This window comes from Epargyreus clarus, unplaced genomic scaffold (assembly GCF_041222505.1).
Source record: "Epargyreus clarus isolate Ecla_fem2 unplaced genomic scaffold, WU_Ecla_fem_2.2 ptg000010l, whole genome shotgun sequence".
Taxonomy (NCBI): Eukaryota; Metazoa; Arthropoda; class Insecta; order Lepidoptera; family Hesperiidae; genus Epargyreus; species Epargyreus clarus.
Genome location: NW_027332218.1, coordinates 12,797,862 through 12,906,014, shown reverse-complemented (window position 1 = coordinate 12,906,014; position 108,153 = coordinate 12,797,862). Strand labels below are relative to the sequence as shown.

The 108,153-nt window shown below is 35.6% G+C and overlaps 3 protein-coding genes and 2 non-coding genes across 8 annotated transcripts; 2 read left to right on the top strand and 3 right to left on the bottom strand.

Moving 5' to 3' along the window:
• Window positions 1-7,062: 7,062 nt before the first annotated feature.
• LOC140745570 (uncharacterized) lies at window positions 7,063-16,000 on the top strand. Its single transcript, XM_073077509.1, has 5 exons — window positions 7,063-7,218; window positions 7,424-7,473; window positions 9,499-9,989; window positions 14,068-14,271; window positions 15,135-16,000. Exons 2-5 carry the CDS (start codon window positions 7,440-7,442, stop codon window positions 15,300-15,302), a joined length of 897 nt encoding a protein of 298 aa, XP_072933610.1. The 5' UTR covers window positions 7,063-7,218; window positions 7,424-7,439; the 3' UTR covers window positions 15,303-16,000.
• A 2,857-nt stretch (window positions 16,001-18,857) lies between these two features.
• LOC140745569 (ribosome biogenesis protein NOP53) lies at window positions 18,858-24,407 on the top strand. The gene is made up of 8 exons (XM_073077508.1): window positions 18,858-19,049; window positions 19,659-19,824; window positions 20,233-20,446; window positions 20,736-20,917; window positions 21,474-21,593; window positions 21,985-22,223; window positions 23,603-23,799; window positions 24,171-24,407. Exons 1-8 carry the CDS (start codon window positions 18,928-18,930, stop codon window positions 24,359-24,361), a joined length of 1,431 nt encoding a protein of 476 aa, XP_072933609.1. The 5' UTR covers window positions 18,858-18,927; the 3' UTR covers window positions 24,362-24,407.
• Window positions 24,408-24,735: 328 nt separating this feature from the next.
• thw (chitin-binding domain protein thawb) lies at window positions 24,736-97,967 on the bottom strand. Of its 4 annotated transcripts, none has more exons than XM_073077503.1 (7): window positions 97,875-97,967; window positions 97,137-97,229; window positions 37,384-37,462; window positions 30,881-30,930; window positions 30,437-30,608; window positions 29,828-29,943; window positions 24,736-29,349 (listed from the first exon to the last, which is right to left on the bottom strand). In XM_073077503.1, exons 3-7 carry the CDS (start codon window positions 37,454-37,456, stop codon window positions 25,744-25,746), a joined length of 4,017 nt encoding a protein of 1,338 aa, XP_072933604.1. In that variant the 5' UTR covers window positions 37,457-37,462; window positions 97,137-97,229; window positions 97,875-97,967; the 3' UTR covers window positions 24,736-25,743. The 4 variants fall into 4 exon arrangements, with proteins under 4 accessions (XP_072933604.1, XP_072933605.1, XP_072933607.1 ...); XM_073077504.1 differs by having other exon boundaries at window positions 97,829-97,888; XM_073077506.1 differs by lacking the exon at window positions 97,875-97,967 and adding an exon at window positions 97,743-97,764.
• Window positions 38,486-38,558, bottom strand: TRNAF-GAA (transfer RNA phenylalanine (anticodon GAA)). Its single transcript has one exon. It is a non-coding gene; the product is annotated as a tRNA-Phe (tRNA).
• TRNAF-GAA (transfer RNA phenylalanine (anticodon GAA)) lies at window positions 39,170-39,242 on the bottom strand. The gene has a single exon. It is a non-coding gene; the product is annotated as a tRNA-Phe (tRNA).
• Window positions 97,968-108,153: the final 10,186 nt, after the last annotated feature.

Below are 108,153 nucleotides of genomic sequence, written 5' to 3'. Positions count from 1 at the left end.
GATGCGTTACATTGCGCTTGACTAGTAGCACAGCTAGTATGTAATTGTTTCTTTTCATTCTGAAAATATACCGTTATACAATGGTTGAACTATATTTGGATGTTATTTATTGAAGACTTAGCAGCAATAAAAAAAAGAAAGAGAAAATGAAATGTCAACGTACTTCCGCACATTTTTAGTCTTACTGTTCTGTTTTTCCCTAATTGCAGTTTTGTTATGATTGTAAATCGATTAACTTGTAATACGGCAAAAACAATTGTATCCGAAACGATTACTTTCCTCTATCTGTGTTTTGGACAGAAGTAGATAATTTTATTTAGTCTTATTATCTAATCATGGAAGATGGCAGGAAAAAACCTAAACAGTCAATTTAGGCGGTAACTTTTTGCTCTATTTTGATCGATAGAAATCTCGGCTGCCTTATATTGGATTACGTTTTTTCGACCTCGACTTATTAAATGGCACCTACTTTTGATTGGAGGGAAAATTTCGTTACAAAACACCACCGGATATTTAGTTAAGTGAAAATTGGTTGCAACGGAACATTTGACAGTGAAATTCGTTAATTTAAAATCTAATATCGTTTAATATTGCGCGATAATTGGTAACAAAAGATCGTGCCGTAACAAATCCTTAGTTGTTCTCAGTTAAGTTCCTGTTTATTACGTATATTAGGTTGGTAAAAATAAAAGTAGGATTGAACCTGCAACCGCACTTACGGAAGATCAGTTTCATAAACTCCAACTCAACGCCGGTGACGGATTGACCAACGCGTGGTGGTCGCAATATAAATCCACTGTGGAGCGTAACGCTTGATTTATTGTTTTCCAAACAATTGTCATACTTATCTAAATGTTGTTGACTCTAGAATCGGGCATATTTTGAATTGGCCTCTCGTAATCGAAAAACTCCAACTGAAAAGCCCTGCAGGCGATTTATGGGTAATTCAACTATTCCCCATTGTTATAATACCACGTTTCCGAAAGTGCAACTAATGATACCATTATAAACTAACAGAAGGATGGTCAACGGTACAAAGCCCTCTGGGTACACGGCCTTATATTCTTCATTGTTCACAAGTTGATCGAGTAGGAATATCAGAATTTCACGAGCGAAATTAAATAGACTTTTTGGAGAGTTTGGAGTCGGTAGGTACTCATTCGGGGTTATACGGCCACTGATCAATCCGATGTTGAGGTTAAAATCACCTCCACAGAGAAACAGGGAAATAAAAATAAAATAAATTAATTTGTGATTCAATTCGTATAAATAAAAATAAAAACAATCGAACATACCTCACACCAATAGCGAAGAATGGACCATTTTTTTAGGTTTCTCTTTTTAATAATAAAATAAAGACAAAACGAATAGAACAACTTTGACACAATGAACAATTAACTTTTGCTAGTTAGGTATTTCTTAACAAATATTATGTTATTTGAATAGGTTTTATTACAAATGTTTTATGAAAACGCCTTTTTTGCGAACCTACCTTGACCTTATCACCTAGTTTATGACAAAAAGTGTATGTAACTATTTACATTAGAATTAATAAATATATTTAGTTGTAAATTTTGTAATGTCCGTCCGTAATTTTCTAAGATATTTTTTCCCATGTATGAACCACACTACGTTGAAATGTACCATCAGGTATATTGTTAGTGTTCTTATTAGAATAGTAACTCTACTACATAAACTGCTCTACATTTATATTGGAACCACAAACAAAACAAGCAGTGACAGTATTTCAGGTTTAAATTAATGCATACGCAACTGTAAGCAAATGCAAATAATTATAATAATCTTACGCAACTCTAACTATTCATGTATATAGGTAAAGGTAAAACATTTATTACATTTTAATTGTCTGTCAGTGATTTAATACCATTTTGTAAAAAAAATTACTCGTGTCGTTTTTTTTTTTTTTTTGTTTGTCAATGACTTTCCTCTTTTTAATATGAAATGGGTAATACCATTAGTATTTTTACGTAATAGGTAATCGTGAAAACGGCTTAAACGATTTGTATAGAGAACAAATTACAAGTGCCATAGAGAACATAAAAAAATCTAAAACCAAAATTAAATTTTTGAACATCAAAATCCTACTAACGCTTCGCAAGATTTAGCTTATGAAGAAAGCAACGAACGAGACTACAAGCCATATATTTCCTGTAAGATTTTCTTATACAATTTTTGTTTTACTCTAATAGAGCATGTGAAACTGAAACTACTTCACACCAAATATTTTAACCGCTTGTTTTATAATGTGAATTTTTATAACTTCCAAAATTAACATCGTAGTAAAAGTTAGTGACGTCGCGCGTAAACGCTTGTATATAATTATTGAGACACTAATAAAACCAGTAATCTACGCAACTGAACAAGACTATGTACATTTTAATAAATATTTTAAGGTCAAGGTCTTATCGAAAACGTGCGATACACTTTCCCTCAATCACACTCACTTCGGGTGGCTACTGAGCAGCTTCTAAGATTATTTTCTTTTAATGTAACTGTAGCATAAAGTTACTGGCTGAGTTGCAGAGGTATCTAATGTTAAGTGTGCGCTCTCTACTCTCTGAGGTCAGAAATTCTACCCTAGGCCCATAATATTCGTTACACTTGTAAGGGTTGATTTGAAAAGTATTAGAACCTTAACACGATGGGTGCTCGTTTTTGGGTTTTGACTTAGCCGTCGGTAAGTAGAGTTATAAAAATATGGTATACTGGTCCCTAATGTTATCTGTTAAATAGATAAAGAAGAAAACAGATTCTGTTTTTCTATTTCACGAGAAGTATATTTTGGCCATGTAGCAAGATAAATTATATCGATATAAATACATATTAAGGTAGTTTCGTAAGTATACCTAACATTGTTCGCAATTTTTACTGTATCTACTTACAATGTAAGATATTATGTTAAACGGTAAGTACTTTTCTACGAATGAAACGGAAATGATCAGTAACATTCACTTGTATATTGTTGCATACTTAGCGATTATTAACGATAATTACATAGTGTTACAAGTATCGATAAATCGTAACATTCTTGGATTTTTACCTAATAATAGCAAGCATTTTCGTATTCAATACTTATATTTAATTCGGCGTTCCAGGATGGTATAACTAAATAGTTAATTGAAGGGTGATAATGATACAAATGTGTTTCACTTAGTCTTCTGCTTAGGCATAGCAACGCATCGAGGTCAGTCTCAGGTAGAGCTCTTTACTCTGTTCTAATTCGGGGTTGATTGCAGATGTCCATTAATTTCAATTACTTACCGCTTTCTTTCAGCTCACTCTTGCTTTAGTTGAGCTAACTAGCTTATTTGCTCCGTCAATTTTATGAAACCACGGGGAGGGCCAGCACATTTTTATATCTACCAAGCTGCGTCAAAATTGTAAAATAATACAGTTATTTTATTTGCGTGAACATTCTCCTTCTATTTTTCTATCTTTCCCACCTAAATATTTTTTCTTTGGTTTCTTATAAGGGCGACATACCAATGTGGGTATCCTTTTTCCAGAGGCCAGGCGGCGGTGCCCACAAGTCATAACCACAAAGCATTTGTACCTAACACACATAACATCAAAAATCTTAGGTGCTGCACTTTTGAATCCGATTGGAGTTGCAGTCAAATTGCAGCTCGAAATTCTAACCACGGGCGTCTCAATATAAACACGCAATCAGAGTATGAATGAACGTTATTGTTATTTTTAATAGTAAAACGTTAAACCGCCTTTTAATTATTTAATTAGATATTAAGCTAAATCTATAATTAAGATATTTCTGATAACTAAGAGGAATTTCAACGGCCTCTACGAAAATAGATCAATGTTGGATAACATAATGAACGCAGTTTAAAATATTGTGCAAACAGCATTGGCATATTGTTGATTATTTGATAACAATAAGTATTTATTTATAAATGACTTGCTGATAGCGATGTAGCAATTGATAATGAACCTTAGTAGAGGGTAATAAATATCAAATGATGCGACTTGGTGAAATGTATCAAGGTAGACACCGCGTAATTTTTATCGTCAGTTATGCATTATTAATAATCAATCTATCTAACGGTTTGCACGGTCATTTTTGCCGCGTACGTGAAAAATGTGCAATGAACTTCCTCCTGAGGATTTTCCTCAGGACTATGACATGGGGCTCTTTAAGAGGGGTGTAAAAAGAACTCTCCTTCAAAGCCGGCGATGCATTGGTGACTCCTCTGGTGTTGCAAATGTCCATAGGCGACGGTGACTGCTTTCCATCAGGTAACCCGTCTGCCTTATCGTTAGGATAAATATTAAAAAAAAATCTAAGATCAAAATTTGACAATTTTTTCACTAAACTTACTAGATTAACTATCAAAGTTGTTGTTTTAAGTCTAAAGCTCTGAAAGGTAGAGACATATTATTTTACTCTTTGGGTAGAGAAAGTGTAGTTCGACTGCCGAGTTACTTCCGTCGGATGTACCTCCCCAGCGTGAAACAGTTTGTGAAAGGGTTTCAAACCTACCTATTCATACATATGATGTATGTAGGCCCTTCATGTCTTGGACTTGATTCTTAGAAGTGGTAATACATCTGTGTTCGACTTCAGGTAAAACCCCTGGTCAATACCTATGATGTTGATTACCGATAATACGAGTAGTTGTCAATGTGCGGCAGCAACCATATACCGTGTTGTTTCCTTCCGCAATATAGTACCTATAATACTTATTTAAAAAAAGTAATGGTTTTGAGTATTTTAATTCCGTTTCAATCAGGTGTGACGCAAACAAATTTTTCTTCCAATTTCGTTTCTTCTCGTTCGTCTCTTTCCTCGGAAAAGTTTATATACAGGGTTTACAAAGAAATATTGTCATTATATTATTTCCTTTTCATAATTCCATAACGACTTAATGGGCTGGTTTCTCATTTTTTTTAATAATAAAGGAGTAGCAGACGAGCATGCAGTCCACCTGATGGCAAGTGGCTACTGCCGCCCATGGGCATCTGTAATGAACCCCAGATAGGATTAGATACTCGTACCGGAGGTCGGCCACAGATGCGCTGCTACCCCTGAGGACTAATCTGGAACTCCTCGGAAAAGTATATCTCCCTTACCACACAAAGTGATGAAAATCAAGAAAGTCCATTGATAAATCCATATCCATAATTTAGCTACCTCTGACATCTTTGATGGAAAAGGACCTTAAAAATGACACTTATCTACGGTGGTTATTAAACAATCACTCAAAAACATTATGCAATATTATATATGCCTATTATACCTGCAGCAGAGTCAGGAAGGAATTGTTACATATGATTTCGTTTCACTAATTATAATCATGTTTGCGATTACCTGACCAATATTTGCATGCAAATATGGCGTATGTACAATACAATAAATAAACTACCACTTAAAGCTGTATAACGTATATTACCGTTAATATTTTTAGATTTTTTCCCAGCCTATGGTAGCCATGGGTTTCTTTATCCAAGATACAATACCTAGAACAGATGTATAAATTAATAACACAGAATTATTATGTTACACCGATCGGCGGTTGAACGATTGGAGTCGGGAATTTTACACGTATAAGGGGGAGGAGGGGACGAGGGAGGATTTAGGCCATCCCAACGATAAGTTAACACAAATGAATGTGGTCGGGAGTTTAATGCGGAGACCCATAACTCCAGACATACTGAGTCGACACATTCAAGTGTATGCAAGTGCGATTCACACATTCTAGAGAATTTCTTTAAAACTCCTAGACATTCTAGTGCTTACACAATGTTTTCTATCTCTGTTTAAGCAAGTGATCATTAATTTCTATACGTACATAATGAAATTCGAACCACTGACCCACCGATTGAGATATTGAGCTACACTTTCAAGGCTTTATGATACCTTTATCAAATAAAATACGTGTAGAAGCTTTATTTTTTAGAAAGAGGTAAAGCTCTGACATCATGGATGGGACCGTATTTTTACTTACCCAATTCATACTAATCAATACCCACAGGGGGTTAATTTTCCTTTATCATATAAAATTCATTTTACCTACTCTACGTAGAGCTTCTTCAAAAAAGTTATTCTTTAACCGAAATGATACTGAAGCTGGAGGTTTTTGTATATAATTTAGAAATAGCAGACGAGCATTCAGTCCACCTGATGATAACTAATTACCGCCGTCCACGGACACCTGTAATGAAGCCCAGTTTAGATTAGATTCCCATCTGAGATCAGCCACAAATGCGCCGCTACCCCTGAGGACTGAGCTGGAACGCCTCGGAAAAGTATGTCCCTTTGACTGTATTTAATTAAGATTATCTTATATCAATGTTTCTGTCACAAATTAGTATTATAAGCTACAAATAGGTATTATGGTTGATAATACCACTACGAAAGTGTAACGAAAAGTTCTATTACTTCATGTATAGATATCTGCTTCACAAACCAGGGTAAGTGGATCCAATAAATTAATGTTAGAAGTTAATTAATAATTAATTGGTTACATGTGTTTATTGGTGGTTGAATTTATTTTATTATATAATTTTGATCACCACGCACATAAAAATCGCAGTTTACGAAAAGATCTGTAACGGACATTCAAAGAGTTGTTACAACGTTACTTTCAGTTTTCAGTGATCGTTATTTTTCTATTAAAAATAATCATTTTATACAAAATAAACTACAAAATTAAATTATATTGAATTACTTAAGTTTAAGTATTTATTTTTCATACAATTTGTTTTCTTAAAATTACAAAATTATTAACAAAAGTTTTATCAATTAAGCCGTTATTTTGGGAGCACTCATAAACGAATAATTTTATTATTTCATTTTATTTATTTCTTCTTGTGTAACTATAATTTGCTAAACCCGAATCATTCATAAATAATAGTAAAGCATTTTTCGAAACTTTAACATTCGTAAATGAATTTTTAGTTCGTTTACATAACTTCAGTAATGGCTTTGCGGAATCCCTTCTGTGAAGCCCATTCAATATTTTTACGTTTTTGCGCATTGTTTAAAATCGTGACAAATAATTGTACTATTATTTAACAGCTCTATAGAAATTCTCCGTGCGGCACTTCTCGTGGTCTATCAGGCAATCACTATAAATAGAAGTGAGGCCGGTCTGTCCGTACATTGCTTCACTGAGCGAGGCAGGGGCACTTTCGACCCCTCAACCTTAACCAAAAATCAAGCGATCGTGAAAGTATTGGAAGGTTAGAAAATATTAATCAAACCAGTGCTTTGTGATAAATTACTTTAAATGTTCACGATTATTTTCAATTATTGTTTAATAAAAGAATTACAGCTAATAATTTGTATTTCAATTTCTTTTTTAAGTTAAAATTTCTTGTTTTAAGTGGAAGTCACTAAGTTTTCATTTTAAATAAAGTGCAGATTTAAAGTTTAACGTGTTTTCAGTTCGACTGGTACCACAATGAGGGCGTTTTGTGCAGTTTTATTTTGTGTTGGTAAGTATATCATTTGTTTATTCATTTTTGTCGAAAATAATTAAATACCTAAAAAATTAATAGTAACATCGATTTTTTAACATTAATTATATTATTATCAAATATAATTATAATAAAAATAAAAATAGATTATATTATTATATCGTAGATATTAATAAAATTAGTGGAATTAATTTTAATTGAATTTTTATATTTGTTCGTCATTTACTTTCCTCAATTATATAATATATTATTTTTATTGCCTTATAAATAAATTAGATTTCAATTCAGAAAGTTTCAATTTGGCTTTTAGTTAAATTTATACAAATTTAATGAAATCAAAAGTAATGTTATGAAGAGGCTTACATAAATTCATATTAAAATATTTCGTTGTTGGAATTTCGTATAGAGACAAACAAATTTAAAATATACCAATAAAATGCAACATTTAAAAGTAAAAGTCCGTTAGTAGGGATTTCAATAATTACATTTCAATTAATTTTAAATGTTTTGTTTAAAATAAGTCACAGGGGGTCGTTCAAGTATTACGTAACGCAATTTGGGGGGGAGGGGGGGTCTTGTAAAACGTTACGATGCGTTACAGGGGCGGGAGGGGGTCTTCCGTAATACACGTTACGTAACATTTTTTTTAATAAAAAAATAGGGAATTAAAACTCCTAAATTGGCAACCCTTTTCATTTACGTTTTACGGGAAATCCCTTGAATGAGTGGGTTCAGCCGACTTAGTTCGGCTTTTTCGGAGTTGATGTTTTATTAGTTTTTACTCTTATTCGGATTAAAAATCTCTTGTTTTATTTCTTAGTATTATAAAGTAAATATGTAAGTAAAAGTATCCCAAGGATAAAAACTATAACATAACTTTTTAGCGAGTTTAGGGTAAAAATTGACACTTGAGTGTTACGTAACGTTAGGGGGGGGGGGTTATAGAAAAACGTTACGGTGCGTTACAAGGGGGGGAGGGGGGGTCAAAAATCTTCAAAAATTGCGTTACGTAATACTTGAACGGCCCCCAGGATAAAAATGAAAAAAAAAATAAACGAGAAATTAATATTATAAGTCAATATGTGTTTATTGCGAAGTGTAATTACTCAACAAAGGTGAAATTCCAAGACTCTAAATTTCTCAAAAATGTAGATACTGAAGAAAAAGACACTGGGCAAATTTGCCTAATGAAATCTCACAACAATACAATTTTACATAAAATACATAATTATTTTTTATTGACGCAACTTGAACTCTACAGTGTTGTTCTGATCAAAAATTCAAATACATGCGTTGCTACTGAAAAAAACGTAAGCTCAAATTAGCACCTATCTCTGTTTTACCATACCCTTAATTCCAGAACACAGCAACTGTAAAGAAATTACACACTCCTAAAATAAATCCTAAGCCGAACTAAAGCCGACTTTAAAAAAAAGCTACCAATACGTCAAATAACAAAACGTAATTATGATATACGTATAACCATTACGTATCCGAAACTCGTAATTATTTATTTACCCGATCAATGGCTCGTAAAAATCGGATTGATACACGCACTCAGAATTCGGAAGTGCAATTTTACGCACGCGAGTTTTTCATTACGCTTCCGCGTAAACGAGCCGCGTAATTATCGCATTGGATAATACATTTTACGCTAAGTTCAAGTATTACGTTTCATGTTTGTGTTACGCAGGATTAATTTAAATTTTACAGCTAAAGCGCCTTACATATTGTACTTGAAACAGTTGTTTAATAATAATAAAATATACCTATTTCATATAATTTATTTTAACACTGACTAAGTTCGTCGTTAATTATGATTCCATTGAAAATAATGACTTCCAGACAGGGATGCAAAAGCATCTTAAATGTATTACGATTAAAATATGTACAAAGATTGTTTTGTATGTTATTGATTGTTATTTGACCAATGGTTTAGAATCAAATACCTAACAATGACTTTTCTTTTAAATAACAGTAACTTCCGACGCCGAATATTGTAGCTTAACAGAACTTCTTCTGACTATTTATTTTTCCTTCTAGGCACATTAGCACTGGTGAGGGCAGCACCCGCCGGTTCCCCGCAGAGAGAATACGACTATGAATATGACAACTCTGCGCAAGCGTCACAAGCTCAGGAGCCCCAGGAGTCCGCGAGCCACTACGACGCTTACATCCAGGATGTGAAGGCTGCTGCGAGCGGCGGCAACACGGCCAAGAAAGGTTTCAGTCAGGGCAGTGGTCTAAGAACGATCGCTGTAGGATCAGCTAACCAAGCGAAAACAGCGCTTGGAAACCAGGCAGCGGCTGCTTACCAAGCTGCGTACGTTGCTAAGAACACGCTAGCTCAATCTGCTGCACAAGCTAGTGCGACAGCGCAGGCCGCGCTTGCCGGCAAACAGGTGATCCTGTCCGGACTGGAGCAGCAAGTCAGAGATGCTAAGGTTGCCCTCCAAGGAGAAGAAATGCAGCTGCAACAGGCCAAGAGAGCAGCCCAGGCCGCCGCGCAAGCAGCGCAGCAAGCTATGCACCAAGTAAGATTTTTGATAATTGCAATATTCCCTATTATAATGAGTCGTATAACTAAATGAAAGGAGCTAAATGGGTAATATCGTATCTAAAGGTGATATATCTTTTAGAAAAAAGCTATGGTAGCCCAGTGGTGAAAATGTCGGCCTTTCAATCGGAGGTCCGAGGTTCGAATCCCACGCATCTGATTTTTAAGTCATGTGTGTATTAGAAATTAAAAAGGAAATCAATTGGCCGGCACTGTACAGTTGATCTACCCGTACGATCAGAGAGCCAAAAAACGTAAATACTCGTATACTCACAAAATACATAACACTTTATTTTTCTTTAGAAATTTAGAAAATTAGGTTATAAACTTCTTTACAACGTTTAACGTGCATTTTTTTCTCATTTTTCAATATTACACATAATAGGATGTTAAATAGTATTCGCTAATAATATATAACTGATATTTTTATTACGCTAAAATTAAGTAATATGTTGCAGGCATAAGAGTATTTTTAGTACATAATAATTCGTAGTACACAAATAGTATAAAAAATATTAGGATGGTCTTGGGATCGTCCGTATTTAAGATTTTGTATTTTCTGACATTGCTTCTGTGAAACTTAAATGAAATAAGTTAAAAAATAATACAATAACCAAAAGATTATTTTTACTAAACTTAAATTAAATAAGATAAAAATAATACAATAACCAAAAGATTATTTTTACTAAACTTAAATTAAATAAGATAAAAATAATACAATAACCAAAAGATTATTTTTACTAAACTTAAATTAAATAAGATAAAAATAATACAATAACCAAAAGATTATTTTTACGAAACTTAAATCAAATAAGACAAAAATTAATACAATAAAGAAATCACATTATTTTAAAAAAACTTAAATTAAATAAGACAAAAATTAATACAATAACCAACACGTTAGTTTTACAAAAATATTTTAAATCAATCCAAATTGAATCGTAAATAAGCCAACAATACGAAAAAACTAAGAAGTAAAATTTAATCGAAAGTCATTTTAATATAAATTCCAATCGTTTCATATTATAACAACAATTATTAAAATATTCAACACAATTACGATCAAATCAGTTTTCACTGCTTGATTTCTGTCACAATTCGGCAATGACATCTATTGGAGCGAAAAAGTAGCTCAAAAAAGAGCCTTGCGGGTTGCGACTGCGCAGCGCAACGCTGAAAAAGGTTGCATCTGAAAAAGTTAGAAATTGGGTGTTACACCAAAACGGTTACGTTAAAAAACTTGTGGCCGTGTTGCGTAAAAGTACGAGAAAATACAAAACGACGGATTGAAAGGTATCGCTTAATTTACGTAAGGCGCGTTGCAAATTGCCGCTGAGAAAATGTAATGAAAATACTTTAAGCTTTAGTGTCCAAACAATTTAATTAATCGATTAAAATAATTGTAATTTAGTTATCAAATTTGAGAAACGTGAAGGTCGATTGGGACATTACCTGTTTTATTTTAGAGATAGTAGTAGTATTGGTACTACTTTGTCCTAGTTTGTGGTATGCAATATGGATTAGTGAAATGAAGTGTAACAACTTTTATAATGTGCTGTAACTCGTCTGTAATGAATTTTGGTAGTACGCATACTCTAATTGGAGTTGTGTGAATTACTGTTTGTACTCTTATTGAAAAATAAATATACATAAAAAACAGTTCACAAATTTTATAAACAAGTAAAGACATTTTCTTTTTTGTATTTTTTCCAAAATAAAAAAACCCTTGCCAAAGATTTTCATATCATGGGGTTGCATGAAAAATTTTGGTTCGCTATCTCGGGGCGTTTACCATATTGGATTTAAAATAACTTCACTGAACTAATTACGCATTGCAAGATTTGACCCTCACATACATACAAACTAACAAAGGAATTTTAAAAAATACTTTTAAAAAAATAATAATACTTTATAATACTGCAAATTTTACAATATAATTTATAATACTTAAACCAAATCGGGTCAAGTTCATCGTACTCGTTCTGTCAAAAGCAATTCTTTTCAATCCATTTCTAAGCTATGACAAGTTACATAACCGTTTTCAATAACGTGACAGTCAATAACGAAATTCGATTAACTTGACAAATAGCAAAACCAATGTGCCCAACAATATCAAAAGTAAACACGTAGTAATCGGAAATAATGATTGAAATTAAGGTACAAGCAAGATTTTACGAAACTTTGTCCCGTGACTAATCGTTATGAAATGAATATTGACTAATGTTGACTAATATTTAGATACCAGGGTAATTAAAGTACTCAATTGACAATAAAAAGATTATCATCGAAGTACATTGCTACGAGTATTAGGGATTGTGATTTGGGCAATCAATTTTAGCGCTCGAAATCCGAATTACAATAGACCTTGCGTTAAACGTTTAATAACCTGGAACTATTGTACTTGGACGATAACAAGGCAGTTTTATTAGTCTTACGAGTCCGTTTTTATTATTTATTTATAAAAAAAAAACTTTGTCACGAGCCCTGACGTTATGTAAATAATTTAATTCGATAGTTTTTATGCTACAAATATTTAGTTTACTCACATTTTTTGTATCCTTCAAGATTGAGAAACATACAATATTCCTCTTTATCATTGCAACATTAATAAAAAAAACCGAATTGTTTAAAATTACATTCATTTTTTTGTAAAGTATTCTTAGATTGTTCACCTAATGTTTAGTTGCTCTAATAGGAGTATAATGTAGAGAAAAAGAAACAACAATTGTCTCTATGAGTGCAAATAAAATTTACGTCTCTATTTAAATAATATATGGACAGCAGTGACTACACTTACCTAAAACCAAAGGAAAAAACTTATGCATAACGGATTTATACTATTACAACATGCATTCACTACTTTACATCAATAAACTTAACCTAATTAATAGGCTTGATTACATTTTTAATTGCAATAAAAAGTCAATAATAGTGAATGTCACGGCATTCCTGAGGCAACGTAAGGAAATATTGTCACGCACTGATTACTGTCCGTGACATGGTCTAGACATTTCTTTGTACAATTATGTGGTCTAATTCGTTACCTTTTGTATGATGTGATAGCTAAATTAATCATTTATTGGTTCTGCCTTATGTAATTAACATTCTCAAATGCACTCAATGTTAAAAAAATATAATTATATTTAACTTTTTGGAAAATTAAATATGGTGTTATCTTTTTCTGTTTGATTGTTTATGTTAAAGGTACTTAAAGTGATGTAAGGCTCATTCAATTTATTAAAATGTACGAATTCCGCGATAGTATTTGTTCAAAATAATATTTTTGAATTTCATTTATTGTTTATTTATTTTTCTATCAACGTTGAAAGCATAAGCGTATTGATTATACATTCCACATATTGAACACAAAAAAAATGAGTTCAAATATTTCTTTACTACGTATAGCTGATTGTAAAAAAGTCTTTGTAAAAAACTGTTTTCTTTTCAATCTCACGTAAGTGGAACAAGCTATCGAAAGTGAATTGACAAGAGGAAATGTTATTCGACACTATTTATATTTTCACTTTTCCTTTTACTGTTCTTAGAAGATATAATATGTAGACTTATTTGTAACACATAATTATGTAGGAAGGTATGTACATTTACGATAGATAGATAAATGGATGTTACACATTAATTTTGTAAATAGTACTTAATTAATAGTAATAATAAGTTAAAAGAAATTATGGAATACCCGAGTGATGAAAAAAAAATTAATGTGTGTTATGTTAAAAAAGACTCCCTAATTCCTAATTTGAATTGTCTCCCTAATTTCTGTGCTCCTAGTCAAAACGCGTATAAGTCTGATTGTTGCGAAATTAACTTTTATAAGAAAAATATTGAAAATAACGAGATATGAGTAGCAGATATTCAATTTGAATTAGTCTTATTGACCATTTTCTTCTTAGTTCTCTCATGCAATAGCCCACTTGATTTGGATCTATATCACAGACTTAAAAAAATATTTCCTTACCTGCAGGTAAAGATAATCCAAGCAGCGCTTGACACCCTCAACGAACTATAAGACTAACTGACACCATTTTCCCGGTCTGCAGGTGAACGTTATCCAAGCCGCCTTGAACGCCGCCCAAGCGACATCGGAAAATGCCAACGAGGCGGCGTCGCAGGCTGCCGGGGAACTGGGTGCTCAGACCGCCATGGTGGGCGCGGCCAGGCAGAGGCTCCACACTCTTCAAGAACAGCTCCACGGTGTTAGAATCGACTTCGAGGCCACGCAGGCCGCCGCTAGAAAGGCTCAGGTACGTCAAATTAAGTTACTTTACTATTATTATACCTCAATAACAAGTATCTGACAAAACTGAGCATCTTTTTCTGGTAGAAATAGATGCTCAGGCGAATTTGGCAAGCTTATTTGTGGGTACATTAACCAGCTCATTTATATTATTCAGAAATTAACTTTTAACTAATTACTTTTCCACGCTAAATGTTCAATGAATTAAGCTAATCGATAAAAGTAGATGATTTTGGTGTATAGGATCTGATTGTTTTTGGATTGTTTATGTTTGCTTAAAACATTTATATTGGCTATTCTAACTGTTAACATTTTGGTTAACAGGAATCGAGGCTCTCCAAGATATACGTTCTAGAAGATATTAAGATATCGTTGTTTTTTTGAATAATGTAGTTTATTGCCGACTTTTAAAAATAAACTTTTTCTTTATCCACTCTATCCTTCTTGTTTCTTCTTCTCTTTGCGTAGTTTGAATATCGCCTTTCCTAAAGTTACATAAACAGTTTCAGTTCTATACTAAGCAATAGCTCTTAATTTTCATGCATATAATATCATGTATTTGATGCATATGATGATCTAGAAATGAAGATAATCGTGCAAATGTAACTCAAACACGTTTGGTTTCCCATTACAAAACATATTACAGGTAGATGCTTATTTAACAATTAAAAAATAATATATCAATAAATTTCTAAGTAATACGCTCAGAGCCAGTATAGCGTCTTATATCCCAAACTAACCTTTCCCATTGTGAAAAGTGACTCATGCCTAGCAGTAGGACAGTAGCTTTCACCATGAAATACTATTTGTGTTTGGTTTTGTATTCGAACTGCAGTTATTAGATATTAAATGTTCTTTTTATTTCTTCAGGCTGCAGCTCAACAGGCTCAGGCTAACGCTGCAGAGGCGGCGGCTAAGGCAGCAGCCGCTGGTCTCGCCCAGAAGGACAATTCTCACGAAGGTACTAGCCAGGAGTTCATCGTAGTGCCAGCTGAACAGAATAGCCAAGAATACTACCAGTCGGAGTACCAACACTAGTAGCTAAGGTTTTAATTGAGAGCTCTGAGTCTCTGTTCCTATTCAGTTATTGGTCCGCGAATATAAGGTTAATTATAGCGTCATATTTTAATACTCTCTGAAGTTGTATCAAGTCCCAAATATAAATAAGGTGTTAACTAGAAGCAATATCTTCAAAGTTACGACGGGAATTCCATTTGGCAACTTCAAAGCGACAAAAAAATTGATGCAAGTTTATTTACGTTTGTACTATGTAGGTTGAATGAATTATGGTAATCCGGACCAATAAATGAAAGTAAATCAGTCTCAGATCACTGCGGAAGATTCTTAGAATAGGATCTCAAAATTTTGTAGTTTAGTGAAACTGCAATCAATTTTGTTACTTTTTTACTTATCTTTATTTCTATTCAACTGAATTTTGAATCCTATTCTAATTTCTACCCTGTAGGTAGTGTAAATAAAGAATTTATACTAAAGTAGGTAGCTAATTGCATTTCAGTGTTCATGTTTACAGTTTTCTGTTTTTTACTCACATTTAATATTTATTGAAGTTTATATAAAAGAAAAACTTTTTTATTTTTGTATTTTTTATAACTTTAGAAGTTATATCAGAAAATAAAAAAGTTCAAAGAACACCGCTATTTAGCTCGATTAAGTGCGATGTCTAAGCCATAATGGTGAAACAAATGTATTTAAATAAAAAAAATATTTTGTTACAATTTTGTCATTTCAATACGACTTCTGACTGATCTTCCGACTCGACTTCTTTCGACTTCTTCTGACTTTATGACATCTCACTTATTCTTAACTTGACTAATTCTAATTGACTGTAACCCAACCTAACCTAGCTATAAGAAGTAAAAAGAAGCTTTTTGTCGGCATAGAAAAAAGCTCAAAAATCATTGTGATTACCAGTGATATATTTTATACCTACACAATTTGGTTTTGTACGAATTATGTTTTGTAAAGTATTTAACATAAAATCTACAATTTAAATTTTAGAATGAGCTACGAATCTAAGGTTTGGTCAAATAATAAACAATTAGAATTACAATCAATTACAATCAACGCCTTAGTCGAGACAAGAGTGACTGAAATCAGCTTTGTAAGAAACACAATTGATAATTTGATTCAATTAGTGAAACATATTATGAAATATTAATCAAAAAACATTATGTATTTAAGATTTAGTTGTCATCCTGCGTTAAATATGTTTGATAATATCTACAAGTATGTATGTAAGGTCAATTTATGGTTATAAGTAGACTGAATGTTGGATTTTAGACATAAATCAACCTTAAGGTAAGTGCACATGAGGCTTTCTTATGCTTATTATTAATAATCAAACCGAGTCTAAGCCATGTTTAATCCCACATAGTGTTTTTTACGTTCTTGATTTCCGTAAAAATGATAGATTTGGAGCAGACTTATTAGCGAAGGTTAAATGACTTCAAAAAGAATGCGAGGAAGTTTCTCATTTCATTTATTGATTAATCCCTTATTATTTATCTCACTTTTCACGAAATTAAATGAGTATTATCAAACTTTTCAAGCGGTTAAAATATCATAAACATATGAATATTTTCTTTTCTAAAATGGAGTTCAATCTGAATATTTCGAAAAATATGGATATTTTTGCTTCTCTCGCCCCTGGACGAATCCAGATGATTCGTAAAGCGAGCTTTTCCCTGCTTTCAGAATGGTCCGGTCAAGTCAAGAGTCACCCACCGCCGGCGACCGTAAAGACCGCACACCCTTCAAACCTTCAGCAGTCCCGTGGACATCCTATAAGACTCCAAAATGCTCCTGAACTAGAGTCCCCTAAATTGATAGTTCTCGAATTATCACCTGAAGCGAAACCACGCCATTCGGTACAAGAGAACTCCCCCGAAACTTGTTTGCAATCAGTTCAGTCCAAACCAAACTACGAAAATCTAGAATCTTTCGAAATAGATAGTGAAGATTTAGACGCATATAACGATCAAAATGAACAGGCTATTGAATTGCTTGATTCGTATGTTACTTTAGAAAAGTTTCCAGACTTGGAAAGCTTCGCTAAATCTCAGGAACGATTGACCAAAAATGAATCCTCAAATCGTGACGAGGCAGGCTTCTTTAAGTGGTATTAGTAGGAGTGCGAAATAGAATAAGATTTATTTATAAGGTTGGTTAAATGCTTGCATATTTATTATATAAGTATCGCTCTATAATTTATAGAAGCTATCGCCACGTAGAAGCGTATTCCCAGGCCGCTTGCAAGTTGCAATTTATTAACCCGACCGCTTATTTTTTTACTTAGATCTACTAGCAATGCTTGAAGTAGGTACGTAGACTGCATAAACGTAAGTATTGAGCTTATTTTTTTTTTCAATATATACCGACAAAATCAGTGGAGAAATAAAATTTTCATATTTAATTTTAACAAATAATATAGTATTTTATGGGGATATCTTAAGTGTGTCAAGTTCCCGTTTTGAGGTTGGACAGACTTAGGCAGAGAGACAAATATCTCTCTCTATCTTTATCTCTAAGCAAGAATGTTAATGTAATTTATTCTGAGTTTGATTATTTTGTATGATCACTGAAAGAAAAAAATGATCAAACCCAAAAATAGTACATGCAACAAAAGAATAAATAAAATTGTATATTCTGAGAGGACCGAAAAAGAAACTCCTTAAGATTTATTCGTATTATGTAACGAATGATTTAAATTTTAATGATGATCTAATACAAGGTTTGAACTTTCCAGAATCGGCTAAAGCAGAAATAGTGGTAGCTGAGCCAGAAGAAGAGGAGGAGGAGGAAGAAGAAGAAGAAGAAGATTGTGATGAATAAGTACCACATCAGAGCCGCCTAGCTGATGCCATTGTTGTTTAATTGTTCCTTTAGATTTTAATTTTGTTGAATAAGAACTGATGCGTTTAATAAAGTTTAAGTACAATAAAATTGTGTATATAGATTTTAAACTACCTTTTAAAATATGATGGTATTCCACAATTCGATAAAGATTGAGTATTGTGATTATTCGGGATATTTTTAGCATAAATAAAAATACTGCTATTAACTCAGTCTGACACTCACTACTTCTTATTTCTAATTAAATACAGACTTACTACCCTTACTGTAGAAAAGTGTAGAATAATGAAATGACACTACACTACATTTTAGTTCCAAATTATTACCTATCTTATAAATTTATAAATTAATACAAAATGATAACGTGTGGCCGTTTGAATTGAATTTGAATTTTATAGGAATTGAATATTTTGGCAATCCTACTTGGTCGCTTACATATTATCATGAAAGTAGCAGACGAGCATGTAGTCCACCTGACGTTACTCGTATGGATACCACAAGGGTTAAACACAAGTAACAATATTTCTTTTATACCTGTAGTTACATCTACACTATGTTACGTATAGTTATTTTGAATTTGATTTTTTGGACTTGATTAAAACGTATATTTCTGAGATTATAACAAAGTATATACATAGGAACAACTTAGAAATATGAAATTCCATAGAGTATCCGAATTCATATTATCATGATCCCCGTTGTCAATGTCAACATGACAAATGACATTTCCTTTATATTGTGAGTCGAGTGAAGTGTAAGGTTCACGTGAATATTATTTATTATTAAAACCATGTCAGTCGTAAAGAAAAAGAAGCATGTGTCCAAAAAGAACAAGAAAGCGTGGCGCAAGCACTGCGATATCACCGACGTGGAAGCATTTCTGGAGGACCAGCGCTTGGAGGAAAGGCTAGGGTGAGGTTATGTTTGATAACAACGTGATATGTTGGCAAATGCTGCTAATACACCAGTTTAGAGTTGATGATTTAGTGGACACAATGGTTACCATATTAGCCTGACATGTAGTGGGTTCCAAGTTCGATTTCTAACCAGGCAATGATGAATTTTGTATTCTATAAGTTCACGACACAGGTAATGGTGTGGGACTATAACTGACGAAAGGAAAAGACTAAATTTATTATTTATCATTGCCACTACTTACATTGAGATATGGACTATCAAGGCCACTAATCTCGCTGAAAATACTATTTTTGGCATTGTATAAAGTTTTATTTTTATTGTAAATATACCTGATGGCAAGTGGCTACTACTACCATGGACATCTGTATTAACCCCAAAAAATATTAGAGCCTTACCTGATGGCTACAGATGCATTGTAGCCTCTGAGGAGAATGTCTCCCCACCCTTCAAAGAGTTTTTAAGTTATAAGTAATGCTAAGTTTTTAATAGTTATTTGAATATTACCAAAACTTCAAAATTAATATCATGTATACACAAATGTAGCCTAATTTTATTTTCTACACAATACAAAATATTAATGCAAAACAATTTTAAATTTTACAGTAAATTTGATTCAAAACCCGATGAAGAGTTGTTCGTAATAGACACAGCTGGAGATGAGAAACCAGAGGAGAAACCTGACATCAAGCCAATGTCGGCTAAGCTTAGAAAGAGAGCACTACTGCCACAAATACCTAAGTGCTATGAAATTTTGTTACCTACTTCTAAGGTAAAGTAACAGTTAAAGTTTGATTGTAAGAATTTGAATAAGGAAAACCTTCTTTAAACTTCTTCAACTAAGTATTTGAGAGTAGCAGAGTATTAGGCGTTGATTATGATTGAACTTTAATATTGAAGTTAATTACAGACTTTTTTTATAGGATTGAAAGAGTAAATGAGGGTGATCTCCACATGATTAAAGTACTTAAATACTCACTGCTCTCTATGCATACCTGTAATCTACTCCATATAGAATAAATGCTCTACCATGAATTATTATGGCATCACATCTGTGATCACACAGATTTGATGTTATCACCAAAATTTATGAATGATATAAATGAATTAATTTTATAAATATTGGTAAGTCTAGTAATAATGGGTAATTTCTGTATATACATAATGAGTTCTATTTTAGGTACAAGATCCCAATGCAAAAAGAAACCGTGTGAATCCCATCGGCTCCAAACCTACTGCCTTATCCAAGGTGACAGATAAGCGAAGATTGGAGAAAGGTTCTTTACAAAAGAAAGTGGAATTAGCTAGGAAAAATAGAAAAATTGCTCTGGACAAAAAGAGGAAAGTCAAGCAGATTAGACAGACCTTTGACAAGAATCTTTGGGGTGAAGACAGTAAGTATTGTAAAATATTTTCACATAATTAATTTTAATGTTACCAGCGCCATCTAGTTAAAATATAAATGTTACAGTGCACCAGTCTTGGTAACTATACAAACATTTTTGATAAGTATTCAAAAGGAGACTGACATGCAACACTATTTTATGTATTAACTATACTGGTAGTTTATATTTATAAAACCTCATTTATATGTAAATGTAGATTTACCCATAGTATTGGTAATTTGTGCAGTTGTTCATAAAAATAATCTATTAAACATGTTTATGTGTGCATTTATTTCAGAACCAGAAGAAAAAGGCATTCCAACAACATTGTGTGACGAGTTCATATCTCCCGAAGCCCAGTTACATAATGTTCCAACCACAAAGCGTTTGCGCGCTAAGCCCCCGCCGCCGAAGACGGTGCTCACCCGGGCAGCTGTGGAGGCTCCTCACCCTGGTGTCAGCTATAACCCATCATATCAGGTAGAATTCTTATATATTATTATTAAAACATATACTTTGAAAATGGTAAAACGTCATTTACGATTGCAGAGGTATCTCTGTCATGTTATGTTAGGTTCATCTAATAGAAGTGTCAAGTGCTGCTAAATACTAGTTTGAATGGTATGTTTAAAGTAAAGACATCTGTTGATTAGATACATTTAAAAATATAATTTGAAAATTTTAAAGACTGTATCGAGGCACCACTTATGATTTCAGTAAAGAAATTGTGATTTTCTTTTGTGTTATGTGTAAATATATTTGTAAAAATAGTAACATTATTTTGGGTCATTTAAGTGATCCTTAAAAAGCTGTGTGGTTCATAACCATAGCATATTAACAAAAATCTGATGCCATTTTGACATCAGATTTTTTAATGTACCTAACTCAATAAATATTTTTTTAATGTAACATGTAACTTCAAAAAGATTATTGAGGATATCCTCAGTAATCTTCCTTTTTGAAGTTACACAATCATTCATGAATGCAGCATCGGTTTTATTATGTAAATATATTAATTGAATGTACAATATTCTAGGAGCACCAAGAACTCCTCCAAGATGTAGTCCAGTATGAACAGAAGTTGATGAAGCGTGAAGCCCATCTGCATAGAGTTACTACTGGCATGTTCAGTAAGGTCACGGCTGAGGAGAAGGAGGTAAGATTGTTGCATTCCATATTCTGTTACAAAATATTGATGTTTGCCTATAATTCGCCGAATAAATTCCCGATAAATGACCAGTGTATAACGACCGCGCACGCATATAGACTTATAACTAAATCCTTTGATTTGCTTTTAAACATTTGACATACATAGATGCAAGTAGAGATGGAGTAAGTAAAAGTTATTAAATCCCTTTTTATATTCCCTGAATAGCAAATACCAGTTATATTTTCATGAACCTAAGTCTATTTAACAAGAACTACAGAATTATTATATCGAACCATAGCGGTCCATATAATATTAGACAATTTGAAAGTGTACCTAATTTTGATTTTGCTTCTTGTAACTTTGAACAGTTGGACAAATGTATTTTGCAAATTTTCAGAACCAATGGCGCGAAGAAATGAGCTCAGGGTTACCCCAACCCCACAACCCGACTAAAGAGCCCAAACCAGAACCAGAATCAGAATCGGAAACCGACAACGAGTATAAGGCCGTCAACCCGCCGGTCAAGAACAAGAAGAAAGACCACAAGGCCAGAAGGAAACAGCGGGAGAGGTTGGAGGAGAAGGAGAGGCTGAAACGTGAGAAGGTTGAAAAGAAGAAAATTACGGATTTGTATAAGTGAGTCATTCAGAAAACTATTATTAGTAAGTAGTAGTAGTGATTATTGACGCCGTCCATCTTCCGACCTTTCATAGGATGAGAGCCACAGATCAGTTAAAATATGTTGGCATCTCTACAACTTACAAGATAGGGTTGTTGCGAATATCAGCATCAGCATCAGCATCCGCTGATTATCAGCTTTCTTTTAAATATCAGCATCAGCATCCGCATCCGCAACAAAAGATGCCGATATTTAATGCTGATATTGAAATTGTAACGTGTTCGTTGAAGGCGGGACCGAGCTTAAATCACGTGGAGTTTTAGCCAATCACAGAAGTTTATAAACACAAGTCGTCATCAAACAATCATTCGATTGTATTGACAATTGTATTGACAATTCGATTGTAATTTGGTCAGACATCAAAAACTTTCGATCATAGTTCAATCAATCAATAACAGAATTATGTATTCAATTCATAATGCCACATCCAAAATGCAAAATGCAAAAGTGCAATATGACCAAATATTTCGTTATTGAACAAAGATACGACACAGTGTAGTTTTTGTAAAAAAAAAAACAAATAAATGCCGACTTCTGTGTCACTGCAGAGTGGAGGGTAGCTGAAGTGGATGTTGGTTTGGTTCTGAAGTCGGTGCTAAATATATTTCGTTGGATAACGGCGTAAACAGCGTGTTCAATATGAGCGTCGGCTTCGGAGATATGTGCTGAGCCAAAATTTGTTTCAGTTGATTTTTGCTTTGTAGTGACATGGAAGTCGATTGTATTTTTTAATATTTTTTTTCACCTTTTTTAGGGATGACATACTAAAAATATTACAAATGCACTAGTCGCCCTTACGATTTTTGAAAGTTTCCCTCGATTTCTCTGGTCTGCCATCATCAGACCCTTATTTTCTTATAATGGAACTACTTTGGAAATATCTTTTTTCCAACAAAATAAAAATCATCCAGTTCGGTTCATAAACGACGAAGTTATCCGCGAACAAACATAAAAAAACATATATACGGTAGATTTGAGAAACCTCCTCATTTTGTGAAGTTGGTTAAAAAAGACTATTCTCGTAAGGGACGTACAAATACCTCAGTATAAAATATATTTATATTTAGTATTTTTAAATATCAGCATCAGCATCAGCATCAGCTGATATTAATCTGAAAAAATCAGCATCAGCATCAGCATCCGCTGATCTAGTAAAAACCTGCATCAGCAACAACCCTGTTACAAGACACGACATCTTTAGATAGTTACAATACCATGCTGTTGCATTGTCTGTCAGCATTGCTAATTGAAGTCAAAGTTTATATGCCTTATGTAAATGTCTCTCACTTATCCTGAATCAACACAAAGTTATTTGTTGATATTTTTCCATTCCCAGGCTCCGCAAGCTCCAATCAACGATATCAAAGACAGAGAACCGTCAGTCCGAGCTTCGGTCGAAGCGCACGTCGAAGCGTATCGCAGCGGCGGCTGAGGCGCTGCCCGCACTCAACGCGCACAAACCACCCGCCAAGGAACCGGACTTTGTTGATCCCAAAGAGCTCACCGGGGATCTCAGGAAACTGGCCACTAAGAGTGAGTTATTTTAATAATTCATACAATCATTCATTTATTGATTCAATGATTCCACATGACTATGGAATAATATATTGTATTATTAGAATCCTTTCTGAATGTTAAAACATTATGTTGTTGTTCATATTTTTGTAGTATTGATATTCATAAGACTAAGACATAAGAATGTATTGATATTTGAATTTTGTATAGATCTGTGGGAGTAGTTTCAACTTGTCAATTACAAGATTTTGTATTATACTACTATAGGAATGAAATGTTTTTAGTTAACTTATTTTCCGAAAAATCTCATGATCATGTCTGGGACCATGTTGAGATATCTGCATCTAAAGACCTGTACTGTGTGTCTGACCCAATGCCTGAATTTCCAGCAAATCTTCTCCGCGAACGTTTCGAATCCTTCCAACACCGCGGTGCGCTCGCCGCCTCGAAACTGATGATGAAGAAGAAACGGAAGGTCAAGAGTTACTTCAAGCCGGGACACAAGGTCACCGACCAGGACGTCGAGAGGTACTTGAACAACAAGAACAAGCAAAAGAAGACGGTGAAGCTTGTGAAATAATGCAATGATGCTTGTGTTTTGGGTAAAGAATAAATTGTTTATGGTAGCAGAGTTTTTTATCTACATTTCTTAACAGTAGTTCGTGTATATTTTATGGTACTAGAAACCATTTCGATTATATTTTACTTAGTCGTAGGATGTATCACAGAAGTTAACTGTATAGTGTAACTTGTGGAATATAATTGTGATGGCAAAATCTACAATATTGAAGTGCCAAATGGAACATTGGAACTTTGTATAGGAAAAAGATAGGCTTTGTAACTCAATACAGAGCGAAATAGCCATATGACTGCTAGTATAAAGATGTTAATAGTAACATAATAATGTAGCTTGTTTAGACAATTTGCAGGAATAAGTAAATAATATCACAAACGTGAAAATAAAAATCATTTCATATTTTATATCAAATTTACTACAAAAATACTCCCTTAAAATAATTTACAGCTAAACATTTAAGTATATTACAGTAAAATTGATTGGCAGTTTAACAATTAACTAAGATAAACAGTAGGTAACTCAGATGTAGGTAAAACTAATATGTATAAATTTTGACCCTTACAAAATCCACACAATACCTACTTAATGGTACGCATCACGATAATAACAAATTGAAATAAATTAACTAAGTAAATATTAATACGAAAGTAATACAAATTATTATTCTTAGGGCCTTTTTCCTGTCACGCGAGTTTGCGACAACACGCGTGTTCAATTCGCACGCGTGCGATTTATATCCTTTCTCTTCACACGAACATAGAGCGTGAAAAGTGTAGTGAGTTAATTCACGCATGTCCCAAGCGGACTCTACTCATGCGTGACAGGAAAACGCCCTAAGTCTGGCCCCAGATAAAATTATTAGTTCAGATCCACTGGTCCGCTCGTCCAATATATTCAACGATTTTTAATGTTATCACTTCTTATGTGTTCTCTCCTTATAAATGTTCCGTAAAACTTAAATATGTATAGAAAGATCCCACTTATAAATATGGTTGAATCTTGCAGACAAATGTTGCAAATATATTAGAGGATAATGGCGTCTATGCTCAGCTATCCTACGAGGCTATCTACAATAAATCACATTTACAATTTTACATTTAGGGTTCACTATATAAACAAAACTTGCAATTAGCTAATACAAAATAATAATAATAATTTTGGCTCCCAAAGTTGATGAAATTTTTGGGATTTCTTTGAATCTCTAATAACTTTGACAAAAGCATTTATTTGTGATTTAAAACTCTCTACTCATATAGCATCAGTCAATTAGATTATTTTATATTTTTTCAAATTCATTCAATATTGTAATATTCATTAATTGTAAAATATCAACATTCTACTTCTTTGAACCCTAAATATAAATAGACATAACCAAAACCCTAAGTTCAACCCCATCGCGCTGCTATCGTGTATAAAGATCGTAACAGTTCAATTGCTCTTGTATCTGATTGCGTTTTTACATCAGCGCCCTGTGGAGCAACCCTGGCTTCCGCGAAGGGCCTGTCGATAGGCGTTCGAGGCTGTTCCGTAGGTTTAGCCTGATGCCTCTTTCCACCTCTACCTCTTATAGTCGTCCTTGGACTTAAGGTTGTTGTAAATTCAGTTTCTTCAGTCTTTAGAGCCTCCGTTGTTGTTGGATTCGATAAAGAATTGATTGCTTTAGGATCAACGTTCAAACTCTTACCACGTCTAAAACTGTCCCGCGCAGGTATTCTATCCATTCTTCGCTGGTATACTGTCGTTTTGATCTCAGTGTCCGATGCTGTTGTTAGTGTATCCGCGAAACCTTGCTCTTGTGCGATCTCATCCATATCTTTCTGTGAAACGGCCATTAGCGCTTCCAGTAAAGCTTTCTTAGATGCTTCAGCAGTCGAGTTATGATCGTCATCACATGTTTGGACTAAAAGAAGAATCAGTCTCTTAACAGTCTTTGATTTAGTTTTCTTCATAACGTTCATTAGTTTCTCGGTTGTAGTTGCATTCATGCCGCCCATAATTTCTTTAGCTTTTTCAACAACTGTATCGCTTATGGTTGTGAAGTCTTGAGCTGCTTCAGTTGACGTGGGGTCTCTCAACAAGCGTCCAATTCGTTCATCTCTGCCTGACTGGCTATTTGGGGTACTGATTTCTACATTAGCTACGTTTATTGTTGATGAGGATACTGGATCTGTTGTAGTGGTATATTGTACTGTAGGAGTAGTGGCTGTGTTGAAAGCCCAAGTATTCGTCTGATGTGCAATTTGTGACAGACCTTTTTCGTGTCCCGAAGGACTTAACCCATCGTTAAGTGTTATAGGATCAACGTAAGTACTTTGCCAGTTTTCAAAAGTAGTCGGCCATTGGAAATCATTGGTAGTCTTTTCACTGTCAGGTGACGTAAATATACTACTTAATATAGGTGATACAGTAGTTAATGCTTCGGTCTGATCTTTAATCGTTGTAGTTGGCTGTGTTGTTGTTTGCAAGGTAGTAGTTTCGTCATTCGGTAAAGTAGGAGCTTCTAGATCTTCTGATGGCTTTTTAACAGCTGTTTTTTCTTCAATATTAAGTTGCTTGCCTTGTCTGAGGCTGTTACTCTGCGGTGCGATGAATGATTGACTATGTGCTCGTTGTAATTCTTCTTCGTTTTCTAATTCTACGCTATCTGTTTCTGTGAAATATACAGGCGTAGTGGTTGGGAATGTACTGGTCGTAGTTCTAATCTTTTTACTTTCGAAAGCTGGGGCACTCGGTGCGACAGTTGATTCAGATATGTCAACTCCCCAAGCTGTTGGTAAATTTGTTACTTCCACGTAATCGTTCAAAGGTTTAGATTCTGTAGGCGTTGTTTCTGTGCCATAAGCTGTGTTTTCCAATGTTAGTTTATTATTTTGGAATCCACCAAATCTCGGGAACTTATAGTTATCTGTAGTCACACCATCGCTTGGGTTATTAGTTAATATATTTACGTTGGGTGTTAAAGTATTTGAAAATGGTAGCTGTGTTGTTAAAAGTTCTCTTGGAGTGGTTGAAGTTGTGTAAGAAGCAGATATTCTTCCACAGCATCTAAATGGAGTTCTATATGTTGTTGAATATGAGGGTATAAATTCAGTAGTTGTTGTAGGTGTAGTCGTTGTAGCCGGTCTAATAGTGGTCGTTGGATCATCTGTATTAGTATAGTCAGCGCCAATATTTAATGCTTTACCGTCTCGTATGGAGTTAACATGATGTTGTGTTTTGTGATCATCTGAAAAACCTAAAATTTCTTCGTCGTCTTCGTTCACAGTTGTTGTAGGTTCGGTATTAGACGGTTCCTCTGTCGCTGTAAGCATATCACCAAAGGAGGGATGTGTGGGTCTTATATCAGAAAGAACTTTTCTGAATTGTACAGGGTCTTGAAGATATGCCGAGAGTGCGTGAGTGAAGACTTGAGCTAGTTCTCTTATTTGCGGCGAAGTAGCAAGTGGATTTTGGCTCATTTGTACAGTTAAATCTTCGGCTAATTCGTTGTAAGTTCCATTTGGATCTAGGCGTAGTTCTTCCAAAAGCTCTGAGTCTCCTCCTTGTCCAAACAGACTACTATATTTATTTATTGTCTGTCGGCTAAATAAAGGAGGCAAACCGTCTTCAATAGGCTCATACTCATCAAAAGCAGGAGTCGTAGAGTCATTTTCTTCCGGTGGAGATGTAGTTGACAAATTGTCTAATGCCGTGGCATAATATATGGCCAAAGAGTGAAGTGTTTTAGGAGTTAAAGAGGGTGGCACTATCAAACCGGGCCTGTTGGGCTGGTCTCCATAATATTTCTCAGTTAAAATACCTTCATTTGTTGCTTGTGTTGGTCCAAAAATGTCTAAGCTGATTTTTTTCATTAGTCTTTCCCTGCGTTCCTGATAAGATGGTTCAGTTGTGGAGTCCGGAACCTCCTTCGTACTAGTGTACGTATCAAACCTATCAGTAGATGACGTGTCAGTAAATTTGTCGTTTCTTGTTGTTAATGGTATTTTAGTAACCGATTCAAAGTTGCTTTTGCTTTCTATTGTGACTTTGCTACTACTTTTTTCATAATTTTCTAATATATCACTTCTAGGCGTAATCTCGGCGAGATTTTCTGTAGTTGTAGCTAATGTTTTATTCTTTTCTTTTTCAAGGAAATCCTTCAAAAGCGAAACACCAGGTCTTGTATAAGGTTCATGTTTGGAATTGATAGTCGTGTAACTTTTGCTGTAAGGGACTAGAGTGGATCTCTTTGACGTGGCCTCAGGTGTGTATTGAATCAAATGTTTGTCGCGAATGTCGTAAAGCGTCGTAAGTGTAGGATTGCTTTTGGATTTGCTCGGCTTAGCTGTTAGATTAGGGTTATAAACTGGGTAAGGCCGATAGTTTTTGTTGTTGAAATCTTGCAAATATTGTCTATTTTGGTTCTGAGCGAATGAAGCAGTTTCAGCAGCGACCTGCATCTCTCTAATACTGTTGTAATCGCCAGCGGGTATGGTTGTTCTACGTGTCGTATAATCAAACGTTGGCGCGGTGGTTCTAGATGGAACATTACCAAAATTATTAGATATAAGTTGTACTAAATTCTTTCTCCTCTTTTCGAAAGCTGTCGTAGCTTGAGTCCTTTGAGTGGGGTTGATATCGAACAAGGCTTGGAAACTTCTAGATGTTGCTTTAGCGGTTGTGGGTGGAGCATCGTTCTGGAGTCTTTGCCTGTGTCGTAGCAGTCTCTCGGTAGTGCTAGGGATATTGACGGGGGTTCTTCTAGACTCAGCTCTTACGTTGGTGTCGGTGCCAATCTGCTGAAGGTCAGAGTTCTTGCTGAGACTTGCGGATATTTTCTGGGACTTCTTCTGTTCGTTGGAGTAGTACTCGACGCTGGACTCGTAGAGGGCGGGCGCGGACGCACAGTCCACCTTGAACCACCAGTCACAGATTAGGTGCGACTGGCTGAAGATGGTGCCGTTGGGACACAGGAACGAGATCTTGCGGGATGTGTCACAGATGTGGAATACCTGAAAAGTAATGAATAACGAAATATAATTACAGTACGTATTTATTAGTAATTAAAAATTGTTAATTATGTATTATTAACGAATATTAGGAGTGAACGTGTCTTTTAGGAAAGCTATTCAATAATCCGGCTTTTGGTAAAATATTTTATTATTCCTCAGGGGTAGAAACGCTGTAGCTCATTTCAGGTACACTAATATACACACCATACTTACAGTAGGTACACTAATTTTATCTGGGGTTGATTACAGATGTCCATGCGTGTAGACGCCACTTAATATCAGGTGGACTGTACGCTCGTTTACAATCAAATAATGTAATCTTTTTTCTAGATTTTTTTATGTCTCTTTCAAGATATCACTCCTCTACCAAACGTGGTAATATTCAATGCGGTAAGTAGAAAACTAACGTTTGAAATATATTTAAACCGTAAAAATAGATTACTTATTTATATTTCTTTACAAAGTTAGTAATGTGTACCTGGCAGTCGGTTTCCAGGTCAGCGTAGTATCCAGTGGGAACGTTCTTGCAATTGAACCCTGTGTTGGGGATGTTGGGGAGTGCTGGGAAGTCCACGCCCGCTTTGCCGATCACGCCTGGAATAAAATATATTCATATTACAACACGTAATTTATATGTTGATATTTTTTTCTGTTTTCGTCAGTCTAAACTATAAAGTATTCATATTTAACTGATTTCAAAGTTTGAAGACAAATTTTGTTTTTGTATTTGGTATAAAAATACCTAAATGTAAAGTTAGGTTCGCTAAAAACTACATTATTGTAGTCCTTACTTTGTGGCTGCTATACATACAAAAAACAGGGAAACTAAATTATCAAATCCCCGGTATGTACAAACTGCATGGCACCGAACTGACAGAAAAAAATAAGTCATATTATCATACCGGCCAAGGATGCAGGAAACACAGGGAAACCCGGTATAAATGAAGAATTTTAAAATAATTTTAACCTCAATTTATGGATGACATGGGGGCGACAGTGATGATACGCTGACTCGGATTGTCAAATATACCAATATAAGGCTCCCTTCGTCTTATTATTTCAGAAATATATAGGTCACCAATCTCACCTTGATGCTCTACCACGTCGAGATCTGGTTGGCTGTCAGCGGGTATGAGCCGCTTGACCAGCGCCTTGCCCTCAGTGTAGGCCTCGAAGCCGGCAGCGCCCATGGCTTGCGCGATGGCCTGCAGGGACTCCGCGCTCGGAGATGGCACGTACAGACCAGCTTCGCTGACATCCTGGAATAGATTTATATTTGGGTCAGAAACGTGCAATAAATACGATCCCTATCGTATTAGCGTAAATTCGAAAGTTTACTTAACGTAGTCTTTGAAAATATATCATAAAGATTTTCAAACTTCACTGATAATTGAGGATTATATACAAAATTCATATCTTGCAAGAGGTGCAAAATTAAAATTAGGACCGTTCATGAGCTTAGGAACCTACGATACTGGTAAGTAATACAGAAACATAGATATGAGTCACAAAAAACAATGAGTGGTCTTACCTTACGACGCTGTGCCGGCCGCCGTACTCCATCACAAGTTTGCAATGTACCTGAAAACAAAACCGAATTAGACGAAAATAACATTAAAATCTGCATTATCAAAGTATTGCTAATATAACTTGAAATATTAAGAATATTTAAAAAAACGCCTGATGACTATAAAATATATTTGAAAAAGTATATCTATAAAATAGTAGACAACTTTACGTAGGCGAAACAATAAAGTTCCGTACGAGTAAAAGTACTTTCATCAGTCAATTTGATTATATCCTACGATCATTCAGGACCAAACTTTCCTCGTACGAATAATTCAAGACCATTGAAGAACAATCACCATCACATCGTAACATACTCATTAAGTGAACGACGCCGGTACAAAAGCAATAGATAAATTATTTAGACAACCAAAGATCCGAAATGACTTCTAATGAAGGCAATATAGATGATTAGGACATTGAACTTCAAATTACTGGGAAAGGAAAGTTATTCGGTATTCTGCTTATGGGAATACCTACATTAGTCTTTCACAGGAGGTAAATCAAATCAAATAGTTTATTTGTTAATAGATATAGGTACTAACATGGTGGTTTGCAATATACTGACAGTTCCATTATATCTAGTCATATTATTATGACATCTTCGATCACTAATAAGATATGACATACAAATATTCTAATAATTATTTATAGGTAATACAATAGATTACAAAAAAATACAAAATAGAAACATAATATAAGTCAGCCTATGTCAGTATAATAAATTAGACATTTAGAATTTCCATTATCATGTCGCTATTCATATTCAATTAATACCTATATTATTATAAGGAATAAATTTTACTGTTCATACACAATTTATATTACAAATTGTTTTAATCGGTGCAACACTACACGGTTTTTTAATGTAAGTACATGTAAAAATAAAGAGCATTTTGTATTCCTGATAATAAATAATGAATACCCACTGCTGTAGGTACGAAACAAAAGCTACTGGGCATCTGCGAAAATAAGGACATTTAGGAAACGCCTATGAATTGAAATGAAATATGTTTATTTGTATAGGCCAACGGCAGCACTTACAAATTGTTTGTTACAATATTTTTCTTAAACTACTACCGGATCGGAATGCGACCTCTACTGAGAAGTCTTTTTTTCTTAATAACAATTATTCTTAACGAACCATTCAATAAAGTGGAAATATATCGTCATTACTGCGAAACATTTATGAATGGACTAACAATAAATTAGTAGAACTACACTTCCGACTTGCCCACCAGGATAGGCTGAAAGAGTTGACGACCAAGCCAACGTTATTGGCCAAGGAATCTTATAAATTTCTACGTAAACAGGAATTATATCGTCCGATCTTCACAATTTCCGTTAGAAATTCCATTTATAAATTTACGATGAACATGTGGCATGTATTATTATCTTGAAACAATCAGATGCTTTATGGTTTCCGTATCGGGAATGCTGCAGCCCACGTCTGTCGTGACAATGGCAACAAAGGCAGATCTCTGTCGCAAAGCAGTGAAAGCTGATTGCCAAATGCCTAACTTTCAGACACTTAGCTTTGTGCGTGTGAGGAGGAAATGTTAAAAAAATATTACATACTAAAATATATCTTGTAATATGTGCTTTGAAAAAATCATGTCTAAATCGAGCAAATCGGGTCAGTATTTTTGAGGAGATCAGAATGAGAAAAATTATGGTCTATGAACCTGTCGAATGCGAGATGTAATATAAATAATAGGTATCTACCTAATGTCTTTCCTTGTTTGTCTACACCAATATCATAAAGAGGAAAACTTTGTTTGTATGTTCGTTTGTAATGAATAGGCTCAAAAACTACTGGACCGATTTTAAAAATTATTTCACCATTCGAAAGCTACATTATCCACGAGTAACATAGGCTATTTTATGTGAAATATATTTGGTAAATAGATTTTGAGGCGGTACAAAGTTTGCCGGGTCAGCCAGTATCCTATATAATCCATTTAAACAATGCCAGTAATAACGCCAGTAATAATTTCTAGTGTTAATTACTGACACGCACACATGTACCTAAGTGAGAAAAATCTGGATTTACCATCCTTGGGACGTTCTGTAAACTTACTTAGCACTAGCACATAAAACAAGCGATCAGCATTATGGAAATGTGAAACCGTAATATAAAATTACACTCCCATTTAAAGGCTGTCGAAAATAATCGGAATGACTCGTATTTTTTTTTAACTCAGCTGTGGTGGAGAAATTTAAAGCATTAGTTCTTATAAAGCAACAAGAATGGCTGTAGTATTATTATTATACAACAGACAGCTCTGTTAAACACATATTGAACTTACACAAAAAATATACAATTGTACATCCAGATTAAACAATCGTACAATTGACAATAGCTGTCCGAACTTTCTCATCGATAAATAAGTATAATAGTTGAGCAGTTTTGTTATCCACAATGGCTCGCCGCAGGCCACCCTTGTGTTGTTAATTGTGTTCAACATTACATTACATGTTATGTTACATCACGTAGATGAAGAATAGATGGGTGGAATCTACTTGAATGAACTTGTCTTGTGTAACAAATTTCGTTAAGTGAATCGTGTGAATATTTTAATTAATTAACGAGGTATCAGGTATTTGATCTCGGTTAAAAATAGAAGCCTAGTGAGGGTTACATATCTAAAAATACAGACTTTATATAACCTGTTCATATGAGGACCTAAAAATGTATATAAATGCTAAAAATGTATGTGGCATGTATTTGCTAAATGAGGTTTAAAGTTTTTGTCTTGTTGAAGAGGAGTTCATATTCAGCAGTGGATGACAAAATCTAATATACCTACCTATTGTTTAATAGTCCATGCTATAATAAATTAAGATTTTAAATTCTTAACACCGACACGCACCATGTACTAGAACTTAATACCTACCGCCTACGACCTTTCCAAATGACAAAGGCTAATGACAAATGACCTGACCAATCACTCTTGCATGTACAGTCAGTGTTCGTGTATTTGGTTCGTCGGTGTTGTTGTGTAGAGGTAACAGGCGTGGGAAAAAAGTTGTATGTAAACACACACATTAGGTACTGCTTAATATCAAGGATTGCGGGAAGACCATTGGAAATTTTTATTCTGGCTTATAACAGCAGCGGAAAGCGCTGCAATTTTTTGTATATATAAGTAGCAATCGAGCGTGCAGTCCACCCCATTGTAAATGGCTACGTCGCCCATGGGCATCTGTAATCAATCCTAGATAAGATAACTTTCCTACTTGTGATTGGTCACAGATGCGTTACTATCTCTGAGAACTAAGTTGGAAGATTCTTTAAGGCGGAATACAACAGCGCTTAACACTGTTGTTATTAGACAGAAATACCTCTGTTGTAGATATCGCGGCACAAATTGCTTACTGGTAGGTATATTTGAAAAGTAATCTATCTATCAACTAAATAAAATATCTCAATTAATGTGGACTCTGAAACTTTTTTTTGACCCATTTACCATTACAAATACTTTTATTTGTAACGTATGAAAGTGGTAAAATCCTTAGTGGTTCGACCCCGGCGGCAGTCGTCACACATCATAAGGTAGACTGCATGCTCATCATTATATTATAAAAAAAGTTCGAAATGGGTGGACGTTCTGTCATAGAATTGCTATATTTGTATGGAAGTATTTTTTGGTTTTTATAATTATTGAAGTTCATGATTAATTATTTGTCGACTGTACATAGTGTGGGTCCGTTGACATGGGTCAAAGGTTGGTAATATGTCTATCCAATTATTCGTGATTGATTGACGAGCCGCGAACTATGGTATCTGATAGTCATTAGGTGCCTGTGTAAAAAGGTTTATTAGGTTCCCGAGATAAATTGTGAGGTGACTAACTAATATCATAGGCGTAGTTTAAATGTCATAGGTGATATTTTGATTACATATATTGTAATATAATTATTTACACCCACGTGATATTTTGGAATATATGTATTGTCTTTATTAGCACACGTTGTGCATTTTATTTTTATTATTTTATTACAGATGTTTAATGCTGCTTTGTATATTACTTCTTAAATATATTTATATGTATTTTATATATACAATAACGTTTTGTTAGGCACCGTCTATTCACTATTAATACTAATACTCGTATGTCTCATCAGGGTAAATAAATGCAACAGTAAAAATATATGCCATTAAAACATAACTTGTAAAAAAACCAAGTCTCACAACTTAATTCTTCTACCGTAAAAACTTGTGAGATCTATGTAATACAAAGTCGGTTAATTTATTCAGTCCCTACTTAAAGGACCATCTGTCTAAAATTATTTCGTAATTAGCTAACTTAACAAGATCTTATGAGATCATATCAATATTAAAATATTTTATTTTAAATAAATAGATTGACTTGGCAAACGTAGTTAACAATATAGTTTTATATAAAATGTTACTTGTGTAATGCGATGAAAACACGATGTATCTGTAGATGAATTGATATGTAAATGATCTGTCTGTAGATGTTTATGAACCCTATTTAGAAAGGTATATTTTTAATAATGTGGTAGTAGAGTTCATAGCTGCACTATTATTTCAAGCTGATCTGTGCTTTTCTTTCATTACATAACAAAAAAACAGCATCTTCCTAGTGTATATTTAGTGTTGATGTACGATTAGGAAATCAGAGCGATCATGTCCACATCGTGGCTCGAACCACAGGGCAGCGTTACAAGGAAAATTGGACGACTTCTGTATAATTTCAATTGTACTAGAATACAATTACTTGTAGCGACTATCTACAATCTACATTGTTAGGAAATTTTGGGATTTGGTACATTTTGATTCATTTACTTTAAAAAAAATCGACTATTTAGACTACTATACTACTTACTAAAGAAATATTTTTTCAATAACAATACAGTGTTTATACGTTTAGGTAATGGTTGCAAAATATATTGTTTATTTTGCAACCTTTACCCAAAATATATTTTTATATCATATTAACATAATTGCAAATTAAATCATATAATAATTAAATAACTCCAAAATTATACCTGTCCTTTCTGAATATACATTTTATAAAATTTTGTAGGTTAACTGAACAAGAATTTAATTACCTACTGCGACCAAAATTTGTTAGTGATGTTCACCATAAAATTATTTATATACCTAGGAACGTAATTAAAATCTAATAATTTATAGTAGTCTTAAAGAAAATTAGTAAATAATGATTAAGTCTATATTATCCTTGTAAGTAATCTAGGACATCATTTAACATATAATGTTTCATACATAAGTTTAGGAATTACAATATACCTACCTACATAAAACTACCTACTTAAATACGTATGTACTATATATGTATGAAGGTGGTAGAACCCTTTCTGGTTCGACTCCGGCGGCGCCACCGCCACACCTATTTCTGCCTAATAACAGCACTGTTAGGCGCTGCTGTGTTCCGGTTTGAAGGGTGTGGTAAGGGAGACATACTTTTCCGAGGCGTTCCAGCTTAGTCCTCAGGGGTAGCGGCGCATCTGTGGCCGAGCTCGAGTAGGAATATCTAATCCCATCTGGGTTGATTACAGATGTCCATGGGCGGCAGTAGCCACTTACCACCAGGTGGACTGCATGCTCGTCTGCTACTCCTATATAATAAAAAAGAAAAACGTATCGATCTTTTACGCACGGCTTAATACCTATAGATTACAAGCGTGAAGGTCTAAAACCACGAGAATGTCCGCCATATCAACTTCGCATGACGAAAGATGCGTCCAGTCGTTCTAGAAGTTAATTATTGTGATCTAAAACTGTATAAAGGTTGTGATGAACTTATTTCGTAAGAACGACCGATTTAGAGTTGTGCAACTAGTTAATTTGTAATGGATACTGAGTGTTCGTTTAATAGAGCAATTTTAGCGATCTCATCATGATATGTAATTGGTAATAGTGATGAATGAAAATATATATTTAATATAATTCTTTTGCATTTATGGTTAAAGTAACTGACTATAATTAAGTAGAAGTTAGTCAACTTAATTCGGGGTATTTGGGAATCCGATATTTCATTGGTGATCTTTTGTCCTACTTTTTTGTTAAGTGCCAGTATCTAATGTACTTGCTATTTCACATTTAGTATTCAGTGCCACTAATGGATGCGTGGTTCCAAACATAAATGTACTGCTGTCCTTAAGATACGACGATAATAATCTCTACTACCTACTTGCTATTTAAACCACAAGAATATAAGTAGCTCTACATTATCAACAAAAAATTGTTTTGGCTCTATCTTGGAATTTAGCGTTGACTTTTAGGTATATGTAGAAAAAGGCCGGTCACAATAGAACAACACTGATCACAGGAGTTCACAACCATAATGCTTATAGCAAATAACAATAATAATGGTATACTTAGGCAACTTTATAATACCTGAAGCTTAAAGTTGTTGATTACTTCAACTATCATTTTTATGAAGAAGAACCTTAGTATAATATTTCAAAAATACTTACATATTGCTAATAATGTGAATATTATAATCGCTTGTGAAATCATGTTCGCTCGTCGGTCGACCCGCCACCGCATACTTATCTGAAAAGATAATGCAAAATATTATTTTAATTACATATTTTCATGCTTATGAATGTTATATTTTAAATCTACATTTAAGTAACTGTAAATTGATTGATATGTTGATGAAATAAATGAAAGTATTAGGTGAAAATTAATCTATAATATGAGAAATCGGAGATAAGATTTAAACTTGGCGTCTCCGAATAAGGGGTTGAGTTACAAACCACAGGGGTATCTCTACCTTTTTTCAATACGGTGGTTCAACTTGGAGTAACTGAGTAGATTATTTTTTTATCAAATGTCATAATAGATTATTTTTGTCTTAGAATTGAAAACTTCGTAACTTAACTTTTGGTAACATACTACCAACAAATAATATTAACATGCAGGTTTTCCACTACTAATGCATATTTTATGTTGTTTATGAATATTTTGCTTCTCCGCGCATTTCTGAGTGCATTGCATCAACATCAATTGATTACTAAATACAATAACAATTTATTGTGTAAAAACAAAACTTCTAAAAGCTCAATAATATATGGACCTATGTTTTTAAGTTACATCCAACTGAAAATACCGTTACATCATAGATGAGTATATTATGTATAATATGAAAATAAATACACGTAGTTAAGATTATTTTCCTAGATATAGATCTATGGTGTAGATAGTTCAGTGATAGTATGTATACCACACGTATACGTGTGTACTGTGTACAGGCTTGGTGATAGCCAGACGAGCATCAGATAAGCCGGTTCACACGCTGGTCGGCACGACAACGCCATCTAGCGAACACACACGTTGCCGGATGAATGAACTCAGTTTATAGGTCAAATATTTTTCGCTAATATTTATTTATATTTATTTACTTACAAAAACTTACAAAGTATTACCTTGTTTATAACGTTTTTTAATTCATTATCATCAATAAATTATGTGGCTAATCTTTTATGATTAATTTTATTATATAAAAGATATAAATAAAATAATTAATATTTGTCTTTTTTATATGTGTAATATAAATGTACAAAAAATTAATTATGCCGAAACCCGGGATCGAACCAGGGACCTTTAGATCTTCAGTCTAACGCTCTCCCAACTGAGCTATTTCGGCGATGTATAAAGTGTTGAAATAACTGACTACGTACTAAGTAATTTTTTATTTGTATTTTCATGTACTGTTGATGAAAAATAACATAAGCGTGGAAGAATAAATCTTTTCAAAAGTATTCTAGCTATTGTAAATTATATTGTAGTTTTTTTTTTTTTTTTTTTTTATAATATCAGAGTAGCAGACGAGCTTGCAGTCCACCTGATGGTAAGTGGCTACTGCCGCCCATGGACATTTGTAATCAATCCCAGATAGGATTTGATATTCCTACCTGAGGTCGGCCACAGATGCGCCGCTACCCCTGAGGATTAAGATGGAACGCCTCGGAAAAGTCTGTCTCCCTTACCACACCCTTCAAACCGGAACACAGCAGCGCCTAACACTGCTGTTATTAGGTAGAAATATGTGTAAAAATTATATTTCAGAAATAAAATATATTTTTCACTACGATCATATGTAATTCACATGATAAAAAAACATTATTTTTATTATTGATTATTATAATTAATAATTAATTTATATAGTTCTCAAGAAAATATACTAAAAATATTTTGCTTCGTAATAGTTTCATTATACGGTTTACATCAATGGGGATAGTTTTCAATAAAAAGTACTGCCGAAACCCGGGATCGAACCAGGGACCTTTAGATCTTCAGTCTAACGCTCTCCCAACTGAGCTATTTCGGCGATGCATATTTTGTTGAAATAATGACATACAAATCGGAAATTCCTTTTTTTTCCCGCACGATATCTACATTGTTCTGTGCTATAAGAGGGAAGATAATTTATAATATATCCATTGTACGTAGTTGTGAGCACATGGAGCGTTCCAATAATTTAATTAAAGCAATAATTGAATTAACAATCGAATTCAATAATAACAATATTTAATCCCATTATTTCATAATCAATGGTGTTTTTTAATTGACGCAAATAAAAGACAGTAATATATGTATGCGTATAGGACGAGGAGATAATTTTAATGATAATAACCTTACATTTTTCTTTTATTGTTTGGTTAATAATATTCATATAAGGGTCCTCAGTAAGGGTCTTTTGTCGTTTCAATTCAAAGCGTGTTCTTTTATGCGTGTAGTTTTGTATTGACACGTGGTGTATACCTGCCGACTTCTAAGCCGTTAAGGGCACAATCCTACCGCGGACTTACGTTAAACACGCATTCTTACATCATTATTAATTTTAGGTATTGTTACGTTCAGTTTACCATATAACTCCTTTGTCCATCGGATCAAATTCTGAACAGTCATGATAAATGACAAATTAATGTAAAACGTAAATAAAATTTATAATAACATACCTATTCTTCTTTTACATTTAACATACTTTGGCTGACCATTCATACCTGTCCGGCATACATATTCTTGTAAATTACAAATATAAATTGCTTTGTAAATTTGCAGAAACATCCGCACAACCGGAAATAATGTGCAATAGGCCTGTGGCGACCATCGCAGCCTATTACTTAATATGGCGTTTACTGCTCATTCCTGTTCCCAGTTTCTCTACAACCTTTGATCTTCGCAGCCTTCATTTAGTGTATAGGACTTGTGACCTTTCTAAAAATAATTATCTTTTACAATTAATTTTCAATTTGTGGGAGCTTTTGATTTATTGTGAATAGATTAAATATTTTGTTTTAAAACATAAGGAAGGAATCGAAAGATAAACGTTCTCAAAAGTGTTTTGTGAAGTCTACGGGTCTACTTGACCAGCAATTATTACTTATTATCTTGACAGGATAATCATACAAATGGAAATCAATTTGCTAATGATGATGGTACTAATATTTGAATCGTAAGTCTATCAATACGTGAATGATTTTTGTGAAATCAAAAACTCTATAATATTTTGGAAATTTGCGCAAATAGACGAATGCAAAGTTTTTGGGACATTATGGGACACAGCTATTGGACACAGCTGTGGGACATTATGGGTTGACTTTGACGATGAATATAAATAGATGCTTACAATACAAATACTAATTGTATTTCGAAGCACAGTGTTACTTTTGGATGAGTCGTTACGTTCTTGCACGATATTAAATGCCTGAGAAAACAAATTAAAATGCCATCGTGCGTTGTTAAATATAAATATAATTACACATTACATAACACGTTCACGAAATCTCTGGCGCCATAGAATATTTTAATGCTATAAGCGTAAGGACAGTTTCAATTAATCGTACGGAATATCGAAGCATTATACTATGTTCTATTATACATAAGAATAGTTACTATATGGATCATATTATACATTATCAACGAACAATTAGATATATTACCTTGTTCCTGTAGTCCTGACTAGAATAGGGCTACGGTATCCCCTGCCTGTCGTAAGAGGCGACTAAAAGGGGGCTTCCTGGGTTGCGGGCTGCAAGAGTGGGAGCTCGAACCGTTCAACAAGGACCCTCTAGTTTGTTACTAGTTTATATTTTTTGTAATGTTTATTGACATCCTTAATCATATCTGTAGAAGTAATTAAATTAAGATATCAATCTCATTATTGACACCATTCAGTTCTTAATATAGGTAGAAGTATCTAGCAAACGAGCAAGATTAGAATTTAACCACAGATAGGTATATTCCTACTCCTGAGGACTAAGTTGGACTTGAGTTAGACCGCATCAGATAAGTATTATTCCCTCACCACACCTTCTAAACCAGACACAGTTGTTATTAAGCAGAAATATGATAGCGGTGGCTCTGAAGTCTACAAAAATTCTACCACCTTAAAACATACTAGGAAACCTTATCATCATCATCATCATCAACCCATTACTGTCCCACTGCTGGGCACGGGTCTCCTCTCCGAGTGAGAAGGATTAGGCCATAGTTCACCGCGCTGGCCAAGTGCGTATAGGTAGACTTCACATACATTTGAGTTTTTTTTTATAAATCTCTCATGTATGCAGGTTTCCTCACGATGTTTTCCTTCACCGTTTAGCAAGTGATAATTAATTTGTAATACGCACATAACTTTGAAATATCAGAGGCGCGTGTCTGGGATTTGAGCCTCGGACCCCTCGATCGAGAGGCCGAGTTTCTTAACCACTAGGCTTTCACTGCTTTTAGGAAAATAGGAAAACCTTAGTATGTTCTTAATCTTTAATCCTCATAGCGACGTAGCGATCATTGGGAAACTAGATTCTTCTAACCAAAGTTACAGTTTGCAACTCCGATCAGTAGCAATTGAGCTGTTTATGGTCTGAGCTGGGCGGCGTGACCTCTGACCGCCGAAGCGCAATCGCAGTGGCTCCCACTTTGGCTTATGCAAACAAGTTATAGCTCATAATTCCATAGTGAAGACGTTTCAGCTCTGCTACTTTCTTCACTGTTTTATGTAAGCCCGGAAGTCTTACCATCTCTAATTTTAATTTTATGTAGCTGCAGTAACTGTGATGTAAGTAGATATAAGTAGTAGTAATCTAAACTCTTCGTTTTTGGATGCGGCATCTCATAGTTTTTTTTTTATATAATATAGGAGTAGCAGACGAGCATGCAGTCCATCTGATGGTAAGTGGCTACTGCCGCCCATGTACATCTTTAAACAACCCCAGATAGGATTAGATATTCTACCTGAGGTCGGCCACATATGCGCTGCTACCCCTGAGGACTAAGCTGGAACGCCTCGGAAAAGTATGTCTCCCTTACCACACCATTCAAAACGGAACAAAGCAGCGCCTAACACTGCTGTTATTAGGCAGAAATTGGTGTGGCGGTGGTGTCGCCGGAGTCGAACCACAAAGGGTTCTACCACCTTCCCACAACCTTCGTTAGTCATATTTAGGCTTTTCTGCTTTACACTTTACAATTTACTTAGTAAGTCCCTTACTACAGTTTCACAGAGTCGTTAAGGCGTATATACATACGAGCACATTTCTATTAAGCCTCGCTATTTTCTCTATAATCAGTGACAACATACCATTTGAAACTGTTATGCATTTTTTAAATTATAATTAATGTACACATATTTTTTGAAATGCTTTATACATTAACCAACAGCCCAACAGTAGATATAGATTCCCTATAAACACACATAAATAGATACAAATACCCAGAAACTTAACAGAAATTAAAATTCATCATTAAATAGATATATCTGTCTGGCCGGGGATCAACATATTTTGTGATTTAGTTAGGTTTCTTTTATTATAGGCTTCTATTAAATTTGCTTGTTAATTTTCATGTATATAAGGATTATCCTCAACCGATTGAGGTGGAATTTTGCATTTACGTTTAGTTTTTAGGGTTCCGTACCCAAAGAGCCTACTACTTAATACAACTACTTACTAAGACTGCGCTATCCGTCCGTCTGTCCGTATTTGTCCGCTCTTTATCTATTGAACCGTATTAGATAGGCAGTTACAATTTTCAAAACGCATTCACTTATATCGTTGCAAACAAAAAAAAAAATTTTTGGTGGTACGGACTCCTCCATGTGCGAGCTCGACTCACACAGGGCCAAGTTTTTATTATTTTTCTTAAATGTTTACCTATAAGCGATTTTATGTTTCTATTCAATATTAGTTTCTTTTACCAGATCCAATAACCGATTCATTACACACATTAGAATCAGACAAGAGACTAATTAATCATGTGAAAGTGGTTATAAATCGTATGAGCATGAAGTACGGTCGTCGTTTTTGCCGCCTTGTCGACAAAACGTTTGTCGTTATCAATCACTGCACCTTTTTTACGTTGCAAATATAATTTACACTTTCGTTACATACCGTGTACCTACCGAAACTTTTAAGATGATATTTTTTGGATATTCGTCGCAATCATGTTATTGCTTCAGAATCATTTGTATTTTTTAATTCACTCTGAGGTCACTTCTAATAATTAAATTATTAGGATCATTGTGTTCCGTCCCGGAATCCTCTGCCTGTCGTTAGAAGCGACTAAAAGGTGGCTTTCGGGGTTGCGGGCGGCATGAGTGGAAACTCGAACCGCCCGGCTAGGGACCCTGAGACGAACGGCGATATGATTTCAAAACTGTCATAAAATGATAACAATTAGCATGGACCTATTAAAATGTCCTATGAAGCAAAGAAGCGCGCACGTTTAACCACCAGCGGTCACCCACCCAGTTTCCGACTGCGCTCGTTACTTATCGTCATAGATAGCTCACGTGGCTATAACACTTCTGGAGTGTAATTTCGCTAACAGGCTATCACTTCAAGTACCCTATTTAAGCGTTTAAACGTATCGCCGACGATCGTTATAAATGTCCACAAAAACGCACACTACAGCCATGGGAACCGCGATACAATGCGCTGTTACGAAATAACACCAAACTGATCTCATCTGGCGCTGTTTTTAGGCGACCAAGTTGAATAAACCGCGAAAAACTGTGTTCTGTATAATCTTGCATGTGACAAAATCTAGTATGCGCGTTGGTTTCGTGTGAAAGATTATGTATCTTAAGGTCTCTTATGTGGCACAGCTGATAACGCTTTCTATGCTCATAACTTCACGCATGGATTCTCCGTCATGGGTGTTTTGGATAGAGTCGCCCTATCCTTTACTACGCAAGCGGTTTTAATTTCGCATAGTATGAAGGTTATAGAAGGTAGAACCCCTTGAGGTTCGACTCCGGCGGCACCACTGCCACACCTATTTCTGCCTAACAACAGCAGTGTTAAACGCTGCTGTGTTCTGGTTTGAAGGGAGACTTTCTTTTCCAAGGCGTTCCAGCTTAGTCCTCAGGAGTAGCGGCGCATCTGTGGCCGACCTCAGGTAGAAATATCTAATCCCATCTGGGGTTGATTACAGATGTCCATAAGCGACAGTAGACCATCCGATGGATTGCATGGTCGTCTGCTTTCTTACATTTAAAAAAAAACGTACATCGATCTACCTACTTAAAATTAGATGCAGATTTAAAAACTTAGAACTAAACGGAAGGACTATAATTCATTCGTATGAAAAATAGCGTATCGGTCAACACCTTGAACCCATTCGAAGACTAACGGTATGAAAAGATTTAATTTATAATGGTTTATTATTTATTTCGTAATAGTTACTATTTACGCTGATTTATTTTATTTCTGTCCATGACCCGTATTCCTCGTATAATATCTTACTGTAATTATAATGCAAGTTCAATTAGTATTTATTTTCAGAAAATAAATTTCAATTAAATTATTAAAAATATGGAAGTACGAAGACGCAGTCTAATCTTAAAAAGTAAAAAAAGCATTTCTGGTTTTTTATACGTACCATAGAGGTACCAAACGAGCATGGAGTCCATGTGATGGTAAATGGCAACTGCAAATCATATTCATATTCATGCATATTCTTTTTCATTTATTTGCTTTTAAATGTGGTACAATATGGATTAGTAGGAATATTAACAAGTTTTCTCACACTTAGCTTCAGCACGCAAAATTTTAAAATTACTTTATTATTATATTAATAATGATTACATTATATTGAATTATACAATATACATTATACTACATACATACTTCATGAGAACAATTATTAACCTTATCAACCTTAGATATGATCCTACCTGAGGTCAACCACAGATCCACTACCCTTGAAGACTAAACGTAGTAGAGGTACTTAAAATAAAGTACTTTACCACACCCTTCTAATCAAAACACAGCAGTCCTTAACACAGATGCTACCAGGCTTTGAAGGTGGTAGAACCCTTTGTGGTTCGGCTCCATTGCACATAACAGCAATCTTAAGCGTTGCTGTGTTCTGGTTTGAAGGGTGTGGTAAGGGAGACATACTTTTACGAGGCGTTCTGTGGCCGACCTCAGGTAGGAATATCTAATCTTATCTCGGGTTACAGATGTCGATGGGCGGCAGTAGACACTTACCATCAGGTGGACTGCATGCTTATCTCCTATATTATAAAAAGGAATAGCCGTAGCGGCAGTACATCGTCGAACTATGAAGGATTCTACCACGTTCAAAAGAACACATGAGCTAGCTTACGAAAACCGCTAAGTATCCTGAGATAGCCCCGCAGGTTTAGTCAGTCAAGGCCACTGTCACGCCAGCTTAGCTGCCTAATGACGCTGAACGGCTCACAATGGCGATGCTGAAGATAACACGTTTAAACAAACACAATAATACGAATTTTGAGAAATCGCCTGTGAAATTATGTGCATTTATGGTATTGCAAATCCTTAGATTAAGGGAACTTTTGAATAGGGTAATTTCGCTGCTTTTGACACCACATAGCGAATTTTCTTATAATAGTTTGATTCTTGTTATCAGCTGTTATAGCCTGAAAAATAAGGCCTCTTTTAGAGATTCGAAGTTCAAATAAGCATCTCTGATTATGTAAATTAATGAGCATAAGTAAATAGTTAGTTGTAAAACAGAAGAGGCTTTAAGGTCACGCTATAAATTCGTGAAAACTAAAATAAATATCGCGGAAAAACCTACAATTTTAAGACTCCATAAGCTTCTTCAAGGCGTGTGTAATCTACCATTCCGCAGTGGGTGGTGAATCATTCCTTCTCTTTTTGAAAAGAAAGTTTTAGCTTTTTTTTATTAAATACCGTTTTAATAAAGAAGGATAATTCACGACCTTTTATGATGGACGTATCTAAGTAACAAAACTGTAAAACCGAATTTCAGCCTAGATCAATTTTAACAATTACGACCTATTTGTAAATCATGAAATAAAGCAATATCAACACGCAAAGTAAAATGTAGCATAATATACTGGATTTAGCGTATAACTACCTATAATTTGAAAGTAAACTACAATGCAGTATCGCATCTGATTCACCTTGACCTTGCAACCTCAATATCTGCTAATTACATTTTAACTATGAGAATATCACATCGGGTTATCCGTAACTTGATGTAATTATAAATAACAGGTCATATTGTAGCGTTATTTGTTATACAATTTATTTATAGAATGTAGTAATACACCTGTAATTTTTGCAACTAAAAATAGTTTGCTGTATCGTATGAACTAAATAGTATTTTAGTAGTAATAAATATTAGTTTAGTTTATATGATTGCAAGGTAGTCTTGTGTTTAAAATCTGTGTCTCATTCGGAGAGACCGTGGTTCGAATTCCAGGCACACATCTCTAATTTTTCAGAATTATACGCTCATAAGAAAGTAATCGCACTTGTTGTAACGAGTAAGGAAAACGTCATGAGGAAACCAAAGGTGTGTGAAGCTACTAATTCACACATTACCAGCGCGGTCGACTATGGCCTAGCCGTTGATATTAGTTTTGTATGTGGTAAAACCCTTTATGGTTCAACTTCGGAGGCTTCTGTCACGTCTATTGGTGCCAAAAACAACAGAATTAAACGCTGCTGTGTTCTTGTTTAAAGGCTATAATAAAGGAGATAACATTCATATTGAAATAAATTTTATAGAGTGGGGTACGCCCCCTCTTGATGCGCCTACGACTTTTGTGCAAAAACTAAAAAATCACTGGTATTTTATAAGTTAACAAAATTCACAATTAGTTTCATAGTCAGCGATACGTAATCGTTAATCTCACGCTAGGAACGGACCAATTTATCAAGTGTTTACAGCGTTGCAATGTAACACGAGGCGTGAAATCGCTGCGTACAATAGCACGGACGGACGGACGGACAAACAATGAATAATAGTGTGTCGGCAATCGCAGCAAATTGCGTTCGGCTGCTGGCGATCCCGCTGATTGGGGTAACGAGCTGAGCAAATTGCTCTCAAAATGGGTGTATAGTCATTTCTTTTCGATTAGTTAGGTCTGCATTCTATTAGAATTAAAGCGTTTTTTTATTAACAAAAGTTACTTGGATTTTTTTCCTGAAGAAATGCATTTAGTCTCACGTTATGTGAAAAATCAAGTTATGGGTATATCTACTGTAGTGGTACTAGAAAGATAAAATATTAGGAATAGAGGTACTTATTAGAAACGTAAATTTGTATAAAACTGTAAATCTCACAAAAACATGCCATATCTACTATTAATAACAGATACAATTCGCGTTCTCCTGTGATCTGAAATAAGGGTGTTTAACGGAGTTGAGCCCTTCTTGTCTCGCCCTGACATAACCGTCACACTTAATTGAACTCTGCTATAATAACGGTATCAAGAGCTTCTGTCTTAGTATAAAAGGTAGGGCAAAAACGTACGTATGAGGCTTTCCAATTTAGTCCTCTGTGCTTAGTCGACTTCAAATAAGAATTCATTTTTCTTTCAACACAGAGCTGTATCTAAGGTACAGACCTTCGCTGTACCTGGCCACAGGTTGTGAACGCTATTGACCACTTATCTGGTAGGCCGTATACCCGATACATGAGAAATGCCGACACAGTGTATGGTTAAATAGCACTTACAATACCCGACCTTGGCAAAGCTATGAAGCATGTTCACTCGCCATCTTCATTGTAAACTATTGTTGGAAGACTGTCTACCGTTTGCGCAATCTCTCATTTCAGTTGGATGTTATTATATTCTGCGGTTTTGCATGATGTTATCATTTTCGTAAGCTTCATGACAATTGATGGTAGAATACTTTTCAAGTGCTACAACGTTTGGTTAGTCGTGATTGCTTTTCATAAAGAAACTGAAATAACTTATTAGTAAGTATTTAAATTATCAAGAACTACCTAAATTAGCTCAATTAATATGAAGGGGAAAATACATATGCCTCTTTGTTATGATAAGAAAATAGTGAAGCGCGTAAAATGTGTTCCAAGTATTCCCTATTTTCTGAAGACCATTTTCCAGCTGCATTTTCTTTTGAAGTATGAAGTAACAGAGACATGCTCATCTGAGGCGTTAACTTAATTCTCGGGGGTAACAACGCAACATATGCGTTGTTACCCCCGAGAAACGCCAACCTCAGGTAGGAATCTAATCTTATCTGAGCTCAATTACACATGTCCATGGTCGGCCATTTAATATCACGAGAACTGCATGCTGATTTGCTACTTAAGTATTATATAAACATAAAGAGGATTTCATTTATTAAGCTTAACTGTAGCAACCCAAAAGGCAAGCCCTTGAAATATAAATTAGATAAAATGTTAATCCGCAAAGAAGCGTTATGGTAGCGGATATTGCGTTCCATTAAGTATTGTTTGGTGAGTAGCCACTATTTATTGTATTGTCTTATCTCGGCCTTCTCTTTGACAAGGCCGAGTTATGCCCACTGAGATGATTAATTCTAGTTTTTGAGATCAGCTGATGGGCATTAATAATAAGTATTATTCTTAGTTTGATTCGTGCAAAGTAGACTTTTGTATATAAAAAAAATAGTATGCCGTCTTTAGCAAAATTTTTATAGATTTTTGTTTCAATTTTTATTTTAAATCGTAAAATGAAATATTTTTTTATAGATAGTTATATTTTTTGTTTATTCAATTGACATGACATGACACTTAATAAACACGATTTTTGATATATTACCTCTAAGGGCCACTCCCATAAAATTATGTTTCGAAATAAGTTATTATGGTAATTTGACTTAATTACCATACCGTACATACAGCCTTCAAGGTATCACTACATAGTGCATAACCTACAGTCCATGCGAAGAAGTCACAAGTGAAAGCTTGGAGTTTTTTAAGGATTAATGCTTAATTAATCCTTAAAAACTACTGCTGACAAATTCCATGATTAGGCTACCTATTTATCTTTGATACAACAAAATATACCTAATAAGGGCTATAACACAATATGGACTACCTCTTAAGATATTACAATAAGGTAATACAGGGAAAGTGCCATAAATAACAGCGCAGCAGAATTTACAGTAAGTTAATCCAAATATCTGAGCTCACGAGTAAAATTTACTACAATACACTTATCTCACAATCCCGTGACCTTTGATTTAAGACCACAAGACAAGTAATGTTAACACAATTTATTAGCGAACCGACGATCATTTACGTTGGCAAGGATAGGAAAGCTCGACCTTTAGGTCGGAGCTTTTACTCGAGCTTTCACAGCTTTCCTAATACTGATATATCGTCGTCATTTATATGTACATATTTGGGTAGCTAAAGTTTATAATGAGGATGGTATTTCTCTAAAATCTAAAATTGTTTTAAGATGTTTGTTTTTTGCATAGATATACAGCGTAGCGAAAAAAATCTAAGTCTATGGTTTTTTGAATGAAATCTTAAAAGCTAAGTATGATAAGGCTTTTGTGAGGATCGGTGTTGTAAACAAATGAACTTGGGTTTAATTTTAGTTTTTGTAGTAATCAATGGATATAAAATATTTTGCCTAAGAGTTCTTTACAAAAACAAGTTCTAAAGGGTGCGTGAATACAATAAGCCCTTGCCCAAAGTGGTATGACCTGAACCCTTTTTTTTTAGAGGAGAATCGAGACCAACAGTTGGACCATACAAGGTGGATGATTTTAAGTAAAATTATTTATACAAAAAAAAAACTAAGTGTCAGCCGTTACAGAGCTCAAAAAATCCGGTATTGGTTTCTTTTAGTCCTAAATCCATTTACTATATACCTACTACTAAATAAAATAAGATCCAAAAATATCACTCAAAACATCTTAATTTCAGCTACATAAATATATTTCTGAACTCCACAGTTCCCGTACCAAATATGTCTACAACCAAACACACAAGAACATAAAACATAAACAGAAAAACCTCCACAACAAAATAATAGAAATTGAAATTCCCAACGAGCCAGATGAAATCTCGACGGAGATGACTTCCTATTCTTAATAATGCCCTCGTCAATCCAAATTGTGGTGACACAACGAGCCCAGAGGCTCATTACGTTGCGACATCGTGGCAATTAAAATGATTTCAATCCATTCTTTGGTTGATTAAGGAATCATACACATTTGCTAAGAATATAAATTTGTTAAGTTGAAGTGTCTGTTGTTGCTTGTTGTCTTTCTATGGAAGTATTGGTTTCTTAACAACTCGTATCAAATTTAATATTTGTTTCTCGGTTCTATTTAATAAACAGATATTTATCTCCGATATTTATTTTGAAGGTAGAACTTTTTGTGGTTTGACTCAATTGGCACCACCGCCATGCCTATTTGTACCCAACTACTTAATATAATTTGAAATTTGTAACAATAGCAGTTTTTTACACCTTTTGAAAATCCTTGTTAAAGTTAGTTATAATTTTAATCTATTTATTATGTAGACATGAATAATATACTTAACAAGTGAAAATATGTTTACATAAAACCTGAACCTCTTCTAGAAAATGTTTATTCTATTTTGGATCGACTTTTGATAAGTATGTTGTAGTGACCTATTTTGAGTAGATTATACGCAAGGATGATTTATTATTATCCAAATCACTTCCTAGTAGAGATTATTTACTCTCTATCCTCAGGATCGATAACCTCTTCAAGTTATAGACGATAATAATATTACCTCACCATGACGTTTATGAGCGTGCCATACCATTCTGGTTACGTGCGACAATCTCTCATTATGTCAGATTACGGCACAGCGAAGATGAGCAATTAAAATGATACTGCATCGATTTCTCGGTTGACGACTCTAGCGCGTCCCGGCTAGTCGCGGTGAAAGTGAAACTGTGGTACAAGCCACGAGAGAATCGCCGCATTTGAATTTATAAATGAGAGCCTGGAATATTGCACACATCGGCACAAATAGACCGTAGATTTCTTTTCTTTTTGTGTCTTATTTTTATGTATTTATTATTAGTGTGGTAGTCTTCTTATTCGTATTTTTTCTGTGTGTATACTAACATAGGTTAAGCTTAAACTGTATACTAACAATAAATATGGACAAACCTAGTCTGAAATAAATTTTATTATTATTATAAATCGTTTAGTCGTATATACAGTTGTAACACTTCTAACCATATTGGTCATGTTTAAAAATTGTAAGAAATATTGATGAGCCAATTTTACTATGTAAGTAGTTTATAATAAAAATGAATGAGCCTATTTAATACAATGCCAAAACGTTTAATTTCGTATTAAATTCAATTTCAAAATTCAAATCTCATTCATTCAAAATTGATTCATGTTGTGTTAGATTGGCAATGTATAAACTCAATCTATATATATAATGTATTTTCATAAAGCTGTGTCACATTTAAAGCGATGTCATACACTGCGTTCGCTCGTAGTACCGTTGTAAAATTTCACTGAATAAATATGTTAAAAACCCAATAGGTTATGCGCCCAGCACGCTTCCACAACTCAACTCTGTTTGAACGTCAATCGCTGTCATTTTTTTTAACTTCAGTCGTATTAAATCATTCTAAAAATATTCTTTTGGCAATATTGTCTAAACTCTAAACGATTACCTTTTATAAATTAACGTTACCAAATCAACTTAATGTAGAAAATGGTTTAAATACTTAAGTAACGATTAGAATACAAGGCGTCGAATGGCGTACGACTACGAGGTTTAGTTAGTTAGTTAGTTAATAAAAGTAGAACGACTTGAGCCATCTCAAGGATTATAGCTAATCATTTTCACTCATCAAGTTCTGATTTATTTGCCACTCTAAGTTTATAAATTGCACCACTAACCCTGCGCACGCGCACGCGATCCAACGCACGGTTACGACTTACGAGGCATGACTAGAATGCGTCTACTGATTGATCAGCGATCATCTCATTTACAGATCGTATCTCTAACTGAATGGTGATTAGCTGATTTTCATGGTACTTAACATTTTATATTTATTGTGTACATAATCCAGTTTTAATAGCCCTTATTGTGTAATATAAAATAAATGATTCGAAATTAACCATATCTATTTGAAGATCCGCATAACGGATAGCATATTGTTCTAATGCGGAGAGACGGTTTAATTCTAGGCCAAGCGAAAATTTAAATGACTCATTTACTTGATCTGGTGATTTATATACGTCTTTTTTATGTCACTGTCATCCACACAAAGGTTTTTTTGGGAATCGGTTTATGCATTTAGTAAATTAGATTCACGAATTTGGCAGACGAACAACCGTGCGTCTAAATATGATAATAATAAATTTGAAAAATTGCGAATATACAAATTAAATTTGTAGAAAATGCAGCAATAATAAGTATTCTTAAAAGTATTTAGTACTCAGAATATACACCAAAAATACTTGAAACAATCAAAGTGCGAGTAAATTCCTGCACATGACCGAAGGCTGTAAGAGACCAATAAGTTTAAAAATATATTTACTATAATTATATAGGTACTTAACATAAATATGTAAAGTGAGCGACCTACTTTCGAATTTTGCATATAGTAAATTTAACATAATCTCATTATCTAGTTCCATTAATTTAGTTGAGTAATTAGTAATTAATTTAGTTATTATATACTCCTAAACTTCATTTGTATATCTATGATTACATTATGTTACCAAGGCAGTCTGCGAGTAAAGTTGTGAGACAGTCACCAACTAAAAAATCGGTATTTTTATCACTAAAATTCACACATGAACACGTATTAAGTCTTTTAATTGCTTCTTTACTTGTACTATTGATTCATAATTAACGGAACAGTGCTATTAAAAACCAACGACATGCAAAGATTATGACAGAAAGTCATCGGAATCTAGATAATCAACAAGATATTTTCGATCTTAGTGCATGAAACATAAGTATGGCGTATGGGCCTTCGTGAAATGCATAGAGTTATAGTGAATATCGAATGTGTATCGTTGATACAAGAAGCTCATTAATCTGTGTGTAGGAAGGCATCTTTGTGATGTAAAAAGCGATTAGCGCCGTGCGAACTACGTTGTTTAATCGTGTGGTACAAGTACAAGCGATTATATTTGACAGTTCTTGTCACAAATAAGTAATGAAATTTCATTTAATATGACGATCAAATCAAATCAAATCAATTTTTTTTATTCAAAATAGGTTCTTTACAGAGCACTTTTTGAATGTAAATACAACTACCAACACTTCACAAGGTGTTTCGTTATGGAGAAGAAGCGGCGAAAGAAACTCCATAACACACATCTTTTAAAAAAAATGTTTTTTACAATGTAATAACCTAATGGTACACGTGGAGCTGGAACTACTTCAGACCAGACCGTTTTGTCAGTCAATAATCACTTAGTTTATAGTACGCTTTTTTACATAGCGTTTGTTTGATGACATGTTTGAATTTTTTTTCTGTGACATTCAAAATGTGGTCAGGTATTTTATTGTAGTAGCGAATACAGTTACCCATGAAAGATCTAGCCACCTTGCATAATCTATGTTTATGAATTGCTAATTTATTTCTATTTCTAGTATTAAAGTTATGGTGGTTACTATTTTTTTCAAACATATCAGTGTGTTTTCTTATATACATAATATTTTCATAGATGTAGTGACTATGTACCGTCAATATGTTAATAGTGGGACACAGTTCTCTCAGGGACTCACCACGTCGCAGACTATATATTGACCTTATTGCTTTTTTTTGAATAGTAACTATAGAGTCTATGATATGATATGATATGATAGTATGATATATGTCATTTCGTTATATAGGTATTTGTATTTATCGAAAGAGGCTTACAGTTGTCATTTAACAACAAACGGATTATACTGACTCTTCTAAGCTAATTTTAGGAAAAGTTGCCACATTTAAGTTTGGCGTTAAATTAAAGTGAAATAATAAGTTGTTTATTTTTATAAAAGCTAGCAAAGGTAAGACTTCGGTACCTAAAATAGAGGTATACAAATTGTGAATGGTAGGTATTATATTCTGTTGAGACATATAAGAGTTTAATTTGAAAAAATAAAAAAAAAATCAAAGATTAGGAACAAGATCTTTTTACACTTTTCTAGACTTTGTTCGGTAAAATATTGAAAGTCAGTAAGTTATAAATTAATTAAAAAAAAAGTTATATTATCGCTTGTGTCTCTTCGCTTACACCACGTATGAATTATTACATCGGATCGTGTTCATCAATAGATTTATAGATTCAGTTTAATGGTCTATTCTATACTCTATAGTCTATGAGATCTTTGCGGATCGTGATGGGCTGTTTAGGAAGAATACTTAAGCTATTATTTGAACAAAACATCCAAAAGGAAGATCAATTTTGTTAATGCCACTATTATTGTAAGTATTGTTTATTTTTTAACTATACATTTTGATAGGTTTTTATAATTTTACGCTATGGATGTTCAAAGAGCCTTTTATCTTGGCCGTGACCATATTATGATGTAGGTTTATTATCCAAAAAATACTACCCATTCTTGTCGTTAATTTGGATCTATAATATCTTTTTATAAATAGCAAATAATAGCTATGATAGAATTTTATTGACGCTGGTGCTTGTTATTTTATTGGTACACACTTTTATATTTAATTAATTTTTTAATTAGTATAAAGAGAACAGGTGTATAGTTAACTCGATGCGAAGTAACTGCATACAACTTTAAATATACTACAATTACGTCTTAAGACGAATTTGAATACGGCGATACATGCGCTATTTGTGAGGACTAAGTTATAATTCCTCATATAAGATTAGTATTCTTACTTAAGTACTACACTTTTCAGATTAAGGCTATGTCACAATGTCTTTACGTCTGAAAGTAAAAGTTAAGCGGATTACTATTCAAATTAGCCTAACAGCAATAAAACAGACTAAAACGGTACAGTTTAAGGAATTGTAAGAAAAATCGTGTATCATAAATATCAATTTCCACATTTGGTCAGTGGGTGAAGTAATTACGAGTATATTGCGAATATGCGCTTAATTGTGCATAATGGTTTGCGGTCATTAACCTGGTTCGTATAAATATTTTGTTGGTCAAAACAGTTTAGATGCTATTTAACTGTAGAATACGTTTTGGTCCTAAAGTGGTTTGAGGCTGGACTGAGCAGGAATCATCGCCCATTTCTTATAAAAATAGTGCCATGCGAGGTTTTTATTTAGTTTAAAGTTTGTGGTTAAAGAGAAATATTTAATGTACGATGTTCTTTGTAGTTGTAAGGTGTAGAAGTTATTTATTTGTGGCCCACCGCAGTTAGGCCTCGAATCCTATCTGGGGTTGATTTTGGGTGTCCATTGGCGATAGTTGCTCCTTACCATTAGGTTGAGAGCATGATCGTATGTTCTATAACGAATCTAAAAAAACCTATGCCTGACCCTATGGTATTTTATTTTACGTAATAATCTTTTTTATTACAACACTCATTCTTATACAGTTGTGATAATACAAATACCTACAATACAAATCATTTACAAAAACGTGTAATGCTAAAGATACAAATATTTAACTCTTTTTGTAAAAGATTTGTAACTTCGCTTAAACGTATTAAATTAAATATGTGTAATTTGCTAATAAATTATTGTACATCTCCGTGGTTCTTCATGCAGAACAATCCTTTGATACACCGCGGAGCACGAAAACGTATGAACAATGAAAGTGGTTTCATTACACTCCAGTGAACTCGAGTGTGTAACCATGCTCGATTTATGACCAATTAAGCATTATTATTTAGGCTTGGACTAAACTAATTAATAGAATTATATGGAGATAATTAGGTACTCTGATTGTCTTTTTTATTCTTTGTTGATTTACGCTCCTCTCACATCCCCTGGTGATTACAGCGATATGCGACCACAAGCCGCTGTCCTTCCCGTGGTCGGAAGCCTCTTTTAGTCGCCTCTTACGACATGCAGGGGATACCGTAGCCCTATTCTGGTCCCGGAACTACAGGGACAAGGTACTCTGAAGTTCGAATCCCTGATGTTCATTTGATTTTACGAAGTTAGATAGGTATTAGTAAATAGTAATAACTGATCAGGGGCTTTGACGATGAAGGTTCCCCGTCACGGTAAAAGCAAGTTATAATTTATTTTTTCATCATGCGGAAATCTAGACTTCTATATATATATTTTAGAAGAGTAGGTATACCCTCCTAATCCGCACTTGTCTAGCGTCGTGAACCGGCTATCCAGCAAGGGAACAGTAGGTATAGTCCGCGCCAAACTGCAAGTCCGCTCTGAATATAGAAATGAGTCGCGGCGCCATAGCAAATTGTACGACTACACCTGCTCGCAAAAACTTCAGAGCGGACTAGCAGTTTGGCGCGGATTATACTGGGTCGATGCTAATAATGACAATAATTCCCTGCCTGTCAAACTTTTTAAATATATCGCAATAAACTTAATAATAATAAATTTAATCCGGAACTAGCTATAGTATATAATTTATCGCAACATGAAGTAAAACTTTGACCTACCTTTCGCGTATTGCCATTACTACAAAGTGCAAGTTAATAATGAATCTAGATCCACCGGCCGATAGCGGTCATTGTGAAGATGGCAGATAAAGATGGTACCACGAAATGAAACCTCTCGTGCTCTTTAACTTTGAGTGTGCTTAGAATTTTGTAACTACTTGTTGTTTTTTAATCAACAATTATAAATAATTGGCCAAGTGCAAGTCGAATTCGCACACCGTTCCGTACCATTGACATTTTTATTATTGTATTTGTTGTTCTAGCGCCCACTGATATACATCTTCTATAAAAATTAAGGTGTCTATCTATTTCGGTTCAAGTCATAGAGCCGTGACAGACGGAGAGATGGACAAACGGATAGACAGCGTAATCTTAATAATAGATTTTTGCTCTTTGGTAGGGAAACTCTAAAAACTAATGTCTGGAGAAGGGAATAAAAAATGACTTTAAATTATCAAAATGTATAACAAACGTCATCAATTACATAAAATGTGGAAAGTTTGCTGTCAAAATTACTCAAACAATAATAGTTTTCATTGGAGACTTACCACGCTCAAGTGCTGCACGCAAAATGTTTTATTCGCCCTAATCCTCATCTGAATTTTATAACGCGGCAAAAGAAGAATAACTTTAAAACAAATAACATACTTACATGTTTTTACAACTTATCCTTTTTACACTCATAGCTCCACATTCAGGTGCGAACATAAAGTAAATTTCATAGTTTTGAAAATTCATAGTTAGAGTTTGTATATTACACCTCGCTACAAATTTGGCTGGAATTTGGCTGGAATCAAATCCGGAACTATACAGGGTAAACGCTGTGGCAATGGGGTCGCTAAACCTATATCTTTACTACCTAGGCTGAATACGAGTTCATCGTGTAATAGCAAGTATTATAGAATGACTTAAGTACTTCGAAGGTTACGTTAGATCGCTTCCATTATAATTGAAACGTTAATGGAGAAAAACCTCAGCTTTAGGGCATTTAAAGACCTTCTAACTACGAAAAGAGTTAGTTACATACGTTTATTTCGAGAAACGGATATTAGAACACAAATCTGAGATACACAGTAGAGGAGCTTTAATATTTTGTATCCAAGATTGAAAGCTGATTGAATTGAATGCGGACGTGAACCGAAAATATAGTACAAATTGCCGACCAAATGGCATCGTTTGGTGCAATAATAGAAAGAGACTCGAATACCATAATTTATGGTCTTCGAGAGACATCGAACCCTCACTCACGACGTTACATTTAGATGGTGGTATAAGTCATAAGATACGCGATAATGTCATATGTCTTTACACTGCATAATATTTTTATTTACGCGGATTATCGCGAGGTAAATATTGATGTTAGAATTTTAGTGTTCTACCAGGTGCTTCTGTATTTCAAGTAATTTGTGTATACCAAATTAATTAATATTTCTGTGCCGAAAAATATCGCCGTAAATGCCTCAGTCAGGACTTGTCTAAGGTCAACCAATTTTTGCACCGTTGTATGGTCTAAATTTTGAAGATACACTTCGGCAGTGAAAGGATAATGATCCCTTTCATTGTTATTTTATTTCAAAAGATCAAGCACAATATCCTAATTCTACTACTACAAATTTCATACGTAGAAAATAATAAATCGGACCCTTAAAATAAACTCCGTCTGTGATTTACGAGTATAACACAATACAAGTATCAAATAACTATGCAATTTTGTATATTAATATTTACAATCAGAATTTTTGGTTTTTATTTTCATTCATGCTTAATAATCTTAGTAAATCTTAACCGCTTCGCTTATGCTTTGTACCACAATTAATATTGATGACGGGAACGTTATTGTATCCTTTCTATTTTGAAAGTAAGGTTCATCTTTATGTAACTAAACGGACGGACAGACAGCGCCATGCGGTACTTAAACAAATTATCTCCGATAAATGGTTACGGACGTGATGTAATTTTTATTTTACTAACATTTCTTATATGAGAGGCTGTCATGTATTCTTTGTATAATCTCATATGATTATTACCTACGACAGTTTCTGTACTGCACTGTACTGAAGCTTTAGTAAAACAATATTTTCGATTTTGGATATTATGATTAAATTAGGATAAAGCCTGAGGAAACTGCTAACTATTGCTGCTAGCATTTTGGTTACTATACTAAAAAGTATTAGGGTCTTAATATACGAGCGACAATTGCCAGTCCTCCGGTAACCGGCGACTATCGTTGGCATTCGCAGACTGTTGCCAACGATCGTCAACAACTGCCGCCGACTGTTTTCGCTTACTGTTCATTGTATGTTACCGCCCTAAGTTACCTAGTTACTAATATAAAGATTCTGACATATTGAGAACTCACTTCCATTTTTAAAGTCTGTTATTTTTTTTATCAAAAATAACATTACTAATTAAAAGGAATTATAAATGTTGTTTAATAGTAAACTAAAATGTTGTTTAAAGTAAAAGCATCACTAAATCTCAATTTACACTAAAAATTACCTCGGAAATTCATTTTAGTCTACCCTTCTTATCTAAATATATATAACTCAAAGGTGACTGACTGACATAGTGATCTATCAACGCACAGCGCAAACCACTGGACGGATCGGGCTGAAATTTGGCATGCAAGTAGATGTTATGACGTAGGCATCCGTTAAGAAAGGATTTTGATCAATTCTACCCCCAAGGGAATAAAATAGAGGATGAAAATATTACTTCGTAACGCGAGCGAAGCCGCGGGCAAAAGCTCGTTACGTCATATAAATCATACCAACTGTATTCGTACAAACAATAATTACACAAAACAACCTTTACATATTGGACATTTTTATTAAACCGTTCTCAGATCTACTTATACACAAATGTCAAAATCGTGTAACAAAATGGATACGTAATGATAATGGTTTGATGTCAAGGATGCAGCTAATGTGTTCAGGATGCTGCAAAATCAATGTTTATGATGAATTGATGGGTGAATGATTTGCTTATTCTATTATGGTATTCGTTCCGGCTTTTAGTTGAATAAGTGGATAGGAATTTTAATATTTGTTAAGTATGGCGCCGTTAATTAGAGTTTTATTTTATAATATAGAAGTAATGAACGAGCAATCGAACATATACATAGTTCAGTAGTAGTTAATATAATTGAGAAGTAGCAGACGAGCATGCAGTCCATCTGATGGTAAGTGGCTACTGCCGACCATGGACATCTGTAATCCATCTCAAATATGATTAGATATCCCTACCTGATGTCGGCCACAGACGCGCCGCTACTCCTGAGGACTAAGCTGGAATGCCTCGGAAAAGTATGTCTCCCTTACCCTTCAAACCAGAACACAGCAGCGCGTAACACTGCTGTTAGTAGGCAGAAATAGTTAGTGATGGTAAGTGGTTTCGGCCTCCCATGGCCATCTGTAATGCTAGATTAGAGTCCTACCAGGTGGCGGCTTTGTGTTTCTACCCCTTACCCCTTACCATAACCTTTAAATAGAAATACAGCAGCGCTTAACACTGCTGTTGTTAGGCAGAAATAGATGTGGCGGTGATGCCTCCGGAGACGAACCACAGACGACCTCTACACAAGAAAAAACTCGTAATTCGATGCGATGAAAACACCACACATACGATAAACTGACGTGTATAACTGCTCTTTTAAACCCGCTCATGTGAGAAGGTCAGATAACGACACATTCGAAGATCGTACTTGACCGAAAAATCGGCATACTTCTGCACGTAATTAAAAATAATTAACAGAAGAAACTATTGTCTCTAGCGGACGCTGAGGTCGGTCGGTGTGAAGTTACAAAACCTTTGTTTTTTCTATTCATGTTTCTATAGCGATAATACGATATCGCGGGTGTGTGTAATCTGCAAGCTCCATTCAAGTTTCAGCTATTCAAACACTGCAGCCGAGGCGTGTCTCCTTGAGAAGTTGATGCTAGCTACAATTTTTACAAGCTTTTATTTTTTGGAACACTCACGTTTTTCGCAAACCCCCTATGAAATTATTTCTATAGACGTTTCAGTAGTCTGTAGACCTTAGTAGACCCATTACTGTTCCACTGTTGGACACAAATCTGCTCTCAGATTGAGAAGGGTTTAGGCCTAAGTCTACTGCGTTGTTCAAGTGCGAATCGGTACACATCACACATCTTTGACAACTTTTTTTAAAACTCTCAAGCATGTCAATTTCCTCCCTCTTTTTATTTATGAGAGGTTTCCTCAAGATATTTTCCTTTACCGTTATATTATTTTATACACTTATAACTTTTAAAAATTTAGAGTGCCTAAAATTTATTTTTTATTGGTGCAAGATGCCTTCAAAATGTTTTATAGAATAATAACTACTTTATAAGAAAATGTTGACTAAAACACACTTACATTTTTAAGTGTAATAATTTACTGTGAAATATAACAATCCATATTGCTGCAATGGAAGATACACAGTGTCACTTGTCCAGCTAATCTCAGAAACAGTACCAATAAGTATCTACTGACATTACTCAAGCCATTCATTTCAATACAGCTTTAGCATATTAAGATCATCAGTCATTTCATACAAAAGCTGAATAGATACAGAAGCATTTACAGTAGCTGTGCCACTCAAAAGTATAGAATAGAATGACATTATTATTAAGTTCATCGATGTAACCGTATTACTTCCTGTTGCTAGGATTTTAAATCAAGCCGGGGGTCATGACATTTTACCAGTTCTACACCCTGTAATTACGCCAATGTTATAACTATCACTTCTAGAAGTATAACTATTCTAGAAGTTTTTAGAAGTGTAAGTTATGAGACGGGTTCAGGGATAAATATAGAGACTAAAATTAGTCTTTCTTATTATCTGATTTTATACAAATTGTACAGATAAATATAAATTAATTCAGTATGAACCACATAACCATTTGCCAAAAATCATACAATAAGGTTCAACGACTATTTTATCTGCGTTTTTGATACACTGAAGGTTCCAGGTTTGACCCCGGGGCAGACATGTGACTTATTTTGTTTCTAGTTCCTAGGTGTGCATGATTGAGTAAACGTCTTTGTATCCAAATCCGAGTATGAAGGCTATGAGTTATATATTTATTTCTACATGTCCTTCAAAGCACCGAAGCATAGAAAACAATGGTATAATCTTTGACCTAATGCATTAACCTTAACTAGTTTTGACTTAATGCAAATAATAGTGCATTTGCGTTCGATCTAGATAAATCATCAAGATTTTAGCTAAATCTTATTTTTTTTAAACAAAGGAGTAGCGAACGAGCATGCAGTCCACCTGGTGATAAGTGGCTATTGCTATCCATGGACATCGGTGATCAAACTTATTTAAGATTAAATTCCTATCTGAGGTTGGCCTTAGATGTGTTGCTACCCTTGAAGACCAAGTAACAACACCTCGAATAAGTATATCTCCCTTACCACACCCTTCAAAGCGGAACACAGCAGCGCTTAACACGTCTGTTATAGGTTAAGCGGTTTTCTATTATTATTACCACCTTTAATAATAATAGCATCAAACCACCTTTTTTGATGCAATAATCTTAAACGTTTCTTAATAAATGGTTAAAACAATGGTCAAAGTTTAAAGGATAAGATTTATCTGATCAACTTTCTAGATTTTCGCATTCAGTTCCTAAACATTGTAATAAATACTACATTTTGCAACAAACTGTCATGATTTGGAATTCTTGCGATCATTTCTTTTGTTTTAAAACCAAAAAGATTGTTATCTCGCGATGTTTTCGTGAGAGTATGAATTTGATTGTATCTGGCTAGTTAGTCAATTTAATGTAGACAAGTTGGAAAAAATATGTTTTATGTATCATCTTTTGTTGAGTATGCTGCTAGATAAGTTTGTTGTAAATGATAAGATCTGTTACTTTGGTATGAATTCGAAATATTTATTTAAAATTATATTTCGGTTGCATTATTGTGGTAGGAACATGTAATATCAAACATTGGAGCTGTGTAGAAATATTTTAAAGTTCGTTTTTTTTTCGATTTTCCATTTTCACCTTTTTCGAAGGTCGTAGAACCCTTTGTAGTTGTAGGTATTATATTATATATTTTAAATGGAGGGCTGCGACCTACCGATGCGGGGCAGGCTTCGCGATCTATGTACCGTAGAGGAAACGATCACGAGCTACACATAGCTCCTGATTGTCACTAGCCTGTTACTTGCTTTGGTGGAAACAGTCAAATAATTGGCAATACCTGACACATTTCTGGTGAAATGGTACCATTCAGGATGCTGTTTTCAGGCCAGGAGGATTTTTGAAAGGTGGTAGAACCCTTTGTGGTTCGACTCCGGCGACATCACCGCCACACATATTTCTACTCCATACCAGTAGTGTTAAGCGCTGTTGTGTTCTGTTTTAAAGGGTGTGGTAAGGAAGACTTACTTTTCCAAGACGTTCCAGATAGCGGCACATCTGTGGCCGGCCCCAGGCAGGATTATCTAACGCTATCTGGGGTTGACTACAGGTGTCCATCGTCCACTTACCATCAGGTACAGTTCATGCTCGTCAGCTACTCCTATTTTATAAAAAAGTTACAAGGATATAGTCAAATACTGGAAGAGTGTGGAGAGGTCTAAAAGTTTGGTTTTTTATCATTGACCAAATGCAACTTGTGTTTCTTATAGTTAATGTTATGTGTTATATGTAATGTGTTCTTATGTTTATGACATCAACACTAACTTATCGCAGCAATAACAATTATTATCTGAAATGCGATATATTTAACTATTACATAAATCCAGCATGAACATTAATATCATTTTACTCTCAACACTAATAATATCAACGTTTTTACACCAGTATCATATACACGAATAAAAACTGTTAAATACATTATAATAACACGGAGAAAGTAATATTTATGAACAACAATAAGTTTAGCGTACACATCGCCTATTAACATGTGCTAATTTGTATAAAAACTGCACGCGAAATTAATAACACGCAACCGGGCGATAAACTGGAATACAGATATATTTGTATATAAATCTTATGTAATTATCAAGTTATTGCCATCAAAAAGATTTATTCATACAGAGATTATATAGAAGTAAGTATGTAAGTATGGATAAGTCTTTGTTCGACACATTAACGTTTAGGCCCCATTTATATCTTCAAAAACAAAACGTATCAGACACGGGCTACGCCAGGGCGTTCCGTTTATGACTTCCGTACCATCCACAGATACCAACTGTTTGCAGGAATTTTTGTCTGTCGGTGTCTAGGCCGTGTTGTCTTCTCCGACTCTGTACTAGTCTCTACTTCTCTATATTAATAGATTATCCTCTACATTCCTTCTTTAGGTTCCCAATCTATATAATTATAGGACGCGATGTACTTCTTTCCTAAGCGTCGCCCACTCCATATTTTTGCACATGAACTAACACTAACAAAATAACACAAAGCTTTCGCCAAACTACAAACCAACCAACCTCATTACCCGAGCTGAGGCAACTTCTGCTTAATAAACGATTTCCTTGCATTTTCAGGTCGCGGACTTTTGTAACCCGATTCACTTGGACTAAGTAAGTTACATCAACCTCCCCTGGTATCTGTGAACGCATCGCAGTTATATAAGCCGCAATTAGCCGTGAGAACAGTATTGTAATTAAACATTATTGGGACATCGCGTCTCAACCCGGATGCGTTGGGAGAAATTGGGAAAGGGATTAAGGATTGCTAAAAACAATAGCAATTGATTGTCCCACTGCTGGGTAAAGTTTCCCCGGCAGTGGGCAGCAAAGTTTATAACTGAGTGATATTTGGAGTATACTTTACTGTGATATTCTGATGTGAATATATTGGGAGCGTGGTACCATATTTTTTTTAATATGTTTATCTTCATTAGGCAACCGAATTTCTTTTTCATTTGTTTTGCTGTTCTTGACGTATTATCAAAAGAAATCTTCAAATTTCTATGGTGATTATGGTCGAATTTGAAGACTGAGCGTAATTAATAATAGTTAAACTGATTAGTGCTTTCTAAATTCTGATTAGTTCATTCTTTGCTCCTTATTTTATGGTTATGACATGCACACAAAGTGCATGCAAAGTATACAAGCAATCAGCCCGTTATTAGGTCTAAATTATTCATTACCTACCTGGGCTTCGAACCCGGAATCCTCTGCATGTCAATCCGGAATAATATTTGAATACATAAAGAATCCCAACTCTCATTATAAATTTGTTTGCCTTCATTCATACAAAAATGTTGGAAAGGTAATTACCCTTATTAACGTTATGACAACGTTAAATTGCGTGGGAAACCCATAATGGGTGGCGTGGCGGATCCAAAATACCTTGCTTGTGTGGATGGAAAAATGAAACAATGTGACCCTAATGGGCGACCCACATTTGTTGGGTAAAGCGGTGTTTAAGAAACGAAAAAGAATTGTTAATTGGAGGGCGTTACGCATACATGTGGTATACCTACCTTTTTTTTGTTATTGAGGGGGAAACTTTCAAAAGGTACCCGAGGCCGTGGGAGCGACGACGGGTTATGTGGGACTTTTACCGCACTCACTAAAACCCCCCGGTGGCCGTCCTCAGCGTTGCTAAGAGGACTCCGGGATCTCCAACGGAATGCAACCGGAGTCCTCTGAACGCGTTGCGCTCTGGGGCTCCGCTCAGGTGAGTTCAGGCGGTACGTGTGGTCGCATAGCGTCGTGAAAAAAGTCTGGTGTCTGCCGTCCTTCCCGGGGTCGCTTGCTAGACGGTTCGATCTCCCGCTCTCTCCGCCCGCAACCCGGAGCCCCCATTTAGTCGCCTCTTACGACAGGCTGTGGGTACCGTAACCCTATTCTGGTCCCTGAGGTACAGGTTCCTGAGGACATGATATACCTACCTACATAAGACATGAGATAGGCTAGTGGTTGAAACTTCGCTTCTCAATTCAATTAAAGTGCTCCCAGGTTTATATCCCCTAAAATCTAAGGTTCGGATTTTCCGGATTTGTGTTAAAACAATTAGTAAATAATTTGCTTAAAAGGGAAATATTGCGCAGAAAGCATGCTTAAGAGATCTTTAAAAAAGTCGACCAATTAGTATTTGGCCAGCGCGATGGTAAACCTCATTCTGAGAGGAGATCGGTGCCGCTGAAGGATAAACTGCATTTTAGTTACATTATGCTATCAATGTATAATTACTTACTTGTGTAGGACTAACCTATATAAATAAAACACTAAACTAAAAGGAAATATTCACCATCACACATCAATTATTCATATTTTGTTGTCACCTTGACCTTTCACTGGTCATCTTCACGCGTGGCCGGCACAATGACCGAGCTCCGTGCATCATGCACCATGCCGTCATGTTCCCATGGCCGTCAATACCATGATATATGTCTGACCGATTGACCTATCATCATAATGTTGGCAACACGCAATGTTTGCATGAAATATTGTTTACTGGTTAACTATTTTGATGGTTATTTACGAGATCTTCTTTCACGTTTTGTTACCAGCAGCTTCCTTTCAAAATGGATAAAATAATGGGTAACACAGAAAACTATAGTAAATAAAGCTCATGTAGCATATTGGTGGTGGTAAAACTCTTTGTGGTTCGACTCCGGCGGCACCACCGTCACGCGTATTTCTACCGATTAAGAGCAATGTTAAGCGTTGCTGTGATCTAGTTTGAAAGGTGTGGTGTAAGAAACATACTTATCAGAGGCTTTAAAACTTAGTCCTTAGGTGTAGCGACACACTCCTCTCAGAATGAGAAGGATTAGGCCATAGTCCACCGCGCTGGCCAAGTGCGTGTTGGTAGACTTCATATACCTTTGATTTTTTTTACAAATCTCTCAGGTATGCAGGTTTCCTCACGATGTTTTCCTTTACCGTTTAGCAAGTGATAATTAATTTCTAATACGCACATAACTTTGAAAAATCACAGGTGCATGCCTGGGACCCCTCGATCGAGAGCCCGAGTTTCTTAACCACTAGGCTATCACTGCCTCTTGTTAATCTGGTTATACCACAGTGAATATAATAGCTTAAGGTAATCTTTCGATTGCTAATAAAGATAGTACTAAGACTAGGATTGAAACTAAAGCAAGACTACTAGTGAGACTAATGTCGAAATCGTGAATTAAATAAAGCGTATGTAAAGGTTAACGTTATTAAACGTACTAAGTAACTGTAAAATTTAATGTATATTATGTAAACAAATAATTTACAATATGTCAAGCGCCATCTTGATTTTTCTTTTGATTTCAATGCAGTGTATAATGTCAAATGCAGACATTTGGTTATTGCAAGATCTAGAATCTAGACTTGTTGATATTTTAGTCTAGTTACGATAACTAATTGCTACTGGTACAAATAAATGCCCCTGGGAAAATAAAATTTGAAATACATGAAGGTTATGAAATATTTGAATGTAGAAGATTTTGGGTTAGGATGTAATGTTTTAAAGATATAAGACATTCCAATTTAGTTGTAGGTATAGTGATTTTTAAACAATAATTTCCCAAAATATTATAAAAAAATATAAATCATTCATTCATAACACAATCATTTCGTATGTTTTAATATCGTGTGTACCGTAAATGAGTTAACTGAATTAAGTGCAGTAAAAATATAAATAACTAAAATAAATATTATTTTTTACTAATGCGACTAGTGACACGTGACAATGACGACACATCACAAGATATTGGTACTTGTACAGAGACATTAAGACAATGACACTCATTTCAACACACATTGCGACGAAAAATGCAGATGAAATTTTAATTGACGCCATAACAAAGTCATCTACGACTTGCTCGTTACAACGTGAATTCGAATTATGCTCGGTACGAAATGGTTAAGCAACCCTCGTGTGTACAGTCACCTTCAGAAGTTGATTAGCAGATGAAGATTCCAAAAATACCTATTCAAGCGCTCTTAAGTAGCTAAGCGCCGCTAGTATCATAATTAGATGAACATTGTAAAGTGTCAAAAGTAGAAAAGGTTATTTTTTCACATCGATATGTGAAAAAATAACCTACCATCGGCCAGACAGATATCTAAATGAATTTAGATCTCTGCTTCTGGGTCTGGGTGTTTGAGTATTTGTCTATATGTGTGTCCATGGCACCCACGATACAGGGAATCCTAGTGTGGGGCTGTGAGTGTAGAAAGCGTTTATTTATTGTACGCTTCAAATGTAGCAGTACAATACAATGCGATACTTAGCTACTTATGAACACTTGGGTCTATAGGTATTTTTGAAATCACCAGCTCACCTGCTTCTGAAGCTGACTGTACATTAATGTCATTATTTACATAAGCTTCAACAATGAGATCATGGGAATCGCCTTAAAATGCTCAAAAATGCATTAATTGCGCACCAAGTGTAAACAGTTTATAACGTTAATAATGTGTAATATAATAAAATTATGCGCGAAACTCTTAACAGGTCATTGTGTTGGATTATGTCATGTAAAGACATTTTAAAAGCAAACACTGGAAGGCTTAAGTTCAGATTAGGCATCTGTGACGTGGGAACGAGCGCGGCCACACCATTCAGAGGTAATCTCGCATCGGTTCGGTTTTGGTAACGCCTTGTTATAGAAATTTAATAATGTACACACTTAAATTAAGTAGGTACAGTTGAATTTTTATACAACTTTAAAAATAAGTTGTATAAGACGTAATCAAAATGTAATACGTCTAAAATAACTTGCAGGGTTAAATACTGTTTGTCCCTGTAGTTCCGGAACCAGAATAGGGCTAGTATCGCCTGCCTGTCGTAAGAGGCGACTAAAATGGGGCTTACGGGGTTGCGGACGGCAAGAGTGGGAGCTCGAACCGCCCGGCCAGCAACACCGGGAAGGACGGCGTGGTGAGCGTCAAGCTCACCTGAGCGGAGCTCGACGGGGCAACGCGCCAAGAGGACTCCGGTTGCGTTCCATTGGAGATCCCGGAGTCCTCTACGCAGCGCCGACGACGGCCACCGGGGGAGTTTTAGTGCGGTAAGAGTCCCACATAACCCTGTGTCGCTCCCACGGCACCGGGTACCTTTTGAAGCTTTCCCCCTCGTTGACAAAAAAAACGGGTTAAGTTAAGTTAAAATACTTAAGGGCATAATAAAAAAATAGTATCTAAAATAAATAATCTAAATTAAGTAAAAACTTTGGAAAAATATATTGTATGTACCTAATTAACTTGTATCTTTAAATGGTTTGGCACCTATCTAATTGCTCCATTTCACGTAACGGTTAGTATTCAGTGTTGGCAATTGACATTAAAATCCAACCCAAATAGGATATGTGGTCTTACTTTGAAATAAATATTTAGAATTTGATTTTTTATTCAAGTCGTACATAAAGCAATATCTGTGGCGACAACTTTATCAGTCCAACCAAGAGGAGTTCTAACACTTTTAAATATGTTCTACCTTAACAAGTGTTTATAGGAAAGGATCTCCTACTGTAAAGACACAGTATAGAAAGCCTTATCATGATGTACAAGATTTATCATCATCAACAGACACATCATCAGTCGTACTGATATTTATGTAACGCGATGCAACACGATTGCGTCGTGCCGCGTCACGACAGATCTTAGATTCAAGATGTTGAGATTTACCACGATATCCTTGTCGTGTTTTGACACATCTGATAACAAAAGGTCGGAGAAAAGGTTAGACACGTGTCGTGGATTTCACTCGGGTTTTGTGGACGTGATTATTTGTAAGCCGTCAAAATTTGAATCAGGGTTAGATTGTGATAATGGATGTGAGTTCGACGTATTGACTACGAAGGTTGTAGAAAGGAAATTCTGCCTTTTTTAGAGTTTAAAATGTTACTCTTGGACAAAAAAGTACAGATACAGCCTTGGCAAAAATAAGCACACTGATAATCTTGCCGATTGCGTTCATTATAATACAAGATTCGGATGGGTCGTTATGGTCTTCAATGCTGATAAACGAATGAAGTGTATGAACCTTTCCATATTGAAGAAGAAGGTAACATTGATATTGCGGTAAAAGTTCAAATTCGCGAAATTTATGAAACCTGACACGGTCAGAATCACATACAAGTGTAACTACTATACTATACTGTGCCTCATTGTGATATTTTATGAGGCGTTATCAAGTTATTTAGTCGGAGTCGTCGTTAGGCCTTTTTTAGTCTGAGTCGTATTTTTATCTAGTCCGAGCTTACTCCTGCAAAAAAAAATCACTAATTCCAACTTAAAATGTTTAGGCCTTAGTTTCCGCTTACTTCAATTTTCCCAAAAAACCTATTAAAGTCCAATACAAACAAATGCCTACAACACTTCACTCACACACAAATAGTATTTCAGATATTCAAGGAAAACGCAAATTTGTTCTTGCAAATTGTTCTTACAAACGAATACAGCACAATACTAACCTAATAATGTTATGTTCAGTTTTATAGTTATTGTTCTTCGTACGTATTGTTTCTGACATAACTGCGGTTACTCGGTAAAAGCCTGCGGTTCCATCATTTATAAATGATTGGGTTACGTATTTTACCATTTGGAAACAGATGTTATATGGCAGACAATATGGAAGTACTTTATAAAATGTTACAAGTAAATTCTCGTTTTTTTAAAGCAATTTCAACTAATTTCGTATAATGGAAATTTAATATTTTAACGAATTTTAAAAAGACCTTTTCTATACTATTCCCTGTGTTTTGGATGTAATGGAAAGACACAAAGATAAATAAATAAACATACGGACCCAAAATAGAATTATATCATTTAGGAGTCTAGCAGGCCGGAGATCGAACCTGGCATCCTTTGCGTGTCAAACCGGTAAGGCCGCCTCGTCACACGGGTCGTCAACTCATTCCTGCTTTCTGTTTCGCTTGGCAATGTTAATTGAAATAGCAATAATTTCTGGGGAATCTTGTTAACCTTTGCGACAGTTACTCATACGTCAAAATTGGTTCAACCGTTTTCGAAATTACTCAATACATACAGACAAACTGACAGACTAACATACAATTATTTTTGGGTATTGCGCTTTCCTTATCCTTCTTAAAAACAAAACGCACAATACGCAACGCACAATAAATGCAAGCTTGCTTCCTAATATCGCCTGATATAAAATATAAGTTACAACAAAATTGTTTTTAAATAATAATACTACAAATTATATTATTATAACATTATGTCGTACGTGCGTATCACAGTAATTCGTATTAGCGTTGCCGAATTGTCGAGTTGATCTCCATCGAACGTAACTTTCGTGAGCCGTGCGCCCGCGCAGCGTAACCGCACGCGAGGGCTTTCACCCTATACCTCTGTACCTGTTGAGATCTATGGACGTGGTGGATACACACTGGGCATCACGAGTCGCTATCGATACTGTATTTATATGTTGATATCGATATTTTTAATGTGAGATTTAGTAAATTACGAGCATGCATTAACTTGAAAATGGTAAACTATTGTCAATCCCACAGAGAATTGAACTGACCTCTGAAAAGATATGTTGCTATCACTGAGGACTAAGTTGGATTTATATAAGCGTATCTTCCGTAAAGGGTCCGGGCCTTCAAATGAAAATACGATAGCGTTTAGCATGAAAAATAGGTGTGGTGATAGTGCTTCTGAAGACAAGCAATGAAGAATACAACCATCATAATATGACGTCTAATTATGAAATTCTTACCTCGTCAATCTATAATATTATATCGCTGATATAGGGTCGAACCCTGCAATCGAACTGTTAAAGTTTAAATATACCTTCTAGAAGATTCTATTGAAACAAGCTAGAAGGTTTATTATAACAGGCATGACTACAGACTACAGATAAGTAAGCTTCGTATAATATTGAATAATTATAGCTTTAATTTAACCTAATAATATTGAGGGCCATGTGGGAATGGCGATCGACGTCTTGAACAGTTTCTTTTTTAAATAGTCGCAACAGTACAAGTACATTTCCAGTTATTTCCCAGTTTCTTAAAGTCTTCCGCGAAAATTGAGACGTTCGCTCAGTGTGTATCTACACTTTGCCTAAATTTAACACGAATTTAGAACAATTGATGTATTACTGTAGTACAACAGCGTGTCGTGTGAAGCGCGGGCAATATCAACCGTCGCATGTTGTAAATTGTTATATACCTTGTACTTTATTTGAAAAGTGATGACATTTATGTAATAAAAATATTATTTAAATAGTGTGTAAGAAAAATTCGTTATTGTTTTTATCACTGCCACTCTGCATTTATTGGTATGCATTTGAAGGAAGATTAGTTAAAAATAATTTAATATAAGTAGCTTAACATAGCAGGGATATAGCGAGCTGTTGCTAAGAATGAGAGTTGCCGCCATAACATCGTAAATCACGCTTTAATTTTTTTTTAATATTTCATCTAAGTCTTCAGTAATAGCAACGGGATTAGCTTCAGGTAAAACTTATTTTATATGGAGCTGGTCACAGGGTGGTAAAGATAAATTACCATCAGGCAAGCTGCAAGCTTGTTTACTTCTATAATCTTATAAAAACATCTTAGCCCCTACTTCCATACGTACTTACACATTGCAAACGTTATGTGGTCACTCACTACTCTACCATAGACCAACCCACTCACCATACCGCATTATATAAAATAAAAATACCCTGCATAACATGTTACGAGGATAATTCCCCCATACGCACATAATTGCATATAATCTAGTCGTGTGAATGTACCGTGTTTCCCTACATAGTGTTAAACGTTGCAAATGCACGCACGTTATTAAATGACAACATTATCATAGAATTACTGTCATTACGTTATTAAAATTAAAATTCTGGCTTTATTTGTAAGCTGAGGTACTCTGTATAGGCATCGAGTAGGTACATCTTTTAGATTCTTGAGTGATTTGAAAAACCTCTATGTTTAAGGTTTGTCGATGCCGCCATAGTTCTATGTTAAAATTTTTATTACATTTTATAATGTGTTACATCTTTTATACGAATTATTATTATTCTGTAAGTACCACGGATCTTCAAAACCTTTTATTTAAATTTTCGATAAGGTTAGTTGCATTACAGACTAGATATCATCTATATAGATTTGTTTTAGCTAAGTTAGTTTATACGAAATAAGAACTTTGCTGTTCTCACATAAAGTTAGTGTTAAGCGCGAGTTAACAAAATCTTAATGATTTGATTTATTTAGGAAGGTAATACAGTAAAGATTGACCAACAGGCTACGATCCGGGCGCTGGCTATTGCTCGTATATTTAAATCGATAAGTTTATTATGTGATAAGTTTGGCGAGGACTGTACGTGCCAAACGTACAGTCTTCGCCAAACTGCTAGTCCGCTCTGAAGTTGTTGCGAGCAGGTGCAGTCATACAATTTGCTATGGCGACGCGATTCATTTCTATATTCAGAGCGGACTAGCCGTGTTACGCGGACTACACATAAGCAAAGTTCTGCCGTTCATAGGACATCAAAAGCTTACTTGCAATTTATATTTCATTGTATTTAATTTTCCTTACTCCGTGTAATATGATGAATTGAACCGATAAATATTGACGTACCATTCGAAGGTATATTGCAAAAATCAGGAAGCCATAAACATCCTCGAGTGACTCAAAGGGCATGCATGTCGCATTGATGCATATGCATGGCGTAACGTAATCGACAGAAATGCTATATTTTAAGAAAAATTGCGATATTACTTGCGTGACTCGTGCGTGTAATAGGAGATGTTCGTAAGATGCTGGAGATTGGTACACCATACTTTATTGGTCAAGTTTCCCTGATGTTAAAATTTATTGAAATTTTAATACATTTTGGGATAGTATAAATGGCGTTTTTTGTATTAACATAATAAAAATGCATAACAAATAAATAAATTACGCTTTCTTTCATTCATAGTTCCATAGACATATATATACTTGTAATAGACAGACACAAAAATGAATGCACAAACCCACATACTCAAAACTCAAATCTAGATTAATCATCTGTCTGATCGGGGATCGAACCCAGATCCTTCTTCGTGTTAACCCGGTATTGTGACGTTGATGGCTCTTCCCAATTCCCTACAAGAATTAATTAGCTATAAATAGTGAATTTATTTTCGAAAGAGTAAGCTATCATTAATTAGAATATTAAATTCACAACGACCATTTCAATTAATTAATTTGTTATTTAAACAAAACAAACGAATCGTGCCGAGTTAAAACCTTTTTTTTTGAAGCCTTATACGCACTATATAGGTATCAAATATCTTAAGTGGTTAATTAATACGCACGAGAACTTTAAAAGGGCTCTTAACACCGAGGGTGACGTGTAACATAAAAGTCAGGGCCGAGTTCTAAAAGTATAAACCTTTGCAAATCGCCGTGATATTCAGGACTAAAGATTAATACGAGTAGGTACCTATTTAACTTACAAGTAACGTGTTAAATAATGTATCTGCAAATATAATCTTTTTATTAGGTAGGTATTTTACACAGAATAATTTTCGTTTACTATAAGAAGAACATTACAAATTTTATTATTTTAAATGTCTAAAATAGGGCTGGGCTAATCATTATTTTAATTCTAAATTTCAAACTAATAATTAACTGCTTTTTTTCCTAAAATATACGCAGATCATGTGAGGTAGTCAAATAATTCGTCAATCTGTATGTACCTATATAAATAAAATTTAATGCAATTTAGTGCGTAATTACGAAATTATGTAAAGTACTTGCAAAAATCATCAATTATTAAATTTTTTGTTTATCTATCTGTTAACAGTTTGCTCTGGCTTTTCTCCGACACGGCTTAACCTATATTGACGGGACTTCACTGGCAGATAGCTAATATTATAAGGACTAACTAGGAGTATGTATTTTAGAAAAATATTGGAATACAGTAAATTCCATAAACCACGTGAAGTCTAAAAAGCTTTTTTACTTTTAATCGCGGATGAAACTACGAGATATAGCTTGTTTACAATTAAACCCAGATCATATCACGAACCTATCATAAAAACAGTCATTAAACAAACATAAGGTTTTTACAACCGTATTATAAAGCTAATGTTTACAAATACTATAAAATTTGTGTTCTTAAATAACTGTTGCTACAAGCAAGACCATTTACATATGAATTAACTATTAAATATTTTAAGGGCAAGGAGATTATTTTGCTGCTATTATTAAATAACAGAAAACCTTGGGATGTATACATCAATGACGTTAAAATATGTAAATAAATAATAAGAATACTTGACTCTGTTACTAATAATCGATCTATCCAAGTTGTTCAAATTTGACCAAATCTAGTTGGTAAGCCGAAGCCGTTTTTTCATAGTTTATTTCATTAAACACAATTGTAATTACAAATTGATCTTTGTTACGCAAAAAATTACCATATCATTACATTATAGTACATTAATTACAGTTCCATTTAGATTAATTGATTTGAAGTTACTTAACAAACATGAGCAGTGAACATGCAATAACAACTCAATGGTGAGAAATCCGTGGAAATTACGTAAATATTGAACTTCATTTCAAGTTCAAGCCGTCTTGTTATCCAAAAACTGGTTGCAGATCTGTATACAACTTTTACCGTACAGCTGGAAAGGTCTCAGTATCGATATAACAACGTGGTGAAAAGGTTAACGTATGCTCTACAAAGATTTATTACTTGCTAAGCCTTAGGTTTGATCGCAAGCGAGTAACGACCAGCGAGGTAAAAAATATAAATTCATACTAATGCATATACTGTCTGATTTGAATATATGTATATAATTGTACATATATTCAAATCAGACAGTATATAAAACTGTGAGATTACTAAAACATGTATTTATTTCCTGTCGCTTAAACTACGGAGCTGTGGCTTAATCTGCTGCCGCTCGGAAGCCCAATTGTTGTTTGAGTGACTAACGAGAAGTAGGTAGATATAGTTTATTCAAAAAATCTGCGAATAGGCTAAGCGTCTGTTCAGTGAAACCACATAAACTAAAATAGTCACCGAACAAATTTTAACACTTGCGTTAACTACTACCTAATCGCTAAAGGCAGCTTTGCAACTAATGGTTCAGCTTTAAGTAAGTGAATATATAATCTATACAAATAAATTTTGAAGGTGGTAGAACCCTTTGTGGTTCGATTCCGGCGGCACCACCGCCACACCTATTTCTAACTAATAACAGCACTGTTAGGCGCTGCTGTGTTCCGGTTCGAAGGGCGTGGTAAGGGAGACAGACTTTTCGGAGGCGTTCTTGCTTAATCCTCAGGAGTAGCGGCGCATCTGTGGCCGACCTCAGGTAGGAATATCTAATCCTATCTGGGGTTGATTACAGATGTCCATGGGCGGCAGTAGCCACTTACCATCAGGTGGACTGCTCGTCTGCTACTCCTATATTATAAAAAAAACATGTCGCTTGCATGCATGACTCCTGTTTTTGATATATCCTGCATACGATACTGGCTATAAGTGCCTATCGCCTTAGTGAAAAATTGAATCGATCAATTAGCCTTTACTTAGGCAATTATAGAAAACTGGCTTCATAGAAAATACAGAATTGGAAAATTTTAATGACACTTACCATAAAGTTAATATTGAATGCATAGCGGATTTTTGTCATTATTTTAATAGCCGATTAATCATATATTTACGCATAGTGAGTAGCTCGTCTCGAATGAAATTAGCTTCCTCTTATGAGGCTTCCTTTCCATATGAAAATCCTTGGCCCATATACCCCTGTACAGTGAAATGAAAGGATTACATGTGGTTGATCTTTTAATCCTGTCACCGTAAGTGGCATATTATCATTTATATATTACTGACTTTTTATTCTAGACTGACTGGCCTTGGATTATATATGATGGATGTGTACCTATGAGGACTACCTTTTATGATAATCTATCTTATGTTCAAATGCAGTAATGGTTTTACTATTAATGCACGCTATCATGATTACTGTTTTGCCTATGTGACTATAAGTATGATGTATGAAATAATTGTCATGGCGATTAATAATAATAAAGTTATTTCGAACCATGCCTGCTTTCAAGAGTGCTATGAACAGATCAGATAAACTTACGGAAGGCGATCGAACTTAATCTAACTTAGTCTATTTGTGACTAACTTGGGAGACTTTAAATCCTATTTGCATCCATTGGTTTTATAACTTAACACTCGATACAGCCTACTTATTAGTTCAATTTCTTAATAATACAAAGTTCTACAAGCTTAACTAAAAACTCTCATGTTCGGTGTTACTAAAATCTCTAAGCGACAATAAGCATAAGATAAGATGGTTTATCTATTTGTTAAAACACAAAAACATATGTAACACAACAACTAGACACGGAATTGAGATCGTGAGAACCCCGTGAACGTCGTGACACCTAAAAAGTGCACGTGCGCCTAAACGCAGCCATTTATACGACACGAGGGCGTGGCTGCCATGCTTCGGAAACTATTCGCCTAGTCTAGGCAAATAGACTAGTGTTTACAATTAGCTCTTTATTTAGCTTTGTCTTCAGTTAATATATTTTTCTCTGTCCTCTATTTAATTAATACCGCTGAGGAGAGGATGAAAGAGATGTTAGAGAAAACGTATCTTTTTCTTTTGTCACAACCTGAAACTGTTCAAGGTTGAAAAGTAAATGTATCTTTAATCGTGTATATGTTGTACAGCTAAATTTGACTTTTGTGTTTCACTGTCTGTCTAGAATCCTTAAAGATCTACATTTCCTTTATAATCACCACGACACAGGCTACAATGACATGTCTTTCGTAAAAGTTATACACCTATAGTTTAGATATATACGACAATTCTTATTCATACCATGGAAACATACTATTTTTTCAAAATAAAAGGCCGCTTTGTATCTACATAAAATTAAAAATAAGTTTGTCAGACAGAGTTTCTCAGTCTCGTAAGTTCACATAGCTTTCGTGATTTCTATAAATAACAAGTTCGAACCCGGACCCGGCGTTTCATCACTGATTAGTGTTTCGGTGGGAGCGGGTCCGCATTCAAAGCAAAAGTACGAAAACGCATGACCGATGCTATAAGTGGGTCACGCTTTGCCCTGACCTTCCACAACTGAGGCGATTTACCGCAGAGCAAGTAACATATAGAGCCCAGACGATATTTCGGTCAAATGTAACAGATAAAGGAGAGGAGAGGATATATTTCTTTTACTATTTATTGAATTCAAAATATGTAGCTGCAATAAAATTGGTACACCACGTTTCTTTACTTCATTTTATTACAAACAAAATAGGATTTTTTTGTAAACTCTCTTAAACCCTGTTTCAAAATACGTTTCTGTACTTATAAATAAAGTACATATATTGGTGCATTTGTATAAAATAAATTTTGAAATTTTCAGACTTATGAACTTCCACACTTTCAATTATCAATATTTTTATGATGATCAATAAAGAGAAGGGTCTGATCACTATTGGTTAATACAGATAAATAAATCAAGGTTTATTTAATATATTTTATAACAAAATTTAGTTCACATGTCCATGTTATAATTAATGTGGACAATCTCCGCAACTCGGGTATAAAGGGCGAATATAAATAACGTAAAGGTCTCTGCGACAAGCTGCTCTGTGGGTCAGTATCGTCCTTTCGCATCTATATCAAAGTGCATTCACTACGTTCTCTTCATGTTTACTTTAACGCATTCGGCACAAGAAGGGCACGTTAAGATCAACAGATATACTACATACTGATTAAATTATATATATCAGGTCGAATGTTGACGAGCTGATTCTGACAGTTTTTTTGCCCGTTCTTGGAGTGCCTCATGACATAGCGCTCTGGGAATACCTAAAGTTCATTCGACGTCTTGTAGATTCGTAACAAAACGATCGTGCAAACTGTGGAGGAGCGCTGCGAGTCTACTTAATGTGGATGGAACCTTATCCTTTATTTTCATAAGTAATTGAAAAAGATAGGAAAACTTGGGGTAGGTAATAATAAAGTGAAAACATTTACTACTTATAGTCCCATACTAGGATTCATTTAGGACACATACATTCGTCCACGTACACGTACAATAGCCAGTCCTAGAAAAAAAATCCTAATTCATAATTCATGTCTATTTGGCCAGGGATCAAACCCGGAACACAGAGCATGTCAGACCGGGTAAGGGTACAGTTCCCTTTAACAGGAGTTTTTTACATTTTGACAAATATGACTGTTTTGGTATTTGTTTACGTATTTGCCATATAATTTCCAATCAGCGCCCCTAGCGGATTGTGTCAGAAATTGGAAATAGTATGGGCCAATACGTAAACAAATACCAAAACAGTCATATTTGTCAAAACGTAAAAAAATCCTGGTAAGGGTACAGGATAGAAACGGGATTTATTGTAAGTAGTTTAGTACATACTAAAATAATTAAATTTAATATATGAAAATAAAACTTTACTAACCAATGCAAAATATGGTGCAAAATAGTTTTCCAATAAGCTAGATAAAAATCACTATTATATAAGGAATTGTATAGGAAAGAAAGTTATATAATACTAACATAATAAAAGCTCAAGAACAGTGCCTTAATAAACTTCCTGTTATTCTTGCATCAGTTTTGTTTTCAAGTTTGTTTATAAAATTTTGAATACAACGAATAAATAAATGTCAAAATGAAGTTTATTGCAAGGTTCCATTTGAAATTATATCCTGCTGTTATCCTTAATTTAGCTCTTAGGTAATGAATTTTCTAAAATACTTTGCTCAAAAATGCTCTATGTTTTCTATCACTTAAGATGTACATCGTTATTTATTTAAATAATGGTTTATAAGATGGATATAGCAAACGAATTTACAATCCAATTGGACACTACTACCCTTGGACATCTATAACCAACTCTATCTATAAATAAATACAATAAAAATTATTATTTGCATCAAAAGTAATACTAATACGTTACTACCTGTAGTAGAGGGTCCCGCTCTTCTCTTACTTATATAGTATAGGGTTCCATCCTGAATACACAATAGTCGCTTCATAAATATATAAGTCAGTCCATCCAGTCAGTATTACCCAGATTACAAATGTCACAAGTAAAACAGCGAGAACAGTCTAGTCCATAACTCTTCATTAACTAAATTACGCGGTCGACACAAAAAATGTAATTGAAATACCTCGCTGATGTTACCCTGGAGGTGTCGAATTAAATATGACTTTACCAAAACATCTGGTGACCCGGTATCTACATCTAATGGTTTTTAAATAACCCGCTTGAGTGACCGCGTGCAATTATGCAATGTTTCCTGCAACTGCGACCGGTATCGCTGGGACATCTTCGCGAGAATTCTGCATAGTTTTGTAATGAAACACGTGAGAATAATGAAAGGTATGTTCTTCATAATGGTGCTGCAAAGTTAGGTTAATTTTGACCCGACTGCGGAGAACAATTTTCTTTGAGCGTATGTTTGTTTGTATGTATGTATGCATGTATGTATGTATGTAAGTATGCATGTATGTATGTATGTATGTATGTTACTCTCGTTCATTGGCGCGCCCTTGCAACCCAAGCGACCTGTAAGCTTGATGGATTATATCAAATGTGGTCTTATTGCATTCATATAAATTGTGGAATGGGCTATATTTTTAAATCGTCGGGTTTTTTTGTACTTAACACCTATTTCTCCCTAAGGCCGTGTACTGATTTTATGAGTTGATGACCGAACTTTTCATATTCTAAAAGAAGATCCGTGTATGATGTGGGCCCCTAATCACGTAACAATTTTTACTAAAGCTTAATTCTATTAAGTAAAAGTTATTTAAATATACGCTACTCCACAACATAATAACAATCATCTCATCATCAACCCATCCCTGTCCAACTACAGGTTAGGCACGGGTATCCTCTCAGAATGAGAAGGATTCGACCACAGTCCAGCGCGCTGACTAAATGTGAATTGGCAGGCTTCATATTATACCTTGTAGAACATGTAATTAAATCTTTAATATAATAAAAATATCTATTTTTAAAGATACTTTTAAAGACATTTTTATTCAAGTAAGTTAATTTTATAACACACCCATAACATTGGAAATTCAAAAATGCGTGCCTAGGATTTGTATCTCGGATTCTTCGATTGAGAGGTCGCGTCACCACTAGGCTATCACAACTTTTATCAATATTATATCAATAACGACAATATAATAAGTAAAACCTTAATCTACCCGATAAGTATAATCTTCACTAAACATTCGAAATCACTTGAAATAGCGAAGTGTCGTGAATGAATGAGTAAAAGAGAATGTGAATCTTTATCGGTGTGTTTATTGCGTTTTCTCAAGGTCGTTGACTCCATTCATTCGTAAATCACATTAGCCTACGTAAAACAGAACAGAATAACACTTCACGCAACAAATAAGAACATTTGGTACATTCGGTACAGTTATTTGTATTTTCCAAATTTATTTAAATATTCTTGACCGGATATGAATCTTGGACCTACTGTGCATATAGCGGACTACTGTGCTACGTAATCCATGTATACTTGTTACTTAATCAATCTTTACCAATTTTAGCTTACCGTTCGAAATTTATGCTTATAGGCAAATTAAAATTATTAATGTAGCGCGGGAACACTTTTCGGTTTTATTATTTTTAAAAAAAATAAAGAAGGTTCGATTTGCCCGACGGATCCCCAAACATCGTACGATGTCCTTGCCGGCGCCTGACCAATCAGGAGCGATCGTACGATGTGCAAGGATACCGCGCATGCGCCTGAGCTTATGCCTTGCGCCGTGTTTTTGAGAATAAAGCGGAGTTGCTTTGGAGCCGCGCGAGTGAATGCGTCTGCGCGCCAGCGTCTTCCGTCGAGGCCCCTTTTGTTAAATCTAAGTTTTTGTTAAACAATCCAAGTTTTTATAATAAATAAAAGTTTTTGTTATAAATTGGCGCCCAACTTAGCGGCCGAACGTATTCTTTAGTTTCGGATAGTGGAAAATGCCGACGACGAGACAGCGTGTTGTGGAGAAGGAGGACGTCGTTCCAGTGGAGGACTCTAGCTCCACTGGGGAAGAGCCTGTTACCGGCGCGACGGCGCCGACGCAGTATGGACCTTCTGAACAATTTCTGTCCACCTTACTGGAAAACATCGCGAAGACGCAAGCGGAGGCAAATAAGGCGCTTATCAACGCGCTGCTCGCGGCGCCTCGTGGAGTCGTGAACTCCGAGGCGTCGTCTCCTGAGGTAGCGGCTGGCCCGACGAGTCCGACGACGGCTGCGATGACGTCGTCGTTCATAGACCACGGGGCAGTACCGGCCGCAGGCGGCAACTTCACCGCGTGTACGGCGCGGTTTGACGGCGCATCAAACGACCCAGAAGTACTGGAGGCGTTTCTGGACTCCGTGGGAGTGTATAAAGAGTGCGCCAATGTTTCCGACGTGCACGCGCTGCGAGGCCTGCCTATGCTCCTCTCCGGGGACGCCGCCGTGTGGTGGCGCGGCGTACGAGACTACGTGACTACGTGGGCGGACGCGAAGATGCGTTTGCGGGCCATGTATGGTGCTCCTCGACCAGCGTACAAAGTGTTGCGTGAGGTGTTTGCCCGCGAGCAAAGAGAAGTGCAAAGTGACAAATTTATTAATGGCATTAGGTCCCTTATTGCGCAATTGCCATATCGTTTAGCGGACGAGTTACAAGTAGACATTGTGTACGGACTCCTAGACCGGCGTATTCGCAAACGTGTTCCCCGCGAGTGTGTGATAGATTTAAATCATTTGATTGAGAGGGCACGGGTAGCGGAAGACGCGGCACGAGAAGTAAAATCCAGTCAGGCAAGTGCAAAGCGAACCTCGGGTAAGTCCAATGAAAGTTTTCCCGCGCTTACTGATTCGACTGAGTTACCGCGTAATACAAGGAGATCGCGTTGCAGCGCTTGTAGAAAATTCGGGCATTCAGTAGATGAGTGTGTTAATCAGTCACGAGTAGGTGGACCGAATAAAGTAATTAAGTGTTATGGTTGTGGGAAAGTAGGCGTGATTAGGTCGAAATGCGACGTGTGTAATAATTATAACGCTAAGCCCACAGATTTCCACGTTGCTGTTGTCGAAGCGACGAGAACGAAAATGTTAGGTTCGGACACCGCGCGTAAATGTGACCGTAAATGTACGTCCGACGCCGGACACGAGTCCGACGTCGTTGGTAGGTCTGATCATGTACAGAAGTTAGACGTCAAAAGTAGGTATAATTTCGAGTGTACGTCCGACGCCAGACACGGGTCTGACGTCGATGATAGGGTCGACAGCGTACAGGACTCTGACGTCGACGGAAGGTCAGAGGTCAAGTGCACGTACGACGTCAGATGCGAGTCTGACGTCGAACACTACTTTGATGTCGATTTTAGTACCGTTACAAGTAAGTGTGCTATTCAACCGTTATTGAATATTAGCGTTATGGGTCGTCGAGGTGTGGCAGTTATGGATACTGGTGCTACACATTGCATAGCCAGTCCGTCCCTGTATAAAATATTATTAGACTCTAACATAAAATTTAGGAATGTCGAATATAGGATACGTTTAGCAGATGGCTCTCGAGTAGAACGGGAGTTATTGGAAGCCAGCGTTACAGTGACCGTAGAAGGTCGCGAGATACAGACGGATTTTTTGGTACTGCCTGGCGATAATACTAGGACACTCCTTGGTATCGAGTTTCTGTCCCGTGCGGGTATAGTGATGGACGTTGCGCAGGGTAAGTGGACATTCGCGGACGAACCCGATCGTCACTATTATTTTAGGCAAGAGCACTCGCGGAACGCCCCCGCGAAAGAATTGATGTTCGCCAGTTCCGCAGATCTCTCCTTGCGCGCCGATGAGGGAATCAAACTTACTCACCAGCAGAGACGTACTTTAGATGATTTTATACAGCGAAGAACCGCGCAGTTCGCCCTGAATGGACCTGCAACGGAGTTCGCAGTACATCATATAAAGGTAAAGCCAAACCAGGAGCCAATCGCGTCGCCGCCATATCGTTTATCCCAAAATAGGAAAGAAGCTCTACAGAACGAACTAGAGAAGCTCCTTCGAGATGACGTCATCGAGGAATGTGAGTCCCCTTGGGCCTCTAATGTCGTACTAGTATCGAAGAAAGGGGGTGGATGGAGACTGTGTATTGATTACAGGAAACTCAATGCCGTCACCGAGCCAGACCGGTACCCGCTCCCTCGCATGGAAGACATACTGCATGCAGCCAAGACTAGTAATTTCATGACGACATTAGATCTAAGGTCGGGATATCATCAGGTGAACGTGGCACTTGAAGATCAAGACAAGACAGCTTTTACGAGTCCATTAGGTACGTATAGGTTTAAACGTATGCCAATGGGATTGCGTAATTCAGGAGCTACATTTCAGAGGCTCATTGATCGTTTTCGATCTAACCTGAAAGGTATTGAACTATTTGCTTACTTGGACGATTTGGTAGTACTATCTCCTGGGCCCTTCGAGAGACATTTAGCAGATCTGGAAGCGGTTTTCGAGCGACTGGAAATGTTCAAGCTGCGTGTTAACAGGGAGAAAAGCCATTTCGCGTGTGATCAGGTAAAGTTTTTGGGCCATGTGATCGTTCCGGGAGGTATCCAAATGGACCCCGAAAAGACTGCTGCGATTGAGAGTATGGGAAGCCCAAATAATGTCAAAGAGTTAAAGTGTTTTATACAAACTGCAAGTTGGTTTCGTCGTTTTATCAATAATTACGCAGAGGTGGCGAGACCCCTCACGAACCTATTGAAGAAGACCAGCTCCTGGAAGTGGGGTGCTGAAGAAAAACAAGCGTTCGAGCATATTAAAAATCTTTTGGTAAGTGCTCCAATTCTGCGACAAGCAGATGAGACGAAACCTTTTATTCTTTGCACAGATAGCAGTGCATACTGTTTAGGTGCGGTTTTGATGCAGGGGGAGGGCCCTGACGAAAGACCGATAGAGTATGCGAGCCGACTCCTTACTAGCGCTGAACGAAATTACTCGACGACAGAGCGCGAGGCCTTGGCGGTCGTATGGGCTGTAGGTAAGTTCCGTGGCTATATAGAAGGAGCGAAGATTACTGTTCGGACAGATCATCAGCCACTACGCTGGCTTATGAGCCAACGGTCACCGTGCGGACGACTGGCTCGATGGGCTCTGGTGTTGCAGGAGTTCGACCTTGTCATCGAGTACACGCCCGGTCGGTCTAACGTAGTGGCAGATACGCTGTCACGCCCAGCATGTGCGCAAGACCCGGACTCCGATATGTATATGGCAATTGTAGATATGCCGAGGCGAAGCAAAGCTGACGTCCGTGAAAACCAGCGAAAGGACCCAGAGGTGTGCAAGATCATCGACGATCTTGAAGCTGACGAACCCTCAAGGGGGAGACCCTGGTCAGATAAAGGTTTCACTATATCTGACGGCATTTTATACAGGTACAGCTTGGAGTCCGACGAAGATGAAGAAGCGTGTCTAGTAGTGCCAGAGCATGAGCGCGCGAAAGTGATGGAGGATTTACATGATGCACCTACAGCAGGTCACTTAGGTGTGGAGCGAACATTGCACCGAGTGCGCGCGCGGTTTTATTGGCCCGGCATGCGCAAATTTGCGACTAATTATATAAAAGGATGTACACTATGCCAGAGATATAAGGCGGATAACAGGAAGCCGGCGGGATTGTTGCAAACTCCGGCTGTGTCCAGACGATTCGAAGTAGTTTCTGTGGATCTCTTCGGACCCCTCGTTGAGACGTCTAGGAAGAATCGATGGATCCTGATTGTGGAAGATGTAAGTTCACGTTGGGTGGAACTTTTTCCACTGCAGCAGGCCACCAGCGCCGAGTGCGCTCTAACTTTGACCAACGAGGTGTTTCTTAGGTATGGCGTGCCACGTCGTCTAATCAGTGACAATGGTGTGCAGTTCGTGAGTGAGGTGATGCAGCAGGTTTGTCACGTGTTGGGGATAACTCAGTCACTCACTCCATATTATCATCCTCAAGCCAACCCGATTGAGCGGAAAAATAGAGACCTCAAACCTCAGCTGGCCATACTCGTAGGTCAAGACCATTCTACGTGGGATCTGCATCTTGCGTCGGTGAGGTTCGCTATGAACTCTGGGATCACTGCTAGCACCGGATTTTCCCCAGCTTATCTTACCTTTGGGAGAGAGCTGAGAGCACCATCAGATTCTGCGTCGGATATGAGAGTTATCGTCGAGAATGATAATTTTGTGCCAGCTATTACTCCATACCTGAAGAGGATAGCCTGCACGTTGGAAGACGCCAGAGATACCCATGAGAGAGCGCAGGATACCCAGAAAAGGAACGCTGATAAGGGACGAAGGACGCCGCCCGCGTATCGAGTGGGAGATTTAGTTTTACTAAGGACTCAGGGGCAGAACGAGGTAGGTCGCGGACAGTCCGTGAAGTTTGTGCCACGTCGCGACGGCCCATACAAAATCAAATGTAAAGTAAGCCCCACATCCTACGTGCTACAAAGTACGCGTAGCGATGATGAGATAGGTAGATATCACGTCTCGCATTTAACGCCATTTGTAGGTCCAATCGAACCTCCAGTGAGGGAAAAGCGTAGGCGCGGTAGGCCTCGTCGATTAATCGCGGAATGCTAGCCCAACTGCGAGGGCGCTAAGTAGGGCTATAGGGGGAGGATGTAGCGCGGGAACACTTTTCGGTTTTATTATTTTAAAAAAAATAAAGAAGGTTCGATTTGCCCGACGGATCCCCAAACATCGTACGATGTCCTTGCCGGCGCCTGACCAATCAGGAGCGATCGTACGATGTGCAAGGATACCGCGCATGCGCCTGAGCTTATGCCTTGCGCCGTGTTTTTGAGAATAAAGCGGAGTTGCTTTGGAGCCGCGCGAGTGAATGCGTCTGCGCGCCAGCGTCTTCCGTCGAGGCCCCTTTTGTTAAATCTAAGTTTTTGTTAAACAATCCAAGTTTTTATAATAAATAAAAGTTTTTGTTATATTAATAGTTTAAAAAACAGTTAATTTATGAATTTTGGTAGATTATTAGATGATATTAATAATAATGGGTAGAGAAGAGAGAGAGGATGTTGTATGAGGCGGCAAAGAGTCAAATTATATACTATATTAATAATAATAGTAATAACTTTATTTCTGAACATAAAATAAAAAAAAACATACATTAAGAAAATAAGGTAGTACGACATACAAAGTATTTATACAATATGAGACTAAAATATAATATACAGGGATATACTAATTTCTACATGCATGTATGCATGTGTACTATAACTATATACTACTAACGCATGTCTAATTAAAGAACAAACTATGGTAATTGTATTGTAAAATAACGGTAAATTATGATAAATTAATCTCCCCCAATGTTATATCGAGGAGAGATTAATAGATATTTCCTTTACATCGACTTAAGTACAGTAATTGACTAACAATGACGTTCAGCTTCTGACTTGAACACGATTGGCTACAAAACAATAAAACCATTATTATTTTAAGTATAACGGCGATAAAACAAAGATCGTGAACATAATTGCCGCTTTTGGCAATAATGTGTTGCAAGCGTCCACGAATCTCACGTTGCATCCTAATGGGAACTTAATGTGGACCAAACATCGTTGTTGTATGATTTTAGACATTTTAATGTGTAACGGGTACACATACGCGGTTTTAATTACCTTTTGCCGATATTTCGATACTACAAAAAATACAAAGAAATTTAGTATATCGTGTTGTTTGTGATAATTACTATTTTATTTAAAAATAAATTATAGTGTACATAATACCTATTTAGATAACTGACTGATAATTTGCATGCTGACGAGGCAGGATAAGGGAACTGTATAATTTTAAGAACATTAATATTTAAGAACCTTATTCTAGCAAATAAAGATATATGAATATGAATACATGGGTCGTGGTCAAGGCAACTTTGGTGAGAGGATGAATCCCTCATAATTAAAATCGCGTACTTTGGCGACAGGGAGAATTATTAAAACAGCGTATCGTGTTACCCGTTACATAATAAAATAATATTGTTGTTATTAGGTTCATCATCATCGTCATCAACCCATTACTATCCCACTGCTGGGCACAGGTCTCCTCGCAGAATGAGAAGGATTAGGCCATAGTCCACCGACATGGCCTTGCGTATTGGTGTACTTCATATACCTTTGAAAACTTTTTTTAAAGGTTTCTCAGGTATGCAGGTTTCCTCACGATGTTTTCCTTCACCGTTTAAGCAAGTGATAATTAATTTATAATACGGACATAACTTTGAAAAATCAGAGGTGCTTGGGATTTGAACCTCGGTCCCCTCGATCAAGAGGCCAAGTTTCTTAACCACTAGACTATCCACTGCTTCATATTGGGTTCATATAAAGCAATAACTAGAACGAGGTTTTTGTATGACTTATGTTAATTTCATTCATTCTCTTCATACGGGTTCGCGCTCGCATTCGCACAAAGCGCACGTACTAAACAACGCTCCGTATTTATTTTTTCGTTACTGTGTAAAATAATACTTAACCAGGCTAATAATTGTTGTCATCCTTTGACTCAGTCTAAAAGTGTTCAATTAAAACAATAAAACTTATAAGAAACAATCTGCAAGTGTAAATAACTCATAACTTTTGTTTGAAATCGCAGTGAATCCGAAGAATAGTGTAGTGCACATTTAGTTGATGGTGACTCATCGCGCGCTGCTTGTGACTTGGACATTACCATATATGGTCACAAAAACTGTATCAGCAACAATCCACCAAGCCACCAGATTAACAACATAACAACTGTCTACAAATTTCGCTTTACCGTGTAGAGCTCTCCGTAGTAGAAAGGATATAAAGTTCATAGACGCTCAACCGTGCCCGAGTTCTAATCCTGAGATCGAGAGATTTTTTTTTTTGTTTTCTCAAATTGTGAAACATTTTTTCAATAATATATTGAAATTATTTTATAACACTTATAAGACCTAAAATACAAAAAAAAAAAAATAAATAAATAAAAATATATATATATATATATATATCATATAAATTTATTGCACAAACATGGATCAATCCAAAGAATGCGCCGCTTGCTTAAAGAAGCTGAAACAAGACGTTCCCTTTCTGCATTGTGCACGCTGCAAAGCCAATTATCATCACGTGTGCATGAATTACACCTTAAAGGATTTTAATGCAATGTCCGACGAGCTCCGATCGAATTGGACCTGTATCCTGTGCAAAAGTAAAGAACGCAAGGGTGGAGACAACTCCAACACACCTGTCCGTGGCAACGCGCTACCGTCTCCACACTACGAGTACGTCACTCAACGAAGCAAAGCGCGCAGTGATTCTAATTGTTCCTGCTTATCTGCTAGCGGAATGCGTGACATCATCCGCGAAGAGCTACAAGCTTTATTTGGCTGTCAGATTCAGCCACAGATCTTAGAGGTTCATAACCTGCTGTCATCCCTGGAAGCGTCAATGGTACACTTCAAGGAGGAGCTCGAGATGATAAAGTCCAACCAAGCGGCACAAAGCAGCGTAATCGAAGGCTTAAAAGCTGAAACGGAATCACTGCGAGCCACTAACCGATCATTGACGGAACGAGTTGGCCACATTGATCAATTATCACGCTCCTCCAACATTGAAATTCAATGCGTTCCTGAGAACAGGCAGGAGAACTTAATCAACACTGTGGTGCACCTAGGAAAAGTTATCAAATGCCCCGTAACTGAATCTCAGATCGACTACTGCTCTCGTTTGGCGAAGAGAAACAACTCAAGCCCTCGACCACGCTCCATATTAGTCAAATTCAATAATTCGCGGTTACGGGACGAGTTTCTCGCTGCTACTGCTAGATTCAACAAAAGAAATCGAGATGAGAAACTGAACAGCAGCCACTTAGGCATCGGCGGAGATAAAAAGAGCGCTATTTACGTAGTGGAACATCTTACCTTTGAAAATAAGTCTCTGCATGCTGCCGCACGAAGTAAAGCCAAAGAGTTGAAATACAAATTTGTCTGGGTACGTGACGGAAGAATTTACATGCGCAAGAATGAAGAATCCAGTTATGTCCACGTGAAAAACATAGACCTACTGAATCGTTTATCATAAGTGCGCTAAACTTGCTATAATTATTACTAAAGGGCACTCTTAGTTGTTATTACCAAAATGTTAGAGGGCTAAAGACAAAAACAATAGATCTTTTTAATAATGTTGTTTGTTGTAATTTAGATGTAATAGTTTTCACAGAAACATGGTTGGACAGCAGCATATCCGACAATGAGTTATTCGATGACCGATACGTGGTTTATAGACGAGATCGCGAAAGCAGCGGGTTTCATAGCAAAAAAATAGGAGGTGGTGTTCTGATCGCTGTTTCTAAACGCTTTAAGTCTTATCGTTTATTTGCACAAGAATCCGATTGCGAGAATTTATGGATTAAAGTAGAAACACGAGACGGCAAGGAAAAGAATGAAAGCTTGTACATTTGCGGTGTTTATATACCCCCGCCTGTTAAAAAAAATATCCTAGAGCACTTTATAATTAATTCCAATCGCATATTGGAAAATCACTGCGGAGACTCCATCATACTTGGTGACTTTAATCTTAGTAGCATCTGTTGGAACACGAACAACAACCATACTCTTACTGCCGCAACATCAAACAGTGTCCTTAATAATATGCTTATTGATTTTATGTCACTCAATAACTTGAATCAATATAATTCATGTACAAATAACAAAGATAGAATATTAGACCTAGTGATGAGTTCGATAGAAATCCCCGGCATCAGTGTATGTTCAGACCCACTTACGGTGATTGACCCCTTGCATCCTCCCATTGAATTTTTTATTGCTTCTGATCAACTCAAAAACCTCAAAACTAAATACGAAGCTAGATTCCTTTTTCATAAAGCAGATTATTTGAAGATCATTAGTGAATTAAACAATATTGCCTGGATAGATGAACTATCTCACTGCGCTACATTAGATGATATGGTTACACGCTTTTACGATTTACTGAGGGCTGCTATCGTCAAATATGTGCCAAAGTCTAAACCGCGCATAAATAAGAAATATCCGGTTTGGTTTTCTACGGCTTTAATTAAGGTCATTCGTGAAAAATTGAAATACAGAAACAAATACCGCAAGTACTCGAATCCTCGGGATCTACTAACGTTTGAGCTACTTAGAGAGAGATGCACAAAATTACATAGCTTAACATACAAAATATATTTACAGCGTTTGGAGTCATCCTTGAAGTTGAATCCCAAATTACTTTGGAGCTTCATTAAACATAAAAGAGGTGGCAATAGTACCTTTCCCGCGCAAATGTCCTCCACTAATAAACTTGCATCTACAGGGCCGGATATCTGTGATCTCTTTGCGTCACATTTTTCCTCGGTTTACGTCTCTGGCAAAATATCTGTCCCAGATAATTCCCATCCATCCTTCGTTACCAATCAATTGACAAATATTTCCGTAACTGAAGACCAGGTCTTGAGGATATTAAAAAAGCTTGATCCCGCAAAAGGTGCGGGTTCGGACGGTATACCATCATTGTTTGTAGTCAAATGCGCTAACATACTAGCACTACCTCTATGTCTTATATTTAACAAGTCCCTGAATTCTGGTACATTCCCAACTGCCTGGAAGGACTCACTCGTGATCCCTTTGCACAAAGGCGGCGATACAGGCTCGGTAAAAAATTATAGGCCGATATCAATCTTATCAGTGTTTGCAAAAGCGTTTGAAAAACTAATTTACCCAATAATCGCGTGGCATTTACGGCAGTCAATCATTCCGCAACAACATGGGTTCATGAAATCACGCTCAACATCAACTAATTTGGTTTCCTTTGTTGGGGACCTTGCTGAGGGGGTCGATCATGGACAATCACTTGACGTTATATACACTGATTTCTGTAAGGCCTTCGACAAGGTAAATCATGATACGTTGTTGCACAAGCTTTCAGCGGTTGGAATTTCCGGGACTGTATTGCATTGGTGCAAATCTTACCTGACAAATAGGCAATCTGTGGTTGTGGCCGGTGGATATCGGTCTAAGTCATTTACAGCATTGTCTGGTGTACCTCAGGGATCTCACTTGGGGCCCCTTCTCTTTAATATCTTTATTAACGATATAGGCAAGTGCTTCCAAAACTCTAAATTTTACATGTTCGCTGATGACTTAAAATTTTTTAGGGCTGTAAATACAGCCGAAGATAGCTCACTTTTGAGCAAAGATCTGGATAGCCTTGTCTGCTGGTGCAAAATGAACGGTATGATTTTAAATGTTGATAAATGCCATGTGGTGCGTTTTACCAGAAAAAAACATCTCTCTTCTCAGAACCTATAACATCAATGGTGTACCTCTAAATGAGTCGGATCACATTACAGACCTTGGAATTATTCTTGACAGTAGACTGCGCTTTAATCTGCATATCGACAATGTCACTAAAAAGGCCTTCAAAATTTTGGGTTTTGTTTTACGTAACTGTAAAATATTTAAAAATCCGAGCACTAAAATAGCTATTTATTCTGCCCTTGTACGTAGCTGCTTGGAATATGGCAGTGCCGTGTGGAACCCGCACTACGATATACACAGCAAACGTTTAGAGAGTGTACAGAAGCGATTCTTGTGGCATCTATCTTATAGTTGCAACTTAGCCAAAATCTTACCGAGTTATGAGGACCGCCTGCAACATTTTCACCTTAAATCGCTCTTTCATCGTCGGAAGCTGCTGGACATCATGTTTCTGTACAAACTTATTAACGGTTATATCGACGCTCCATATATATTATCCCTACTACAAATATCTATTCCTAGGAGATTGCCGAGGTACACGAAATACACTCCATTTGTTCAAAAACTTGCGCGATCTAACTTAGGACATTATGCTCCATTGAATAGAATGTTAATAACCTACAACAGGATACACAATACAATCATTGTCAGAGATAAGACATGCGACCAGAAAGAAACTGGACTGAAACCTAGCTCGGTGGATATCTTTTCAAACCCTTTAACACAATTTAAAAGGTTAATTTCTGAGATAATTTAATAAGCAAATGATTATCATACTGCAGTTTTAAGTTACCTTGATTATATTTTTTCTGTTTTGTAAATTGTAAATTGTATGAATTATGAATTAGTATATATTATGAATTATTTAGGTATTATTTTAAATTATTATTTGAATTTTAATACAGATATACTTTTATAATTGAAACAACTTAACTTTTACACATAATATTTTATTCTTATTGGTACTATTATAATAATTTGAGTAATTTGGACATGAAATTTGAATTTTAAATCTTAGAGTTAATTAATGTTATTGTTTTAATTCCTAATATTATTATTATTGTTCCTATCGTATTCTATATTGTTTTTTTAATTGTCAATCATTTTATTTAATGTTTAGTACGTAGTTATCAGAATGTAGTTTACACCTGTAATTGAGGTGACACTTAGATTTAAGTTCAATGTGACATGTCTAGACAATGTATAAGTGTTCACTTTGTTGGTGTAACCCAATGATAAATAAATAAAAAATAAATAAATAAATACTGTTCATTCTTTTCCATTAATGTAGGACGGTTACCTGATTGACTATTTACAATATCAGAATCGCCAAAGCATTACCGGCATTGATGGAGAATAGCTCATACACCTTTTTTAAAGAGCCCTATTTTAATAAGGCATGTACTATATATTTTATATTATTATATATAAAAGACATTTTATTTTTTTACTTTAGTAGATTTTAAAAACTTGTCCATTGATTGTACATTTTTAGAACTTTTTTGGAATGAAGTTCCATAATGCAGTAGATCACATAAGAAAAAGCGTTATGCGCCCGCCATACAACTCTCTATCTATTGTGTACCCGTGTAAGCGAAATCAAAAGCTTTAGCACTTTATTATTATTAAACGACACTTCAATCTACAATATGTTTGTATTAACACGTAATGCAAAAATATTACATCCATTCTAAGCTATAAAAAACCGCATTCACAAATAGATAGTTAAAACAATCGTTTAATAACTTACTGTTACGACTACGAATAATCATTTCCGTAATTGTTATTACACATTTAACACCTTACATATTGACAGATCGACAAAGCGTGAGTATTTTACATTTATTGATTTACAATTACACAATCGAATTGTAATTATATTACACCGTGTAAATATTAAGATACAATAAAGATTGAACAACATCCGCGGCTCCTTTCCTTTTGGAGATCAAAGTAAACAAGTTTTGGACTTCCGTGTCTTTTATAATTATAAAGTGGACATTCGATACGCATACCATCGCTATGAGGAAGAGTACAAGTTGTACAATTTTACGTAAAACTAGATATCAGACGGTTATCGAAAGTACCTGAACTGTGATATTTAGAAAACTGGTCGTACGTGTGTTGTAAATGAAGTTTTGTAATTATGAATTACGATTATAATAAATTTTATGACCACACTAATGTCATCGGAAAATTGAAGTATTGCGATAACTCGACGACGACAATCATTTTAGTAGAACTTAAATGATATTGTGAAGTTAGGGACACAGAATATAACTTTCAAAAAATATCTTATAAAAATGGGTATCATCCAGCCATTACTATCACCGGTGGACACAGGCTTTCTTTCAGAATAAAACCTAAACAAGGTTGGCCCAATGCGAATTCGTAAAACTTCGAGATTTTTTTAAGTATTTTTCAGTTGTGTCCTAAATCGTTAATTAATTGGAGGTGGTAGAATCCTTTGTGGTTCGACTCCGGCGGCACCACCGCCACATCTATTTCTACCTAATAACAGCAGTGTTAGGCGCTGCTGTGTTCCAGTTTGAAGGGTGTGGTAAGAGAGACAGACTTTTCCGAGGCGTTCCATATTAGTCTTCAGGGGTAGCGGCGCATCTGTGGCCGACCTCAGGTAGGAATATCTAATGTTATCTGGGGTTGATTACAGATGTCCATGGGCGGTAGAAGCCACTTACCATCAGGTGGACTGCATGCTCGTCTGCTACTCTTATATCATAAAAAAAAATCTAACCGTTAATTAGTTAATTAATATCTAACAATCTCGATTCATATGACTGAATGAATATGAATTAAACATGACTTCAAATTTTACAATGGATCGAATTTAATAATAGTATATTTTATACCTGGATTGTAACACCTAACAATATACATTTAAAGTTGTGCAAGTTGATCTCATGAACGAGATCAACAACAGCATCCTAATCAGACATAATGATACAGATAGAGTTATTACGAATATGGATTCACCGTCGGGATGGACACGGTATATTGAATAGCATTCGACGCGCCGCACAATGCAAGTGGCGTTGCGTTAGTATTGTGGTGAGGCTTTAGTGATGGGCGATGGCATAAGCGACAGCGGGTAATGCGATTGCTTATAGGCACTTGCAATTTCTATCATATATCATGTTTTAAAAATATATTGTTATTTCATTGTTTACATGTTACATTGAATACTGTTATTTAGTAAACAATAACTACATAGTATATTTACAAAAATGTATAGGTAATCGTGCATGTGTTAAAAAAACAGAGTAAGAGGCGATGCATTGTGAATCATAATCATAAAATAGTCTATTTTTGTTATCCTACAGCAAGTTTCTTAATAATAATAAATCTTCAATGTAATGTAATAATTTATCCAACATTTAATAAGGCATTTACTTACAATTTCCTAGTTATCTTTAATCAAACAAAACGAAATCCTAGTAAGTATTATTTTCATTTCTGTTGCAGAATGAACCCTGCTACTATTCCCGCTCCCGCCTATAACTAAAGCTACACCCGCGGCTGTTGTATTTTGCAATAATTGTGTTTATTTAGCTCCATTATGCATCGACCTTTAGGGAAATTACCCGTCGCTTCTGAATGCATAACGATCATTATTACGCTTTGTGCGAGAGAATTAGGTCTGTTTGTTACTCGTCATATGGATCGGGTATTAGCTGATTCAGCAGATGTTCCTTAGCATGTTACCAATTGGCAATGTATTAAGTTTCCTTATACGAATATACAGTTGTCATTAGGTTGAGGTGAAGGGTGCAAAAAGGAATTGTGCTTTTACTCAGAGGTTTGAGTACATATGTAAAAAAAAAATTGTAGGTATATGATTGTGTGTAAATATTTGCATATTTTTTTTTACAATTTGAGTGGATAAATTGGTTTATTTTTATTGAATAGTCAAGTACAGGACTATTATGCGGTGTGGTGCCTACTTAAAATGTTTCCCGGGAATCCAATCTCAAATTGCGAAGAGAAAACATTTATTTATTATGTTATGATTGATGAACTAATTGTTTTTAGTATGATGAACGTAGGAAATGTAATATGCAATCCACAGTATTCTAATATAATATGTAGAATAATTAAATTTATGTAATATACGGAAATATTATAATGACAGTAAATAAAATTATTTCAACATCGGTCGCGCTAATCGACAGCGCGTTGAAGTCTTTTGTATGTAACAAATAACATTACGTGTTCAATGTTTATAATCTTTTATAAGTTACACAATAAGATTATATTTCGACATTTTGGGGATAATATAGGATGTATATAACATATATATCATAAATTAAGCTTACTTGAAGGAAAACATTGTGAGATAATCTGCACTCCAAAGAGTTTGTTAATAAATTTAGTATATATACCCTTAGTCTAATTTAAATAATTTGTAATGTACGTATGTTTTGAAAGACCACGTTAATAAGTAAAATAACGGATAATTGTAATAAGTGCAGTGTTTATCCGAGCGTCGCGGGCAGAGAGCTCGCAGGGCGCCAAGGCCGAGCTTTTGAACAGCCTCCGTACCCGCGAACGTTGTAAACAAAACATAACACGATCAATATTAAATTCCGATAAAGTTAAGGTTACGCAAAATTGTTCATTTGTCAAAACATGTTGTTTTCATTTACATGGGTAATTTCAAACTTGTTAGTAAAAAACAAAATCGTAAAAATTACTTAATTTAAGTTATTTTCGTACGTGTGCAAACCAATTAAATGAATAGGTATTTATCGTATCTCCGTTATTATTACCAGTTTAAAATACATCATACAATACAATATAAAATAAAGGACACAAAAGTGATTGTTATTAATATTTTTCCTAATTATGAGTAACCAACAAACATACAAAAAAACCTGAGACATTGTTGGCAAATTAGAACTGTTAATTTTGAAAATAGTACCAATAATCCGTATACGTAAGTATTAATTAAATGAATATAAATTAGATAACAAAAATTATATAATATTATCGATACAAAACAAAATAAGTCAATTACAAAAGCAACATAAATATACATATGCAATAATTTTCATATTTATATAGGTAAAAAAAACTTTTACAAAACCGTCAAATTACATGGATATATCTAACCCTAGTTAAGATTTTATTTCTAACACTTACCAGCAAATCTTTTCGAGGTCGTCTCACAGAAAATGCAGTTCAAAATCACTTGACACTCGCGCAACTAACACTTCAGAGCTTTGTACTTTCAAACTGGGAAACAATTTACATATTATTCAAATGAAAAATCAAATTATGTAACAAGTAATAACAGACTATTAAAACAATATACAGATTATAACGGAAATAATTACAGCGGGGGTGAATTAAACTGTAATTTGCGTTACAGTCAGTGATAATTATTGTGTCAGCTGTCAAATAATGGTTGTGTTCTACAGTTGTATAACCTGGCAAAAAGCAGCCAGCAGTTGGGGGGTTATAACGGAACCGACGCACAATGACTTCTCACGATGGCATACTCTGTTACGCAAAGTGTAGATAATTACACCGAGTATTTTCCTAAACATTCGGTCGGACAATGTGTCAGATATTCGACAAGGTTTAGGTGGCTGTGAAAAACTCGATAACGCGCGTCGCCTATTGTTTTCAGATGCTACGATAAGCTACGGTTTTAAATTGTCTTTGAGCTTACAAATAAAAATATGCATTTTTTAAGTATAAAAATAAAAAGATAAAAATTTAACAGTCTGAAAGTACAAAACGGACATAGAAAACGTAAAACAGTTGTAAATTCCAACTTTAAAAATTCAAATTTCAAAAGCTACGAATAGAAGCAAGCGTTTCAGGCGTACAACTTTAAGATTAAGATTTATAAGATTTGAAAAGTTGGAATAATACCGAGAGCGTGTGTACGCGCGTGAAGATGGTCGCGCCGTCGCGGACTGCGGAGATCGCTCGGTGCGCGCCCGCTGGTGCTGGTGGTGGGATGAGTTGGGCAAACGGAATGTCACCGTAGAAAGTTAGAGGGGTGCGTGTCAAGGTCGCTTGGGTGGCGGTGGAGAAAAACGGACGAAGCTTTTAATCTGAAGATGTTTTCGGAAAATACTATTGAGGTCTTCATGATAATGAAGCATATAGGTTATGTGATAAGGATTTTAGTGACAATTAGTCGTAAAATTAGGCTAAACACTAAACATATTTTTCAAATCTTATCACTTCTCGACTTGTTAGTGAATGAGAAATTTAAGAATAATTTTCGCGATAAACTAATCGACTGAATTTAATTCAAAATAACGAATTTCACTGTTATATTCTAATTATATCAAGTGACAAATGAACGCGAATTTTCATTAACACGCCTGACTCTTCAAAACGTCATACAGGTACAAAAGATATACTATACATGCTATTGAACTAGCATATCTATTCGATCGTAAATACAATGTTTTATGTTCACAATCACTTAATAATAACAATCGTCATGGAACACACTCATACATTATGAATTGAAAGTTAAGTATGTTTCCTTGAATTATAATATTTACTAATAAACATTGAGAATATTACAGTTTCGAAAAAACAGATTTAGTGCACTTAAAATTCAATAAAGTAATAATCACATATTAATGTAGCTGCCGTTGTCTCACCCCAAGCGAGTAAATGTAATGTGGTATTGATATAGTTGCAAACTCGATGCACTTGCCTATATGGTATGGAAACGTCTATTACAAATTTTATAAAATTAAAAATCCCTGTTAAAATATTGTATTCGATCCGAGTTGGTAAGCCAATGCCTTGCAACACTTCAATATTAGTCAATAATAGCTTTAGAAGTACTTTGTGTCAGAGGGCTTTTTGAGCTTACGTCTTATGAGGAATAAAAAAATAACGAACGAGATAGCCCCTAACCCGTACCGCCAAGCGTAGTGGTTTAAAATTTCCAATAATAGGCCATGGAAAGCTTCATTGTTACATCAATCTTGTAAAAAATATAAGTAAATTTTTGTAATACTTACAAATCATTATTTTACGAATATGCCTAGTGTCCTTTTAAATAAATATGTAATATAAGGTTATTTTCTTATGATGAGACACAAGCCTTAAGATCCGTTTCAGTAAGCGTGGCGTGAACGGAGTCTTGACATATTATGTTATCTTTATAACCCTTTGTTAAAGCCTTGTATATAGACAAAAGCCTCTGTTCCCAGATAGTGGCTAATCTCTACATCTATATTTATAAACTAGTAGAGCTGTTTTAAAGCATTTATATCTTTTTGTCTACAACGTATAATTCGAATATGGAACTAACACTGCTAGTAGAATTATATGAACTTCAGTTCTACTGCTGCGAATAATAGCATACTGGTATGAATTTCAACAAATTATGTTAGAAATTAAAGCCACAGTAGCTCTTATTTTTTGATGTTAGGTTTAATTTGAAGTTATATATCTCGTGCTTCAATGAAGAAAAAGTGAAGGAATCAACGTCTAAAAATTATTTGTAAATAATATAATAAAATAATAAAAAATCTCAAAACTGTATAAATTTTACCTATACGCGCTTACCCAGCGAGATGTCTATGGCCTTAACCCTTCTCACTTTCAAAAGAGACCCTCACTCGTCAATGACACAATAATGGGATGATGAAAGCTAATTCTATCAGTACATATCCCTTACAAACGAATTACGAACATACATCAAAGCTAGTTAGCGCCATTTACACGTGCTGACTCGCCGTAAGCTCTGAAAGCTTCCGTCAGATGAGACCATAAATCAGGGGAATCATGCTTGTACAATACAACCTTAGTGAGAAAGTACAATAAGAACATGATCAGATATATTGACACAAAGGGTCGGAACGGTAAAGGGTTTAAAATAATGAACATGCAATGTCGTTTACAAATTTTAACGTTACTTCCATTACCACTATTAATGTTGTAAGGTAAATAAATATTTAACACTAGTTTTTGCCTGCGGCTTCGCCCGCGTTTAAAAGAAAATAATATAACATACTAACATACATAATACTGAAAATTCGTACCTTCAACTTTGCTAAAGATCATCACTTGATCAAATGCATAGTTTACGATTCAATCTTTACTAATATCAATTAAAAGAATCGATGTTTTGGGTCCAAAAGATCGATTCTCCGATTAATCGATCTTAGATCGCCATCTCTAGTTCCCGTGGGATTTCCCGGATAAAAACTGTCTCTATCTATCTTTCTCGGGTCTTAGACTATCTTTGCACAAAATTTCATCAAAATCGGTTCAGTGGTTTGGGCATCAAGAAGAGACAACCAGACAGACAGAGTTACTTTCGGATTTATAATATTAGTAAGGATGAAGTGTTATAGTATTATCGTTACTTTTTATTTTACAACCAACAGAATATAGTTTTGCTTGTAACTTAAAAAATTGGTTTGCAAGGCGTTATTATATTTTTCTCCACATAATTAATATTTTAAAATATTAATTGTAAAAATTAAGCTTAGATAACGTTCATAGTTATTTTTCTTAGATGGACGACATTATGATGATTAATAAGGAATGATTATGTACTTTATTGTAATTTTGTTGTGTGTCGTGGCATCAAACCTAAAATTAAAAGCTAGCTAAATGATAGATTAATTTCCTATTACTCATTGTCAATGGTTTTACTGCCGCCGCAGTTTCGCCGTGACCACGACCCATGTAGCTGAGTCGAAATATCGGCAATATAGAAATTAAAACCGCATATCGTTAGTGCCCGTTATATATTAAATGTCTCAATTCGCGGTAATAGTCTAAGATACACAAATAAATAGTTCGATGCTCAAACTTGAGACTTTTTAGTGTACTTTTTATGGTAGTTAGTTTCAGTGTTTAACTTTCTTGTTGTAATAAATATAGTGTGTTAATAATGCATTACATGGAGACGTGACCAGGTTACCAAGTGGCGCAGAAAGGCTCTCATGCAAACATTCAAGGGTTGCATAGTATGGCAATCAACTGGTAATTATGTTTTTGTGTAATTAACAACCGATCAATCTTATGTTTCAAAAGTTATTAAATTAGTTAAATTTACTACTGGTGTCAGTTAGTAACTAGTGATGCCTAAGGGATATAAATTCCGGTCTTTTACTATGAAAGGCTGCGTCTGGATCTAATCTTTGTTTTTTGTGTAATAAGAATTGATCCTAATTTTTGCTTTGTAAGAAATATCGTGAAGCTTCATAGCCAAGTTGTCAAGGTTTCCACTATACACCGTAATGGTGTAGCCCAGGTATGGAAAAGATTGTTTTTAAATTGCGTGCAAAGTTTAAGGATGTTAACAAAGTTGCGAGACGTAGGTAGTACCAAGCAGGTAGGTAAAAAAGTCACAGTCTTTCTTCTCATAGAGGAGACACGTGTCTAGTTGTGTTATAGTAACCGGTCGGGACCATTAATTTTATCTAAAATAGCCATATACTTATTATAAGAAAAAAAAAATAAGTACGGTAAGAAATATTAATACATATTTTATGTCATATAATGTGAGTAAAAAAGAGGTAATTTTCAGTCAAATATACGAGATATGAATCTTGAATACATTATTTTGGGACTTGTTTGATCGCCAGCGAATTGTGAATACATAGTTTATCGTGAAAGAAGTATAACTTGTTTTGAAGAAATTACTAAAAATAACAAAACATAATTACTTTTAATCATACCATAAAATAGAAAAAAGATCTTTTAATGGCCTGTCTGTCATACTTGTAGCTTATGGTCTATATATAATATATATTTCTTTTGTTACAAAACCGATCTCTTAGAATAAATTCCTCTTCTGTTTATCTCTTCTGTCTTTTTTTCTGTGTATGTCTATGACCCGCATCATGCAGAGAAGATTATAAAATTGAGAAAAAAAGGATTACATATTTATCAAGAAAAATATATGTTACTAGGCGAGGGTTTTTTTCACCGACTCATTTTCCAGAAGGCACAAACCCATGCTACGCCCTGCTTTAGCTAATTCACCTATAGCTCTGCCATGTGTCTATCGCTTAAAGTTACTCGCTCGCTATCAGGCCCGGTATGTAAGGCACGCGACAGTCGTGGTAATGAGACCAATTACCGTATTAAGACAATCGAACCTCCTAATTAAACCGCGGTAATTCTTTATATAATATGTGATGATTTATTGCGGTACGGTCCGTTTGTTTTACGTAAAATTGTTACAATAAACGTGGCATAAAATGTTTTAGTGCTATGTATTTTTATTTGGAATATGTTAATGCGATCTGATAATCCATTTACGAATACTTATATGCGATTTAACATTCATATTTCATTTGTATAGTTCATAACTTCCATTAATTTTGTATTACTAATGATTTGAGTTTTAATGATTTGATTTGATTTTTAATCATTTTACCCTTATGTATAATTCTATATACCCGCTTCTTTCTATAGCATGCAGTCTGCACCTGTAATTGTTATGGCACTCACCAATTTTTTCTAATCATTTCACGCTTTACTAATTAATATATTGTAGATTACGCTTAGTGTACATTAAGTTGGTGTTCAATACATAAACTAATGTGATGTAGGTATGCATGGTGTCTAATAATAAAATAAAGTTAAAATATTGCACATTATAGCTGTCTCAATACAATTAATTATAATGAAAATTTTGAATAGGCACACAATTTTAGAAAATAAGTAGCAGTGCCTAACATTAGCTCCAAGGATCTCCGAATCCTAATATAGGATTAGGATTCATTACTCGGGTTGATTACTCCTATATTATAAAAATATGATCAAGCTGTCCTATTTTTGTCTACTGCCTATTAAATAGGCTGAAATTGTCAAATGTCAAACTTTGGTAGTGAACACAATGGATAGAATTATTATTGATATTCAACTGTACATGCCAACTCAGGCTAATATCCTTGGAGTAATTTTTTGCAACATTTAACCCTATAAGATGGGTGAATGTCGAAATTGTAACAGCGGCGTATCCGTTCGTCGCGTCGTGAAATGTTACTGTGACGAAATTATGAATTTCCAATGATTTGATTTCAATTTTGCATTCTACATACTCGCTCATCATAACTTTAGTATTCGTTCTGTTAAGTTTTTTCTTTTGTTTTAGTGTCATTTCTACCTTCTGTCTTGGTGACAATCGGCCAACTGCACAGTGCAGCAGGTACTATGTACTTCTAACATGTTCGATCCCCGGTCAGACAGCTAGCTATACAGTACTTGAAGGTATATTTTCTTGATTTACTTTTTAACCGACTTCATACTACTGGTATTTTTCTATGATGACGGATGTACCCTTTATAAGTGTTCAGAATCTCCCCAGATTCCCAGGTCATTATCAATCACCTGTCACAGCATTACCGTGATGTGTTATGTATTGTAACAATATTCATTTCGTGGACTTATTGATAACCCAGATGCCGCGGATAACGCGCGGAAATCACATGTTAGGGGGTTACGTGGCCGTAGACCGGGAGCTGTGTGACAAATAAGTAACTAAAACATTGGTTTTTATTTACTAAATTATTATATACTCAGGCAACTTTTTCGGAATTTGTAACGGCGTTGTAAAGTTTTTTGTCCGGCGCATATTGAGATAAATGTATAGACAAGTAAAGCAGACTTTGTCGCAATATCATATTATACAATTTTGACGTCGATACAAATTAATTGATAGTTAGAACGTATTGGATTCCTTTTGTCGTTATTGGGCTGAATGTGTAAAATTATAATTATTAAATTTATAATTAATTATAAAGTATTATGACTTAGGTATAGTACACTTTTTTTTTACTTACCACTTGCATAGATTTGGATTAAGTGGACCGTGCATCGTTTATTCTTTAAACTGTTTATTCCACTCTTAGCTGACGCTTGCCGCGGCGACTCTGTAAGGGATGTAAAATATGAGTGACCGTGACCAACGGTGGCAGTTATTGATGCGGGTTGTCGCTCATATATTAGCTCCTTGAAAATATTTATGCGTCATAAACAATCATACAAAGCAACACACTCAGCTCCCGTTCCACAGTAACGTGAGATGCAAAGATACGGTTGTTTTATTGCGAGCGAGAGACAATGGGCGGTTGTTAGCGCAAAGAAAGTGAATATACGCGCCGGTAATGAGCCCTCGCTGAAAGATGGGGCTTCAACTGTTCTAATGTGTGCTTTTGATGACGAAATGTGCTAATATCTACTTATATTTCTACAGGGTTTAAGCTTAAAGTAAAAAGGCAATAAAATAAACTATAAACGTATTTACAAAATTTACAAAACTAAATTATAAAAAATAAGCCATCTAAAACTGCCGTGTGAGGCATGGAAATAAAAATAAAAAATAATTTAAATAATGTTAAACAAATAACAAATAATTCTACTTAAGTATAAAAACAGAGCATGATGATTTAACAGCTTTATTCTAATAACCTATTTTCGCGTCTTCGAGGCAAAATTAGAAGAGCTGGTTGTTATTTAAAATACATTTACTTATAACCAATCATTTATAACTTATTTAGCTATTAAAATTTATGTTGATGGTTACTGCAAATAGCAGCGTTATAACTTAGTACTGACAAAAAGTGTCTGCTCACAACTGAAAAGGGCCTAAGCATTCTACACCACACTGCTCCTATAATGGAATCTTATAATAATATAAATATGGGTCAGACACCTAAAATTTGTATAATGGTGGCCGCTTTAACAACAAATACAAAAAACTTGAAAATAAATGGAGGTCGCTATACAAGAAAACGTTATTTTTCGACATTTTCACTTTGTCTATTGAACCGTCATAAGTAGACAGATCAAATTTCCACAATACAATTATTTGGCTTTTATAATAACACATACTAAAAATAACAATAAAAATGGTGGCACGGAACCCTCTATCTGCGAGTTCGAATTGCACTTTGTCAATTATAAACATAAATATGTGACAGCAGTGCCACTCCAATAACGCGGCGAAAGATTCTACCTTCGAAATGCATTACCTAAGACTGCTACAGATGACACTTGCATAATCATATACCCTTTCACATCATTCAGCACACGTAGGTCGAAATGTATTATTATTTTTAAATGGACAACACAATGTTATTAGCATTGCATTATTGTGTGGTGTCGATATTGAACTAGTCATTGCTCGCGTCTTTTATTGTGTAGTAATGTTCTGCATTGACTTAAATAGAAATAAGTATGATGATTGTTATAAGATTGAATAAGCAAACCAGCTTGTAGTTCAACTGACGGTAAGTAGTCACTGCCGCTATAGACATTTGAAACGTAGTCCATGTAGAAAACAGGTTTTGCATGAATCTTGTCCGTCTAATAGACTAAGATACTCACATTATATGTAATCCACCCGGCATTAACATCCTACCACCGAAATGTACTACTCCATGCTAAAATCCCCGGCCAATCCATACTGGTTTTACCTATGAAAACTGAAACTGATACGCACTTTTTATATAACGATGTTACAAATGAGAATACTGCTCAGTGCCATCAATGAACATACGAAATTCAGATAGCCCAAGAGCCCTTTCAGAAGACATAATATCTACGAGTAAATTGGATCGTCTCACATAAATAGAAGGTGGTAGAACCCTTTGTGTTTCGACTCCGGCGGCACCACCGCCACACCTATTTCTGCCTAATAACAACAGTGTTAGGCGTTGTGTACCGTTTTGAAGGGTGTAGTAAGGGAGACATACTTTTCCGAGGCGTTCTATCTTAGTCCTCAGGGGTAGCGGCGCATCTGTGGCCGACCTAGGTAGGTACTCTATCTGGGGTTTATTACAGATGTCCATGGGCGGCAGTAGCCACTGGCCATCAGGTAGACTTCATGCTCGTCTGCTACTCCCATTTATAAAAAAAAATATCTTCGTCTTAATAAAAATACCTTTTCTGAAGCACAAAAACTCATTTGAATCCATACACACTTTGCAATATAATTTTATATATTTAGATAAAGATGACTGCATTTCCTAATCCAAGGCCGTATGCAGGCTAATCAGTGTCGGCGTGTCGTCTGTCCATTGGTCACGCAGCTTGTTAATAAAGCCTTCGGCCGCTGTAACTAATTGTAAAGTCCCACACTTTTGATTGTCTGCTTTGATTTTCAAGTACTTGTCATTTTGTTGGTTTATATGATTGTGTAAACATTTTTATGTTAATAGTTAATTTTGTCTGTTTGTTTCGTGGCTCTGTAATGTGAATATCAGCTAAGCTGTTTTTTAATCTTAATTTGTCCTCATTAAATAAGCAGTTACCTCATTAAAAAGTCATAAGCAGCGCTCTTTATTAGGTATTGCCAAAAAATCCCTGAACACAAATAAAGGTAGACAATTAAACCACTAAGTAAATACAGTACAAAACTTTAATTAATTATTGAGATTTCAACCTGGCCTTGAATCGACGGAATTGAAACACTTTGCGTTAAAGGTGTGAAAGGCTGAAAGGTGTGAGCCGCATGCGATATCCTACCTGTCTTTGAAAAACGCCCGTTAAATTTAAAAGGTCGATCTTTGCTAGGCAAAACATTCCTGAGATTGATTATTAATAATCGGTGCTAGTAGGAAAGATGTGTATAGCATATAATCAATTCGCACTTGGCCAGTGTGACCCAAAACTTATATGTATAAGAGCACACCCCAAAAATCCAGCATTTTGGCCAAAACATGAATTGTTGTTTGGTTTTATGCGTAGGGTAAATAATCATTTTTTAAGTCGTGGACACCCTAAAGCAAGGTCGCTTGGATTTCCTAATTGAAAAAGAATGTTAATGAAATGTCGGTTTGTTGATAAATGAAAAGCCACTAAATTATGAAATTCGGGGTTGGAATTGCTATTATTATAAAAATAATATTATACTGTCTGTCCTTCATGTTGAAAACTTTGCGGTTGCGACTTGAACGCCTTTTTTATTACACGTTTTACCGTCACAAATATTTTCATACATCTTTTTGCTGGAAGAAGGAAACGAGCATGCAGTCCATTTGATGGTAAGTTTTTTTTTATAATATACCTAAACGATGAGGCAGACGGGCTACCTGATGGAAAACAGTCACCGTCGCCTATGGACCAATGTATCGCCGGCTTTGGAGGAGAGCTCTTTTTACACCTTTTTTGAAGAGCCCCATGTCATAGCGGTCCGGGAATACCTCAGGAGGAAATTCATTCCACATCTTGCACGTCCGTGCAGGTATGGGGGCGTTCCTGCCCAGAGATGGGAGCAGTACTCCATGTGGGGTCTCACTTGTGCCCTATACAACAGAAGGAGTTGCCCCGCAGTATGTACCGCTTCGCTCTGTTCAAGACGCCCAGCTTTCTTGACGCCAGCTTGGCCTTAACGTCCAAATTACCCCGGCACTGCAAGTTACACGATATGTCAGTGTGATAAAAGTGTAGGGTATTCCAGGATCCCCACACTTTTATCAATAGTGAGTGGAATACCTTGGAAGCGTGTTGTAAGTGTTTGCTGCCGCCCATCTGTAAGCGACTCCATGGAACAAGGTTGCTCCCTGATGCCTCAAGTTCATCACAGATGCGTTACCACTCCTGAGCGAATGGTCACCTCATGAGTATCTATGAATATAACTGCTTTACGCTAGGAAGTGGTGTCTTCCTGATCGCGGCTCTATCATCTTCCAAATGTAAGTTGATATGAGGAATTTCAACTTTGTCTTCGAAGGTAGTAACTGTTTTCTGATAGCCCTCAGATAAGATTCCTGATTTGGGTTTGTTACGAAGTTTCAAATTCAGGTAAATTCATCCTTTTAAACTGTGTGCTGAAACGGTGAAGGGTAATTTCGTAAGGAAACCTAAACGTCAGCGTGTTCTTAAACTTTTTTTCTCAAGGGTATGAGAATTTACCAATTAAATTAACAATTTTGAAGGTGGTAGAACCCTTTATGGTTCGACTCCGGCGGCACCACCGCCACACCTATTTCTACCTAATAACAGCAGTGCTAGGCGCTGCTGTGTTCCGGTTTGAAGGGTGTGGTAAGGGAGACAGACTTTTCCGAGGCGTTCCAGCTTAGTCCTCAGGGGTAGCGGCGCATCTGTGGCCGACCTCAGGTAGGAATGTCTAATCCTATCTGGGGTTGATTACAGATGTCCATGGGCGGCAGTAGCCACTTACCATCAGGTGGACTGCATGCTCGTCTGCTAC

Coding starts and splice junctions, on each gene's coding strand:
- LOC140745570 (XM_073077509.1), top strand. CDS start 7,440: ATGAGGGCGTTTTGTGCAGTTTTATTTTGTGTTG. Junction 7,474..9,498: donor TGCAGTTTTATTTTGTGTTG/GTAAGTATATCA, acceptor TTTTCCTTCTAG/GCACATTAGCACTGGTGAGG. Junction 14,272..15,134: donor CCGCCGCTAGAAAGGCTCAG/GTACGTCAAATT, acceptor TTATTTCTTCAG/GCTGCAGCTCAACAGGCTCA.
- LOC140745569 (XM_073077508.1), top strand. CDS start 18,928: ATGTCAGTCGTAAAGAAAAAGAAGCATGTGTCCAAAAAGAACAAGAAA. Junction 19,825..20,232: donor TTTTGTTACCTACTTCTAAG/GTAAAGTAACAG, acceptor GTTCTATTTTAG/GTACAAGATCCCAATGCAAA. Junction 21,594..21,984: donor TCACGGCTGAGGAGAAGGAG/GTAAGATTGTTG, acceptor GCAAATTTTCAG/AACCAATGGCGCGAAGAAAT.
- thw (XM_073077503.1), bottom strand. CDS start 37,456: ATGCGGTGGCGGGTCGACCGACGAGCGAACATGATTTCACAAGCGATT. Junction 30,609..30,880: donor GGCCGGCACAGCGTCGTAAG/GTAAGACCACTC, acceptor AATCTATTCCAG/GATGTCAGCGAAGCTGGTCT. Junction 29,944..30,436: donor CGACGTGGTAGAGCATCAAG/GTGAGATTGGTG, acceptor ATTTTATTCCAG/GCGTGATCGGCAAAGCGGGC.